Here is a 120,070-nt window from a genome sequence, read left to right as displayed (position 1 = left end):
GATTTATTCGCTTTTATCCATTTTCGTCAGCGTTTAATTTCAGTTTTTTTTTGTAGTTTCCTCTTTTTTTCTCGACTTACCCACTTGTCTTGTGTTACCCACCGTTCTGCCGCTTTCGTCTCCATCGTTTTACTCGTTTGCTTATATGTGTGTGGTTTGAGAATTTGCTTGCTTGTTTTTATTTCTTCTTCTCTGCTTCAGTTTTTTTTGTTATACCGCATATACCTATTCACGTATTTTGTTTTTTTTTGCTGGTTGTTGTTGTTGTTTTAGTATATGTAAATGGTTTTGTGTGTTTTGTGGTACGCATTTGTGTTTGTGTGGTTTTTTGCCTTTGTTTTGTTCTTGCTTTGTCATGGATTTTCATATTTGCATTTTGGTATCGTGTTTGTGTGTATCCTTTTGTTTGTCTTCTTTCTTCATTGTGTTTGAAAACAACCGCACCGTTGACTAATATTGTGTCTACTATCGACTCCCTTGATTCACTGCTCTCTGTAAGATTCCTCCTCCGAATTTCTTTAATGTTTTCCCTCCTTTCCCAAACCCACCCCCGCTAAAACTTCACCCTTGCTCCCACCTCCCAACCGGCACCACTTCCGCACCTACACTCTATAGGTGGCTTTGTTTGTGTGGTATCCGACCCACCCTATATCCCCTATTTATATTTTAACCACACATACGCCTCCTCCGTGTGTCGTTCGTGTGATTGTGAGTGTTTTTTGTTTGGGGGTTTGCTTTGTCCCGCGAGATCGTTTTTGTTTTAAATAGTGGAGGTTTAATATCCTTGGTCGAAGTCTTCGTCATGATCAGATAAACAGGATAGTGGTATAGGTGTGCATTCAATCCAACAACCGCACACACCACTAGGCCCGAAAGGGAAGCGGCACGGAAGGGGAAGGCGAAAGGGATTACGGTCGGGGGGATAGGAGAGATCATTCACAGCAGTAGTGTAGTAGCGCTATTCCTTATCCACATTCCCGTGTGTGTGTGTGTGTGATCCTTCTAACATATTGCACTCATCATACATGCACAACAGTCAAACACAGCCCCAACAAGTGCTATAGCACCCGTGGCAAAGGACTAGAAGAGTTACTGGCTCGGTTAGCAGTAAATCCATATTTTTTTGCAACACCCGACCATTATAGGGACCGGTGCTGCTTGCCACAAGGTGTCCTATTCACTCATCAGGCGGCGAACCATTGAACCTTGACTATGTCTCATACCTTCTCCTTCTCTTTTACTCCTACACTCCTTCGTTCTAGTTCTTCTTCTATATCCTACTAACATCACGATTGCTCTAACTCTCCTTCCCTTATCTCACTCATACTCTCTCTCTCTCTCTCTCTCTCTCTCTCTCTCTCTCTGTTTTTTTCTCGGTCTGTATATAGCCTTAAGCTCATGCTTGTTTTTTTCGCAGCTGCCTTGGCAAACAAAAGAAGGAAAACCCAAAAACGCTAGCAGAGGAAAGGAGTGTGATTTTCACTTAGTGGCTGTTTGTTTCGTTTGTGTAATAGTGTGTGTGAGTCCTGTGAGAGAGTTTTTCTTTTAAGATTTAAGATTACTGGATAGTTCCGCGTTCCCGCCGGCGGTAACGGGTGTGGCGGTAACGGCTGCTGCAGCCGCGGCCGCCGCCACCGCCTCGAAGCCTCCCACCAGGCTGCCGACGCTGACGATCATCGGCGCACCGTTTGCACCGCTTCCCGCCCCATACTTCCCCCCCTTTCCCTCCTCTTCGTCATCGTCCTCTTTTTCCTCCTCTTCTTCACGCTCCTCTTCCTCGTCGCCTTCCTCTTCCACGCCTTCTTCCTCTTCCTGTTCCTCGTCCGCTTCCGCTGGTTGTTGTTCCGTTTCCGGTGCCAGCGCGCCGTCGTCCACCTTTTCGGCCACCTCCCGCTGGCGGTCCTGATGGTCCAGTGGTACGACCGCATGACCACCGACGCACGGTAAAAGGCTGACCGCGTCGACAACCGGTCCCGCCCCGCCACCACACTCACCACCCGGCAACACCGGGGCGCCCTCATCACACTCGGTCGGTGGTGGCGGTGGCTTTGGCGGCAGGCCCGGCCCTCCATTGTTCTCCGGCTCGCCGTGCCCGTTCCGGGTGATGGTGGTGACGGAGGCGGCAATGGTGGTTGTGGTGATGGGGATGGTAGTGTTTAGCGGACCGTCCCCACCACCGACGCCGCCCCCGGTTGGCATAATTAGCTGTCCGTTCGTTTGGGGTGGCTGGGACGGGGGCGGCGGCGGCGGCTGGGGCGGTAGTGCCGACTGCTGCTGGGCGGTCGTCGCGGCGATGCTGCTCTTGTTGAGGTTAGTGTAGTTTTTCTTCGATGCATTTTCGGAATGTTGTTCACCCTTCCAGAGACCGTCGGTCGAGTCGTCCGAATCGTCGAACTGGCTCTTCCACTGCGAGGCCAACGTGAGCGCACCCTGGTACTTGGGTGTCTGGTGCTGGCTGGCGTTATCGTCGTCGATGATCGCGTGCTGCGTGATCGAGTAGTCCCGGCAGCTCTTGTCATCGTTCCGCCCAGCGTACTTGTTGCTGGTCGCGGTCGTCGAGCTACCGTACGACCGGAGGCTTTTGCCGAGCGTGAGGCTTTGCCGTTGCAGTGCGTTCGACTGCTGGCCGTGCTGCTGCAGCGGATCGTGATGCTTCTGCGATCCGCCCGTACCCGACTGGCAGTGTTGGGCGAGATCGCGCAATATGCCGTCCGCCGGTGCGTACGACAGATCGTCCGCCTCCGTCTTCAGCAGCTTCGACTTCAGCTCCATCGACAGATTGTTCGCGTCGCTGGACGCGTGCAGCGGATGGTGATGGTGATGGTGCGACTGCTGCGACTGATGATGCGATTGCTGATGGTGCGAATGCTGCTGCGCTTGTTGCTGCTGCTGCTGCTTGTCGAGCGTGGAGGAGAAGTCCTTGATGTTGACCGGTGGCGCGGTCAGTATTCGCAACCGGTTGCTACCATGCTTTGCCGGCTTTGTCATAACCTCCGTGTGTGCCCGCACCAAGGGTATTTCGTTCTGGTGAATAGGAAAACTTATTAGACCCTGTCGGCAAGGAACAGGCCATTACGCAAACAAACCCCGGGGCGAGGAACGAAACGGAACGGGAGTAAAGGGAAAGGAAGAAACACAACACAAAATCACACACACACACACACACACCCGAAAATGAAACAAGTAGAAAAGAAAAAGAAACGAAAAGAAGAGATTGAAAGAAAAGAAAACAATATTGTATAAAAAAACACTGGTTGTCACTGTTTTGGCAGAAAGCGGAAAAGTGCGAAAAAGGGGAAAAGCGTTGTTGAAGGAAGCAACCCAATGAAGCTATCCATACTAGTGACGTGCTGGCGGTATCTTTTGAGAAAAGTCATTGGAGAAGCAATTTTCAGTCAGTCAGTGTTTCAAACCATGAGCCAACTCTCAAAAGATACCAGTCTCCTCAAAGATTGATGAAACCTCTTTACAGTATTCTCGAATCGAATGCTATTATATAACCTTATTCATGAATCTATGAGGATGCACCAAGCTGTGAGGGTTAGGATTCAGAAATCTGAATCAGATTCACTCAACACTAGTCCATTCTGATGCAAATGTGAACGCTTCATTAGCTTACTTCCATCAACCCATCCATTGCTATACGAGGCATGTCAGCTATATACACCATCGCTCTGCGGCACTGTTAGCGGTGAGACTGTTTACTGGTTTATGTGCAAACTGTCCAAATATGTACTGCAATCCACGCTTCAGCAAGTGCCCCAAACACTGGATCAGTTTGGACAACGAGCGTGCAACGATTGCAAACATTCAGGCGGTTGCACACGTAAACAACAGCAACACCGGCAATGTGCCAATCGAGCAAAGATGCCACATCTGCATGCCATTCTCTTCTCCCTTTTTATGTTTTGGATTTTTTGTGTTTCGAAAGGGAACAGATGCAGTAAGCAAAATGTTGGATAAGGATTGATTTTCACTGGTCCGTACCTTCACGACCACCATCTCAATCGCTGGAAGTCCGGCGTCCGTTTTGGTCTCCTGCTGTATCTTTGCCTCGTTCGGTTCGTGCTGGTCCGCATGGTTTAGGGCCGCCTTGGCGGTTGCCGCTGCACCACCACCGCCTGCATTAACCACGTTCTGCGGTTTCATCGATTCGATCGGTTCCGTGTGGAGCACTTTTGCCGAATCCATGATTGGTTTGCGTTTCTCCTAAAAACAAAACAAAAGGCGCAATGAATAAGCGTACACGTTACGCGGTGGGGCGTCCGTACCTCGGTCATTTCGATATCCTTATGTTTTTTGATTAGTTCACTCTTTGGTACAGCTGCGTTGATAGCTTTGGCTTCGCCAGCATTGTAGTCGGCGTTGTTTTCCCAGTCGAACGTGTCCGTTTCCTTCACGCCACGACGCTTCATGCATCGTTCGAACAGAGAGATCAGCATCTGGGTGGTGAGACAAAACGGGGGAGGTGAGTACCGGCGTGCATCTGATACGACGATGGTGAGATAACGCAAACGACACTACTTACTGCATAGTCCGGCTTATCGGCATAGTTAAGGGATTGAATATGCTCTAAGAAGTATTTGAAATCCGAAGGCAAGTGCTTGAGTAGCAAACGATGATCATATTTCTCTTTCAACATTCCAACCTGAAGGAGGGAAGATGTGAACGGTTAGTACAAGTTAGTTCGTGTACACGTACAGTACGATATGCTGGTGGACAATTTACGCACTTGCTCTTTATCCTTAATTTTACGCCATGGAAGCTGGCCGGTAACAAACTCAACAAGCATATAGAACAACGACCACAGATCGTCCTGGCGGCCCATTTCACGATTTTTGTGCGCGTTTAACGAAGCGTACCTTTGGAGGGTTTTTTTTTTTTGGGGGAGGGGAAAAAGCTTAATTAGGCATGAACCGAATTGGGTATGATCGTTTTTTTTTAGTAGGTGACGCGTGTTTACCTTACGGTTCCGCGGAATCCTGCCGCAGCTCGGGGACATCGCACCTCACCCGTACCGGTAGTGTACTGCCTAGCTAAGCCGAAGTCCAGCATGTAGATTCTACGACTAGTGAGCGGTAGTCTTCCTATGGCAAAGTTACTCTGCAAATGGGTAAAAAGGAAGGCGGGTATTAATAATTCATTTCTGCAAGGAATGGAAAGCGCATAACACACGAAGGTATGCAATGGTTTGATTTTTTGGTTAATTCGATACCAATCGCATTATTGCAAACCTTACCGGCGTTACGCACCTCGAAAAAAAAAACAGGCTTTGGGAACTGGAGCAAAAAAATAAAAACAAAGCAACAACAATCAAAAATCAATTCCTTTACGTGCCGTAGCACTGCCGAAGTAGATACGCGGGGTTTCTAAATATACACATCCTCCGAGACTTACTGGTTTGATATCACGATGAAGGAAGCCGACCGAATGGATGGATTCGATCGATTTCAGTATTTGGAGGCCAATGCGCAGCGTTGTGCTGAGTGAGAAGGCACCGCGTGCCTGTGAACGCCGCAGCTCGGCCAAATTTTTACCCTGCAGCTGCATCACCACGTAATTGAATCGATCGTTGCGCCCGCACCCGATGAACCGACAGATGTGTTCCTTGCCTGGAGGGAGACGGAAGCCAAACGGTGCAGAAAAATGAATGAATTGTCCGATATCAGGCAGGTGTCACGTTATCAACACGGTCATACCTTGCAGCTTCTTCAGCACGGCCACCTCCATCTTGAGTACCTGTTTCGGTTGCCGGGCGGATTCGACCTTCAGTGCGACCTGCTCCCGGGTGATCAAATCTTGGCCCTCGTAGATTTCGCCGAACCCGCCACCGCCTATCTTTTTCAGCACCTACGATTAATACCGGATGTCGGGTGGAGAAAAAAAGCATACGATTAGTACGGTGATGAACGCTGCCATCGGCGCTGTACGCTATACGTACCTTCCATCTTTCCTTGACCACGTGGCCGGCCTGTAGTAGATCATCCATCTTGGGTGCGTCCGGGGTGCGGTGTTTCGCGGCGCTAGTCACTGTGCGGCTGTGATGGTATGGGAAGGAGGGAGAAGGAAGGCGTGGGCTTGTCGGGCAACACGGCAACGGGACACCACAACAAACGCACGCGGGCGGCCCTGCACCATATGACCACAGCGACGGCACGAACTTAGCCGAAGGTGCACATCGCTTCACGTGAGATGTCTACGTCGCTTGGAAGATTTCTTACGGGGCACTTGCTGGTCACACTGCCTGGAAGACGAAGCACAGAGAAACCGTTCGTTGTTTAGCGTAATTGCGTGATTTTAGGCTGCTGGTGATGTTCGGTGTGAGTGGACGACACTAGCGTAGGGTGAATCTTATTCACCATATTATTATTGGAAGCTCTAGGTTTCCAAGGGGCATGGATCCGCCACTGCTCTGAGAATCTATGAATCTTTTGCGAGTCGATTCCTTGTTTGAATGACTTCTCGCTAAAGATTCATATGAATGTCTCTCCACAGAAGAATCAATAAGCACAACACTAGACGACACAATTAATGGAAAATTTAAGAAGATCTTCGAATTCTTAAGGATGGTTCACTTTAAGACCTCCCCAAACACGTCACTTTAAAAAGTCTTTGCACCAAACTGCACCGAATATGAATTCTTGAAGGTATCTGGCCACCATATGCATTGAAAATGCCTCGAACGTCCACTGCAGCAAGCCGGTTCGAGCTCAACCGTATCCCCTTACAGTGATGTCAGTGACATCATCCGCGCATCACTTTGCTACAACACCGCACAGAAAGGTTACGGGCAAATTGCGTCAAGGTCCTTTCGGCCCGCGTTGTCCACACCATCTCGCGGACGAGATTAATCAGACCATGGTCCGACCAACCTTTCCATTGTTACCGCTGGCCACTTGCATTCCCCGCACAAAGAGCATTCGGTTTTTGGGATGGTAGCTTGTCCTCACCCTGACCCCCTCCCATCACCCCTCCCCGCTGTCTCTTTTTTTCGTGTGATAAAAGGGGTGAGAGCATACGGTCAGCTGTAAGGGCTGCTAACACCACAAACACAAAGGACCAGAAACACACCGATGGCGCATGCATTTCCGCATCGCCTATCACGCAGGCACACCAGTGGTGAACCCGAATCCCGTTTTTTTTTTTTTTCATGGGGACAACTCCCGGGGAAGACTGTTGATTAGCGTCCTCCCTTTCAGGATGGTGAGGGGAGGGGGTGATGATAGTCCTATGCGATGTACTTCGCTAACCTACACCGGGTGGTTGATTCGCGTATGGAGAGGAGCGTTGCAATCCCCGGTTCGCATGCCGGGTTTCAAGTATCCACGACTGCACGTGCACCTAGAGGACACTGTCTGTATATGTCCTTCGCCGTTTCGCGTTTGCTCCGCTGCAGCAAGAATCACAGCAATGTCGTGTCCTTTCAAGTCATCGGATGCCAAAGCACAGTATGTACGTAAGCGAGCGAGAGAGAGAGAGAGAGAGAGAGAGAGAGAGAGAGAGAGAGAGAGAGAGAGGGAGCGAGAAAGCGAAAAGAGAGTGTGTGAATGTTTCTAAGGACTTTCCGACGCTCTCATAGCTGCGGACCAGCAGTTATCTCGTGCACAACCATGCACGACGGGCAAAGTAAAATCGATACATCCCGAAAGGCACAGCAGTAACGATCCAGTGTAACCAACCTCCTTCTTCTTGGACCAACCCCCCCCCCCCCCATCTAGATATCCTTTTGCACCGCAGAACCACTTTTGCACAACTCCTTGACCGTGTGCGCAAAAGGGGGTTGGGGGGGAGAGTGGTTTGCATTGGTGTATGGGAGTGTGCGTGCGCGCGCGCGTGCTCTCCCATGCTCCCAACCGTGAACCGGGAGAAAGTTGTGCGCTGGTGAGCACGAGATTATGACAGTTCGCTAATCGCGTGCCTTAAAAATATTGTTTCTTTACCCCTTCTGCCCTTTTCGTGCTCGTCCTGTGCTCAGGAGGGGTCGATGGGGTGGGGGGATGACATAAAAGATAAAGATGCAAAGGATGAAGCAAACCCCAACAAAGAGCACCACCGTGGGCATGGGCCGCGTGCGAGAAACAGGGCAGGGCAGTGTGTTATCCTTAATGTCCTTCCGTTGCTTCGGACTACAAGGGGACACACATATGTGCACGGAGCCATAGACTAAACTAGGTCCAAGCAGGATAGTCACGCGACACGAAGCCACGAAACTTGGGCTTCCCTTTCCACCCCCTCCGAAACAGGATAAGATATCTGGCTAATAAAAATGGCTGCAATACGCTATTTTGAATGTTATTCGCGTGTTGTTATCCCTTTTTTTCGGAGGGGCGAAGTTAATTAGCGAGATGCGAATTGCTAAACGTGGACAGCCATCATTCGTCCACACATGCACGGGTGTACGTTTTACAAGGAGCGACACAGCACAGCACCTATGAATTCCATTGGGTCGTGCTGCACGTGTGTGTGTGTGTGGGGGGGTCTGAATGTCCTTCGCGCGAATGACGTACTGGCGCAACACTTCCGTTGATTTGCGGCACCGAACAGATTTGATCGCCGGAGCACCCCAAGGTGCGAATGGGTTGATTGGCGAGGGTTGTTGCGTGTGTGTTGACCACCGATTGTGCTTGATTGTAGTGTCGACCTCCAGCCCCCGGCGGGACAACCGGGCATTGCCGCTCCTCGGCAGGGTAACGCCCAAGATATTGAATACACCCCTCGGGAGGGGAGGGAAGGTGTTGGTGTTGGTCCACCAGTTCCAGGGGGAACTTTATGTAGCTTGGAGAAGTGTCAAGCTAGGAACTTTTTGTTATACACACACACACAAACACGCACGCAGGACATACAAATATGGAGTAAAATCACGCAGCAAATCAATGGCCAATGAAGTCCTTGCGCTCTTCTCACTGTAGAGGTCTTTCGGAAGGGGGACCTGCTAAATCGATTCACTAATCACACCCGAACCACACACACACACACACGTACACAGGCGCGCGCATGACGAATGTAGTCTGTGTGTTTTGTATTTCAAATGGGAGAGACAGAGAGAATGGTGGAAATTCCTTTTTAAATTCCAATTCCTTCATGAAACTGCTCCAAATACCAAAGCCTTGACCGTCGAACGTTCGTTCTTTTGCAGCAAAAGTAACAATAGTCCCCCCCCATTCGCCTTTCTTCCTATTTCCGCAATCCTTTCACAACCTCACAAACACACACACACACACACACGTCCACGCTGATTAATCTATAAAAATAAAGAAGCGCACCGCACGGAGATGCACTGTTGTCACAAGTGCTTCGCAAACAAGAACGGCAGAAGAAAGAGATTTCATTCTTTCAACATCCTGGTCGCGGTGCGGGTGGGTTGTGCCTTCATTGATATCCCACTTCTTCCGGGGCTGAATGAATGAGCAATGCATGCGTGTGTGTGCGGGGGTGTGTGGATGTAGAAGTAGGCCACAGCTCAGCAGGAATTGAACGCCCGAGAGCAAGGAACATGATTGTTGAACCCAATTTTTCCTTCCGCAATAATTTCCCTCCCCTGGTGGGCGAAGGGTGTGGCAATCGGAGGGGTGAGTGCGGAGGGTGTAGAATCGAACAGCACCCAACAACAAAAAAAAATGCCTCCCTCCACTTCCAAACGGCATTCCGCTGGGTGTTGCTTGTTACAGTAAGTTATAATTGTTGGTTTGTTGTTTTTTTTTTTTGAAATCTACTGTTTCTCTTTCTCTTTCCGCCCTACACAATTTACAGCTTGCGGAAAACATGGCTACATGATCTATCTGTATTTCGTGCCGTACGCTCGCGGCTCTTTCTCTTTGGCGCGGGGCAATATAAATAGCATTTTTCCCGACACCTGCGGGGGGAGGACATACACACACGTACATTTAATGCGTGCGTCCTTCCCTGGCCTTTTCTTTTTGGTGTCTTCTGTCAACCATACCTCCCACCCACCCCTTTTTTGTAAGGGGGCAAAATTTGTTCGGTTTTGTGAAATGCCGAAAAAAACAACTGATGGACCGCAGGTAAATTAGTCCTGCCCTCCCCCCACCACCTCCCCACCCCCCCATCACCGGTGGTCCGTACCGTGTCCATTTCGCGGTTTTTCCGGCTTTTCCCACAAACACACACACACACATCACTCTGTCTTGCTGTGCTAATGTACGCGCGCAGCAACCACCGACCGACACGGTGTGTGCGATGAGCACCCCACATGGGTGGATTTTTTTCTTTTCCTACCGCCAGGAAGAAACCATGTGATTATTCAATTATTTTCTTGCGGTGTGGTTAAAAGAAAATCCTAGCGAATAACAAGCAAAACCAACAATAACACACTAATAAAGTAAAATCTAACACTCTAGCTTAGTTCTCTCTCTCTCTCGCTCTCTTTGTCTTTTTCAGTAGTTTTAGTATCGGTAGCCCTTTTTCCCATCAAATCACCCACCTTGCTCCCCCCACTCAAATCGTCCTTTTTAGCCCTGTTTTAACCCCATGTTCGCTGCAGAGATTTCGTACTCTTTTGTTGATTTGGTTTAGGTGTGGATGGGTGGGAGGATGGATTGCAAGGAAAAGAGTTCCCATATTCCGTATTCCTGACTCTCACACACCACAGACACACACACACAGCTGCAGCGCACGCACGGATTACACGCACAGCCAAAAAAGATCACTACACTGGGTGCGGGAACCCTCTTTCACTGTCCCTCCATCCTCTTCCTGGTCTCTCCACACACACACGCACGCATACGTAGCAACGAACGAAGAAGAAAAGAACAGATTTGCAGAGACTTTGACAAAAAGCTGCGCCTCCTGTTGACAGAAATTGGGATGGATCGATGGCAAATCTGGATGTTCCTTTGCGGGCCTTCAACTCCTGGAATGTTCTCGCCGCTACACGAGGGAGAACTTGCTTCCAAAAAGCACCCAGAAACAGGACATCAGGAGTGGCAAACCACTACTACTGCTGTTGCGAAACGCGGAAAATCTTTCTCCGTCTACTGTGATGTAGCCTTCTTTTTTCCCGGTTCCTTGCATTGCACGGCACGGTCACAGACCACAAACCACACACACACACATACACACGCACACACTGCACTAGCTTCCGGTCCGGGCTGGTAAAAGGAAAATTGTTGCAAAGCACCACACTCCGGAAGCGGATTGTTACCACAAAAGCGAGATTGTTTTTTTCCTGCCTCTCTTTCTCTTCCATGCACGGGACAAGGTGAATTGTCCGGTTGTCGTGCCACTCGCACAACGATTGTCCAGCAATGTACAACTATTATTACCCTGCTCTGCGCTCCGGTCGGTGGACTGCTTTTCCCTTGCGGCTCCTTTATCGCGGGCCCAGCCGTCTATTTTGTTGGCGCTGCTAGTATATTTGCGGGCTGTGGCAGCGGACCCCTCGCGCGCTGATTTTGTTGGTCGAGTGGAGAAAAGTTGGGCCCTTTTTTCCTCGGCCGCTCGGCTGCGATTGAGTGGCGAGTTTTCACGCTCGCCCTGGTACCTGCGCACTGCTCACAAAACTGTGCAAGTGACCGACCCACTCCGGTTCGGTTGTCATATGCGAGTGGCGTAGGGAGCGGTAAAGCGCGGAGCACGGATACACGGGGTGGTGGTATTGTGAAAATCCGTATGCGCACGCACCCACATACACACAGAAAAGCGCGTGTGCACGCAATGACAGGCCTATAGGTTTGCACCTGCAACACCATCACAGTTGCCTTTGCTAAACAACACTAGCGGCACAGTTTGACAGTTTATGAGCTTGGTGGCAGCTTCATGCTCTTCACCACTACGTGGCGCTACTGTTTTGGCCTTTTTGGCAGCTTCAAGCCGTTATCCGCTTTGTATCGCCACTGTTCTCTTGCGAGGATCGTCGTATTCATAATAGATGCAAATAAATCACGAGCGATTTCTGCCACCCAAGCCTTACGAATATTATATTGATTTTCAGCCACTACTGTGAGTTTCATAGCCTACTACGATAAAAAAACAATACTTGTTACAAACACAAAAAAAAACAACAAAAAAATAATATTTGCTGGACAAAACAAACATGTCCCTAAAGATTTCTTCATACAAGAAATTTTTTTTTGAGGAGTACGGTCTGGCCGTCCTTATTGAATAAAAAAAAAAAAGAAAAAGTTTTTTGCTCTTCACAGTTTTAATAATTAGCAGTCAAACTGTTTTGCAAACGCAACCGTGATGGTCACAGCTGCATACAACTGTGATCGTCACAGTTGTATTAAATGTGACCCAAGTGTTGCAGGTGAAGTTGACAGCCAATTCATCCGTTGACAGCTAGCAAACGCTTCACGAGCTTAAGGTTATTATACACGATCCTATTCTTCACTTTCTTTTCAAATATTGTACTGTACTGTACGAATTGCTTTTAAAATTCCCTTTATGTCTAGTGTTCAGGGAATGAATACGTCTATTCTTCCTTTACTTTAAGTTCTTCTGATTAAGACAATTTGATATCGACATATGAAATTACACGAATTGATAATATTTTGATATTCACGTATCTCGAGTGTCACGTAATTCAGGAAATGACTGTACAGCCTTTTTCAATAAACGCTGGAATTGTTTACACCATATAGCCGACAGTGGGAATGCTTTCATTGACCATATGAACATGTTCTTTTAGAAACAGTTAGGAAAAATTTAAGCAAATAAATATTTGATATTTAAACATGAAGCAGGCTGCCGTACTGTTGTTTGATATGTAAATGGAAAAATAAAAAGGACCTCATTATTCAGAGTTCTGTTTTATTCGAAAGAATATTCTAGCAGGGGTAACTCTTCGTCCAAGAGCCACTAAACATCTTGCATGTTTTTTCAGCACTTTGTTAATATCGCTAGTTGGCTCATAACACAAATCAAAGTCATAAAACCAAACCAAATGTATTTTAGCTAAGAAGAACGGAAATATAATTTTTGTTTTATTTTTATCAACACAAAAGATATGTGCTTCGTCAATTTGAAAGCATATTATATATTTCGTTTGCAATTAGCTTTAATCTTTACGGTAGATATTAACCATCATTTAAACCCACCAGGTTAATATTTGCTCTTATGTTAACGATTTTTAATTTAAATTTAAATCACCGAATTGTCCGCGCGGCCGACCACCGTGCGCAACAATAGTTCAACCGTTTGCCGTTTCGTTAAGATGGCGTCGCTAGCAGCACCGACGGCATTTCGTTCAACGTCGTGCGCTGCAGCTCGCCACGGTACAATGTGCAATTGAGTGGTGCGTGTTTGAATTATTCGAACATTTCAAACCAAAGGAAGGAAACAGTGGAGTTTTGCAAAAGTGCGCTTAGTGTGTAATTCTAGCAGACCGAAACCAACCACTACTGGATCGGGAATTGTGTACGTAAGTAGTCCCGAGTGATTTGCTCGTTTAATTTTGCTGCTCGCTGCCAGCATTCGGTGCATGCGAGTGCGGGGAGCTCATTAACGTATTTCGTTTGAAATGCTAACATCGAAAACCGTGCACGGGTTTGGCGACTGCTGGTGAAAATACTTTTACTCCGCTGTTGGTGCTGTTGGTCGGTGTGGCAGTGTGTCCGTAAAATTAGGACATTGTTTAAATCGGTCCTGGGTACGGGTAAGAGAAGAAATTAACCCGAATTCAATCGGGTGGCAAGCGAACTTAACGAACTTTTGAATTATTTTTCGCTGGCGGTGCAATTCCTCGCGAGAATACGATTTGGTTGTGTTTTTTTTTATGTTGGTGGCTAAAAAGGGGGACCAAGGCCCTTTACACCCCAATTAATGTGTGCTAGACGGTGTGAATGTATATATCTATTTTATCGCTTCCAGCATTATGTTCCCTTTCTCCTCCCTGCAAGTCGAGTATAGCAATTTTCACCGTTCATCGCAAATCATGTCGAACGCCCTGAGCATGAGCAACTCCGGCTTTCCACACTCGTGGATCGTCTCCGGGCAGGACTTTTGCCCGATAACGTACTCATCGATTCAGGGCCACAATTCGGGGGTCTCGAGTAATCTCGCAACGGTTGAGCCGGGGTAAGTGATGACCACGCATCCGAAGCAGACGAAATCAAAACCACATTCAAATTTATACTCCACTCAACTCCGCCTCATTTCCAAACCGCGCTACTCCCTGCCCTCCATCCCCCACACCGTCACTCCATCCATCCACCGAACAGCCTGATCGAGCTGCGGAAGGAGAAATCCCGTGATGCCGCACGGTCGCGGCGCGGCAAGGAGAACTACGAGTTTTACGAGCTGGCGAAGATGTTACCGCTGCCGGCAGCGATCACCAGCCAGCTGGACAAGGCGTCCATCATACGGCTCACGATCAGCTACCTCAAGCTGAAGGAGTTCAGCGAGAACGGTGTACCGTCCTGGTGCAAGGACCCGATCGGCTTCCAGAACTACAACGCACCGCAGTACTTCAACGAGATGTTCGAAACGCATCTCGGCACCCACATCCTGCAGTCGTTGGACGGGTTCGCCATCTCCACCGGTGTGGACGGCCGGTTCCTCTACATCTCCGAGACGGTCTCGATCTACCTCGGCCTGTCGCAGGTGGAGATGACCGGCAGCAGCATCTTCGACTACGTGCACAAGAACGACCACGCGGAGGTGGAGCAACAGCTCGGCATCAAGAAGGGTGCGGAGTATGCGAGCTACGGTGGGTACGGTGATGACCCACCGGCCGAGAAGGCAACCGTGCTGAAGCTCGGCAAGGATGCGCCGGGCGGTAAGGGTCTGCTGCCGGGCGAATCGTACGAAGGGGACGACCGGGCGTTTTGCATCCGGATGAAGTCGACACTGACCAAGCGCGGCTGCCACTTCAAGTCGTCCGGCTATCGGGTCATACTGCTGCTCTGTCACCTGCGCAAGAAGGGCGCAGGACAGGAGGATGCGCACACCGACAAGCAGACGGTGATCGGGATGGTCGGTATCGGGATCGCACTGCCACCACCGTCCCTGCACGAGATCAAGCTCGAGTCGGACATGTTCGTCTTCCGGACCAGCCTCGACCTGACGATCATCCACTGCGAGAACAGGTAGGTTGTGTGCGCAGTAGCGGGGAAATAGTAGCGGGTTGGGACGCGATCAAGTTTTGAACATCCCCGATCTCACTTGTGGTAGGATTTCCAGTTTTCTGGACTACACCGCCGACGAGCTGAACGGGAAGAGCGTCTACAGTCTCTGCCACGGGCAGGATGCGCACAAGCTGAAGAAGAGCCACAGTGAGCGTAAGTGTTTTGAGATGTGTTGGGAGACGCAAACACAGGAGTGTTAACACGCAGGCGTCTGTCTTCTTTCCCCCCCCCCCCCCTATGCTGGTGTTCCAGTGATCCAGAAGGGCCAGGTACTGACACCGTTCTATCGCATCCTCAACAAGAATGCGGGATACTTCTGGATCCAGTCCTGCTGCACGATGGTGTGCCAGACGAAGAACATGAGTGACCAGACGGTGATCTGCGTCAACTACATCATCACCAAGCCAGAAAAGGAGAACCTCATCCTGGACATCTCCCAGATCCCCTCGGCGGCGGGCGTACTCGGCGACTACCATGCGAAACCACTCCCGACCGGCGCTGGGTCCGGTGCCAAAAAGTCCGGACAGCCAGGCGGACCATCCGACTACGAGCTCGAGACCGGTGGCGTAACCCATCCCCATGCCCACCATCACTCCGGCGCGGACGGCTACCATCTTGATGGTGGTGCCTCGCACGTCGACCACAAGGTGGACCTGCTGGAGAAGTCCGGCCTCGGGAAGGGTGGACTGGCGATGGCGTACGGTACCACCACCGACAAGAAGGATCTCGACTACAAGGACAAGCTACTCGAGCGTGAGAAAGGCTGCAGTAACAGTAAGGTAAGGTAGTACGCGCGAATCTCCCGTGCAGGGCGACAACTCTTATAGAATTCCTCACACCCACCTACAGCACCAGCGTCTCAAGAGTGGTAGCCCGATGCTAAATCACCCGAACGAGAACGGCACGCTGGAGAAGAAGTCGTCCGGTGGTAAGAAGAGCGTCAACAATCGGGCCAGCGTCATCCGGGTGTTAAGCAAACCGTCGAAGAAGGTGCTGCAGGAGTCGCACTAGACCTCCCAAAAACACACACACACACAATCAATCCCGCAATGCTGCGATCAACCATTTTTACCATTTTTTTAGTGTTTAGTACAATGGACGGGCTATTCTTCCCGCCATTACCTCCCTCCACCACTCACACCCCACTTTACGGTGGTGGTTTCTTCCTTCCGCTGTTTTCGTATTGGTTAGTGGATAGATTGTGCCAGTAGTGTCCCCTGTTCCCCTAGTTGTTAGTGAATAGTGAATCACCTGTCATCCGCCATTTCTCTAAGAAGATAACACTAAAACACACAAACACACACTCGCGCTTCGTTAGACATTGTTTTGGAGTTAAATAGTTGTTTTTTTTTCTTTATTTCGCTTGGTTTACATATTGCCATACCGGAAGGACAAAAGTACAGTGGGAAGGGATGCGGGCGGAGATGGGTTCCCCGGTGAGAGAGGAAAGGAGAGGAAAGGGAAGAAGATTTTTATTAAAATACGCGCGACATGGAGGGCTCCCCAAAATGCTGCACACTTGAACACACACACACGCATACACACGCCCAAAAAGGAATGGAGGCGTTGATTCCGAATAAAATAAAAACAAAATAAAACAGATTATTAGCGCTTCCCTCGGAGCCTTCCATGCTCACGAACCCATACACACAAAAAACGTCACGTACACATGCACACTCACTCACTCATTCATGCTGTAACTTCCTTTTTTTTACCCTCTCCCTATCCTTCATCTTCTTCTGTGACTCCCCCCTCCCCCTACCCAAATTCCTTCCGCACCTTCTACCTGTCACTTCATGGGCTCCGTTTTAACTACTAAAATATAATAAAACCTTGTGTAAAGCAATATCAAAATGAAGCATTTGTAAGGAGTTTTGCAAAGCTATAAGTAAGAATCGAAACAAACAAAAAAACGAATCAGAATTCATGTGTGCTTCAAACAATGCATCAATACGTCGCGATAAATAACTATGTGGAGATACAAACTTCATGATAAAATACGAAAACACAAAACTGAAAGCAGTTAGAGAACTCGTTCTCGTTCGATCATTATCATCAGTATTGATCATTATTGCAGCTGATAATAAAAATGTCTACCGGCAGCGGGGCGGGAGTAAGCGTAACGGAGCTACGCATCATTTCGTATAAATTAACCGCGGTTCATCGTACACGCCACACGGTACCTATCGATAAAGTATGAGGACTTATTAAAAAATAGAAACAGAAATTGGGAAAAATAATTGTAAGAATTGTATCGGCAAAAAAAATAATATATCTTAATTCAAAAGCTGCACCTGCACTGGCTGCCTCCGTTTTCGAGTGTTGTTTCTCTACCTCCGTTTCCCTTCGCCCACATATTTATTTTATTTGCGGTGTGCAGACACACACATAAATACATACATAAAGGGATTTCCATGATTATGCAGACAAGTTCCACGAGATATCGGTTTATGTGAGCATGTAATTGGATTTCATTCTGGAAGTTACATTTTAACAATAGCGATACACTTTTCCAACAACACAAAAGTCTATTGAATGCACTGGTCTCGTAATAAGATGTTTGTTTAGAGACTGCTAGGTTGCTATCCAAAGGACAGCTTTTCTGTTTGAATAGCTCACTAATACTTAGCCGACGAGGTCCAAGGATGAAATTCTACATATTATTGAGAACTCTTACTATTACGAGATCGCAATATCGAAAGAAACATCGTAGTACAAAGAGTCTTTCACATAAATCTTCATCAAGGAGTCATTTTAATCAATATACAACTATTAAATGATATAATCATCCTTAAACGTTCATAAATCCTCAAAGATGAATGCTCAGAGAACCTCATAAAAACTTGGTTTCTGAGAGATTCATCGAATTAAAAACGAGTTCTTTCCATTTTGTTAGCGCCATCTTTTGTAAAACTCGAATAACTTGTTGAAAAAACCAATTATATGCTCGCAAACATCAGTATCTCGTGCCAACATGCCTATATTATCGTTTGACATCGCTGTCTATAAGCGGAGGTGTTTCATTTTGATTTCTCTCTCTCCTTATCTCTATTTTTCTCTTTCTCGCTATCTAGGGATGTTGTTAAAATAAACCTAAAAACTCACTGCCCCCTCAATATCCCACACGGAGAGGGGAGATAATTGCATCGACTTCCTTTTTCTCCCCCCTCAGTTATTAAAATCGTTTACATTTAGCTAAGAAGGAGCGTCGACCCGGTCAGCTCTTGGAAGATACAGATCCATCCCTACTGTTACACCTCCGATCGTATATTACTTTTTCTTTTTGCCCTTTCGCTTCTTGCGCTTGTTGCTGGCCCCACCGGTCGTGAGGTTCGTTGCCGAAGGGACGGTATTGTTGGTGGTGGTGATTGTGGTGGTTTCGCTCGACCCGTTGGTCGTTTGGCCAGTAACGCGGTTCGGTACGTTTTCCTCTTCTCCCTCGTCGTCGTCCTCATCCTCACCACCGGCAGCGGCACTATCACGCACCGTCACTGGCTCGACCGTACCGACAGCAACATTACCGTTTCGCTGATCGTCCACCTCGTCGTCCTCCCCCTCCTTTTCATCGTCATCGTCATCATCGTCGTCACTGCCGAACACCGCCTTAAGCTTTTCCGAGTGCAGCGTCTGATGGTACAGTTGCCCCGGCCCGGAATGGTTATCGAATGCGGGCGAAAACCGTTCCGCGTTCGGGTTCGTGATGACCTCGCAGTCACGATACGCCGACGACACGTTGTCGTCTAGCAGCTTCTGCTGGTACTTTCGTTGCTGCTGCTGCTGCTCCTGTGCCAGTTCGCTCTGGTGGGTGTAGAAATCGTTGATCAGTCGCTCGCGCACCATAAACACCGTCCCGATGGCGCCCGTTTTCTCCTCGTACCGTTCCGGCACATCTTCCTCCTCGTCGTCCAGCTCCGCACCCTCCGCTTCTTCCGCTTCCTGCGCCTGCAGGGCAATGATTTCGTCCTCCGTAAGGCTTTTGGAGAGATTTTGCCGAACCTTCTCGTTTTGCTTTAGCTCGCGCAGCACGTGCTTCATCTTGTCGTTGATCGACTCGTACGTTCCGTGCTCGTACGCGTACCGACCGTACTCGGCTGGTGCGTTCGTTGGCGGTGCTGCCACGAGCGAATCTTCCTCGCCGTACACCACATCGCTGTAGCGTCCGATCGCAATATCGTTCGGCTGACCATCACCGGTCAACATCGGGTTAATCACCTCGACGATCGTTTGCAGCTGGATCGGTTCCGGTTCCGCGACCGCTTCTTCCGCTTCCACCTCCCGCCGCTGTTCCATCTCATTCTCATCCACCCACCGGTGATGGTGACCGTCCGGCTCGGTGACGCCATTGTTCACGTCCATCTTTCCACCGTCACGCTCACTGTCGCCGGATGACGAGTCCTCCAGCTCGAACATAATAATCTTTTCGCGCATCGTTTCTACCTGAAACGTAGTGAAGCAACAAGCAAAAGAAAATTAATTTTTCATACCACGGAACACCGCGAAACGTCAGTTGGGGGAAAGGAAGTGCAAATATCTAAGGGTTAAGGGCAAGTGGCGAACAAACAAATAACAAAACACGTGTGCGGATTTATTGCTGAAAAAAAAAACAAAACGAAACGAAATTTAACAGCGCAAGACAAAAACCATTCTAGAGCAGCTGCAAAGGATAGGAGAGGATGCTTACTGTCATGTACTATTTGCCAGGGAACCTCGCAAAAAAGGGGACATAGTACATAATAACATTCATCCCTAGCCAGGACCTTACTAAATGGGTTAGTCTGCGTCTACACTAATGCCAACGTATGCATCAAAGAAATGGACTGATTTGAACACTTTTTTGTGAGTTCAATTCTCGTGAAACCCCTGAGTGTTGACATACAGAGCTGCTTTTTCATCCTCATTCAATCAATAAATATCTCAGTCCAGAGGCTATTTTCGAGGTTGGTCCACTTTGTCTAATGCATACGTCGCATGCTGCTCACAATGTGCGGTTGTTTCTGTACGGGAGGACGCGACCATGGAAGCAGGATTTTGCCAGGTTCTACCCCCAAAAGCGTCCATTATCGGCCTCGACTAACAATACTACTACAGCAACACATGCTCTACGGGTGTACGGTGTGTGGCGCATACGCTATGGAATGGGAGGTGTTGTAAAGTTTGTGCCAGACGAATGTTTTGTGCGTGTGCCATCATCGCATCGGCCACCCATGCTAACCTCGGTTTCGATGACCTTCTCAATGTACTCTACCGTCCGGACGCCACCGCCCGGTGCCTCCTCCGTCCGGCGTGTCACCTTCTCCTCCACGACCTTTTCCGTTTCGCGCACGACGATTTCGCTGCCCGGGCGCGACTTGACGGCGAGACGTGGAAATCGCTGATGCAAACGGTCACCGCCATCGTCCTCGCTGCTGCGTCCCTCGTGGTGTCCGTCGTCACTGACCGGTTCACGACCGAGCTGCTAGGGTTATGTGGGGTGAGCATAGTCGGGAGTGGGGGGTGGGAGTTTGTATGTGTATTTGGTATACGGTTAAAAACATCGAGCACGAGAGTTGTTTGGGAAGGAAACACAGAAGGGGATATCTCACATTCAGTAGTAGTTTTAAAACACACACACACGCAACACGGTGTCCTACGCACTAGCAAGTTAATTGAGACGACTGGCAAGAGTATCTTCACGGGGGTTGAGAGAGAAAAACCTACAAAGGGGAACGGTAGAACCTTACCTCATCGTTGCTGTTGGGCGACGATGATGCTTCAAACGGCAGTGGTGACTGTGCCGGTGACGGTGGCGTTGCGTTACTGCTGCTAGCCGGCTGTTCGGCCGCCAGTGGCAAATCACCTGCACCACCATCGACACCTTCGCTAGCGCTGCTCGCATTCATCGCCGACTCGTCTAGCTGCCCGGCGGCACTCATCGTTTGTATCATAATCAGCGCCTGCAGCGCATCGTTTTCGAGCGATTTTAGCCGCGCCTGACGCCATGCAGCTCGTTTTTGTGCCCTAAAAAGAAAGCAACGACAATCGTTAAGCATGTTCGAGTGGGTGAGGATTCTTCTGTCTTACCGTAGGGCGCGGATCTCGGACGGACTCAGCTTGGATTCGTCGTACTCCGGCGGCAAACAGTTGCTGGCTCGGGCTCTCTTCTCTGCATTCGCGGTACGTATCGGGATGCGGCTCATGGGCGTTTTGACGAGTGGTGACGACGCCGCCAGCAACGCACCAACCATCCTCTGCTCCTCGCCGGTACTGTCGCGCCCCGTCGGATCCTCGCTGCGGAACCGTTCGATTGCGTCGTTGTTGCATCGGTGACGAATGATTTGTTTCATTCGGGTTTTTGTTTTGATTTTCGTTTGTATTTTTTTTAATGCGATACACACCGACGAGCGTTCACAATTATATGTGGTAGGCATTGTTATAGAAGGGGTGAGATTGAGGTTACATATCCAGAGATCAGTTAAAATGTTCGCAAGCGTTCGCGCGTGCTGATAGATTTTCGCGCTCGGCACGTAGAAAGTCCTTGGGGGATGGTGGAAAGATGGAAAGACGACGAACTGTTGGCCAGATTTCGCTGGATGCCAGTGGGAAGCATACTTAGCTATGATGCTTTTTTTCTACACTGCTTTGCTTTGCTTTATTCATCAGATCGGCAAAGACCAATTAAAAACCACCCAATGGCATCCAACGACCGTTCATCTTTCTTATCAACTGAGGGGAAATAAGGCAAAAAACTTCGGAAATCGCTAAACGGGCTCGCTTTATGAAACCGGAGATGGTTCAGTTTACAGTACGCTTTCGAATACTTAAGTGTAAGTGGTGGGCCTTACTATAAAGCTACGCAAAATGTTTGTTTGGTTTTTTTCTTTACAACTATATTAAATCCGAGTGTAAAATTAAAATAAATAGTAGGTGAAAGATAGAGGAAAAGCGCAAGAGGTAGATGAAACTTACGATCCCACAGTATATCCGAAACAAACAAAAAAGGTAGAGAGTAAGTATAAAGAGAGAGCGTCACCTAAAACGAGCGTATTACACTGCCGCCCAGTTTTATGTTAAACACCCTGACCCTTAATATTATTAGATCGAATAGAAATTGTGGAAGAGGTATATCCGTGTAGCAATGTAGAACATAATGAAAAAAAACCACGATGAAAGAAATAGAGCGCATTCCAAGCATTACAATAATTAGTTTTATTATTTATCACTTTGAAGATGTGTATTTACAAAACAAAAACGAAAAAAAAACACATTAAAAACAATAAAATGTATACCGGGCAGAGGGGCTGTATTCGACACGTAGATTAAGATTAAGAAAAGCAACTAGGATAGGTGCTAAACGTTGTTTTTGTTTTGGTTGGTTCCCGTTTCTGGTCGATGTATTTTACACAAGGAAAAAAGGGAAGGATGGAAAGGGGAAGGATATTATGTAAAATTAAGTTTATCATACAGCAATCAGCACAAAAACAAAGAAAAATCATTGGAAGATTTTTGTTTAAACACTTTAAATGCTTTAAATGTATGTATGGGAATTGTTGTTTAAAATTTAATTTACATTTCAATAAAATATGAACATGAATACATAACTACACATATTCAACTGTGCGTTTCAAGCGCTAATGCCCAGCGTCCCGATACAACGGGTACACTTATTGTGGGACGTTTACTACAAACAAAGCTGTCATTTGAATACAATTGTTGTGTTTCCCGCTTCCTGTCAACGCCCGCTTCTTCAATAAGGATACAAAACATAGATACAATTAAGATCTAACCAGTTTGCACCAGTTACAAACACAAATGCAGCACGTGCGTGTCCGTCTCACATGACAGAGCCATGCACGCGCACACACCGGAGCAACAGACAAGGTGAGGTTAAGAAAAAAATGTGCAATTAACATTATACTAACAGCACTAACAGTGTACCTTCGTTAAAGGAAACAACAGCTAAAGTCAAAGCTAGTTATAACCACCTAAACCACGGATTTTTTCAAGGTTAAGTCTGGTTCCGCTTAATCCTATCCTGACTGTTCGTGTTTATGTTTTCTTCGTTCCGTTGATCCGCTTTTTTGCTTTTTTCTTTTGCTTTGCTCTAACTAACGCGTTAAGAGGGTGTATACAATTGTTTGTTTCGTGTAAAAGAACGGGAATGTACGGTGGAAATGAAGAGCGAATTGATCTTAGCTGCGGCAACGCTACGAGCGGGAATATAAGAGAGGCAATGCACACATACACGCATACAGCAACACGGAGAAGATAAGCAGGATTTTCCTCCAAACCCCTCGCTCCCCAAACCCGCTTTTTTCCGGGTGGGTGGAATGAAGGGGATGGCGAGGAAGGGAGGCGTATGGATGCCACCAACGCAAGGACCTTAACATACGTAGGGAGGGAGTCGTATGGGGGTGGGGATTGTGTTGGAAGCATTTGGTGTTAGTGCGCCGGAGGCTGGTAAGGAGGGTGTGGTTGAGTTTGTTTGCTATGTTCTCTATCACGCTCTATGATAGCGTCAATTTCTGCCAACGGGTTCCTGGAGGAAGTACAAGGTGAAACGGTTAGGATAATATCAGCATTACGATTAGAAAACTTAATCAAGGGTAAAGGCGCGTGGCCCGATAGCATATATCTAGCTTATTGTTTTTCGGGAGTGTTTTGATTAGTAGTCTAGTGTTATTTCGAGCGTAATAGATAGGAAGAGCAACAGAAAATGATATGAGATCCGTCAAACCGGAATGAGCATTGAAAGTAAAAGGTTGCATCTACAAGCGGAATAGACGCAGACAGTACTAGTAGTAGTAGCAGTAGTAGTAATAGTGGGTGTATAAACTACTTTCCCACGCGGTTTTCTTTTTAGTTTTGGTTGTTTTTTTTTGTTTGCCTTCAAACGTACGCTACGAATTTACGATAAGTGCGACACTAGATACGAGATAGTGAGTGAGGTGAGACGAAATCATACATGACTACTAGTACTACTTCAAAAAAAAGGCACTCTCCACTTTTGCACATCAGCTCGGTGGTGCTAGCGGTTGGTTACGGTCAGCGGAAAAGAGAACTCCTTTAAAAACGGATCAGGGGGGATTTTTTACGTAGCGCTCGCCATACGCCGGCATTCCGACTCACGGCGATAGCGCTTGGGCTACGCGGTAGCACCCCACAGACGGACAACACGGACGGAGCACGGTAGCATCACTCCAGTACGTACCTCATGTTATTATCGTTAATGTCCGACTTATCGCCGGTCGGACAATCGCCCCCATCCGACCGATCGTCATCCTCATCGTCGCCCGCACCGAAACGTTGGTGCACCCGGTCCTTGCCGAGCGTCGCAATTTTCCGCTCCTCTTCCTGTCTCAGCTTTTCTACCTCGTCTTGGGATAGAAAGGAGAAAACTTTATCTAAAAAGAAAAAAAAAACACATGAGTGGAATGTTTTCTTTTGGCTATTATGGGCTTACCTGATTTCGGTGTCGGTTTCTGCTGATCTTCCATGGCGTTTTCGAAGAATCGCTTCTTGTCGGACACACTTTTCGGTGTCTTCGGCCCTAGGGGTGGTGACTGTGGAGAGGAAAACGGTAATAAAAGCCTTTTAGTACGAACACACGAACTGGTGAGGGAGATTCTAGCGTTTAATTCAGTCTTCTCCATCTCGTGGAAAGATGGTGAGAAAGAGTCCCCTATTATGGTTGTGCTGTCAGGGCTGCTTCCGGTGCGAGACTTCCAATCAAACCGGGCAGATTAAGTGCAAGAAGATCTCCGCTAGGAAAGGTGCCACCATTCCCTAACCGCTGCCGTCGGGCTGTCGGTTGCAATGCTGTTTATAACACGCGACGTACGGACTTGAGACATATTAATCGACGACAAGGAAATATAGAAAAGGATTTTGGTTAAAGTATCCTTTCAAATCCCAAAAAAAAACAACGAGGGGGAACGAAACGCAACACCAGGGTAAGTAAAAAGTTTAAATTTTGATGTAACATTATTACACAAGCAGGAAATAAACCAAAAAGAAAAAAACCAAAAACTCATGCATTGATTCACAGAGATCAAAATGGATCCCAAATTGTATCGCTTGTTTGTTTCTTTTTTTGCGTTTTGTTTAAACGGGCAAAACTTGAAATAAATTGTTAGACGACACACACAGAAAAAACAACATTTAAAAATATTAAAAATGTGTAACACAATCAATGCGAAACATAAGTTGTGAATTAAATAGTTTTGCTTCAACCTAACTGCTTCTGTACGACCGCCATTTATTCGAATAGGAGAAAGCAAGGACGTTTACTATAATTAAGTACGGGTTTTAGTTAGTGTAAATAAAGTGACAACAAAGGTTATACAACTACTACAAAAGTTCTACTGGGCTAGTGCTACTTCCGTGTTCTATTTCGTTGTGATAGTGGGATGCTGAAACTACATTCATGCCTCTAAGTGGTATTACTTTGGAAGGATGTGATTTTTACATTACTTCTACGTTTAAAATTAGATATTTTCGGTTCGTTTTTCGTTTTCGCACACCAACTCACGGCCGCATATTAGCTACGGATGAAACATTCAGGATTGGTAAGATGGGAATTTTGTAACTCAAAACCAACGACAACTGAGACGCAGCGCCATCGTCTCGTTGCTTCGAACAGGAGCGCCTGAAAGGTAGGCAGAACGCAACGCACGTTACGTTGCGTACGTAACGCGACGCAACGTAGGATATGGAGCTTACTGTCTAAGGGTTGTGTGTAGAATGGAATGATTAGTTTTCTGTTGCACGTATCCTGTTAGCTTTATCCCGTGAGGTTAGCGGACGACCTTTCAGTTGTTGTTGTTTTTTTTTGCTATTGTTTATCTTGCCCAAACCCCCAAACCCCTGCATTTCCACACGCCAAATATTGTGTGCAACTCTCGTGCGTGTGTGCGTGTTATAAATGCCTCTCCTCGCCTGTCTCATCAATCCAGTGTCGTCAGCCGTTTCGTCACACGCAGGTGCGAGGAGTGGCCGTGGTTAAGACGGTGCGTGCGATGAGTGCTCTGGAGCTGCCGACCGGGGTGTGCTTACAAGCCGTATCGAATCACTCACCGGCATCAGTACGGGGGCGGTGATCGTGGACGGGTGATGTACGGAAGACACGTATGTACCAACGGTGGACGTCCCTACGCGCGTCGGGATGCCACTGTACGGTAGATGGTAGGGTGCGGTGGTGTAGGGTAAGGAAGGTTGGCTGCCTGTTGCCAGTGAGACGATCGGCGCGTGGCTGACCGGTACCGAGCCGGACGCGTACGTGTAGATGGTGTGCTGCGGTGTGGGCAGTTTGGTGTAGTGTACGGGCAGGATCTGTACCGGCGGGTAGATCTGCGGCAGATGGTAACCAATGTCGGGCGGTGGCTGCGCACCGGCCAGCTTGGTGAGGTGGTGATGGTGATGGTGGTCGTACACACTGCCCGGAATGTACTGGGACGATGCCGGTAGCGGTGACACAGAGGCGGACCCAGAATCGTACAGATATGGGGACGGCACACGGCCTAACACCTCGCCAGTATGGTGGTGGTGGTGCATGGTGTAAACCTGCTGTTGGTGGAGGTGTTGGTGGTGCTGTTGCGGTTGCTGATGTTGCTGTTCCTGTGCGTACTGTGCCAGCAGCTTGTTGCGCACTTCGTTCTCTTCCAGCAGTACCTGCCGGTGTACCTCGTCCGGTACGAGCAGGTTGTTCGGTGTATTCTCGTGCACGAACTGTGCCGTCCGTTTGATGGGTAGCGTTTCGTACCGGGCCGGAAGCACCTCGACCCGCTCGGGGTGTCTTACCGGTCCGGTCACACCACCTACCACCACCTCCCGGATCGTGTTCGTCGCGGAATCGTGCTCGTACTCTACCAGATCGCCCTGCCCGAACTCTTCGTGCAGTTTACGGGCCGCTTGGTTACGCACGACTTCCGCCCGACGAATCTGGCTCTGCTCTGCCGCACCGGTACGATCGTTCACCTGCGACGGTTCCAGCTCACCGTGCGACTGTCCATCGTCCGATGCATCCGTGTCGGAGTCGGTGTCGGAATCGGTGTCGGAGTCGATATCCGGATCGGAATCGATGTTCGCCACCATTACCTTGGGCGCTGGCGGCACACGGTGCTGCTGTAGCTGCACGACTTCCGGTGTCGAGCTGTTGCTCCGGTTCGTGGAGGAAGACGACGGACTGCTCGCGCGCAATATACCCTTGAGATCGGGCGTCGGCGAAGGTCCCGCGAATGCGGCCCGGGCATGATGGAGCGCCGCATCGAACCCGTGTGTCTCCTCGTGTAGATCGAAGCTAACTGATTTCCGGTGCGCTACGACGTTTTCTTTCGCTTCGGGTTTTGCTGTTGTTGGTGGTGGTGGTGGTTTAGTTGTCGGAGGTTGATCCGTACCGGTGTCGGCCGGCTCTACTACTGATTGGTCGCCGTGGGTGAGGGAACCTGCCGACGCTACGGTGGTTGGTGGTGGTGGTGGCGGTGGTCGATGGGGCCGTACAATCTTCTGCACACCCTTCGGATGGCTGTAGTTAGTATCGACAGCGGGGTTCGCTACAGTGGTGGAGGAGTTAATTGAGGAGTTGGGAGGTTCGTTCGCATGCGACAACAACCGTACACTTCCGTAGCGGCGTTCGATCTACAGAGTTTACATAGCGCGTGGTACGCCAGGGAATTGGTTTATTATTTGTTTTGATATTTTTGGGTTGGTTTTTTTTTTGTTTACGAGATGGAGACGGAGGCGAGCGCATATGCAAAAAGAGAAAGAGAGAGAATATGAGAATAGGGATGTACAGGGATCGGGAGGAACGAACGGGGATTTAAACGGCAAACTGGCAGCGAATGCGGGATGATACACCGGTAACCGGAAGCGTGTGAGTGGAAGGGGGCCTAGAGTGGGGGTAGGAGGAGGAAATGCACAGCTTCGGACAGGATTATTGGCAGCAAGGAATAACATAAACCATAATTTGACGTATAGGTGTGCGGGAAGCGGATGGGTCGCAGGAGTGGAGTCTTGGACATTAAGGTACCTTTAGACCCTATGAAGAATATCCCTCAGCTATTAAAGATCTTTGGAAGAATTGATTTTTGTTCCAGTGTGTCCAAGCTACTGCTCGAAAACTGCTCGAAGAGATACTTAGCAAATCAATTCTTCATAGTGTCTCAAGTTTTTGTTTACGTTAATCGTTCTTGGTGTTAGTGGTTACAAACCGAATGCTTATGCGGACGATATTATCTCCAATATGGGTGAGAGGAACTTTACTGGTAACATAAAATAAACGAATGTACTTTATTTACAGATTACTCCGTTTACTCCTACCGACATACCGGAATTACTATTTTAAAAGTACAGCTAAATAACCAGACCAAAAGTCAAAACCTAGCAATACATTTTACCATAACACATACCAACATAGTAGTAAACCATACCAACTACCCAAGTCTCATGATGATGAGCGGTGGATTTTTAATTTCGCAAACATCAAAAAGTATTAAAATCGAGCAAAACACACACACAAACAGTGATACGCATTATTTTACAAACACAAACGAAAAGCGTCACACACATTCGCAAAAACAACCTGTTGCTTTTACCCACCCCAGAAAGGATCTTTCGTAAAACAAAAACAGCGAACAACAGCGATAATTGGATCAGTGAAGAAATGCACATCGCGTCATATAAGCTACGTAATGTGTGGCGACCCCTTCAGTCGAAACAAAAAAAACGGAAGGACCGATGTGCATTGGTAACGGGAAACAAAACAGAGCAAAAATTGTGTGAAACGGTGTATAATTACCAATTCGTACATTCAGCGGAGGCCTTTCCCTACCTCCATTTGGCCTAAAGGTTAAGCTTCCTCTTAAGTATCTCTCTCTTTCTCTCTATTTCGAGTGATTTTCCTGACGGTGCGCAGCTATAAAAACTTTATGCAAAATTGAAAATGGAGGATGGATTTTTTGTTTTTAAACAAAAAATAAAGAATAAAACTGCCGGCAAACATTAAAATATGTAGAAACTGCGACGATCGTCAATAAAGCACTTGCACAGTAATCATTCCGACACATGCTTATTGGGATCGTAACAGGTAGGGTTCTTCCGCAACATCACAAAAAACGAGAAGAAAAAATAAACTTTATATTATTTTCTAATTTCTTTTCAACGCCCAAAAATAGGAGATTTAACTGCTAAAAAAAAAGACAGAGAAACGAATGTGACAAGAAAATACAGCATCTGGTTCGTCAAATATGTATTTGTTTTTTTTCCATTTGTTTCGCTGATGCTTGGGCTACACAAGGTTTTTGTTTTGTTTTTTTGTAATTCATTTTAATTCAACAGTTATTGTAAAGATTCTCTTCATTCTTTCCCCCTTTCTCCCCTTTCTGTTCTCCCTACGTTCGGTCTCTCACAGGTGTCGGCACACACTGACACGGCAAAACAAAAGAAACACTCCTGTACTATATATCGCAGGACAGTATTTATCCATGTGTATGTGCGTGTGTGTTTGGGGTTTTGTTTTTGGCATATTTGATTTTACCCACTCAGTGTGAATTGTGTCTGTATGTTTATGTTCACGCAATGAACTATTTTCTCTTTCTCTCTCACACACACTGCATTTCCGCTCGAACCGAAGGAGCTACGTTTGTGTTGGCGATTCGTAGTTTTTGTTGGGGCAACGAATTGAAACAGCTTCCGCTAGTGCCGAAAACGATGATGTTCAACGCCCCAACTGATCACGAACCCTGTGTTCACATACTGAGTGTGAGTGTGTGTGGGTGTTCATTTACATTAATATAGGTAATATGTATATTTTCCACCGATGCCATTTACAAGTGTTCAACAATAAAGTGAAAGGCAAAAGATTATTTAACACGGTTTACCCATCTCTCCTTCACGCTGTGTGCGGTGTGTACTATATTATTCCAGTACTGTACTGTATAGTACTGTACTGACGTAGTACACAGCGTGCAGACACAGTTATACATACCCTCCCCCGGGAAGATTATTTATTCGACGGTGATTTTTTTACCGATTGCGTTCGAATGAAACAAAAGAAAAACACAACATAATAGCTTCTAGTAAAGAGATTTTGTATATCTCTCCACTATTTACATGTCTACACGTCTTTTAGACGTCAAATTTTTGACGTAAATTATTGCTATGATGGTACAGAGAGCAGTTTGAAAAATAACGCACTCCAAAACATTGCTTGGGGACCATAATCTCACACACTAAAGCGTAATGTTATTGAGTCAGTGACAGGTATACGAAACTTAACCAACATCGAGTATTAGAGCTTTGCTAGACCAAGTCTTTGAATCGCACACTACCACAAGGTGTACAATAATTATGTCTAGTAACTGTCTTGATGATTTAGCTGAGAGTTCCCGATAATGGCGACTGATATAACAAAAGGATAGTATACCTTCTTCAGGTGATGGGCATCTCATGACACATAGTATAGACAAACGTAAAATCAAGATGCACCGGTCTAAATTCCACTGTCTTGTCTCTTAAAGGTAACCATCCTTCCAGCAACATCCAAGACGTAGACGTACTTACACGACTAGCGGTGCTGGAGGAATGCCCTCCGACTCGGGGAGACGTGTAGAAGAGTGCGAAAAGAGTATCCACAAGCTGGTTGTGGTTGTGTGCATGGGGAATTGCATTACATTTTCAGCAGACACAGAGTAAATGCTCCATTCTCCAGCATTTGGATGCGGGTGCGAATGATTCCCGTGGAGTCGTACACGATACAGTGATGCGAGGTTAAGATTTTGGGAAGAAGCGGCACTCACTAGGCGGGAAAGCCTGCTTCACACAAGTGGGAAAGCACAGCACTGCACTTTACGGGCCGGGCTGCATATGTAGTAACTATAGTAGAGAGCGAGGGCATAAATACATACAGTACACGAAGTAGTGAAACATTGAAGGTATTGCCTGCATGTCTGCATGCATCGCCTTACACGCTAATCCGAGCTGCATCACTGCCGCCCGAGCAACATTTAAATACGCATGAAACCCATTGCCATTTGCGACGGCTAAAACAAACTCGGTCTCTCCCCCGTCTGCTATTTCTAACGCTTCACCATGCCCTGCGACATGAACAATTCCAGTTACGCATCCTTACAGCCTAAAGATCTACACGGTAGGAAACACATCTTGCTTATTAGCTTGCTTACACACACACTCACGCACACACATACACACGATTTGATATTGACGGTCTGAATTTTGAGAGAGGTGGCAGCATTTGGTAATGGATGGTGACATCTAAGGGGGTATAGAGAAAGAGCGGAGGGTGGTGATGGGGCCGGGTTTTGTTTTTGAGTAGAATTGAAAAATTCCATTGCGATACCAAAACCAAAGGCAGTTCCAGTTATCAGTTCCAGCCCTGTCTCATCCCTAGTAGGGTTGAATAAGAGCTTAGTTTTGTATGAACTTGACCGAACCGGTTCGTTCTTTGTGAAGAATTGAACGAACGGTAGAGATCTTTCGTTCTTTTGTCCGTCATAAAAAAATGTGTCGCTCATACTTTAATTCGTTCAAATAGTTAGCTCAACCTACCGTTCCAGATAGATTCCTACATTCGATCGCTTAATCTGCCGATCGAGATCGCTCACCAAATGTTCCTACGTTTGACAGGTAGTGCACTCAACCTACCGTTGCAGATCGCTCCACCTACGTTACATTCCGTTCAACCTGCGTTACGGACAGTTAAACCTGCGTTACAAGCCGTTCAACGAGCGCCATTTGCGAACTGCAGTAACATGATTTGACGACCGAAGTTCGTAAGTTCACTTAAAATAACTGATCGAACTGTACTGGTTCAGTTCATCTAACCCAACTCTAATCCCCAGCCCCCACGCCTCCGCGAAGATGGTATGTATATACTGTCGTAGGAGGTTGTTTATAGCTATAAGGGGGTTGTGTCTTCATACAATCGATTTAGCTAACGTTTAAATCCGGAATCCGGTGAGTGTCTCTGGTGTATATGAATAGCTTCCACCTACGGTGTCGGTCTCTTTCGAGCAACTAACATGGTGTTTGGCCCAAAGCCCTGTTCCAGTAACGCTGGAACAGCCGCTAGGGGCCCCCCAGGAATGTTCCATGCGGTTCCCTATCCCCGCATGGGATGGCATTTGTAAACGTTTACCCTAAATCGAACCTGCCTGTGTGTATTATTATAACCAAGAACAATTCTGAAGCTTTTCACTACTAACACAGTTGAGTTCGGTGTGGTCGATTTACACTGCGTGTCCACAGCTCGTATATCCGTGAACACTTGTCTAAGCCAAGAAACAGAGCAAGAGCAAAACAGCAACGTAACAGCAACAAGAGTGTTTTGTAACAAGGGTGTTCCGGGCAGGTGCTATGCACACGTTGGCCGGAAAGTGTCCCCCTCTTCCTTCCCCCTATTCGGGTGCTGCTTACACAGCAAAAACTGCAGGAACAGGATTGTGACGGGGCGGTACATTTCCGACACATAAGGAAAATAGTTCATCCACCGGCTAAGGGCGGTGTCTGCGGGTGGTGCCTCCGTAACTGACATTTTGCCAGCAGCAAACTAAACCTACATCGTTTTCGTAAATGTAAATTGGATGTCCAAACAGACAAAGTACATCATATGCACAGGCGCACGGGGCTGCTTTCCAGGTGATTTGTCTGCTTAGTTTTGTACGTTACTTTAACAGTTTTTGTTTAAGTTTTTAGTTTTTAGTTGTTTCATAGCCAGCAAAACATTGGTTCTGTTTTCGGTCACAAAAAACGGTACAAAAAGACTAGCTAATATTTGTTTGTTCGCTTGTTTTTTCTTCTTCTATATCTCTCTCTTCCATTCTCTCCCTCTATTCTCTTCCTTCTCGCTTTACTCCTATAATCCTTCTTCGTATATAATATGGAAACATCAAAAGGTATAAATACAAACGCGGTTACCCCCATTTGTTTGTTGTTTGCTACGCTTTGTGCCTGGGGAGATATACCGCGAATGGCAGGTTTATACATTTATACGTAATAGTGAGTGTGTGAGAGTTTGTTACATAGTCAGTATTCTTGAGACAGTTACAATTGTTAATGACACTTCAAAAAACATGTATTCGCTACGCCTTCCGCACACATAGTTCAATCATCGGAATGAGTTGGCCGCGAATGGTAGTCGATGGTAGTCACCATTACGGGTTGCCGAAGGTCCAAAGGCCCAAAGATTGATGACATTTTTTGTCGGTCTGGGGCATATCGGCAGGTGGGCCCATAACGATCTCACAACACTTCCATAGGGAGGGTGCATTGCGCTTTGTAAGCTTTCGCATACGCGCTAATTCTATTTTGGCATTTCCGCTCGCATCGAAACGGAGGTGTGCGTGTGTTTTTTTCTTCTTTGTTGAGGTGGGTGGGAGAAGGATGTAGAATAGTTTACCGAAAATTGTACAACCCGAAATGTTCTGACCTACCCCCTCCCCGTCCACCGGTCGGCTTCGGATCGACCAAATTTCTCCTATCAATTGGATATATATATTTTTTTTTGCTAAATTATAATATCTCAGTCTTCGTTAGTTGTATAAAAAACTAATATTATGGAAGATTGTTTGTCGATGTACGTAACTGTGGGTGGACATAAGCGGCAACAGCGGAAAACGAAAAAACCATTACAAAGAAAACAAAATGACCCGCCATTAATCCGAATAGGTCAAAAACAGAGGAAAAAGAGAAAAGAGAGGGAGAGAGAGAAAGAGAGAAAGAATTCATTTAGATCATTCCATTACCTTTGCATTGGTAATATTTGTATAGAATGGGGTAGACAAAAAGAATCATTATTCGTTTAGATATGTGTCTAGGAGAAGGAAAAGGAGTTGGTTTCCAAAAAACAAAACTAACAAACATATGGCAAAAATCAACTCTCAAAATCAATCAAAAGATGATGGACTATATGCACTGTCCGTTAACAAGTGTTATACATGTAATAATAACGTATAACACATTTCATCTATTTAATGTATCATTTTCAAAACAAAACAATATTATTATAATAAATAATAATTTTTTTTTGAAATGTTCAACAAGCTTGAGTTGATATAAATAGTGTAAAACACCAAATAAGAAATTCATCTTTCATACACATATTTCTAAAACTGCCGCAACTGGTTTCCTAAATCATCTTCGTCATTTTGCCAAATACTTCACTCTTACTCAGCTAATCCGTACGACACACGACGAGAGATAAATTCTTTTTAAAATACAACAAATAAGGTGAATAAAATTCACAACGAGAAAATATATACCTAAAACAATAAGCAAATCAATGTACGAACTAATATATAAAAATAGGAACAACACAGTGTTGTAATGGTACAAGAATGGTATGGGCATATGTATGCTTATGTATGAGTGAGTGTTTTAAAATGGAGGTTGTGAAACAACAGTTTCTTCTGTGTGTGTTGTTGTGTTGATGTGTGGGTTTCCTTTACCGGTTACAGCAAAGGATGGTGTCGGTAACGGACGGTAACGGTGTCTGTGTATGTGCCATATCCTTCCGATTAATAGTGTTCTATTAGCACAGATCATTTTGCTGCTGCCGGTTGGCTCTTAGTATACAGGTGCTTTGATTTTTTCTGTCATTTACGGACACATACACATAGGCCCCGGATGAAGCAAAATGAGGAAAGCACGAACATACCGTATGTTCGGTTGGAGAAACAATAAGACATTTAAAGTAGATGAGGGATGTTGTGGGAAGGGATTGATGAGCATGGATATGATGGTTAAATACCTGAGGTGTCTGGGTATCGAGGGTGTGCTTGGACATCACGATAGTGGTCGTTTTTTGCAGCGGTTCGGACGTCACCTCCGTTGGTGATTTTGGTGGTCCATTTTCGACTAGCTGACTACCGAGCGCCAGCGATTCGGCTGCACGTACGATATCCAGTACCTACGGTGAAGGTTCGTTACGTTAGAGAATGTTTGGTTGTAGGCTCGCTGCCGCTTAACTACCTTTTCGGGGGTACTTTTCTCCTTCGAACCGATCGCTACCTGTTGATCGGTTGGATTGACACTGATAAGAGCCTGGGAGGTAGGTTCGGGCTGGTCGATCGGTTCGTCGGCAGTGGGTTTCACAGGCAGCGACTCTTCATCGATCTTGTCCACGCTTAGCTTCCGGTGTGTTTCGGCCATGATTACCGAATCGTCTCGATCGAGGCTGGACACGCTCTGGCTAAGCTCCGAACCCGTTTCAGATGCACGCGACCCTACAATAATAAACCGAAATAAAGTTGTGAGTATCGAGGCTCGTAAAGACCACCCAGACAAACTTACCAATTCTCGCACTATCGCCATTGTTGCTTAGTCCGGTGCTCATACCACCCGCACTGCCGGTCAGATGCAGGAGGTCCGATTTTTCGTAGCCCTTGCACACGACCAGATGGAGCTTGTTGCCGGATGCGCGCAGTGCATCGACCGCTTCCTGGTGTGTCGCACCTAGCAGTGACAGACCGTTCACCTCCAGGATGCGCATGCCAACGCGCAGTCGTCCGTCACGCTTGGCAGCGCCGTTGGCATTGATTTTGGAGATGAAAACACCCTCGTCCGCGTTGTCCAGCGGGTTACCACGCTGACCGTTTAGGCCACCCTTGATATGCATGCCAAGCCGTTCACCATCCTGCTTGACAATGTCTACTTCCTAATGACCGGCGAAATGGTGAGCGATGATAAACAACAATGCAAAAAAAAGATTAGTGTCAGAAAAACAAAAACACCCTAGCGTATTGATAGCACCAACTCCACCGAATGAAGAACAGAGGGACGGCACTGTCCTTTTGAAAATCATAAAACACAGACAACATTCTCACTACTACCATTACACAGGCATGCAACTAAGTACAGCTATGGTAAGATTGATGTTTTCTTTTTCGTATTATTTTGGGAACCGGGAATAACCAAATTACAAAATGAACGAGAGAGACATTGGGGTTTGTTAGAAAAAAAAAATAGAACAAAAATAAAAAAAATATTAATGAGCAACCGCGTCCTAGGCGGGTACGCCCTTACGACAGCGAAAAAAAAAACAAAAATTAGGTTCGAACAAATTTCGTTCACAGCGGCGAAGTAAAACGAAAACAGGAACGGCAAACACTGAACGGTGTGAACCCCACGTTTTACGTACCTCAGTGTTCAATGCAACTATTTCAAAATGCTGAGTATGATTGAAGTATGGCAGTGAGCGGTAGTGTGTAGTAGGTAGTAAGAAGGAGCAAATTTGTTTTTTTTTTGCGTTTATGATGCATGATTTTTTATGCAAAACCGACACCCGGTAGAGAGCAAAAGAAACGGAAACGGACAAAGAAATAGAAACAGAGAAAGAAAGCGCACTATAGAGAGAAAGTTCTAAACGCGTTTCGCAAAGCATATTGGGCTGTGTGGTCCTGAGCTGTCTGGACGTACACCTTCGACATGGGTGATGTTATGACTTTGTGGATTGGGGAAGGGCATCGATACACCTCCCCCACCTTATATATGGTTCAATTAGACTGCGTACACAATGGACGTCCACATTCTGCCATCTAGCATCCATAAAAATAACTTCGATGCCGAGATGAAACCTCCAATCGCGGAGCCGAATGCTCCGTACGTTTCATTCTAATCGAATTACAAACAATGCGTATTTCTAGTTCAATAATTGCTTCTTTCCACTTCACCTCCACTGCATTATGGACACGTGTATGGCGACTACCAACACATCCAACACATTTTTGGATTTCGGTACAGTACGTGGACGTGGTGTGTATACGCTGCCTTTACTATCGCTATGCTAACCCACACAACGCACCTGAAAGCCTGCCGGAAGCGGATCGTGCTGCACGGTTAGCTTGATATCGTCGCACGGTCGAAGCAGCTCCATCACCGCCTCCTGGTGAGTGGCCTGCGTCACATCAGTTCCGTTCACCTTCAGGATACGATCGCCCATGCGTAGCTTACCGGACAGGGCAGCTATACCGCCGGCCACGATCTAAAAAACATAAAGAATAAAATTGCGTTAACACTGAATCTCTAGAAGAAGACATTGCAATTAGCCAGTGCAGATGTGAACGGTTTACTTACGTGCGATATAAATATGCCCGGCTCGTTTGCCCCGAATGGGGTGCAGGAATGATCAGTGCCACCGATAATACTGAAGCCAAGCGATCCTTGATCTTTCGGCAGGATAACCTCCTGTGTGTGTGTTTGTGCGTAGAGCGCGATATACAAATGTGTGTGTGTATATACGTGTATAATGTGCAATTTTAATAGGAAGGGGAGAAAGAGAAAGAACAAAACGCGTATAGTCGCATTTAGTAAGGTTCCTTTATGTGTTTTCGATTCAGTTTAATTGTTCGCGTGAGTCGAGAGAAAAAATTAAAAGAAAGCGTTAACGTTTGTAGACAAATGGGACCACAACAGCCCTTTTTAAGTAATTTTAAACCCAATTATTAATATCATGATGCGCTGCGCGATCAATGCAGGGCCCCGGCAAAGATGTATGCGGTGTGTTAAATAGGCCCAGCACTGTATTAATGATGATCATGGGTGTTTTTTTTTCTGATATATTGTATCACATTTTTTGCTCGTCCCCATTGATGACGGGCTGTTGATTCGGGTAAGCAGCTTCGGTTACACGCACGCTCGTCGGGATATGTAGTGGGCGGTATGGCGTGAGGCGGGTGTATTATAATCTGTTTTATTACGGTTAATTTGAAGCGCGCATAAGGATGTTCCATTAAACAAGAGGGAAAAAAGCCCCGGAAAAGATTAATAACGTTTAGGAACGGTAGGCACGCGTTTTGGCTAGCTATGCAAGTGGTAGTTGTGTTAATGCAGGCACACAATAATCTTTATCTATCATGTCAAAACTAGTATTGGGTGACGCTCATTCGGATTCAACGATCTGAATGAATCTTTGAACTGATTCTATCACTCTGTAGCTCTACTCTGTAGAAACAAATCCTCAATGATTGATAAGTCCCAATAGATTCTCGAATCCTCAATAATGCTCCCAAGAATCATAATTCTACGCAATGTTTACGGATTTAGATTTAGACAGGACCTGTCCAAAATCCAATCCGGACCAATCCCCCTTTACTTAACGAAAATAATTAAATTAAGCCAGAAATGACAGACCTCCCCACCACATGAGGTTTTTTGTGCCGATAAAGAAGACGAAAAAGTTCATTAATCTATGAAGAAACAGCCATCATTGAGGATTTTTCAATACTGAATCTATAAGGATACAATAACAATTTAGGAGTCGACTCCTTACTGAAGATTCATATCAATGACTCGTCTCAAAAGATTCATTCATTATAAATGACTTCAATACTAGACAGAACATGGTACTCGGGACGGTAATAAATTACATACAATGCACACAGAACAAAGTCATAGTTTTAACATTTAACACAGAAAAAAATGATGTTGTAAGTAATTGTGGCAACAAGCAAAATTAGTTTAGTAGGCTTTAACATATACTCTTCATGATGCTGTGCCCCGCAGAAGAAAAACAGAGTATCCAACCGTCCAATATGCGTAATTAGGGTAAAGTTAACGCAACTTCCTGATCATTTTTACTTAAAAGCACCATTTGTTGAGGTTTGTTTTCCTAAAGAACCTTAACGGTACAATAGGAGAAGCCTCACTTCTATTAGTTTTGACTAATTCAAATGGCGTAACGCTCTCGGATGGTAACGGGTTAAAGATTTAGGCTGACAGGTTGACATTCTTCACCTCACCATCGTTAACCCCTGGTACACGTAAAATGATACAAAGAGTAAAGAACAAAATGTAATAAATAGATGATGGTTCCTTCCGAGTGCCGATACAAAATGGATGTAGGAGTAGTGACACTGTTGAGTTGTGCGCGCAGTAGTATGGCATGGCTAGAGATCATAGAACCGAAAGAGGGTTTTTCTTGTTTCCGCTGTTTGTTCGTTTGTTTGCTTGCGAATTTGTTTTCATTAATATGTTTTTCGTTTGCTATTTTGATAGCGTTGTGGTTTGCTTGGTTGGAGAATGTATTTTACCTCGCTGATTAGTGGTTCCAATAAGCGATTGTCAGTGACCCTGGTCATTACCGTCTCAGTGAACGTTGACTTGGTAATCGTTTCCGTGACGGTACCGAGCTCGGTCGGTGCCGGCGGCAACATCGGCATGTCCGGCACGGCCTTCTGCACCGTCACCGTGACCGAGGGACCGTGGTCGGACTTGTCCACGGTTACCTGCCGCCCGCCGCTGATAAAGTGAGACGGTATCATGGCCTGAAAATCTGCGCTGGTCATGGGCCTCGCTGCAACCTGCGATATGGACGTGTGTGCGCGTGTGTGTTGTTTGTTGGATGTGGATGTTTGTAGTTGTAGTTGTGTTGTAAATGGGAAACCGGAAACAGATGAGGACGAGGAAATGGGATATCGAGAGTAGATGTGTGTATGTAGGTATTTGTTGATGTTGTGATGTTGAGGATCCGGTGACGTTTCAGTTCACAGTTCATTCCGGACGCGGATGCAGGATATATTCCAACCCAAACAAAAACCCAAACACACACACATACACGCACGCCGGGTAGATAAATAAGTTGATCGAGAATATACATATCCACATGCATACACACAACAGGAGAAAAAAAATATACAAAACCAAACGCCACCACCCACACACACACATGTACACGCACGTGCGCGAGAAATAGTCGAGCGGTCACCAGGAAGGGGTGTGTTTGGGGGGGTAGAGAAGATGGTGAGATGGAGCAGAAAATGAATGCAATACGCGAGCGCAGAAGGATTAGATTATGCGAGCCCAGAGGTGTTGATGCGCAGGGTTGATGCAGTACATGATGGTACAGGTGTTGGAGGGTTGGTTTGTTTTTTTTTTTTAATCATTGCGATTTGTTCGGAAGGATCACACATACACACACCCAGACACCCACACAGAACACACAGACCGGGCGCGTGGGAATTGGGCGCAGGCACATACAGCAACGAGAAGGAGGCAATATGGAAAAGAGAAACAAAAGAAGAAAAAAAGGGGAAAAAACCTTGGATTAGGACCATCATGCTTGGCTTGTTAACGGTGCGGGTCGTTGTATGTGGTTTAATGTTATGGTACGTTTAGCGATATATATATAATAATAAGTGACGGCCGGTGAAGATGCGCTTGGAGAGCTCGACTAGCTGTCCGTCCCTTCGGGAAGAGGATGTTGGGGAGGATGGTGTTAGACAATGGAACGGAATTAATGGTTCACTAGCAGCGGCTGATGAGCAGGTGACATGAGCAAAGGGGAAGGAAAGGAGGAGCAGGATCAGAAGGGAACGAATTGCAATAGATACTCCCAGACTCTACGATCCGTTTATGATGAAACTAATTGTATAGCATTTTACATGTGGAACGTTCCAATATTAAATTCTTTTCATATTTCATTATCCAATCCAAACAAATGTAACTGCCAATGCCGAGATCGTAACGTCTAGATGCATCTAATGGAATGTAGGTTTCGTTCGTGACAATGGAAGGGAATGATGAACAAACAGTGCATGATGATGAATCAAATGAATGGGCAGTACGAAGCAAAGTTGTTAAGCAAATTTTCTCGTGCTGCGTGTGCCAGGTGTGTACAGAGATCAGGCAAACACACGCGTGCTAGGATTGTGTGTGCTGTCACGCCGCAGCAAAACGCGACCTGTCCTGTCTAATGTGTATTGCTTTTAAACTTCCTAAAAAAACAAGAGTTGTGTGTATGCGTGAATACGCGTGTGTGTGCATTTGTGTGTGTGTGTGTTGAAGTAGGGAAGAGAGTCAACTAGCAGGCAGCACTTGCACACAGGGTGTTTCTACTAGGGTGGTTCAGGAGGGTGGTGCCTGATATCAAACGGGACGACGGGAGCAGCATTCGCGGGAGCAGCACCGACTACCTTCATCCGATCACGTACACGTTGTTAGAAATTGGAGGGTTGAGAGATTGAGGGAAGGGAAAGGGAGGGGTAGGTTGGTTTCCATGCCCCGGAAACATCCAGCTTCAAAGCGAGCGTGTGGGGGCGAGCGCACCCCCGCTCGCATATATCTTCGTAGCAACGGCTCCGGACACTTACCTGCGAGTCGTCGTTAGTGGCAGCATGCGCTACCACACCATTATTGATGGTTGCCGTCGATTCGGACGGTTGATGGTCCTGTGGCTTGTGCATCACACCGTTACTGCTGCCGTCAGAGCTACTGTTAGCGGTGCTGTGTTTGTTATTTACGTTTTGCATTAATACTGTACGCGGTGCAGGCAGGGGAGGCTGCTGCTGCTGCTTAGCAGCATCCACCTGCGTTGGCCCCTGCAGCAGTGTGGCTGATGGCGTGTGCGGTGCAAATGAGGAGCTAGGTGAAAGTGCATTAGCCCCGCCAGTTACCTTTTGCGTGTGCTGTTCATCCACCACCTTCGGGTCGCTGTCGGGCGATTTGGCGGACTCGGTTAGGTGGTGGTGTGGGTGGGCATTTTGTGGGTCTTGACCGTCCTCTGCCGTACGGCGGTAACCGGTATAGGTGGATGCTGTTGTTGGAAAGCGCAGAGAAGAGGCACGGTGTTAGAAATGGTTCATTTGGTGGTTACAATTTGTGACCTACCAAGTCGGTTGGGCATGTACGCGCCGGGGCGATTCGGACCAACGACAGGGCTGCGGGGACTATGGAGCGATTCCAGCGGTCCCTTCACTTCACGCTGTACCACCAAGCGTACAAAACGCTGATGATCGGTAAGCAGCTGTACCGCATAATCGTGATGCGCGTTCGTAATGTCGACTCCGTTTATCTACAAAGAATAAGCGTTTATTAAGGACCACCGTTCAATGTTCGAACACGGAACCAACCGTCTACTTACCGCTAGCACCCGATCGCCCACCATTATCTTGCCATCCTTGTGTGCCACTCCGTTTTCGGTCAGGCGGGAAATGTAGATGCCTTCCGAACCGTCCTTAAAAGGTGCATGGCCCTTGCCGCCAGCGATGCTGAAACCTAACCCCTGTCCGATCTGGTCCCGTATCAGCGTAGTGTGCAGGATAATCTTCTGCGTTATTTCGTTACCGTTCGGCATATCCATACTGCCGACACCGACACCACCACCACCACCGTTCGGCAGCCCGACTGTGTTCGGGGACAGGGCGCCCATATACGGCGGGACGCCCACACTGTCACCGACAACAGTCGGTACGCCGAGCGGAGCGCCCAGCAGCGGTGGGCCTCCGCTCGCCTTCAACGATTCCTGATCGACCACATTGATTTGTGCCACCGAACCCGTATCGTCAAACACCGGATGACCGATCAGGCGCGTTACCTCGCGGGAAATAAACAATACCAGCACGGAACCGCATGCCTTCAACACCTCGACCGCATCATAATGGTCCGCATCCTCGACCGAGATTCCGTTTACCTTCAGCACCTGGGGGAGAATGATGCGAAACGTTAGTTAATGCTGCGCCACAACACGTCATCCTGGCAGTACGTACCTTGTCGCCCACCTTCAGGCCGGCCAGATCTGCCGGGCCCCGTTCGGTGACGCGCGAGATAAAGATACCCTCGTCATCGCCCTTGAACGGTGTCGAGCCGCGTCCACCGGCAATGCTTAGCCCGAGCCCGGCAGACGTGCGCTCAATGTGTATCTCCAACCGCTCCTCCTTCAGGGCGGTGTACGTGTCGAGTGTGTCTAAAAGTAAACAAAGCAGAAGCAAAGCACCTGATTAAACAGTTCGTGCGGATATCGGACCTCAAAAACCCTTCCGTTTTGATGTTTTCCCCAAAAACAAAGAGCCCCTTTCCTTTCAGTATAGACGCAGAATTCTTGTTTTCTTACGCTTCGCTTGAAAACTCCAAAGTTATTGTTGCTACGATGTGACGCTACCACAAACAACATCAATTTGTGCCACACTGGGAAAATATATACAATATAAATGAGTGGTTGCTTATATACGCTTGCATTTCTTGGAGTGTTTTAACGAGCGGTGAAGCTGCGTTAGTTAGCCACATTAGTGAGACCCGCGTGAGTTTAATGCGGCCTGTTTGCGGTCCGTGCCGAATCGTGTTTATTATTAAACACACACTACGTTCCCCCATTTTCCTGCCACTCGTTGCTGTGTGACCATGATTCTTTATCGGTGGTGCAAATTGCTAAGAGTATCACCCCATCGGGTGCTACCACAACAATGTGTTGCATGTTTTGCTTTCCTATGCTGCGATTAGATTCGCGGTGGTACAACGGGAGCATTTACTGCATTTATTGTTGGACGTGTTAAATGCCGATAAATTAGTTGCGCAACGTATTAAGGCGTAAAATTTACAAACAAAACTTAATTGCTTTATGAGCTCATGCGTGAAAATTGTAAGATAACGTTGTACTAATTTTGCTCCAGAGATTAAACGAAGATTAAGCCGACTAAACGAATTATGCCGATTGAACGTTACATGGATTTTAAATTAAACATATTGAAGATTGTGAGTTCTAAGATAACTCTAAGATAACTTTAAAACATTAATTGAGTGTAATATTAGCATCGAGAAGCTGTCGAGTTGTGAGATGATTTTAAAATATATTATAATACACTTATCAAATTTGAGTAACTTCGCAAAAGCTGTCACATGTCCGGAAAAGTTCTAAAGAGCAATTGCAATTGCCACATATCACATAGAACGGACTGTTTCCGCATAATGACCACCATGAATGATTCATTGCACAGTCCACCTATTGATTCATCACACCCATATATGAGTTTCTGTTCCACGAAACCAACACGCACGGTGCCCGAAACGGCAGCGCGCGCTCGGTTTCGTCACCCCTTATCAGCGACAGGCGCATTTTATCTCGCTTACCGTAGACTTTCCGCTTCCCAAACAACGGTGACGACGACTGGGCGAAACTGCCACCGCCGATACCCTTACCCGGAGTCCCGCCGCCATTCAACGTGCGTCCGTCCTTTACCGCGGTGATAATGCGAATCCGTCGCTTGTCGTCCTTGCGGCCTCCCTTCTTCTTCCCGTTCGACAGGATGCTGGTGGGCGTGTGCGACCCACTCGTGCCGTTCGACCGGAACGAGGACGCACCGGACGACCGGCGGGATAGTGGACGGCCCCCCGGCCCTTTCCGGCCGCCCGGTCCCTTCCCGGCATCCTTCACTTTAAACTTGACTGAAAACATCCTTCCCGTCAACTGGGTGTCTGCGCTAGACGTGTAAAACTTTTCCCAGCGTCTTGGGAATTCTTTGCGACTGTCGGAGTGCCGGGGTAAGAACTAAAATGGCACGCAGTTGCTGTATCGTGTACTAGCTTCACACAACAACGCACTTAACCACACATAAATACGAGAGTGAGAAAACAAAATCGTCACGGGCGCACAGTATGCGCCCATGAATACTACCGCCGCATAAACGGGTCACCACCACCGCACAGGGCCTGGTTTTTTTTCCTCCTCTCGCACACGTTTCACCTTGGGGTTGAACTAATTGTGTGAAGCAACCTAATTTCCACCTTCAATTAGTGAGGTCCACTTAAAGAAACCACCCGTAGCTGATGCTGGAGAAGCGATGCAGATCGGAACCAGCATAAAACAGGCGTGACTCATCACGCGGACGGAAGCTAGGTTATGTTTCTCCACTCCGATGTTTGATTGCTGCAGCAGCACTACGTTGAAATGGTGCCGATTGAGGTGTTGCGGGCCAGGGCACGCCCTGATGCTATTGTTTTGTGGCCGCCTCGAACGCACAAAAAAGAAAGAAAGAAAAAACAACAACCACACACAGTCTGCTCCAGCTAGATCCACACCAGTGCGTCACGACCACACGGCAGCAACGTTCCCGGTGATTTGTCAACCTGTCGGGCGCATCCGCGGATTCCTTCTGCACCCAAGTGATGAGCCTGCACCCCCCTGAAGGATTCCACGCCACTGATAACGGCAACGGGTGGAGCGTGATAAAAGGCGCGCGTTATCTTTCGCTAGCGGTTCCCGATCCAGAGAAATAGCGCGAAAGGGTTACCTCCCTAAACTTTCCTTCCGATACGGAACAGTGTGTACGTGGGGCGTCACGTACCAGGCATGGCAAACACGCCTGCGGCGGGGCTGCGGTTTTGAATATTATTGACAAAAAAGTGCTCCCCTTTGTGTCGACAAAGACCTCATTGACGTCTATGGAAAGTACCATGAGCAAACGTTGGAAATGTTTCCGATCGACTGTCAACAAAGCGGGTCAGACAATTTAATTCGTTACACGTATTTTGATTGTACCGCGTGTGTACGTGGCGTAACCTGTGTGGCGGAAGGTGTATGAGTGTACGGAACAATAAACCACACCAGTGGTCGACAAGTTGACGAGAGAAAAAGCACAATATCCCGCACTGCATAGTACCAAGTAATCCATTTTTTTTCTTCTTCAAAGTGCATAATAGACGTCTAGGTCGTATTGATTCTCACAAAGGTTCAAATTTAGCCTGTTAAGAATTCAAGTGCCACAAAGCACCCTTGTTAGCAGCTGAAGGGCAGAGTACGCGAGAGTTCAAACCTTTGTCTGTGGCTGTGTGAATTTCGCATGAAAAAAACTGACAATTCATTATTTTAGAACATACAATAAATAATTAAAATAACTATGCTCTTTACAGCTTCTTATTGTTATCCTATTGTAAGACGATTATTGATCAAATAGGAATAAATTAATGTTTTTTTTCTGTTTTTGTCACTTCATTCGGTTAATAACCAACATTAACCTGTGTTCTGCACACCTGCTTTGATTGCAAACAGTAAGATGAAGAAAAAAGTTTGCCACCACTGGTTGTTATCACGGTAAAGCCACTGATAACGTGCTAACGTGTAAAAGAAGCAGGTAACACCCTTGCGCATACACATGCCAACGAAACGGTAGACCCCGCATACGGTGATACGCTATTGGAAGGAAAATTAAAAAAAAAACTTCAAAGCCACACAGAAAACCGACCCCACCAAACCTTGACACAAAATGGCCCTCGACGACTAAGAGACGCTTTGGTTTGTTTGTCGCGCGCTTGATCATGTAGGGTTTTGCCTGGCTTCCCAAAAAAAAGGGTGCCTTCGCATGCACAAATGCGTACTTGCGATGCGTTGGGGAGCTCACGATTGTTTGTTTTCCACCAACTTACACACACATACTTAGCTTACGTGTCGTGTCGCATACTGGTTCGGTGTGTTTAATTTAATGTTTATCGAATATAGCAGGGCTGTTGCGTTATCTAAATGGTTTTAGCTTTCGGACTGGAGGTAGCGTCATGGACGGCACACTCGGGGAAGGTAAAGCAGCGGTGTTGGGGACCGCCTCGCTGTACACGGTCGAGGGTGTTAATATCGGTACGAGCGCTCGGTCTCATTGTGCACGCTTGCTAAATGGTGCACACGCCGCTGGATCGTCGCTTCCCATTGTTGTTCCCAACATTACGCCCGTTTCTCCATCGGGTGCGACCCGTTCGGTTTTGTCCGAAAGGCAAACTACTGGCCATGGTACCCCGGAACGCTCGAAAACAACAACCTTTCGGAATAAACAAGCAGTTGCCCTTTCGGTACTTGTCCATTCTCTGCCCACCACAGCATGCTAATTACCATCGCTCTTTGACGATCGTCCCCGGTGCGCGTGCAGTACGCGGTAGCGAGAGTAAAGGTGCGAAACTGTACCGTGGCCACGTACCGATGCGCACTCCGCCAGGACAAACAACATTGCCCACCGGATTGCGACCTTAGCACCTGATCTGTTTATTCTGCACCGTTTTCCAAACACAAGTGCCTACCGTTGCACACTTCCGGTGCCTTGCGTATTGCGGACGGCGCGTCCATCAACAGCATGGCACACGTACATACACATGCTTCGGTTCTTATCTTATCGCTCCGAGCATGATGACGACGATTGGAATGTGGCAACTGATAGCCCTTCACGTTGAGCAGTGTAGCGGAGAAGGCCATCGCCACGTTTGAAGTGGCATGGGAAGTATGTGAACATATCACCGACGCCCGTTAGGGTGGTGATGAGGTTCGACATCTCTCAGCGAAGAGATGAAGTCAAGATGATGTAATGCGCAATAGAAAATGATGTAATGACCCTGGCAAAGGTCTAGTGACATCATGCGAACACACATGCTAGCTAGCTCAGCTACTCTGGCGATAAATATCTCCTGTAAGAGGTCTAACTTCATTCTGACGTTTTTGAACTCCCCGAGAGATTGTCTGCGTGGAGTCGACAAACTTACCTTCAGCGATGCTGGCAGCAGTTGATGGTACCTGCACCAGCACGGGATGCTCGTCCAGCTTTGGCGGTGTCATTTCCTTCAGCTTCAGCGAGGTAAACATCAGGTTCGTGTTTTTATCGGTGATGGTATGATGCACCCGTTTGTTCTTCAGGTGATGTGGTGTATCTCTGAAAAAGCAATAAGCAAATAAGGAAACTCCCATCAATAAAGCTGCCCCGAAAACAGAAACACCTTCAACGAGGTAGTACCTGCGATGTAGTTTGGAGATTGGTTTCTTGCCATCGCCATCCTCGCCGGCGTACTGTTGCCGCTCGGCATCGTCCTCTTCGTCTTCGTTCACCTCGAAACCGACACGCTTCTCGTACCCATCATCCTCCTCGTCCAGCGCATTGTCCTGCACACTGCCCGCCTCCGTACTTGCTGCCGCTTCCCCGCCCTGCTCCTCGTCGTGCGGTATAGCGTGACCCTGTATGTCCTCCATCGTGGTCGCACCGTACCCGGACCGGTTCAGCAGCGAAGGGCGGGATGCAGACTCCTCCGACAGTGTGTCCAAATTACCGGACAGATCGTCCGATTTGCGCTCCTTTGCAAACAGCTTGTGCGCCTTCATCTTCAGCTCCTTCGGGTGGGGCGTGTTCTGGCGCACGAACGGCGTGTCACGGTCCGCACCGAAGTCCTCCGTGAACTTGACGGAATGTGTGCGGGACGCTTCCCGTTCCTCCCAGTTCTCCGAGTCCGTGTCCTCGCGCTGGCTCGGGTTCGATGGGACGTAGCGTTGCTGGGGCAGCAGGAAACACGTCAGCACCTGCTCGTTCGTCGCCTCGTCCACGTCCGGCTGGAAGGTTGGCACCGGTTGCGATTGGTTCTCGGACAGCCACACTGCCTTCAGCTGCAGATTGACCAGCGAGTACGGGAGATGCTGCAGCAAATTCCCGGACACGTCCAGCACGTGCAGCTCGCCACAGTTCCCCAGCTCGGACGGTAACCGCGTGAGCTTGTTCTCCCGCAGGCTGAGCACCCCGAGCTGCCGGCAGTTGCCGAGCTCATTCGGCACCGCTACCAGCGAGTTCCGGTCCACGTTCAAATTGTTCAGCGCCAGCATGTTGCCGATGGTGGACGGCAGCTCGCTGAGGAAGTTCTCCGTCAGGATCAGCTCCTGCATGTGCACGCAGCACCCGATGCTGTCGTTCAGCGTGTGCAGCCGGTTCTGGTCCAGCTTCAGGATCGACAGGTTGGTCAGCTTGGACACGCCGTTCGGGAGCGTTTCGAGCAGGTTCTGCGACAGATGCAGATCGGTCAAACACTCCAGCCCGCCGATCTCTTCCGGCAGCTCCTCCAGCCGGTTCTCCGACACGTCCAGGCAGACGAGCTTCTTCAGCAGCCCAATCTCGGCCGGCAACCGCAGCAGCTGGTTGTGATCGAGCCAAAGCTCTTGCAGCGACGGCAGATAGCCGAGGTGCGACGGAAGCTCGTCGATTTCGTTGTCGCCCAGATCCAGACGCTCCAGCTTCGTTAGCTGACTAATTGACTCCGGTAGGTTCTTCAGCAGGTTCTCGCGCAGCTCCAGCGACACCAGCTTGGACAGACTGTTGGGCAAAGTAAAGGTGCGCATTGAGTGAAATTCTAGCGTGGTGCGTGCAGCTTGTTAGCAAGCGACAGTGGATGATTTTCGTGCGATTGTACATTCGCCTGGAATGCAGTGCTATTGCAAACGTACGCGCTACTCCGATAACCTTTGTCGCGCTCCCGTGTGTCCCCGGTTAAAATGTTCTAATAATAGTTTTATTGTCGGCGATGAAGAAACATATTTAATCTAGCAAATGCGCATTAGCCGCTAGCTAGGCACCTAACAAAGCCGAAGCAACTACCCGGTCATGAACTTCACGGTAGTCATTGAACATAAGGTGGTAAATAGCAATTTACACAAACCCATCGCCGAGAAGCGTAGGAGATAGGTTCAAACCCCAAAATTGCACACACACGGTGACCGTTGTTGGGGTGCTGGAGAAGGGACCATTCAGTACCACCCTTTGTACTTTCATTGTTCCCAATCTTACCCTCTTGTGATGCTTGGGGTGGGGAGGCAGAATTTCAAAGCACAAATAATTCGCCCATCAAAACCCCTTTGGAAAACCGGGGTGGGAGTGTGCAGCGAGTGCGAGGGTTCTGGTTCGCTAGGTTTTAGACGTTCCGGGCAGTAACAAAAAGAGGCTTGTACACAACACTGTACAAGCGGGGAAGACCTTACGGGCTTCGCGTTTGATGTGAAGCAACCATCGCGCTGGGTGTTCCGTTATTTCATCCATCCCCGGCTCCCACCTCCCACCGCCAACCCATCAATCACACTTCCCGCTTCCTGTACTGGTGGGTTCATCCGTTACGCCACCGTGCAAACAGGGGCTTGGGCTACGAAGGGGTTACCTAGCTACCAGGTTTTGATGCGGCGAGCCACTACTTACCAGCCAAAGTCCTGTGGTAGCGAAATGAGCGACATGTCGTTCAGACCGAGCACGGTCAAATTCCGCAGCTGGGTAAAGCCGGCCGGTAGCCGCGAGATCGGGTTCGAGCTGAAATCGGCTATCTGCAGGCTGCGGAGATGCTTGATGTCCTCGGGTATGTCGCCGATTTCTGGAAGCGAGAGCGTACGTATATATATATGCATGTGCATGACACCCTCGATACCACTCGGTCTGGTTCTGGATTTAAACCGTGCTGGGAGATCTCTCCGTGCGTACTTACCATTGCGTGACACGTCCAGCTCGACCAGATTGACAAAGTTCTGTATGTCGGATGGAATTTTGATAATGTCATTGTCGCTCAGTCCGAGTTTCCGCAGCCGATATAGACGAAAAAATCCCTGCAAACATAAAAAGGACAGCATCGACGGAATGGAAAAGGAAACATTAGTCGGAAAAATGTCAACCCAAAACGGCATGTTTAAAATGGTACACAAAATAATTTAATTATGGCTGCAACCCCACGCGATATGAAGGGGACGTGGGACTCGGTATGGGACCAGCGTTTCAGCTCGATTTTCCAGCGCATCCACGATGTGGACAGTTTGAAATTGAATCACAGTCGCGGGGATATCTCGTTTTTCGCGCGGTTCCCAAATTGGATTAAGCTGGACAGCGTGCGTTAACTCGTTCGGAAATGGTCCATCTCGCACGCGGGTGTAAGCCCACCAGGCGAGATCATTCCGATGCTTTTCCTAGTTCTACCCAACGTGCATAACATGGTTAGGGTGTAGCTGACTCTACCTCCAGGGCAGAGCAAATGCCAACAAAACCAATGCAGAGAAGTTGAGGAGATGGCACTCGGGCGGTACCGCACTCACACAGCCAGACACACCCGCACCAATCGGCGGTGATCGGCCGATCGCAAGCAATAAAAGCAAGTGTAGCGGAAAAACGCGGGCAGCCTGCAGGCAGCTGTGCAAATAAAAGAGTCTGTGCGGACCCATCATGGCTAAAATTAAATTAACATGAATTGATTCCGTGCGAGGCGGCCACAGGCCGTGGAGGTTTGAAGCTACAGCAAATCGCCCCGGACCGGGACTCTAACGATCCGGAACGGATCGGAGAACAAAAAAAAAAACACACACACACACACCGTGTTGCACTGACGTGACTGACGCACACTTTATAATAACAGTCATCGGCACGCAGCGCGCCGCTGACTGGAACCGGGCCGTACGCTGGAAGGTGGCACACAAAACGCACAATGTGCCACCCTGACTGGGTCGTCATATTTCTTCAAGGAATTTAAAGTATTATAAACAACAGCGGTCTGTGCGGTAAACAAAGCAGAGCAGTTTTTCTTTTACCCTGCCATTCTGTCCCGCTGATGTCTTTCGGGCGGGTGAAGTGAAATTTTGGATGTGGAGTGTCCTTGAAGGACGTTAAAGTCGAACATAAATGTGTCTTAATTTTTCCAAATTGTCACGTTTTTGTAATGCGCATTTATGCTTCGAAGCTGTGTTTCATTCTGCACCCAGCGTGTCGGCCCCCACTGGGGGATATAAAAACACGAAAAATTAAAATTATTGTTTTTTTTTTTTGCTGCGAAACTAGTTCAATAAGCGAATTCCGACAATATTCCGACAACGAAAGTGCCTGTGTTGAGTAAATCTGAGTCACATTCATGAATCGGAATGAATCTTTAAACTGAATGAATAAATCTAAATCTTTATTTAACAGGTTCGTGCATCCTCTGACTCTTGTCCGACAATCTTCCGACAGTGTTCTCTAGATGTGCTGATCCACCACAAAGATAGTACTTCAACAAATTCCGCTAACTTATTCGAATATTCCAATGTTTAAACATGAATGTACTATTTGTACGCGATCCAAACTTCCGAGTCGAGCAGTTTAAGATTGTTTAAAGCTCTAAAGAACATTAGAACAACGGCTAAGGACAGGTGTGCGCTTGCTGCAGGTCATTGTATCGAAGTTTGAGCAAACACCAATTTTTAATTGCATCCCACCCGCAGCACCAATTCCCAGATCTAGGTCGCTCAACGCATCAGGCTGTTGTCACTTCACACCTTTCCACCATTATCGCGGGGGTGTTGGGGGTGGCGAGGTGTCGGACCTCGAATGTAATTAAATGTCGAGATACAACACAAACCGCTAGTGAATAGTGAAAAAAAAACCTTTTCCATTCGATGAGTTCCACAGCGGGAAAAGCGGGAAAACTTCCATAATCGATCGTGCAAAACACACACACACACGCACGCGAACAGAATCTTGTCCCGCAGGTTGCTCAGCAGACGTGCAAAGAAGGGTAGAGGTCGGATGAGAGAGGGGCGAGGGGGGGGGGATAAAAAGGGGTCGGGAAGGTATGGGACACATAAGCGCGCGGGAGAATAAAGCACAAAACGGTGCGAATTCATCGCAAAACAACAACCGACACACCCAACCAGCGTCGGTAGGATGGAAATTATGGACGTGGGGAGGTTAACAGTGAGGATGGAAGAAGGCAGTGGGTGAGGGAGGGGTGGATAGGAATGGTGCCCGTTCTTCGATTGAGCTGCGTCCGCAATTAACCGCAAACAGCATTCCTACCCTGTGGCCGGATGTAGATGCGTTCCTCCCAACAACCCCACTTCCCTCCCTTTTTCCCCAACCCCAGCAACTGCCTCCCCCTTTTTTGACAGGGCTGCAGGGTAGCAAAGCGGTAGAACGGCAAAGAAACGCACACAAAACGGAGCATTCAAATGCACGTGCACGTGCAAATGTTTGAAGGCAAACGCTTGCAACAAACCACCGCCCAACCCCCCAACGTCGTGACGCTGGGGATGATGATGCTCAGCATCAGATAGTGCAACTGGTGTTTGTTTGTTTGTTTGTTTGCGTAAGTGGTTTGGTTTGTGTGTTCGTGCACGATTTGAGTGCCGAGTGCATCGTCAGCAATACAGTTTGTGGTCTTCAGATTGGTAACAACCACCCACCAAGCCTCGCCCACAGCCCATACCACCTATTTTGTGGCACGGGGCAGCGAAAACGGAACACTCTTTTCCAATTCAATTAAATGTTTTTTTTTTTCTCCTGCTCTCTGGGTGAAGGTGAATGAGGGAAAAACCCCCCATTTGATGAAATTGTTGTTGTGGGGGGTGGTTGGGGGTTAGAATCGGAAAATCGGTTTCCGTGGTTTGCAACAAAGTGCAACAGAAAGGGGTGAAAAACATTTTTCACATACACACACACACACACACACACACACACACACACACTGACATATGTGTATAGGAACTAGAAATGATTCTCTATCCTTCGCCTAATGTTTTCTCATCCCCCCCATAGAGTACGAGATATACGAGAGTTAATGGTTTTTTTTTCAGGTTGAACACCATTGGCGGGGTGTTGTTTTCTCTAAACTTGTATTCGTTTATTTCATTTGCTTTTTCTTTTGTTTTAGCAAGCTGCCGTTCAACAAACAGCTCGCAGGCGGCGCGCTGGTCGTGGGCCAGGGTTTTCGTCGAATCCTTGTGCAACCGTTTCCTGTTCTCCTGGGCTTTCCGGCAAGCTGGCAAAGCAAAAACCTCTCCCTCCATCCCCGCTAACCAGTGGGGCAGTGCAACGGAAAAACCAATCGATCTCTCGATGTGTGCTGGTGGGGGGTGGATGTTGCTTTGTTGGTAAAAGCCTCCGTGCGAACCGAAAAAAAGAATAGCAACAGCAGGAAACTACAGGATACTGGGTGGGGGGGTATGATGGGGTAGGTTAGGAGGGGGTGGGATGAGGGATGAGGGGAACAGAATGTCCAGGATGTGCACCGGTGCACACAGACCTACCGCACACCATGATGATGTACAATTCCTGGTAGTTGCTTGTTAGGTAGCAAAGTTACAACATGATTATGTAGGACAGGACCTTCGCCGGTTTCTACTCCTACACCATGGATGGACATCATTTTTTCCTCGAACCCGCAGTCGCTAACGAGCGCGCACATATTATCGATACGACGAAGAAAGAAAACGTGAACAAGGGAGTGGGAAGGGGGAAGAGGGGTGATGGTGAAAAGTATCTGTAAATTTCTAGGATTCAACCATCCACTCTCCGGCACTATTGTTTGCTGTGCGCTCGCAGCGCTCAGCTTAATAAACCCGATCAACCAATGCCGCTAACAAGGTACGTTTGGCATGCGGATTGCATACTGTGCGGCACAATTTGTCACCCACTGGCAGCAGGACCGGGTGGTGGTCGAAACGATGCGCCCCTTAAATTATGCAACTCGAGGTAACGAAATTATCTCTTCCAATAGTTACGCTTGTCAAAACGGTAACAATGGGGGCCAATGGGAAAACGAAGCGCGCTAACTCGGTCGCACGTCAGCAATCTGCGAACTGCACTGTTGGCAGCAGCGATTGCAGGAGTGGGTCTGGTAGGCGAAACTGTTTATTATTAGTGCACGCGAAAGCCACATGCCCCCGGGGAACGGCCACCAAACGGGCCAGCTTCCCCTCTATTGCTGTAGAACAATAAGGGTGGGAATGGGGAGGGGGTGAGGTTGGAGGAAATTAAAGGAAAATAAAAGAAAAAAAACAGGATACCACTGAATCCTCGTTTCGTATCTGGTTTGCAAGAGAGAGAGAGAGAGAGAGAGAGAGAAATAGACAGATCGCGCAATTGGAATTGGTACAGAAACCACCCCGCGCTAGCCCATCGTAGGGGGGTTAGAAAATAAATAAAGCTCCTGGAAATACGGTGGATTTCATCCCCCATTGCCTTTGCTGTGGCTCTGGTGCATTTGGTGCCCATGTTTGGTGTTATTCCCGCGAGCGTTATAAAAGTGGATTATATATCCATTCTCCCAATTCCCTCGGCCTACCCTCTTTCCACTACCCCCCCCCCCCCCTCCCCCTGCCCACCCTTCTCCCTATATCCTCCTATTTCTGTCCAGCTTTCCGGAACGGCCGGAAGTGAAGTAATGAGCAAGTTCTACGAACCAACCCCCTCCATTTCCATCATCACCACCCCCTCCCCCCCGGGATTCCGGGGCATCTCAACACCGGCGATGATGATGAGGTTATGGCATAATGGACGAAAGTGCTCGCCAATCGCAAAAGTGTGCAAAGTGTGTACCGAACACCCACTGCACACACTTGATCTCCCACAAGGCACAACGAAAGCGAACAATCGAATCGAAGGTTAAACGCAAAAGAGGGATAGAGAGGGGGGTGGTTAGGAAAGGGAAACACTAACATAACAAGCATCACTGTGGAGCCTTGGCCGCTTAAGCTGATGATGCTTTCTTCCTTTTCCTGGGCTGAGCGGCATCCGCAGGACCCTCCCGATCTCCCCCGGGGTCCAATGCATGCGGGAGGGGAGAGGGAGAAGGAGGGAGGGGGAGGGTTGTTGTGGGCAGTGGGTTAAAGTTTATTTTCGTATAATGCTTGCGTTGCTGCTGTGCCTCATCCTTGCCCCAGCGAGATCCCTCGCAGCGATTCAACAATACAAACACCACCACCTGTTGTGGATGCAATTAGGGACGGAGTTTATCGTCTCTTTCAGGGGTTTTTTTCTGTCCCTCTCTCTCTCTTCATCCCACGCTTCCAGATCATCCCAACAGAGCACGAGCTGCTGAGGTGTTACGCAGGTTACGCGGGTTACGCGCATCCTTGAACAAACAGCCGACCGAGCTGGGACGCGTGTGGGTTCCTGCCGCAACAGTTTGGGCCATAAAAGCAACAAACAACAAAAGGGATAACATGTTATACCCCCCATCCGATACGTGGAAACCATTAACGGTCAGGTTAATTTTCCCTAAGTAGCAAACATTTTGCGGCGATTTAACGCGCCTCAAAAAAGCTCGGTTTGATTTGCTGTCACAAGATTTCACTTTTCGTGGATGTCCACAATATGGGATGTGGTGAGGATTACGGGATATTGGCCACTAAGTCAATTAAAATATGGATAGATTTTTTTTCCATTTTCGTGCCTTTTTAGCTTGGCTGAACGAACAGGAAAAGCTTGGCTGGGTGATTTATGTTTGTTAGGTAACGATTTATCGGTTCTGCTTAATCTATAACTTCCCGGGTCCAGATGAGTTTTGAACCATGGCCTTCGGTGTATCAGACCCTTCACCATGGTACGATACCATGGAACAACTGCAACTCATGGTCCGCTATCGGCGATAAATATCAAAGTTTGGAACTGGATATCAGTGATTATTTCAGCCCGTTTGAGTCACCCCGTAGGAGGGTTACGATTTACTCCAACGATAGAACTAAAGAACATTTTGTCATATTTTTAACATGGATTATGAAATGTTGTTATATAATATTTATTCCCTTAAATCAATACTAGTAAAACAGGCATATTGTGTTCCATTCCATGTGTCAGCTTGAAAGTTATCCACCTATAAATCTTTCTGTGGTCAGTTCATTCAGCTGTCCAACCAGTCAAGGTGTCGAGCGCCCTGCAGCTATCTTATCGCCCAGCATACGTCAGCCCTGTTTTACGCACCGGAACACACCCCAAAGCGCATTCCTCGCTATGGTTGAGCACCTGCTAATATACGAAACCAATCGGTGTCATCGGCTTGCACAAGGGCCGTAGACATTTGCTCAAAACACGATACTAGAGCCATCGGGAGACAAGTGTCTTCACGCTCTGGCACGCATATCTCACACACAACCGAAATGGAGGAACCCCGTGCAACGGGTGCGCATGCAAGGGTTGTCGAGGTGTGGTGAAAAAGGAAAGTGGGAGAAGGGAAAAAGGCATAGCTAAATGGCTGTCGAAATCGCTACGGGTGACGCACTGCAATCGGGTAACGATCAATCTTTGTTTGTCGTTTGTCCCATTGAACCCACAGCGTGTAACGCCACAGCGAACTAAAGCCATCATCAAGAGAAGCAAAACAAAAAAAAACAAACACACACACACATATTTTAATCGCTGAAATGACATGCAAAATGGTGCCGTAATAATGGTGCTCTACGGCTAGTTTCTTCCAGTCATGGTCAAAGACGAGGGTGGTTCCGTGCCTGCCACCGCACTGGGGAAGCAGTAGCAGTGCAAAGATCATTCCAGGTCGATCCAGAATCGATCGAGCTGTCAATTAGCCGAGATGATAACTGTGCTTTATCTCCCTCCTGCACACGCTCCCGATAAATCAGTGCAGCTCTTTCCGCCACAGCGGACGCAAGTGGTTCGAAAACTGATTTCTCCATGCATCCCTTTCGCTGGCTCGGTGTGTATGGCTTCACGGTCACGGCGGACCCTACCGGTCCGGAAGAAGAAAGCAAACACACACACAGTGGTACGTCTCACAAAGGAACGCACACAGTGATGGTAAACGCGTTTCCAGCATGTAAAACTGTGCAGAGTGAGGTAGATTAAAACGCGCATCTGACCCAACCGTGTAGAGTGAACGGCCAACGAGACGCACTCTTTAACGCGTTGAAACATCTGCAGTTGTAGTCGATTTCAAGGGAATGTCATTGAAGGTTGACAGACAGAACGCTTACCGTGAAAGTTCTGTAACAACGACAAACTGTGTGTCACACGAAACTCTCCAGGAAGAATCGCGGGAGAGTAAAGTTATTTCAGTTTTATTGCATTTAAATAGGCGAGAGTTATTGTACTACTTTTAAGATAATGTATATCTAGAACTAGTGCCTTATACCAAAGGAACAAATGCAATTGTGAATATTGTATATTTTTTAAGACAGAGCACGGAGTTAATATTAACTTTATTAGTTCTAGAAGTGAAATAGCTACACTGAGCTACTCTCAACATAAAACATTTTCGGAAATAATTAATCAAAAATGAATAAAAAATAACAAAAATTCATATTGCGGAGCAGTGTAGTTATTAGAGCTACACTGAGCTACTTCATTGTAGCTCAAAGTCTCGAGTGTCTAAACTAGTGCACTGTACAAAGCAACGCAGATACATGTACGATTTTTCTATATTTTTAAAAAAGAAATGGGAGTGCATGTTTGCTTTATCTGTTCCGTAATAAAGAAAAAAAATCTACACTGAGCTACTTTCAATATGGTCCGTTTCCAAGCATAAAATTTAGTGTGCTCAATTCTACGTGACGGTACAGTCATGTTTGACCTAAAATATACAGCTACAGAAAGCTAGTCAACAGTTGCCCAAAGTCTCGAGTGTCTAGAACTGTTCGATCGAAAATAATCCCGATCATTTTCCCCCGACTGCTCAAGTACCTTTTGCACATGTGTAGACATGAAGTGTTATCGCATGTCGATGGTACATCCATACGCCTACGGTGTTTAACTCATCGATCACTCGGCAGCAAAAAGGTGCACATGCCCGAAAATAACCGCACCACGTACGGCGGAAGCGAGGCAACATCCATTGTTCGTGCTGGTGAAAGAATGGACCAACTGTCTGCGTCTGGATAAAAGCGAACTACGCAAACCGCGGCCCAAACGAGGGAAAGAAGCACGAATGTCAAGCGCAACCGTACGGTTGTTGCAATCGTTCCGGGAGGAAAAACCCTCCAGCGGTCTTTCACTCAAACAGACTTCCTCCCCCCACTAACACGCACACTCACACACACACACAAACAAAAGTAACTGATGACAAGGTAGCGGTTCAAGAGGCCGATAGCATAGTAGTGGATGGATAATAAAACAGGGAAAAAAAGCATAAGAACATGCGGTGGTGTCGTCATCGCGTTCGCGTAGTTGCCTTAGCCCGTGCCCAAAAACGGGCTGGAAAAACTGGTCCACCCCACACACACACACACACACAAACACTAGTGCGCGTCTGTCCAGCAAATCGCGCTGGAGAAGTGATGAAAGATGGGAGAGATTGCCGAAAGGGTGGACGCGATCGCTCCTTTCTCTCGCCATGCACCCTAGAACCTTCCTGCCATGATCATCATTACGATCATGAGATCGGGAGGGATGGGGAGACCTTTTTTTCTTTTTCTCTCTCTCTTTCTTCCCATTGACTCCACGCTTCACACACACTTCGTTTTGTCGGTACATTCCAATCTGGCGTATACAGATTCGTGCCGGGACTGGGTGCTGTGACGACATCAACCACCGTGTCTACATCAGCCAGCCTGGGAGAATACGCGTTGGAAAGCTTCCCCGGGTTGGAGTTTTCGCTTCAATGCGGCGGCCAAATAAAGACACCATAAAAAAAACTGTACCCACACAAAACAAGAAGAGGAGTCACCGCAGTTAAACATTTTTGCGGTGGCAGTGATGTGCTTTTTTTACGATTTTCTTAAAATTTGCTTTCAAATAACACGTAGGAAGATCCGACCCGTTTTCGCATAAACTCCTTGTATGTTGTGCAACTATAAAGTAAGCTAAGTTTTTTTGTATTCTTTTTTTTGTTTTAAATGACCTAGAAAGGGTTTATTTAACGTTGCTTGCTTGGAAATTTATGCAATAAAAGCACAAAAAAACACCCGGCAAATTGGCAACTGGGCACGCTAACCACTACACGAACAGGACAAACACTAGGGCAGGTGTTACATTTCAACCAGTAACGTCCTTACGTGGAGGTAATACATTAATAGTGATGTTTTAATCAACGAATCAGGTACGAACTCCAAATTACATTCGTACGCACGGCAAATAATGTCAACCTTTCAGCAGTAATCTGGTTTGTGCGCGCCCTCCAATATAAAATATATAAATATTATCAACAACCAGTATCAGCATCTGATAACACCCTCTTGTGTCACGTCGACGTGACTCTTTTTGTACTCAAATGATAAGAAAATGCAGCATATACTAATAAAAACAAAATGTTTCCTAGATAGTACGGCAGCATGGGAGAGGTAACTAGTGTGGTTGAAATGATTACATCTTTCTTGGGCAACCGGTAAGTTGTTCCTCCGTGTTTAGCACCTAGTTTTGTGCTTAACTGTCATAAATTAATACCTTTCTGAACGATTAATCTCGTATTTCGACGATCGCTAAGAGCTTTAAAGACCTCAAAGAGGGCTAGTCCTGTCATTTCTGGCATTATTTGACTTTATTTTTACCCGTAGCTGGATAGTCAGTCCTGTGTAGGTGGGATTGAACCAGTGGTTGCACTTACCTTCGGCAAATCCCGGATGTGGTTCGCATCGAGCAGCAGCTCCTCCAGACTGTTCGAATAGCGGAAGATCTCCTCCGGCACGTTCGGCAGCGACGAGTGCCGGTTGTCGACGTACTCGATCTGCCGGTTGCATCCCTTAAATATCGGTATGTACTTGAACATCCTGGCGGCTGCACGGGTACTTTGTCGGTTCCCCTAATTCGTTGAGGGTTGAGGCACGTCTACCCTCCCGGGTCAAGATCTTCGTCGTCGTCGTCGTCGTTTTAACCGCCACCAATTTACGGGTATTGAATATCTCACAATCACTCACTCTTTTTTTTCTCTCTTGCTCTCTATCTCTCACTCACTCGTCCTCTTCTAGCGCGTAGCTAGAGGGAGAGGTTAACCGTCTCTTCCTGTCGGAGGGTTTTCGGAAGGACCTTCTAGAGATGATCCACGTTCTAGAACTAACTCCCACACGCCATGCAGCCGTGATCGGTAGGTGACGGTTGGACAATCCACATCAACACCACCTCCACCTACCCTGTCGACGCGGCCTTTAACCTCCACCACCCGTTGCTACTACCGCTGGTCGTCGGACGTTCTCGTTGCTAAAACACCGAGGACGTGCGATCGTTACCTGCTAAAGAACACAAGTGTTCAAACACCCATACACTGCTATGTTTGTTCGTGGCACAACGATCATACGAGCTTTGCGGAACGATAAATGAAGGGGTAGTTTTAGGTTTAGAACATTGAGGCGCTTATCAGGACAAAGGTAGAAAGAAGCAAAAAAATAATAACACACGCACATAACCCAACCACCTCTTACTTGCTGTCTGTCTGTCTGCCTGTGAATCTATTCTACCCTGGGTAGTATAAACGCACGACACTGCACTAGAACTGCACCCGTTGCAGTACGGGGCGTGGAAAACGCGGAAACACTAAGGAAAAGAAAAGCAACCCCATAGCGGTACGGGAAAATTATCACCCGCCCTGCTTAATTATTCCCAGCCATAGGGTCCCTTCGCAAAGGGGCCTAACCAGCTGGACCATAAAGGATAACCGTGGCCGCGCGAGAATAAAGGACGAACGCGTCTTTCGCAAACACACACACACACATCGTAACAGCATAGTTGGTTGTTGGGGTTGATTGGAGGGTAGAGTTTGTGTATTATTCTACGTTATTTTTCCGTTTTTGCTGTGTGCGTGTGTGTGTGTGTGTGTCCCACACAACTTTGTTTCTTGCGCTGTCATCATGCTGTGGAATCTGCAGATTTTCCCACGTTTTATTTTTCCCACCACTCACACACAGTCGCGCACACACACACACACACACTGGGATGCATTCGCAAATTCTCAAACTGAAGGAAGGCAGGGCAAAATTGATACCGTCTACGCCAACATCGTATCGGTTTTAAATGTGAAGGTCGTAGTTCGTCCAAACACACTCTGGAAACAATTCGTAAAAAGGATAACGCTTTTCCTCCTTCTCGTTAAGGAATTTGGTGGGAAAATCCGATATTTTTTGCACTAATCCTTAATGAGGAGTTCTGGGATATTCCGAACTTGGTCCGTTTCCGTTGCGTGCGTAATGTTCCAGGGAAAGAAAGATATATGGCACAAAACAATGGTTACCTCCGTGTCTGTTTGCCGATACAGAATAACAACCAATTGATGCTCCAGAGACAACTTCTCTGCTCGCTGTCACACACTGATGTGTAAGGGTGTGTATGTGTGTGCGATAAAACTTCACCAAGTGCGTACGTAAGCGCAACTGTGTGTGGATATATAGCTCTCCTTCTCTCTCTCTCTCTATCTCTCTCTATCTCTCTCTCTTTTCTAATCTCAGGAACAAACCGTTACCAAGTGTATTGTTTTATTCCCTCTGTTTTTTTCTTTTTGTTACTTGGCTTATTTTACTTTGTTGAATTTTTGTGTATGCGAGCCATTTCCCCCATGCGTTTTCCTTCTCATTCTCGCTACCTGGTCGTGAGCTTATTCCCGCACACACATGCACACAAAAAGGCAGTGGCGTTTTCATGCGTTGATTGAGGAAAGTTGCTAACTGTTTGTTTGGTGGTTCGGTTGATGGTTTTGTTTGAAGGTTGTTTTATACTTTCTGGCTGCCATTGTTCATTTTTTTTTTCCTGTAGTTCTTTTATGCATTTCTTTCTCCTTCATTTGCGATGACTAATCCGAAAAACACTTTCGCCTTGTAAATTTCTCCCCCACCCCAAAAAAAAAAAACAAGAGACACTTTTCGTGAAACGCACCTCACCACCACAATTACAGGATGCTTTGGCTCAAGCTACATTAACGCGATGTGAGGTTTCTTTTTCTCTCACTGTCTCACTCTTTTCTTTTACACGTCGAATTTCCAATTGGACTGGAAAGCCGCACAGTTCCGATAAACGCCCACCATTTCTCCCCCTTGCACGCACACAAACATAAAAGTGTAAAGGAAGATGTTCATCGGTGGATAACGACGTGCATACCGATGATCTTAACTACAATTCGTTTGTCAGCTTTACATTCCTGAGACCGGTTCCGTGTGACGAAGCGAGACGGTACGAGACAGAGAGCGTATCATCACGCGGGTCCCCTTGTGTCAGAAACTGTTGCTCACGCATTACTCACGCACGCCGTCGGGTAACTCAATCCAGCATCAATGTGGGCTATTTTTCCAAAAACCAACTAATAAAATGAAGGAAACAATCTTCACCGTTGTAAAAAAAACACCACTGCACACTACACCTTGTGACGGGCAGGAAAACAACACTAAAAACCACCCCCGAATTGTTTCTCGTCAACGCACTACACACACACGCGCGCACTGTGGCGGTAAAGGAGGCACTAAACAACGCGCGCGAACCGAATGCGCTGCCGAGACGTTGGTCCGGAGCAAAAATGCCGAGTGTACACACCCTATTCCCGTGATCGGTACTGACTGCTCACTACTGACGCGTCACACCACACACAAGCGTACATGCAGGCGCGCAAGATACGAGCGCACGCACACACTATATCGTACGTGCGCATTCCACCGCCTGACATCTCACTCATCTCGCAGTGCGAGCGAGCCCGTTAGTTTCTATCTCTTAACCTCTGTCGCTCTCCATCGTTTGTACGCGCGTCACATACAACCGAAAGAGATGAGTAATGGTCTACGCTTTCGCGTGCATTTGCATGAGATACTTTATAGTGCGAGACTGGGCATCTCACTATAGTGAGGGTGATGTTGTCATTCTCACAACGCGCTTACGTGCCGTTAGTTGTATTTGTTTCGAGTTAATAATGATTATTCTCGCTCTCACTCTCATAGAGAATACTTTGAATGAGAATGAATGTCTATCTATCGCACTCTTTCACATACATTGCACAGGGCTGTGGTTCTCGTCATCACAATGCACTTTTTTTTCACACACACATGTATCCCCCTGACCCAACCCAATGCATTAGCGTGCCTGCGCCATTCTCTCTCTCTCTCTCTTTCTCTCTCTTACATACACGCTCAGATACATTGTGGCAAGTAAGTCAAACTAACAGGTCTTTGAGATTCCCAAATGCTCCGGATGACGTTTTTCCAAACAAATCTGTAACGTGTACGCAAAAACAATTGTCTGTCAATTTTTGCCGCTGTGATTCAGCAAGCCCCAGTCGCATCGTTTTCATCCACCTTGCCCCATGCAGTCACCTTCGTAAATGTTTCCATTCGTAGCCATGGAAACGTCAACATGACTAGGTGCGTTAGATGTTGCGACCGTTAACCAGACGAAAAGGGTCGGCCACCCATACTTTCACAACAAGGTGGTTTGATAGGATGATTTATATTTACAAACCTCCTGCCCAGCGCGTTCAGGGCGTGCTAGCACTGCACCTTATCGAGTTTCGCACTAAATGTTTCGTACTAGTGGTGGGAAGATTGGGATTCGGAAGATTAGAAGATCCGATCCCTTGAAGGAACCGATCGGATTGGATCCCATTTGACGGATTCCAATAGGATTCTATCCGATTGGGATCCTAAAAGGATTCGATACGATTGGGATCCTAAAAGGTTTCGACCCGATTGGGATTCTAAAAGGATTGGATCAATTTGGGATTGTATAGGGATTGGATCCCGATGGGAAAACTCCGTACAGGGAACCGTAAAAGAATTATGTCTTACACCACCCTTATTTAACCATGCTTCTGAAACTCAATTGTATTTTAGTGAACGACAAACAGAATACAAAAATTTATAACGAATAGTGTGAAATGATAAAGCGTCTAAACTAGAAATGATGCCGTCCTGAGTCCGGGAAGTTGAGTTTCTGAAATAAAAGTCACAAACAAACAAATATAAACCATTGGCCTCTAATAAAACATTTTAAAAATGATCTACACCTACCTTTACGAACGCTTTGAAATGTTTCCACCGTTCGACGTACCACCGGAATCTTCCTGTCCGCTTTTCACAGTATCCTGTTTCGTACTTTTGGCAAGCGAAGTTAAAAAGTTGTAGTCCGGATTGCAGAACTTTTCCGTCGAGCAGAATATGAGCGCATATTCGATTTCCACCTCCAGCACCATGCGACGTCTGTGCGACGTTAAGTACTGGGACAATGTCTCGACCGATTTAGGGTGAGTAGTGCTGGATGAGTTTAGTTTAATGACAATGACGTTTGGCTCAACAAAGCGAGATTTAAGAATTTTTTTATCCGATGCACACAAACAAACCCCACCGGCAATTTTGACAACATTCTCAAAATGGCGAAACTGAACGGTGCTGAGAAAGATGAATTCCTTTCCCGTGAAAAGATTGCTCCGAGAAGGATTACGGTGTAACAGTTTAGGCTCATATCGCATGTACGGCCCTGTGTATGCCGGTGTGAAATCTTTTTCCAATGGCAGTGCTTTACCATGGACGATACAATCCCTGGCGATGGTTTGGAAAAATTCGGGACTAACAATCTGTACCTGTCCTGCCAAGCATTCGAGGAATTTCGTATGCATGATATTTGGGGGCATTATTAGGTGTGTTACCCCTTCGGTATAGGTGGACACTAACTCGGCTCCAATTTGGTCTAGGATCGTTTTTAGCCCATTGTCCATAAACAGCATTGAGGTGAGACACCGGAAATCCACCTTTTCCACCAGCCAGATACTTTTATATAGACCGAATCGTATCTTATCACCGGGTTTCAGTGCCGTAGCCTGCTCCTTCGAAATGCGGACATTTTTGGCAATATTGTCATTGACGTACGATCCGTACTTAGATCCTGTATCGATTAGGTGTAGTACGTTGTTGATTGGCCACAGCATGGCATGATAGCGACTGATCGATTCATCACCGGTTATTATAAGACCTGTGCCAGCACGGCCCACCGTATGACCCACGGGTTGCGAAACCAGGTAGTATACGTGTTCTGAAAGCCACAATAACTTGGTTTGGTGATTCACGCGACATGACGCTGAGCACAAGTGCTTACCCGTGTTAATATTTCTTAAATACCACATGTTTACGCACTTCTACCTAAACTTTTTTCACAAAAAGATTAGAGTTTGTCTAGCGAAAATCTTCGAAGCTCGTGGAAGTGAAATAAACTTCAATTGACAACTGCACTAGTGGTTGACAATAGTGTTGGTCTATAAGATCGGATCAGATTCTCGGATTCGATCCTTCATCGGATCAATCCGGATCCAATCCTTAATCCAGGATCCAGGGGATTTGAAATCCCAAACAATCCTTTTGTCCGGATTTGCCATTACGTGAATCCGGTGAATCAAAAATCCGATTATCACATCACTATGCCATACGCAGCCAAAACGGTTTGGTAAACAAGTCCGCGTTGACCCCGTTAAACGTCAATTCCTCACGCGTTGTGTTTATAGCATAATACTTAATACTTTAACAATGTTTTCTGCTATATTTGTGGTTGTCGAGTTCTAATGAGGAATATTGTAAGGAAATTGACGATTTTACCGAAAAAGTATACAATCTAACCAATCTTCTGTTTGCACCATTGGCTAAGCGAAATAATTAATAAGATTAGCTAAGTTCCTTTTATTTTCTAAACATTCTGTATTGTGAATAATGCTATTGCGAAATTATGATATTTCAAAGTAATTGTAATAGTTTTTATACAAGATTTCCTAACTTGCTTGATCATCTAGTTTTGGGACACATCTCCGTGCCACCTGTCAGCTGTAGCGGATTTGTTGTTTTGTCCTGGTGGAGGAAAACACAACATCACTTTCGTGTCCAAGTTACTCCACGGCTCATTCGCCAGATCGAAACTCCTCCTTCCTACAAGCAGCAATGGAGATCCTCGGTAACGTTAAGAATTACGAATGGGGCAAACTTGGACGGCAATCGTTTGTTGCCCAGCTCGCCCTATCAAACAACCCCCAGCTGAAGGTGGAGGAAGAATCTCCGTACGCGGAACTTTGGATGGGTGACCACGTTAACGGGCCGGCTATGGTAAGAAGTAATAGCAAAGGGTTAGATGAGGTGATACGGGCTGATCCGCACGGCATGATTGGCACGGCCGATGGACAACTGCCGTTTCTGCTCAAGGTGTTAAGCATCCGGAAGGCGCTCAGTGTGCAGGTTCATCCGGATAAGGTAATACCGCAACCAGATCCATAGCATACATTATGACTAATAGTTTTTGATATACCGATTGTAGGTGGAGGCGGAAAAGCTACACTGTCAGTTTCCGGATATTTACAAGGACCCGAACCATAAGCCGGAGTTGGCAATTGCGTTGACTGAGTTTCAGGCATTGTGTGGCTTTCGACCGCACGCAGAGATATACGGGTTTCTCCAGGAGTATCCCGAACTGCAGGAATTACTAGGGTCAAGTGTTTTAACGAAATTCCAACTCAAGGACGAATCAGCCGTAAAGTTTGCTTACGAACGATTGATGCACAGTGCGCCGGATGATGTTAAACGTTGTATCGACGGTATTGCTAAACGGATGGTTGGATTAGAACCAACGTCCAAGGACCAGCTGTTCATGCGTCTGTACGCCGACTTTGGGCAGGATGTTGGTGTGTTGTCGATCTTTTTTCTCAATTACCTTCAACTAAAACCCGGCCAAGCGATCTATCTGGCGGCGAATGTACCGCACGCCTACCTCGACGGTGACTGCGTCGAGTGTATGGCCTGTTCGGATAATGTGGTGCGGGCTGGATTGACACCAAAGTTCAAGGATGTCGATACACTGCTACGTTTGGTGTCTTACGACTGTTTGCCCGGTGAAAGTATGCTGTTTCAGCCGAAAGTTTTGCAGCCCATAGAGGAACCGCACACACGCACATTCGTGCCTCCAGTGCCGGACTTTGCAGTAACGGAGATACGGCTACCAAACGATGTGCGGGAATACGTCGTAAGCAATCCTATGAATGGATCAATTCTACTCATTATTAGCGGTAAAGGAAAGTTAAAGGTTGCCGAATCGGAAATTGAGATGAGCATGGGAAAAATTATCTTTTTGCCCAGCAGTACTGGAAGAAAGCTGCAACTGAAGGTAGAGTACGCTAATGGACCATTCCTAGCGTTCCAGGCAATGTCTAATCAGTTCGCATAATGTGTTTGCCTAAGAACTGTCATGTTTAGTTATTTATTTTAGAATTTTTATTTGGACAGTGTTATTCAATTGTTAAACGGTGCAATAAAAAATTATACAAAAATCTATATAAAAGGCTCTAGAGGAAATGTCATGGAGTTCTCAAAATTTCATTAAAAGATTCGTGATATAATCTAGAAGATCTAGAAGAGGCAGCACAGAAGTAGAAATAAACACACGCTCGCACAGCACCCATTTGATCGAACAATTTATTATTTACATAAATATTACACAAAAACAAGGGGCCGTTCTAAACAATAAAATAAAAATAACATAAAACAAAAACACGGGAAAACGGAATAAACGTATTTATATATAAATTCTCTTAAGGTGAAGAACGTCCGTGGCATTGAGCAGAAGTGGAAGGGGCACAGTTGCGGCGCGTCTGTGGTATGTCCACTGCCGGACTCTCTCGATGATGCTAAAATTCTGCAGCGCATCAATTCTGGGAACATCATCGGACTCGAGGTTCATGTTGCGGAGGGTTTAGTTTTGTTGTTCTTTTGTAGTAGAAACTTCTGTATGTTTGATGCAAGGTGATGATGGCTTTCAGAAGACCATAGAGGTCAGGATAGCGTTAGGTCGACGAATTTCCTTATATGATGCGTGTTCTGGGAGCTCCGGATGGGTTCGGCGCACGGTACAACCACTTCGCTAATGGCCACTATTGTCTAGGTGTGTCTGTCGAGGTGTACCTCGGCTAAATGCGTTCTGGAGCAGCATTGTGTGTCATTGCTCGTAATGTAACAATGGAAAGGGCGATTCGAATTCCAACTTGAAATGTGTATAATACAATGAGACAGAGGGAAATGAAGAAGGTGAGGCTCAGGTGAGGAAGAACAAGGGGCAATGCTGGCTAAATGTTAAAGGTGGCTGATCCTAGGAAGGAACTCAGGCTACGATAAGAGGAATGATACATCTAGAATCTCAGCGTACATTGGGTAAGGGTTGCCGACCTATAGGAAGGCTCCTCTACTTGAATCCAATCGTCTCCGGTATGTCGTTCAGGAATTGCTGAAATATTTTAAGTAATAACCGATCAGATTCGTACAACCATAGAGATAAGCAGGTGTAAGGATGGCGGCACTTACATATTGATGAGGCGAATGAGTCTCGTGACCATAGTCGGCCCACTTTGATAGATCGATCGATGGAAGAATTCCACTCTTGCATGGCACTCGCGGGTTACTGTCGAGCAAAACAAGTACAATTGGTAATGGTTAGAGCACGCAAATCTTCACTCCACTTGCACGTTACTTACATTTCGTGATCTGGCAGCACCATCGGATAGATCTGCACGGTATCGATCAGGTCAGTGTTGTCGCAGATCAAGCGGGATAGCTTCGCCTTGCGGATCTCCTGCAGCTGTTCTGGCGTGAAGGAGGACGGTTGGTTGGGCAGCTCATACCAGAACCGATCGCCACGGCGCACATAGCTAAACTGGGTGGCGATGATGCAGGCAAAGGTAGGTCCCAACATCGAACCAGGCAGCGAACGTTCCGATACACCGCCGGACCACAGATCCACATCAGCTGGATGGCTGTAAAGTAGCCAAAGTTGGCAGGATATTGAAGTATTCACATATAGATCTCACATTGACCCAAAAGCGGATCGATATCTACTTACTCAAAGATACTCTCGTACCGACGCACCGTTTCGTTCGGCATGGAACCGAACAGCTCCTCGAAGTTGTCCGATGCTGGCAAACCGCAGAACTTGCGGAACTCCATGTAGCCGGGCACACCGAACTCGCGACCGCGCTGCATGTTGAACGACACCAGATCCATACCGAACCGGGCACCCTCCTTCTTGAACAGATGGTTAGTGACCTCCTGCGTGATCGAGTCATCCATCGCCTGCGCGACTTGGTTCATCAGCCCCATCAGGTACTCGTCGTACACACCGGCACGGTACAGATCGTACGGTCGGCGAATCAGATCCGAGAGGCGTTTGGAAGCGATGAACTTGTGCGCCTTCGACCAACGCTCCACAGCGGTCGGTAGCAGCGAATGTCCGAACCGGAATGCGGCCGACGCGAACGAGTCAATGATGGCCGGATTGACGTTCTCGTCGTACCCATCCCAGTAGCCTTCCTTCTGCGTGAGCAAACCAAACTTCTCCATCACCTCCTTGCCGAGCAATATGGGCAGGAACTCGTTGTACGTGATGTGCTGGATGATGGCGATGTTGATACGGCGCGACTCCTGGAACAGCGTCTCATCGTCCCAGTGCGGGTTGATCTTGCCAAGCTCGGTCGCGATCCGGTTGTGCTCGCGGGCCAACAGTGTGTGCATGCAGGTCAGCACCAGCTGCTCGTTTACGCGGATCTCACCCGCCTCGAAGCAGAACATGCTCTTGTTCGGTCGCGTGCAACCCTCGTCCGGAATGTCCAGCTTCAGCGGAAGCAGATCCTTCAGACCGTACTCGGCAAACACAGGGTTCATGCGTAGCAGCCCGTTATACCCTGTGCGGAGTTTGCGCGTAAACTTCTCATTCACGCCGTAGATCGTATTACCGTCGATGACGGAGGTGAGCGTGTTGAACTGTTGGCGAGAACCAAGCCGACAGCCGGCCCGGGGCGATGGGAACCCGCGCACGAAGTCGATACACTTGACGTTGAACAGCCGGTAGAAGTAGTCGTCGTCCGGGACGCGGATCTCATTACAGTACGGGTGTTTCAGATGGGGCGGACGCTTGCAGCACTCCTCCGGATCGTTACGGTTGATCGGATCGAGTGGCGTAGCGGTCAGCGTAAAGTCGTGATCCATAAACTGTCCCCACGCGATAACGAACACCGTGCCGGCATGGTCATGGTAACCCTCGTCCGGATGGATCGTGCGGGATACGACACGCGACAGCGGCAGATCATGGCCGGTGATCGAGATGCGCGGTGCGTTGATACCGTCCGCGTACAGTGGGCCGATCAGCCGCTGGAACGGCGTCATCGCGGCACCCCACGTCGGATGCTTCAGGTTGTTGCACAGACCATCCACACGCCGGTACTTGCCCGGGCGGCACTCCACCCCAGAAAGGAACGCCGGACATACCTCCCGAATCAGCGTCTTCGAGGTGTCGATCGACGGAAGTCCCTTCTCGATCTCTTCGTAGGACAAACCGTACCTGGGAGGAAAGAGATAGACGGGTGGGTGAGGCAACGGCTAGATACTAGTGTAAGGCGTAGGCACTTACGTCCTTGCCAGCTGGATCGAGATGTCGAGCAGCAGCTCCCCGACGGTGGCGATATCCTCCGTCTTCCAGTCACCTTTCGGCTGCGATACGCGGATCCGCTTCCGGGCATCCAAGTACGCCTGGTTGATGGCATCGTACGTAATGCAAGTGGTCGGTTCGGCATGCAGTGGTGCACTGTTATACGATGCATAAGATGTGACAGGATGTGAGGTTTGCAGTCACGGTTCAATCCGCACCACTACCCAGCCCGTACTTACATTGTGCCACGGAACAGATTCAGGTTGTAGTCGAAGGCGGACGATTTGCCGGGCCCGTTCACGTACAGTGCGCACTCGGTCGCATGCTGATCGAAGGCCAGAAACTGACCATCGATGCCACCGATTGCAATAGCCGCAGCTATTGCTAGTAACCTGCGTGGAAAGAGCATGGATCAAAACTGGTTCGTTATATCGCTAGACATCTCTTATCTACCCGTTCCCGATCTACATTAATCTCTTGGTGTAACGCGACAACACATTCTTAATGATAGTGATCAGCTGCCTTCAACACCTTATCCTTACATAATCAAGCGGTTAACACACTATGCTCCACTTCGTATTGGCAACGTGAAATTCTGCCAAGCAGGCCGTCTTGCCTATTGCACGACATAGTCCCGAAGATCAAATGTTCGGTTCCCAGTGGTCTCGTGATCTGGTGTTTGGTGTTGCTACACCGAAGGTCGTGGTTCGCATCTCGTCTTCCCTGGTCGCTCGAAAAACCACACCAAGGACTTTTATTATGAAGGTTTCGAGGCCAAAACATAGGCCCTAGCGCGCACAAAACCGCTATAAAAGCCAAAAAGGAGGTGTTCTTCCATATTTACCTATACGTTTGCCCTACTTTACAGCCACACACACACACACACACACACACACACACACTCCGGTTATTATTTTGTTTTATTCCAATTTATGGAAGCCCACCGTCAATTGTTGCCCTTGGGCTGTTGTAAGCCCCAATTCGGGACAAACCTTAGCGCGACGGGTGTGCGGTTCTGGTCCCGTCAGATTCGTCCCAACCGTTATACACGGTGCTATTACACGTAAACGAACACAAGCGCTGCTGGCTGCCATATGCGAAACAAGCTTTTCAAGGGAAGCGACATGCAAAAAAAAAACAATAAGCGTCAGGAAAGAGAGAGAGAGAGATGAAAAAAGCCTCGATCATGGTGGTCGGTTCATGAACGTAGCTCGAAACGACACTCGGTAGACCTAGTATGAGATCTACAGCAGGTACAACAAGCCACACACAACAAAAAAAAAACTCACATACACAAAACGACCCACTGGAGCAGCGCCGAACGTGCGATGTACTTTCACTTTCGTTTCACGTTCGGACCCGAGTGCCGGTTTGACCGTTTGCGTGCGTGTGCGTGGCTATGGCACTCGCATTGCGTATCTGGAGCGGCCATTACACTGACCGTAGGGCCTTCCGGCCGCACAGGCAGCAGTTGGTGCGCGAGTGGCGGCGGTTGCAGGTTGGCAGACGGCAAGCTATAAATGCAATGCAAAAGGGATGTGTACAACCTTGTCCTGTCCTGTCGGAAGGTGTGTATATTGGTTTACTGTGTGCTTTTTGCCGTTGCGCAAACTACTCTCCCTCGTTTTTGTTTTCCCCAGCGTCAACCTGGTCGCCTTGTACACAAGCCTTGTTCTTGTAGCGCAATTGCGTGCCGTTTTCTGCTTGCTGGTCCTGCCTTTGCGGTGGTGGCATTCTTGTGCGCCAGGACCCGGACCCGGGCGGTTCAATCAGTATTAACCCGTTCGTCAAATGCCGATTGTGCAAGCTGGCAACACTGACCGCCTGAGGGGAGGCGTTTTGCGGAGGAGGAGATACAGACAGAGAATGGAACAAGAAAAAAATGACCGAGCACACATAATGAACAGCATCACAAATGAGCGGCTTCTTGTGTTGCTTCGCTGGGGTCTCGCAACGACACGGCATCACGTATGCAGCGTTGTACGGAGAGAGAGAGAGCACTTTCGTACAATCAGGTCAAGCCCTACAATATTCGATGTGACAAAACCCCCGTGCGGATCGATGAGCAGCAGGCAGGTTGCGATGGATGGTTGCGTCGTAACAAAAGTCCACCGCAAGGGGGTACCGTGTCACCACGCGTTGCTGTACGATTGTTAGGCAAAGGCATTCTTCTGCAATAGGCAATCCGAAAGGGATTCGATTCGCATCATGTTAACCCAGATAGGTTCGAGGTAGGGTTATTGGTCTGGCATTGCGTCAGCTAGCGGATGATAGGATCCTGCCCACTGCTCCCACGTGTGGTCGAAGTTTGTGCGTGTATTTCTGTATTTTTTTTTTTGTTTGCCTGGGAGAGAGAAAGATGGAGAGAACGAACATGACTTGCAGATACGTTGAGGTTCCACAAGTCTGCCCCCGCCTACCTTTAGACGTCAGTTTTTTTTTTTTTTCGGTAAGACCGGAGAACCTGGACTGTAATGTGATCTTGTGCGGTGGCTCTGAATCTGAGGGCAGCATTACGTAAGTCGTTCGTGTTGCGATAATCGGCGTCGTTTTCAGCGCTGTTCCAATCATTTGCATTTGCAGTAAAATATACGTGCGGCCGCAGCGTCACCCGCGGACCTGGCCGTCGCGACCCACGCCCTGTTTGCGCCTCCGGACGTTCTTCGCCATCCGTTGGCGGTACATTCACCTTCGGTCCACAGCACACAGCGCTACATTTGCGCTGTACTTTCTACTGCAGGCGCAAAACTGCATCCACTGCGCCCCGGCATACGTCCAGCGTTCCGGAAGTTTGTTGTGCGCGCACTACCCAAAAACGGAATTGCTGGGAAGAGCGCAGCCCGGGGTTTCGCATGTGGCACGCGACGACCGTTTTGCAGTAAGATGAGCTTGCTGCGCATGACCGTTTACTGCCGGGCGCTCTTGTGACTTTTTGCTATTTATTTACGATCACAAAAAGGAAGGGGGGGGGGGGTTTCTTATCTTCCCCCCCAGTATTCACCATCTTTTGAACTCTTGTCGGTGGATTAAAACAAATGTACGAAATTAAAGATGGAAGGTTGGGTGATGATTATTTCTCAAAAAGAGAGGCAAAAAACAAACCCTCCTAAAACGTTAGTCTTGCAAACTCCACTGCAGTTGGGCGGAATGTCTTGGGGGAAATTGAAGATGCAGAGTGAAGGGAAACCCGATCTGAAACCAGATAGCTCGGAAGGAAAGTAAAAGCATTTCATCGCATCCTATTGCCGGTACGTGCAGCAAAACCGTTGCAAACCGTTGGTTTGGAGTTCCGGAGTCATCCCGGGCGTTCCGGACACCCGCCGGGCCCTGCACCCGGTAGCTGCAGCTGCAAGCAAGCGAGACACCGTCGACGCCCCGTGATACGGGTGAAAGGGAAAAGTGTGACCCGTACCGGTTCGAGCACACAAGCCGGGTCCGGTCCAAAAATGGGAATCCAGTCCAACTGGAGTTTTTCGAGGTCGGCCGTATGCTTGGTTCCCCCCTGCGGGCGGGTTCGAAAGCATTGCCCGTGCACATGCGCGGTGCAGCGGGACACATCCGAACGCAAGACCGCTCCGGTTGCGCGGCCGCGGGATCCGCAAAAGGGCAACGACATCGACCGTGAAATTGGGCGCGCTCGGGTGTGTGCCGAAAGGGTGAACGGATGGGAAACCAGTTCCGGACGCATGGCACACACGGCAGTCTTGCGCACACCGGAATGGCCGGAATGTGTGCGATCGGTAGCGTATTGACATATTTTGTCGCGCACTTGGAAGTTTGTCGCCATTGCCTTTGCTGAAAACCAAATGTCAAAGACAAGTCTGGAAGGAGTGAAATGGTGGTTTGATATTCAGTCGAGGATGAATTAGACAGCCAAGAATATCGATAACCGTCTCTATATAATATACGTAGACTCTGTTGCGTTATCACAAACGGTGACGTACGTTGGGACGTAATTGCCCTATCAACTGCTTTATTTGTCTAAAAGATTGACGCACACGGCTTGAGAATGTCTGGACAGTACCGATTGCAAATCTGGAGATGTAAGAATAAATACTAACAAACTTTTAGAAAACTGCCTTCAAATCCGAAGAAATTTACCAACTAAAACTTGGGAAGTCTTCAAGAATCCTTCATAAGAGTAGGAGAATATCCATCCAACCATCAAGCCATCAGAGTCCATCACCAAAGGTCTTCAAGATCGACGGTATTAACATTACGTAGTGTCTACTAAATCACAAATTACGTCATTGCGTCCTAAAACAGTAGCTTTGCAATAGCGTTTGCATACTACCAGGCGTTTAAATACGCAGTTCAAAGTTACGCTTGCAAAGTAACATTCAAACTGCGTGGAATTCAACATGCAGGCAATGCACTAACAAATCAATAGAAAAATCATTGAAAACAACAATACCCCTCTTTTATTATCCTGTTGCTTTTGCCTATTGTCCATCACTAATAGTCAATTTATCAACACCAGCATGCTCGAGAGCCAATAATCGGGGTGTGTGTGCTATAACACAAATGGGTATAACCTAAGCAAATGAAGGTACTGCAACACGGCTGCCTGTTGTCTGCAATGGAAGAGAAGGGAGTACATTGTTCATTCGATTCGTAATTCGCAAAACCGTCCCAATACCGAATGTGTACGTCTCATGCGTATTAGATGAGTTACATCACCGCATCTGATATCCGCTCGCCCTTCCCTCCTTCCCCCTTTGGCAACATCGCCATTTGGGCTGGAAGCGAAATTTCAAGCCGCGAGCGCTTCACTTTAAACCACAAACATTCAAGTGCGCCCTCTAGCGGATCGGTAGCTTTTCTTTTTTTTTGTTGGCTTGTTTGGTTTTGGCGTTTATTTCTTCAAATTTTATTGACATCAAATCGCGCAATCGGCCATCCCGGCCTTTTTGGTGTTGGCGACTGGTGTCTTCACCGTGCTCAATTACACATAATTAATGAAAGTGTTGCTTTGTTCAACGAAGTTAGCAACAATGTGTTTTAAAGATGTAAAAAAAAACTCGTCCAACTCCTCCTCATTTGCGGGTGCCGTTTGGACGGAAAGTACTTCAAACTAAAGTTTAATGCAACACTCCCGTTGTCTCGTGCAACGAATTTGAGATTGTAAATAAGCGCCTTCAGTTCGAGCAATGCGAATCCGGAGGTCAGATCAGAAAAGGTAGCCTCGCATACACAAGCACCGAGCCGAACGGTGGCCTATCTTTTGCTAGGGGGAACAAACAAAAAAAGACGGGGGCGAGTGATCAGTAAGCGGAATTGCTGATCGCGATTGCGATGGGTTGGGGCAGCAGATTTTTTTTTTGTGGCTGTCGTTGTCTGGTTTTAATTTACGACATGCATCCCCGTGTCCCCGGTGGGACCGGTGAGTAAGCGATGGGCAGCATTAAATGCTAATTTTATGGAGCAAACCGCCGAACGTGGCGCGGCACCGCAACCTTGGCGGTACCCGGCAAAAGAAAGATGGCGGTACCGCCACGTCTTTAATTGTAGCAGCTGATGCGCGGTGCGGTGGGCTTTGGGGCGGTGAGGGGTGAGGGTGATGTACAAAGCAATGTGTTTTTTTCTTCAGTGGTGTGAATCGCACAATGTGTATCGTTTCGGTACACCAGTTTTGGCTTCTGTTGCGGGTGACCAACTACCCAACCTTTCGTACAGCTGGGCATTGCATTCGTCCTTGATATCAAATCTTCCAAAAGTCCATCCGAAGCGAGGCATTCATAGCTAGACTACTGTACGAGATCCGCTGGCAGAGTTTACTCATCAAGATTTGTATTACACCAGCTCCAGTCGATTCTCCAGTTGAGTATACGACGAACCCCAAAACGGAAGAAGCTCTTTTCTCTAAATATTGAGATCTCTTTTAAAAAAAATCCAGCGATGATATAATCCACCATATTTTCTAAAAGACCAACACCCAACAGTTTCAAGTTGAAGTTAGTGTACACTATTAATGTATGACATTCTTTCAGCTGGAATAACCAAATCCACAGAGAAAGGGAGTTCTTGCTTATATTGATGAAATCTAGCTTAAAGACATTGAATATTTCAAAGTCATCAGGGGAGATCTATTTCTACAATCATTTTAGTTCGGACTTAGTAGCACATCATTCAGGATAAGAGGTTTCAGGTCAGTATTTAAGAAGATTTAATCAATATCTGCCAAAAAACGAATATTTGAATACCATTAGACAAGAGCTGGCCTGCTGGAGGTTGTTGTACCGATACAGCCGAAGAAGACAAGAACACCAGCTAAGCTTATCAACTCCGAACTGGAGAGCACCGCCAAGCACCAGCACGGGCGGAAGCATTAGTCTTCGGTGTCTGTGTCGGTTTTCTCCCCGGGAGTCCCACTGAGCAGACCTACTTTTTCGCGCAAGTCTTAAAGACCCGACGCAGTGTATACCCCACCGCAGGCGGTATATGCTAGATGGATCGGTTAGAAGTGGAACGGTATTGGGAATCAAATAACAGCAGTACGATAAGAAAAATAAAACCATCCACCAGAACCTAAGCCCCCAAATAACGGGGTTAATGACATGAAAATGGGCGAAAACGGTTGCGTATACCGTGTCGAAGCGGATGATGCATCTGACGTAAAAAAACACGTTTATGTGTGTGTGTGTGTGTGTGTGTGTGTGTGCGCGTATGGGGAATGCTAGAGTTGTGTGGTGACGGTGTCAAGCACATGTATTTATGTATGCTGATCGTGGTCCGGTCACTGACAGTGAGTAAGTGAGGTGAATATCTACGATCACATACGACACACCGCGCGCTACAGGTGACACATGCGTTTGTGTGTGTATAGATTTTACGGAAGATGAAAAAAAAGGGCGAGGAAAATAGGGGGAGAATCAGGACAAGGGAGAAAGCCTGGGAGAAAATACATAAATAAATAAAGAAACTAGTAAGAAAATCAAGGCGGAATGTTCCACGATAGAGAGGAAGAGAAAGAAAGAGCGAGAGAGCAAACGCGATAACCATAAAATGCCGCCACCTGTCAAAGAATGGGTTGCTCAGTATCAACAACGAACAACCGTTAGAGCGCTTCTGACTTTCCCGATGTGCCGATGGATGTAGCAGAGGCGGGCATACGACCCAGCGACACTATGCCCCGGGAACCCACGGATGGTGGGACTCCAGGCAACAGGTGGGACAGGCGAGATGCGTACAAAAGAACACAAAACCCACACAACGACATCCCGCTGGTGGTGTGACCTTCTTTCCGTTCACGAAGCGGGAAGATTAGCATCATCAACATCATCCAAGCGCTTTTAGAATCTTCATCCACCTTGCTCATACGACACGGCTTGGCAGGTGTCTGGTACTTGGGTGAAGGAAAGGTGAAAAGGTTCTCAGTGAGGTGAGATACATATGAGGTTGGTTTTCGTTAGCACCTTAGATTTTGGACAGGAACTGCAACCCGGGTATTACTGTTTGGTTGTGCTACTTTTGCTGTTGGTCTACTGGTTATATCGTTATCACTCTGATAGGCACTACGTATTCTTCATGTCGTGCTTCTTTAAAACTAACATCAGTAGCTGACAAGCGAAGAAGTAGAGGGTCGTTACCGCCAGAACTCTTGAGCAATATGGGACGTCTGTATGAGTAACTTCAAAAACTATTCTATAGAAGTAACTTCAATAACTAACAAGCGAAGAAGAAGAGGGTCGTCACCGTCAGAACTCTTGAACAATATGGGACGACTATGATGAAATATAACAAAAATGTTGGAATAATTTTCTCACAGTACCACCGAGATTCCACCTGTCCGTCCGCTTGGAATGCAAACACAACCAATCGCCTTGGAATCGAAACCCTTTCGCCTTTCGCAACAGGTCATTGTGTCAGACATCGTTGCGCAATGGTCACACAAGCATTTGCCTGTCCGCGAAACAATCCTTCTTTTGGGCCTGACGGGTGCAGACAGATGATTCCTCGGCGATGTTATATGTGGAGCGGCTGGCTGGAAGGCCACGCCGTGATGTATCAGATCGACAACAACAAAAAAAATACAAAACAGTAGACCTCTGCTGTCTACTTGATCGCATCCCCTTGAGTGTTTTAGCTCATCGTACCCGAGCGAAAAGCACCTCTTAAACCGAGTCTTCGGCGAGGGCATCGCTGAAACGTTCATATGAAGCGCGCGCGCGCACTATAAAGATCGCGTTGCGATGACACGTTCCATTTCCATCGCGCATCAACAACTCATCAACGGCACGAACCCGGTGCGGTGGTGCGGCAAAGCACCAGGAATAGACACTACGGTGCTATTTCCCTTCACTCCTTCTAGCGAGCGGTTTGTTCACGTGTGGTTGTTGCCGTTTTCTACGCTTTCCTGAAGCTGCCTGCTTCTAGATCGTGTACGGCGGCGCGAAAATGGCGCAAAAAATGGTGTGTGCGCGAGCGTGTGGCCTACTTGAAACCGATTGCCGACCTCCCACCCGTTACAGCCGAGTCATCCCCGTCGTGCGGGGTCTGCGAGTTGACGGAAGGCTTGACGGTGACCTCGTGCGGGGAATAAGTTCTTCTTTCGGCGAATCCACTCGTCCGCACCACCGCGGTACAGATGTTGCTCAGGTGCCTGGTGTATTGTGTGCATCGGTGGCTTCACTGTCACTTTCGAAAAACCTTCACCGCATCCTTCCAGCAACCGATCTTCGGGGGTTCGTCGCTTGATCGGTACAGTTTTTTTTTGTTTTGGAGCGTTCTTTAACGGTGGAGCGAACACTCCGTTCCCGAGAACGTGTGGACATCTGATTGCCAGTTCTTCGTACACTTATCACACGACTTCTTGCGCAGAATTGGAAGGGAAATAGTGCCGGGTTTCGAATTCGCGTCGGGTACCGTCCCGAAACCTCTCGGTTTCCCCCGCAGGGCGCTGCTTAATCGTGACCCAAGAACTCGACACCAGCTGCAATCGCAATCAACAACCTGCAACCGTTCTGCTGTTTCCATCATATTTATCTACCCTGTCCCATGACTCCCTACTGATTGCTTCTCTTCCTCTCCCCCTCCCCTCAAACGTGCCTTTGTACTGGCAGCGAGCGGTGAAAGGATCCCGTACGGGTATCGGTGGCTTTGGTAGCAACCCTTACCTGATCATGTTGGCGTGTGACGAACTGCAAAGGAGTTAGTTGATTGCGCAGAGATGTCTGGTTGACTGGTATGACCGTAACGCCCCGACAGAGGGGAAGGCTTTCACCCTTCCGTGCGCCCTCTGTTTCCTATCACACCCCTTTGACCGGAAGTTTCGCTCTTGTTCTCGCACGCTCCTCACTAATCGATGCACTTTGCGACGGGCGTTATGGTAAAAACACTTCACGACGAAAACACTCTCTCATCAACAATTTTGTTTATGTTTTTCTTTTCGCTTCTTCTGGGTTGCCTAGTTTTAGGAAAATTGTAATATTGGAGAAAATAATAAAAAAAAACAACATAAGAAAATCAAGTCCATCCAGTGCACTACCAGGGTTTCGCACCCAGTTCTAGCCAACAACAGGAAACCGAGAAGGGAAAAAAAATTATATAAATTTGCAAACTAACCTAGGCGATAAGGCTCGCTCACACGCTCCACACACAACTCGCACGCATATACACTACGGTAATGGTAAAGGTCTGCACTGCGAAAAAGGCACACCCGTTACCGCGAACGGTTCAACTAGAACTGAGCGCACCGCACGAATTCGACACGGCACGTAAGGCTCCGGTCGTGGCTCCGTCTATGGGGTTGTTGTTGCCGTTGTTGTTGTTTCTCCCCCCCCCCCCCCCTGCCTTCCTACCTCCCCCCACAGCATTGGAGAAGGGGAGATGTTGGTACGCGAAATGTGTGGTTGCGCGGCAAGGGGACGGTGGGTGCGGAGGTTTGAGGATAGCCGTGGTTCAAAGGAGCCCAAAAAATACAATCACACACACACACACAGTGCCACATGTACGTAAACCTGTCCGTTCGGGTGTCTTTTGTCCCGTGTCGCACGCGAACCCGAAAAGAGGAGTCGCCCAGCGAGATAAAAGAAAATCCTAGCCTCTCCCTTTCTCTTTTGCTCGCGCACACACACACACACCGATCACAAAGAAAAAGATGACGAGGTGTGTATGAAGGGTATTTTGAGGGAACTTGGCACTTTTCCGTTCCGATTCCGATACCTTTGTCTTTTTGTTTTTTTTGGTTTCGATTCTTTCTCCCTCGGTCGCTCTCGCTCTAGCGGAATGAAGTGTTTTTGAATGGGAAAGGAAGAACGGAATAGGTGGAAAGGGGGTGGGGAGGGGGGGGGGAGAAGGGTGCTTACGGTGATATAAGAAGGTTACCGTCAGGGTGCACAGCTCCCGGGGTGCCAGATCAGCAATCGGCACACCCGATCCGGTTGCCACCGTACTGCGAAAGGGGTTCGTCGCTTGCAGTCTTTCGTTATCGTGATGTGGTTGCGCGTACCGGCGGTGGCGCATGGTGGTTGCTGCGGTACAACAACAGCAAACACACAACAAACGGGAAGAATCTTACCGAGAACCAGAGTGTTTGCTGGAGATTGTTTGTTTGTTTGCTTATTAATTATTTTTCCTACACGTCCACCCACACGTAGAGACGCTACTCATTACACGCCGCTAAACCGGATGACTATCCCATGGAACCGTGTGTGTCTGTGTGATCAGGTGTGAAGCATATTTGGTGTGATTTTTTTTGCCTCGACCACAAACCAGACGTCCGGTGCGTTTCCGCAGCAGCAGCACACTTAAAATTGCACTTAAAATTGCATTCTTCACGGCGGGTGAAACATTTCCACTTTCGCTTTGCTGCATCGAGTGAAGATGAAAAGCAACGCACAGCAAAAAAAAAAAAATATATATATATATATATACTCGCGCACACGGGGTTGTAAAAATGAAATTAGAAAAGGACACACATTTTCGCGATCGTGCACCCGGCGCGATTTTCCCGCTGGTGGAAACGGAGGCGAATTTTGTTACGGCAATGAATACAAATCATCCGCTGCAGCCTGAGCGGGGTCAGTTTATGGTTATGGTATGGTTGGTTGGGGTAAAGGGAGAAGGGTGGTGGGAGGAGAGGGGGTACACTAACGGAAGATACTGATGTAACCAGAACCACTTTCGCCGGGGAGTTTCGCTTACTCGTACTTGCGTACCTGATAGTAACCGGAGGATGATGCCCACACTGTTGCCCGCACGACGTGGAAACACAATTTCACAGAAGCATTTTCAGCGGCGTTCATCACACCGAAGGCGCATTGAAAGACGCGTCGAAGAATGTTGCTAAAATTATTACTATGTTAAGCTAGCAGAAGAGAGTTAGATCGGTTACCTAATGAAAAACTCGGTCCTCTAGGTTCAATTCTCATCTAGGAACGTTTCAATAAGTATGTTTATACATTACTTTAAATGGATTGAATTGAAAGATAAAGTTTCTAAGTATGAAATGTTATGTTATAAATAATTTATAATATACTAGTGGACATCATATATCTATATTTAATTTTCAGCAAATCCCTTCCATTTTGTCCTTTACTCGCACAACTAAAACTAGCTGCCGCACAATTGCGTTAGGCACTGTAGAAAGGCTGATAAAAATCCAATTTTTATTCTATTTAACTGCCCACTGTTGCTGTCTCGGGGTCCGGTAATGACCCTCTCGCCTCCCACCACGTTCGTTGATCTTAACAGAGATTGATCAGCGCTGTGTGCATGTTACGAATTTCCCCCTTCACGGGACGCAGTGTTTTATTCTTATTAAATTACATTTATCTGCGGGATAGAATCTGAAAAGTTCCAGCAACCTGAAACCAAAACACCAACAGACATTTTCGTGTGTGAAGTGAAAAGTTCCTTCGTTATAGTTATTCCAATAACCTTTTCAATAACCCAAGATGAACCTCAAGTCTTTAACCGCAACCTTCCTTTGCACTCGCCTCCCGACCAGCACGAAGTGCCCGCGCTTGTGTCGCGAAACGAAAGTAACCAAATTTCCCACACCATATCACCATCCACGGCCCGCTGTTGCCATGGGACAGCGAGAAAGTAAAGCTACCCGGTTGGCGGCAGGGCAGCACGAACCGAGAACGTGCCTGCACCAGGTGTCGCGGGCTAATGCGCGTTGTGTGCGAAAGGTCGTAATGCAAACCATTCCCCTTCACATTGCGCGGACGTGTCAGAAGGGTTTTGGAGCAAATCTTTATACGGCACCCAAATTGTTTTTTCACTTTCCGATAACGATCGGCAGCTCTATATTTCATCGATACTCGTGGCGGGTAGAAAACCGATTCGGTGGTTTGCGGCGCTGTGCGTCTGTGGGACGGTGGAACACACGCGTCGGGTCATTCCCGCAGGGGCGTACATTGCGCAACCGACCGTAATTCGGGGCTGGCAACGCGCGGGGCTAGAACAACCGGGCGGGCGGCGTGTCCGAGTGGCGGCACTTCTTAACGTGCCGGCAGGCGCTGAAGGGTTCATGCTACGAAAGTACAGCTAGAGGTCATTGGTCCAGCAGCCACCAGCCGCACAAGGCACGAGCAGCAGAGGGAAAGGGCGAGTGACAGAGACGCCATGCAAAAAAAACGGCTCAAACCGTTCACTGTCGAGTGTCGGCTTCGCTCCGGTTGGTTCTATTTCGTGATCTTATTATAGCTCCGTTTCGGTCCTTCGCTCTCTGTCTGCTTTGGGTCTGTCCACATTCCAAGTCATCGCTTGGATTCTGTGTGGCCTGCGTAGAGGGAGTGATGCTGGAGGTCGGCTCCTCCGAACCTCCAATTCACCTTAAATACCTCTTCGACCTAGCGGTCGGATCCGTACGAACGCACCAACCCACTAAAGGCCCAAGACAAGACGATTAGACATTCGATCGAACGTTTCTGTGTGTGTGTGTTTTTGTTTCGTTCTGCTGTTGTTGTTTCTATTCGGTCGAATCAAAGTCATTCATGAATTTATTTCATTAAAATTCTCACCTGCCTTTCGCTGGGGTGTCCGCGGGTGAGCGCGCGCGCGCGAGCACGCGCACTCACTCACCCGATCGATCCGCAATTAGAGCGATGTGGATGCCCGGAGGTGGCGACCTTTTCGCGTCGTTTGCAGTCGATTCGATCGATTGGTTTTTTCCCATCCTCCCCCTTCATCACACCCCTCCATAACGTGAGGGGTAAAACTCCCTTAAGGGAGTTTTTAATTTCAAACAAAATTAGCACCCAACCGTTTGGGTCGTTTAAATCCCCAACAGGGTGATGGAGTTGGTGCAGCCAACTCGCTGAGTTCACTCGATCGTGCGCAGCAGGTGGGCAGGTGTGTCAGAAATTTTGGGACGCTGTGCACTAGCTGTTCACACGAAAAATCGAACACTCTCTGACACCCTCTGGCGGCAAGAAAGGGAAACTGCACTGCACCACCACCGTGCTGCACCGTGGCGTCGGTTCCCATGGTCGGTGGCATCGCTACGCATCGTGAAGTTTTGGAGCTGATTCCCTTTCGTCCCAGTTCGTTAACGACGTTTGACAGATCTCGTTAACGGCGATATGCATAGCCGCGAACATTTTCCCAAAAAGGTGACATACACGAAATGGCTGAGCCGTTTTACAAATAAACGAGACACGCTCCGGGGAGGATGACAAGTAGTTTAAAGATGCTAACAAAAAATCTTGCATTCTTGGAACTTTCTGAAGTGTAAAGGATTCGGATCTGTATGTCTGAGTGACAGTCAGTCTCAGTTCTTCACATAGTTAAGATATTTAAACATTGGTTGGAGTTAATTGAATTCTCAGGGATTTCTTCTTGTGAAGAGTCTTGTAGAGGATCTACATGTCTGAGGTACTTTAGGCACCCGAAGCACCCAAATTACAACAGCAATATAACAAAAGAGTCTTCAATAATTGAGATATTAGAAAATAGGTGAGAGTTATATGAATTTCCTGGAGTTTATAGAATTCCTGGAGGATCTGTCTGTTTGAGGAACTTTGGACACTCGAAGTCTCAAAACTACAACAGTAATGCATCATACAGGTCTTCAAATAGTTAAGAAGTTTAAACATTGGTTGGAGTTTTTTTGAATTCCCTGGAATTCACGGGATTTGTAGAGGATCTATATGTCTGAGGTACTTTAGACATTAGAAGCCCCAAAAACTGTAACAGCCTTGCTAAAAGAGATCTTTAATAATATAGATATTTGAAGTTTAGTTAAAATCAAATGAATTTTTTTGAGCGTAAAAGAGTGGAAGAGGATCTAATCTGCCTGAGGTACTTTAGACAAACGAGGCTCCAAGAAAACCAAATTAGACCAGAATTGGGGATTTTGAGGATTCAGAATGGATAATGATAAAACTTAAATATCTTCTAGGTGCGAGTGTTAGAAAAATCCAACTTAATTCTTAACAGTGAGCTACCATCGAGCCTAAGTGGGAGATAAATGGTGTAGATATATTTCACTTAGCAACCGTTACACTGGTCTCGATTTTTAAGTTATTATAGCAACCTGCGGGTACGTTAGAAAACGTAGTGAAATCATAAACATCAGCTAATCTTTCCCATCTCGCATCTATCACTTCGGGTTGCTGCCGTCTAGCGTCGATAAACCTTGATCGAAAATGCGAATTTGGACATTAGCCTGCCGCACGTACGCTTCCAACTGTACGCGCCGTTCGAGCCGATTGCATTTAAACGAGACAGCGATTAACGTTCTCTCGTGCTGCTGCCGCCGCTGGTCTATCCGCCCACCTACCAGCCCGTGCCGCGCAGGATACCTGCGCCGCAGAAAACCACGGCGTTAACCTAAATTATGTTCAAAACCACCCAAACGCACACGGCCGAACCGCGAACGAGGAAAGAGAAAGGAAGATCGGGTGTGTGTGTGTGGAGCTGGCCGTGGGTAACTGCAAGAGCGCACCATTAGATAGGGGACGTGGTGGTGATCGTATCACGCTCGCTCGCAGGTATTAGGATTGATTTCACCTTCGTAGGTGCACCGCGCGGTCACCTCGCGAAAGGACGCCTTTTTTCAGGTGGCCTGCTGTGTGAGTCAGCGTGTGTGAGTGGGTTACACCACACCTTTACCTTTACCTTGTACCTTCATCTTGTCCTCGACGTTCCAGCCGTGGTTCCTTCTTTTTGCTCGCTGCGCTACCGCCGCAGAAGGCCACCGAAACCTTGTCCCCTTTTGGTTTTTGTTTTTGTTTCGGATGCTTTTTGGTTCACACATCTGCGAGCGGTTCCCATCGCAGGCAGGATCTCGCACGCACTGGCGATCCTGCCTGCGGGCGCTTGCCGTTACGACGTCGAACGTCCTTGATACACGTCCCGCCCGAACCTTCCCCTACACCACCAGCCGAACCCTCGGGCTCCAAACTTTTGGTGTCGTGTCTCACCAACGCTCCCTAATTCGTTTAACGCATCTGACGCCGGGCTCGGGGTACCGTTTGTCATCGCTCATTTAGCGTACCACATTGCTGAAAGGATCCAACCCCACAGTTTCGGAGGGCGGTTACCGTGCGTTATGCGTTTTTTTTGGAAGCGGTTTAAACGGGTCACACCGATGTCGGTGGCCTGTGTGACTTCTTGTTGCGGGGGGGAAGTTGCAACCGTGTACTTTTGGGGGTTCCATGCAGCAAGGGGGAAGTGAGGCTCCAGTTTTGTTTTTCGTTCACCATTCAACCCGCACAACGAGAGATCATGTCGTATTTGGCCTCGCCGCCTGTCTTGTCGTGCCCTTTGAGACCCCGCCGTTCCGTTCACGCTCTGCTGTGCATCGGGGATGGAACGGTGGGTGGGTAGAATTCGCGACTTTTTGACCCAGGCGGACCGGTGACCAACGCCGCCCGGTCGTATATGCATGTGTGTCCGCCATCCCAATTATGCAGTCCAGCGTGGAGGGGCCCAACAGGGGCCGTTCGCCGGATCGTGTGCGTGTAGAAAGTTGATCGACAGGATTCCGGCCACCTTCAGCCGACCATGGAACAGCCTCCGCCTCCCTCCCCACCTTTCCCTTTACCTCTCACGTGCACATCTTGCTCTATCACGCTCCCTCTCGCCGTTTCCTTCCAAGACACGCACTACGGTGCGGCTTGGAATCGGGCATCCTCCAGCGTAGGCATGTCAAAGGCTGTGCCGAACGATTGGGCGAGGGCGCAAGGAAGCAAGGAACGGGCGGTCGCGCGCAGGGTAATGCTAAAAACGGAATAGCTCTCCTTACGCTATCCCCACCCTCCACCGTCCTCCCATCCTTCCTCCTTCCCTCTTTCGCTTAGGATATCGTTCGAATATTGGAAACGATTGCTTCAATTACGAAATGTAGGTTGCCTTCTCAGCCGGCCCGACGTACGCGAGATGCAATTTCGTATGCCTGCGCCGTATATCACCCCGTTGTTTTGCTTCGGTTTTCTTGTATGGCGGTGCTGTTGCTTTGCTATCTTATATTGTGTATTTTTGGGTTTTTTTTGTCAGCCATACCCGGTCATGTAACATTATTATTTCTTTAACCTCTCTCAATCCCTCCCTCGCAACAGTGTGTGTGCAATGGAATGAGTTCGGTCGTTCGGTCGTTCGAGGCGCGCCATCATAAACAAGGATGAGAGTTTGGATAGTGAACATAAGGATGGGTGGAACCCGGCGTGGAAGGAGGGAAGGGGGTGAAATATTATTTATCGTAGTTTTACGATCTGTGCACGTAATCCACGGGAAATCCGTGAACTGGTGCAGTACCGTTCCGTTCCTCATGGGCGGGAGTCCTACTCAATGAACTCCTTGCACAGCCTCCCGAGCCTGGGAAGTGTGTTTATCGTGGGGTTGATCTTTTATTCTGTTTAACCTTTGTTGATGCAAACTGAGGACTGGTCCAATACCGGCTAATATATTTACACAGATAACCGAACATACCAGTGTTGTGCTTAATGAATCCTTTGAGAAGAGTCATTCATATCAATCGTATCTGAGGAGCCATTCAGAGCAATCTGCAGTGGGGAGTCAATCATATGAATCCTAAGTGAGAAGTCATTCATACGAATCTTAAATGAGGAATTAATCATATGAATCTTAGGTAAGGAGTCATTCATATGAATCTTGAATGAGGAGTCAATCAAATGAATCTTGAATAAGGAATCAATCAAATGAATCTTGATTGAGGAGTCAATCATATGAATCTTAAGTAAGGAGTCATTCATTTGAATCCTAATTGAGGAGTCATTCATATGAATCTCAAGCGGGGAGCCATTCCAATCAGGAATCGACTCTCAAAAGATTCATGAGTCTTGTGAGCAGACGGAGTTAGAGTGGCCCTTGAGGGACGTGAGTTATTTAAATCTTGGATGATTCATGAATATTTGACGACTCATGAATCCTTGAAATAGAGATTCAGATTCATTCATTTCATTCTGAAGCGCTGCAGAGTTCGATGATTCATTCAGATTCATGAAACTGAATCATTGCTCAAACGATTGCGGAAGTTAACCTTTTTTATTGAGATATTCATTAAAAATTTTAATAGAAAAGAGTTGAGATAAAAATTCGCTGTAATAGACCATTCGCTTACTGAGTAGATCGCATGACCGGGCACGATCGGTGAGATAATAGCAGTGCCCATCATCCTGATTTCGAATCCCAATGGCAAAGGTTGTTGTTAATACTCGTTTCTACATCTTGGTGATCTGTTTTGTAGCGGCGTTTGACATTGAATGGGATGGGAAGGCACAAGTTCACTCCATTACCACCATCCAAACAATCAATGCTCATCGTCACAGGTGGTGTACGAAAAGGCGACCCAGCCACAAGCACCTCACCAAAGGGTCATGGGTAAGCGGCTTTTGCTGTACGGCTTTCTGACACCCTAGTCCTTCAGATGTTTCTCGGCGCAATTATGATTGATCAGGAAATAACCACATGAGTAATGCTGTGATATTTTGGGAGTGGGATGGCTCCTCCTTCCCAATTACAAGCAATGTGCCGATGAAGCTGTACCGTAATGCAAAATCGTTGGAATCTAAAGACGCATTATAACAATCTAGTATTGTTTTTAGTTCGATCGGTTGGCCTTATCGCCTTATGGACCATCGTTAAATTAGAATTTAATCGTGGAATTAAGCGTAATTAATCCGTCCGAAAGTAAGGCACAATAATGCACGGTGAGGCAGCAAAGTTGAACACTAAAAATGTCAATCCACATGTCAATCGAACGACCATTTAAGCACCGGAGCTGGAACTGGAACGGAACACGCTTGGTACGAAAATGTCACTGCGGCCCAGTGTGGGACCGGGTCGCATATTGCACAATCTCGTCCACACGCGGGAAGGGGAGAGGAGGAGCGGGGGGGACCCACACAATCCTTCGGTGACCCTAATTTATATCTATGTTTTATTTTTCTCGCTTATTTCGCTTGATCCCTTGAGGGGCCGGTACGGGTATTGCCTGACCTACTCTTATTTTTATTTCGGCTTTCGGAACATTCGGCACCGGTGTATTACAAGGCCAATCTCTTTTCGCTCCTTCAAAAATAAAAACAACAAGTCTTCATCAATACCGGCCCCAGACACCCTCACCCTATCCCAAACCCAGGGGGGCTCAGTGTGTATCTCCGGCACGGTTGGTGGTATGCATTTATGTTATGCAACATTGCACGGGAAGGATTGATTTGTTACGGTGAATGGAGCGAGGGGAACAGTATAGGAGGAGAGAAAAACGGGGACTCACAGATAGTTGGTGTTTCAGGAACAGCAACACCGCCGGTGGTGCCGTGTGTGGAGAGAAACGATTATTTATTAAATGCACTGGTGGTGTGTGATCAGTAATTGTTTGGCAATTTTATTACCATTTTCTCAACAACACTGTGGACAATCATGGGGGGGGAAAGGGGATTGAAGAGTTTATGATGCCAAGTAATCTCTCTCGTATAAATTGCTCCAATTAACCTGAAAAAACATTTTTATTGCAATTCTCTTGATGATGATTGGGTGCGGGATTTGAACCCATGCTTATCAACGGTATCAATCACATACACGACTACCGCCGCTAGCCGCACGGCTATCAGAGGTCACCGAAAGTTCTCCGCTCTGTAGGCCAATTTGAATCGCCACCTGGGACGAAGCGTGGCGATGCTCTTTTTCGATTGCACTCTCTCATCAATCACTCCGCTCGTCAAATAACAAAAGGTTAATCGTCTATATTATGACACATTCGATTAGGGAGCCTTCACTCTGACCGTTTTGCCTCTAACTTGCCTGTTGCGTGCGCGTACACTATTGTATAACGCACACATGTCTGTGTGTCTAATGGTATGTGCACTTATGCTCTACCATACCGCTTCCCTAAGCAGCCTCCCTCCTATCCCTGCCGGCCCAACTCGCCGAAGTAGTTGGTTGCGTTTAGTAGCGTTTAAAGGGAACGAAAGCCACAAAAAGAGCAAAATAGAATAGCAACAAATTAAAAACAACAGTGAAACAATAAGGTCGCCGTTTCGTAGGTACAAGCGGAAGGGCACACACCGCGCAGGGCAGGAAGTAGGGCCCCTCACTACCGCCCGCCCAATTATGCCCCGATTCAGCGTTTGCAAAATGGAAGTGGGAATGGGATGCACTTTCACCGTGGCACAGCTGGCACGGCTGCACCACGTTGCATTTGCAGCGGTATCGCGACACCACGTCTCTGGGATTTGTGTTTGCTGTGCCGCAGCAAGCAAACAACTATCACACCGTGAAAATGGAGGGAACGTATTGCTCGCGATAGCATGAAAACAGAAGAAGAAGGGAATAAAAAAAAACCACTACAGCCTCCTCAATCATTTGAAACGGTGCGATTTCGCTTTCGTTCGATGCTTATGGGGTCAGATAATGTGAAACTGGGACACAGCTGCAAGATGCTCATTAAGGAGCACACTCCGGATGCAAGGCCCACAGCACTGCACACGACCATTAAAGGGGCATTAGCAAATATGTGTGTGTGCGCTTCTGCTCTTTCGCTGTTTAGTTAGCCCGTTTTCTCTGGCAGATGGTTTATGCTGCCTCATTTAACTCCTCACGCACCAAACCATTATTTCGCAACCGCCGTACAGCGTCGGCGTCATTCTTTACGACTTCGCTCGGATCATGCACGGACCCACCACGCGTCCTTTGGAACCGCACCCATTGCAGCACACCTCCTCCAGGCGATAACTATATTCACCGGTAATGCCAGCATGGTCGTAGAAGTCGTTGAAGATAACAAACACACACAAAGTCGATGCAAAATAGAGCCCACCCGTCCCCGGTGCGTTCTGTCCCCGCCGCAAGGGTTAGAGAAGGCTAGGGTACCACGTTTTCGGCCCAGTTTCGACGCCGTCTGGGCAAACGTGATTTTACACCCGGTGCTCGCCGATCGCCAATAGTCAGCGGTGAAGGTGCGTGGCAGTTTTATTACACTGCCACGTACGAAAAATCTATATCACGTCACATAAAAATGTGACCTTCGGTGGCGTGAATGCATCCACGCGGTACCCCAAAGCAACTGGTGACCTGAATCGGTTGATTCAAAAACGTTTCATGTGTTTGCTTGTGGCAGATATGCTTTGGGGAGAGTACATTGATTAGATGAGCAGAAGGTAGTTGCTGAAGCAAACCATCAAGTTTCCATCAGGTAGGTAGAGCCCTAGCTGAGGGGGTTTTATGGCGGCATCTTCGTCTGTAACGGACGCTGGTATGTTTGGAGAGCTTTCTATGCTTGCTTTTAACCGAGTCCTTAATTCTTGAACACAAGAGCACCCCGCTGATGATACTGTTCCACGGTAATAACCTTGCCGTTGTCGCAAGATATCATACTCCACTGGACATTCTCTTTATCTCTTACATCTTCACAAAGAATCACGCAACGTGGGAGGTAGGGTGGGAAACGGGGAGCTAAAGGGGAAGTTGTTCTGTGCTTCCACCGAACCCCGGGAAAGTGAACCAGTGAAGCGGTTGCCACCGCCCGGACGGCGTGGCACCACACAACGCAACCTCCTTTCGCCTAATGGCCAGATATTACCGCAGTGTTGGTGCAATTTTTCCCCAGACCGTGCGCCAAGGAAAACTAGAACAGACCGGACCGGCCACAGCTGATCAAGAAGCCGTACGGCCGTAGTCGCAATCGGCAGCTTCGTCGCACAAAAAAAAAAGTAAAACAAATTGGTGCAATTCAAATCGCACAAAAGCATGACACTGCGCAAGCAAAGTCCATTGGACCATTGGACGGATCGGATCGCGCTGGCGACACTGCGCACGCGCGGTGGAAGCGAAGTGAGAAACCAAGAGCGGTGGAAAATTTGCAAGTGGAGCCGACTGGGGAAGAAGTTGTCGGCGGTGCGGTTGTGCCGATCGCTCATCGATTGGCGTTGCGCCGTATGTTGCGCGCATCACTCGCAAATAATCGATCCGAATGGGCAAAATGGCGACCAGCAGACTCCGCGTGCTCGTCCACCATTCCTGCGGTGGCGAAGGCGGGCAGGATATTGGCGCGGGGAGCGGTGTGTACGCGCATCAAATCAATCGCGAAACCGTGCGCCGTTGTGTAATGCCCGTGCGGCGCATGACTTTGGAGTCCTTGAGTTGCGAATAGGGGAGTTTTGTTTGCTGCGGTTCTGACCCCCCCCCCCCCCCAGCACCGTACGGAGCCACGGCTGGAAGCGCGAAACAGGGCACGGGCAGGCCGTGTGGGTTTCGCGTGCGATTTGCTGAGATTATGCGAGAACCGGACGCTCCAGGCTTTTGACGGCGCGCTAATGGTTGCTGTTGCGGTTTGCCCGTGCCCGTTACACCGTGCCCAATGCCCGGGACCACCGTTAGCGACTGTGAGTGGGGCTGTCCGGCACACGGCACCGGGTGAGCAATTTGCTAGAGGACTTCATTTGCACCTGCATCGAAAGGTCGGCATCGATTGCAGGATCTCGGCAGACAGGCTAGAGCGTAATTGGTTAAGACAAATGTGTACCCGTGACCTGCCAATGTGGAACGAGCGAACCCTGTCCACGAACGCTGTTGGGAGGTACTCATCAGAATTGTGACATGAACAGGACTAATATATTGTTTTCGGTTGCGTAGTTCAGATAAGCATAATCAGTCGGAGATCAGCGTACTAGCTCCCACGTGTAAAACTGAATATCTGGAAGATATCTCAGGAAGAAGTACAGGGGCGTCGTTGTCAGAAAACCGGAGGTTTTTGAGAGACGGTTAGGAGACTAAAGATCTATATTTTAAGTTGTATTTCCTTGTAAGATGATGCACTCATGTACTCTTGGGAACTTAATTCCAGAAAGCACCTCTGATACTAGGTCATCTCCTTCATAAACAATATCAGGATCTCTTCTCAACTTTAATATCGCCTGACAGAAGAATGGCCCAAGATGAGTCAAATGTTTTGATGAGCTCAAATCAAAATGAACTACATTTCAAGGTGGCTACTTGTTGTTTTTTTTGCACTATTTGCTCCATAAGTGGAAGAATAGTGGATATTATTGGAGCTTCCCAATCCCAAACAGCTGCAGTAGTACACTAACTGTCGAAAACAGTTTGTTTACAATGTTTCACCCGGTTACGGATGTTCCACCTTGCTGGTATACAGGAAGGTCATTGCGGGGCCCCGTCTTCTGAAAAGGTAAACATGTCAATTACGTTCTTCAACAACTCCCAAAAACTCCACGTGTTGTTTTCGACCAGCAGCGAAGGCCATGACGCACCGCACATGATCGATACCGGTGAGCTGGACTTCGTGTAGGATCCTCACGACATTCGTTGGCAATGCCGGCGGGCAAGAGAATAAAGGAAGCAGCTAGCATAGAGATGCTGCGAAACGCAAAAGAAAATCAACAACGGCGCGCATTATGTGAAGCACCAGGCAGACACAGGGGCCCCAGGTGACAGGCCATCTTGTCCTTCATTAGTTCATTAGCAGTACACCGTTCTTCTATCGTTTCTTCTCTATCGACCCACTGCGAGGGTTTAGCGATTTTGCGATTATTTCGTGCACACATTTGCGTAACGGACTCCATCGGCGACAGCCCACCCCTCCCCCGGGGAGAAGCGCGTATGTGCGAGAAAGGTTTGGCGCACATTCGCCATGCCGTGGGGCCGAAACATCGCTGGTCACAGTGACACCCGCGGACAATGCGTTGCTGTGCGACCCTGACCTATCGGGGGTTGAATTGCCACCGGATTGGTATGGGATTTTTGGGCAGCGAAAACAGATTCGTTTCGCGTGGTTGTGGGGTGGAGAGGAATGGTTAAGAAGATTTGTTGCTTCTCGCTGACCGCTTCACACCCCGCTGATGGAGGTAAGGGTCACTGTGCCCTTGCGAGGTGTGGCCTTGGTTTGGAAATTGGAACATCTCTTGGCGAGTGGAAGAGGTTTTTGTTTTTTTTTTGAAGCGTGTCTTTAAAGTGGAGGTCGCGAAGGTGTTGAGGAACGATCGCCATAGCGACCAGATACCAGATCTAAGCTACTGGAGTTCCCATAACCGTTGCCTCAGACGCGTTCCGAAAAAAACAAACCAAAACACCTGAAGGTGGTGCTGTTTTGTCCAAACTATCATGATCGAAATGGAGCGTCCCCTAGCGGTGCATGGCCCATTATCGAACGCCAAGTGGATAATGGCGTTTCAACAGCGCTCGATAAAGCACACCCCGCTGCAAATGGCCGGACATGGCTAAATGGTGGCCATATTTGGCACCACCGACTGGGCTGCGTTGCACTGAAAACGGGGGGAAAACTCATTAATTAAATTGATGTGTACAAGACACAAAGCAACAGAGCAAAAAAAACACTCCAGCACTGGGCAGGCATGCAACCAGGCAGCCTCTGGTGCAGTGTCTGCCGGTGTCTAACAAACTACCGCGCGCATGTGGTTAATCAATCGCAACAGTGCAGTGAGAGTGCACGTTAATTAAGGTGACAAACCATTTGGCTGATTGGTGCGGGATAACGTAAGCGCTTCGATCACCATCTTTCACTCCCTTCCGTCCGTGCCCGATCGGTCTGATGGTGAAGAATTCCCCACCGAAAGAAGCTCATTAGGCGCGCAGAATCCGCCAGCACGGTGTGTTGCAAAACCCCCGACACGCTGGAAGCAACTCGCCTCGCTGCTGGTTCCTCATGATAAACACGCTGCTGGAGGGAGTGAGAATATCTGGAGCAGGTGCAGGAATTCGTCCACGAAATATCACTGCAATCGGACTCAAGGTTAGCAGAGTACCATTTTTGTTGCCGGCCAGCTCCACTACATACATGCGAGGTGCGTCCTTGAGCGGCGTGTTCTAGTGTGGCAACCCAGTTTTCAAGCGACTTCTGTGGTCTTGCTCTTAAGTTGTGTTTGTCAGTACTTCGCGTGTTAGCGAATTGAATTGCTTCCTCTTCTTTAGCGGCACAACAACCTCAAGAGGGCTTGGACTGCCATTCGTTAAACCTGGCGGTGGATAGTCAGTCCTGTATACAGGGGATTGGTCTGGATGGATGGGACATAAAACGGATTCCAGGGGTGTCAGCTACTAATTTGGGTCGAAACATATATCCACGGTAGATCGTATAGAGTTGAAGTGTTGTCCTGTTTTTCCGACTGCTTTGTAGGCTCCTCAGGTATTCCTCAACTACCTTCAATTTTACTTTCTTATGACTATGTCAGCTGATCTCCGTTTGGTGTCGTAACAGTAGCCCTTCATTACGTCCTGATATATGTTGTGTTCTCATAATTAGAGTAACCTCCGTTAAAGTCATGGGCGTGCCACTGGATGAGACACTCTTTTTTACCCTACATATTCCATGCTATACCGAGGTCCAAGAAATCCTTCAATCAGTCAACCCTCTTGAGCCTGGCGAGTCCAATTCGCTGTATGATAGTAAATCCGTCTCAGAGAGTTCGTCATTGTAGCGGCTCCTCCATCATTCCATCCAAGAAGACTTGGAGACTGTCTTTAGTTATAAACAAAGTCTACATCTCAAAGGTGTAATTATTTCAATATAGTTCCAGCTTTGGTTCTCGTGACAGGAATTTTCCGCAAAGAAGCTTCCTCAGACTGTAGAAGGGCTAGTTGGTAGCCTAACCTTATTAAAAACTCTACGTGAACTTATGAAAATTGAAGTGAAATCGTGAAGTGCGTGGAATATATCGGCAAACATAGTTTGATTGGTCAAAAGATTATAAAAATTAAGGTTAAATTTTTTTTTTTCATAACATAACCATTATTAAGTTTTTTTTCAGCATAACATAACCATTCTCAAATGTTTTTCTATACGATTGATGAAGCCGTGTAAATGTTGACGATATAAGAATGGACCTAAAATAATTTCCAGTAGTGTAACCGCAATCCGAATGCAATGCGCGGTGGATCCATCTGTACTAAAGGATTAAAAAACACAAAAACAACACCAAACGCAGCGAAATGCACACTGTACCTGGCAAAATGGACTGCCCTAAAATATTGGTTTATTATTCGAAAGTAGTTCATTTAGTTACATGAATGTGTTGCTGCGCAATGCAAACGAGTGAGACACGAGCGGCCCTGGGAGGAAAACAGGAAACTCATCCAAATTTTTCTTAACTCCCCATTTTACTTTAGACCCCCTCCCTCGCCCTCCTTTCTTCTTCTCCCTCACTCCCATCCTGCGCTATGAATCATCGAAGGAAAGATATTAGGAAGGAAAATTAAAACCATGATTACTTAAGCGCTGCTAACCGTTTATATAGTATATAGACACAAAGAGAGGAAAGAAAAAATAACGTTAGCGATTATTTTGCTGTCTTTGTATGGGTGGGCGAATGATTACGTGTGATTGCGTGTCTGTGTGTGCATGTAATGAATGAGACAACGTTACACAAACGCAGCCGCGCACGATTCCTGGTGATCCTTCTATTTGTGTCGCCTATTATGCGTAATTATCTCACCGACTATATCCTGCATAACGCCTAGGAATTACTAGAATTTCTTCACAGTTGAGAATTGATGTGACCGACGGGCACGTGTTGGAGCTGATATACTATAAGAACAAAGCGGGTGTTTGGTATTAAACCCACCATTATATGCTAAGGAGAGTAAGAATAAAAAAAAAACAAAGAATCCTTATTGAATGTGTGTCCGTAGTGTTACAGTAACGGTTACCGTAATTTGCTTTGCTTAGCATCATATGATTTGCGTTTGCTTACTTGCCTCGACCGCCCCCTACCACATCCACGTACGCCGTAGCACCCAACAAGTTGCCGGTGCGGGATTAACTGCATTTTTGTTTAGATTTCACATTTTTGGTTAAAAATTTCTACCGTAAGCTTACGGTATATTTTACGTGCGCAAACCTACCGTAAGTTATGCAACACAGAAGGTAAAATAAAACAGTAGAAAACGGAAATACCAGCGTGTACACAATTTCAATACCGTGGGTGGTATTTTACACGCAAAAATACGGCTAGCTTTCCTAAAAGTGTGTGTTACAGTAAAACAAATACATATATAGTTCTATAAAATATAGCTGATTAAACGTGCATCCAGAATTTGCATCATGGTGGCTGTAGTGTCTCGCATCGACTAACTAAAAACCGACGGAAGAAAGCAATTAGGAGGGTGGTGGTGGTGGTGGCGGTGCTAAAATGTGTGATGGCATGCCGGTCATCGGTGGTGGCGGTGGTGCCGGCCCGGGCGGCGGTGGTACGAACCCGTTCGGTGCTGGTGGCCACCCGGACGGCAGCAAACTGCCGCTACCCTTGCCCCACCCACCCAGGCCAGGCGGTGCGACACCGGCACTGTACGAATGGTGGTTCGGTGCCGGTACCATCGCGTCACCGTTCGGTGGTAAGGGTGGCTGTGGTGGTGTCCACTGCATCAGCGAAGGGACGGCCGGTGGAGGCGGCGGTGGTGTGGGCAACGATGGTGGAATGGGTGGCATCGGCATCATTGGTGGCCACTGGTGACTGTTGCCGGAATTAGCACCACCACCACTTCCACCTCCGCCTCCACTCCCACCGCCGGCACCATTGCCAGGCTGGGTGGTGTTACCACTGCCGCCGTTCGACGTTTGTTGGCTGTTGCCCATCAGCGAGGGTGGATGGTGCGGTGTTGCCATCAGTGGACGTGGTGCCGACCGCGGTTCGAACATATTGTAGGAACCGCGGGAACCACCGTTACCGCCACCGCCCCCACCCCCGTTACTATTCCCACCACCGTGACCGTAGCCGTGGTTGTTGTCCTGCGGCGGTGGCGCCTCACCAAGCTCCGCCATCAGGCTCATGTACTCTTCGTCGATCTTCGTAGCGGTGCTGCCACCTCCACCGCTGGCCGTTGGTGGTCCACCGTGGCCGGGACGCTTGCTGCGACAGTCGCGTGCAATGTGGCCGGTACCGCCGCACGCGGAACAGACGATGTTGTTCGTGATGTTCGGTTTGTCCGGGCACAGCCAGCTCTTGTGCTCGTTCGAGCCACAGTTGTTGCATCGTGGTCCGTCCGTTTCGCGCAGCGTACCGTTCAGCTGGGCCAGCTCGCGCAGCTGCATCCGACGCAGATCGTTGTGCCCTTCCGGCACCTCGATGCCCTGCCGGATAACGTCCTTGATCCGGTCGACCGCCTTCTTCACCGCTTCCGGGTTGCTGGCGGTGATGAACGCGTGCAGCGGTTCATCCTCACCCGGCAGCGGCTGACCATCCTTACGCCCAACCTTACCCTCCTTTACCGAACCCTTGCCGCGGATGATGATCTTCGCCCCGGTGTCCTTCTCCATCGCCTTCAGCGTGTTGCCGCGCGGACCGATCAGCAAACCGACAAAGTTTATGTCCGGATACTCCTCCTGCGGGATCAGCACCTTGTCGCTGACACGAATTACTGGCGGTCTAAAAACAAAAAAGCAAACAATGATTAACATTATGTTGCCACGCATACGCATCGGTAGAGTGCCACTTACTTGTAGTCCGAAGGGGGCTTAAAGTCGGGATTCAGTGACTGCATGCGCTGAATCAGCTGGTGCCGCTGTTCCTCCAGCTTCTTGCGCGTGCGGAACTCGCGCGTGTTCAGCCGCTTACCATCGCTACTGTAAATCGGTTCGGGCGACGGCGACCTGCACGGTGCGAAAGCGAAGAAAGCGGTACGAAAAAAAAAACATAGAACTGGCGGTTATTTAACTGGATGTGCGTAGGGTCCACTGATGGGGGGAACGCTCGCAAAACGGGCAAGACCCGCCACCCCCTCCCCCATTAAGCGTACACGGGGCAGAGGAGTTCGGAGTTCACAGTTTCTCGAACGAACGAAAAGAGAGAAAGAGAGAGAGAGAGAAATCGAATTATTATTATTAAGTGGCTGTTCCTGACAGGAGGATGCGAACGTGGCTGGGCACGGTGTACCGTTCCGCCGTGGCGTGTCACGGGCAAACTGAAAGTTGATCATTATTATTGATGAGAACAGTAGAGTAGATACACAATTAATAGGGTCTCTCTTTTGCTGAACGTTGCATACACAGACACACGCACATACGCATACACACATACGAGCGTTACAGTGTGGAGGATGAATCCTTTTGCTTTCGGCCGCAAATGCGCGTACACACAACTACCTTCCCTTACCCCCACTCACGCACCCAAACCACACACGGCACATGGTGTACACGTTAGGCAGGCGTGAAACAGGCGATCACAAGTTTAGTCCTTTGGAAAAATTAATTATATTGTTATTATGATACTGTAAAAGGAAGAAGCACTATTTGTCTTTTTTTTTACATTACTGTTCTTGTGTATGCGCTTGTGTGCATATGTGTGGAATTTACTGTCTACCGACACACACACACTCCAAGGAAATAGCCTTGCTGTTCACATACTCTAAAGCACAGTTGGGTACACACATCGCGTCGCCTAAGGTTTCGCTCGCAACAGCTATGCGTGAAGGATCGAAGGAAAAAAAGAACGGTATATTATTGCTTTCAACGTACATGTGTAATCTGTTAGAACATAGCCTTAGCTTGAAAAAAAAAATTAAATAATTATATAATTATATATTTGTACTGTAAAGTAATTAGAATTATTTATGCCTAAGCCTTGTAAAAAAGAATGGGGGGTAAAAGTTTTTGTCATTAGAAAAGAGAAAGAAAAAAAGGAATATGTTAATGTAATCCTTTTAAAATCGCTACGTATAAATATACCGCTCGCTTCATTCACAGAAGGAGACCCTGGGAGGACATACACACCCCCGCCCCCGCACCCGGAACGCACATGCCCTGACACACAAACACACGCACACACACATACACGCACATTCATCCCCGACTATGGGACGGTGTTGCTGTGGGGCTCAATCAATTGCTCGATTGACTCAATTGCCATCGAATGGAGCATTAAAAAAGGCACGAGAAGATGCCGCTTTTGCTGGAGGTGCTGCGAGGATAATGCACGGGAACGAAGGACAGGTTACAAGTGTTGTGCTTAATAAATCTTTTTAATCTTAAATTCTCCCTAAGGCCTGAGGCCCATTTCTCCGAGAAATACAGTTCATCGGGTGTTGCTCAGAACATTGCCAGTGTCTGGTAAGAGATGTCTTTGTTTTGTAGATAAAATACTGACAAATGTTCATTTAAAACTGATTTTTTAACGTTACATATCCGCCATTTTGTTGAAATTTTATTATTAATATAAAATGTTGCTCGTCAACTAGTGGGTTGAAGTATTTTCTTGCATTATGATACTTCATTAGGAATTAGGAACGAGTAACATACAATGTATTTGTATGTATGTGTATGTGTGTTTATGCTTGTGGGTGGGTGTTGTGCTTAATGCTGGAACAAACTGAAAATTTCCATCTCCGACAGGGTTTGCGCCAGATTACGTCATTTGTCCGATGGCTTCAAGTAAAAGACAGAAAACAGATGAGATTACAATATTCGTAAACCAACACACACGCGAGCACAGCCACGCACCAACATAACGGTTTCGTTTGCGCTATGTTGCTCTTTCGGCCCCCAATAAAAAAAAGAAAAACAACCGGAAGGTATCGGTGACACACCACCCGATGCCGTGCTTGTGTGTGTCAGGATCTCCGAAACACCGGTTGGGATTTAGTTCGGTGGAGCACCACACATCGACTGCAGCGGAAACGCCATTTACTGTTATCAATGTTCCTGGAAACTTAGAGATTAAAGTCGTTCCTGGTGAGTGCGCATCTTCCAAAGATTGAGCGTGTGAATGGAGTGTGTGTGTAAGATCACGTGTACATATGGCCTCGGTCACCTTTCCGCAACGCGCACGGCATCAACCCCTCAAAGGACACGAAGCTACTTGGGGGAAGGTAACCTGTTTCACTAAGGTCAGGGTGTCTTGTCCACTTACGTGTCCCGCTTCACAACGTGGTGGAAGAATTTTTGGATGATGGGACGATCAGCGCAGCGCCGTGTGCTTTTCAGTTTGTTGTTTTGTTTTTCAAAATACAGTAAATTAGTGTGCTTAAATGGAGAATTCACGTTAAACAGTCTAGAGATTTGTTTGGGGAGCTAGTTTTCCTCTCAATGCGAAAGCAGATACAGAAAATTACGGGTAAAGACGTATTTCTCTCCATTTAATGATAGTGCTCATTCAAGCTGTGCTTTTGCTTGTGTTGTTTAAACGATTCAATCTTGCTTGGGGTTCTAATTTGACGAGTACGGCCGTTAGGGAAATGATTATGCGAAAATCATCTAAAGAATTTAAACAACGATGAAGTCGCTTACTGCTCTTCACACTAGAAAGAGGCGATCCGGTGTTGAAAATAGCGCGTTACATACGAACGGAAGCGGAAGAAAACAGTAGCTCGATCATATCGCTCTGTAACCCTAGCCGTATAACGTGCGGGTTTATTTTATCCACGCCGCGGTTACGCGGCCGCGAAAACGGTTACGATGAACGATTAACATTTTACAATCTCTGTGCGCTTTGAGAGGTATGTAGGTAAGAATGAAAAAAGGCGTTTTTTTAATGCGTTAGTATTGTTGTTGTAAAAATCTAACCTTTCTTCCGGGTTCTGCGGTATCATGAGATCACCCGTGCGTAGCTTGCGGCTTATTTCCTCTATTTGCAGTTGCACTGAAATAAGAAAGATGCTATTAATGTGCCGCCGAGGGAAATGATCGCTTCACAACGCCTACCTAAGTACGCTTCCTGCTGGTCGGGTGTCAGCGTTGATGGCAGTACCGTTGGCATTCCGGGAATGAACGTTTTATCGTGATCACCACCGGCCCATCGCGACTTTTTCTTACGTCGCCGGGAAGATTCACCGCCCTCGCCACCGCTGCTGTTGCCATTACATATCGCTTGCGAACCGGTAACGCCATTCTCACCTATATCAAACGAGCAGAGTAAATATGTTTGTAAATTGTTCACACGAATCTATATATAAATTATGTTTATAAATCGTGGCCGTATTATTCAAAACTATTCCTGATTTGAATGACGCTTCACAGAATATTCATATGAACGACTCTTTTCAAATGAAAACAATATAACACTAGTGTTCGTTCTATCCTAATGCCGCACCCTGTGTAGTTTAACATGACAAATCCCCTGTTTTTCTTACCTTTTGATCCGACCGAGGAGCAGCTATTTTCGTTGTGCTGCTCGAACAATGCCTGCTGGGTTTGGATCTGTTGCTGCTGTGCCTGTATCTGCTGCTGTTGGCTATAACTGTTTAGTAATTTTGCAAAGTCACTCGCTGTCGCCGCGGTTAGCAACATCGTCGAAATAACGTTCTGCGTAAACTCCATGCTCTTGTACTCATAGTTTTCCGGACTGTCCATCCGGACGCTGCTGCTGCTGCTCTCGATCGCTCTGCGCGGGTCCTCCGTGTGCTCGCGGGAGCGGTGACGGTGGTCGCGATCATCCCGGCTACCACCACTACCACTACCATTTACACCACTACCGCCGCTGCTGCGATGCTTCCTATCCCGGCTGCGACTTCGGCTGCGTCGTTCCCGTTCACGGTGCTCCCGTCTGCGGTGATCACGCTCCCGGCTGTCGTCACGCGTCCGGCTGTGTTTCCGTCCGTGTCGATCTTTGCTGCTGCGGCGTCCATCACGCCGTTCGTTGCTACGCTCCCGACTCCGGCTGCGGTGGCGTTCCTTTGTGCTAAAATTGCCCTTCTCCGAATACCGCTCCTTGCCATCGTATTCACTGTGGGTGAGGTTGAAGAAAAATCATTTCAGTTCGTGTTACCAACGCTTAAGAACGTTCTTCGCTCATCTTAATATTCATTGCACCCCGAAAGACATGCGTTTCCGTTCGTAATACATTACTGGCCGTACAGCATGGAGTGTAGGAGTCGGGACAAAAAAACACCCCGAACAGGGACGCCATGCTACGGAACGGTGCCTTTATTTTGCCTTACCTTTTGCGTTCGCGTTCCTTGTCGCGCCCTTTATTTAATCCCGACACACTGTTGCGGGATTTGCTGCTCTCGTGATCACGATCCTTTCCTTTGGTTTTATAACTCATCGCATTAAGCTGTGTAAAAAGTAGTAGCAAAATATAACCCAAAAACCTGGTGCACAATGCACGAACCGTACGAAATCGAAATGACGTATTACGAGCAAAAGCAAACCCCCTTGGTCACCCACAAACACACACATACACACACAGGTCTATTATTATAATCGTTCCAGAAAACCGTTTGCTCCTGACATTTGATAATATTCCTTGACGTTTGATGCAAACGAAATTAATCGAAATAATTTTTATAAACGAAGTTCGTACTCTTTTACTCAACACTCAGAACGGTATTGAAAAATTATAGATGAAAAAAAAAAACATTTAAAAGTAAATCACATGTAAACAATAAAGCCCATTGTGATTGTTCCGACAAATATGGCCGCGAGGCGAAAACGGTCGCCATTGTTATTTCCCCGGAGAATGAAAAAAAAATCGTAAAATTGAAGTGACAGAAGATGCACATGCAGGATTATTTTACATCCGCATTGGTCATTTGTCAGCCAACAATGGGAATTTGTTATACATTTTGTGGTTAAAAATATCCAAAGTTTAAAGATATTTTGGGGCGTGGCGTTTTTTTAATTTTGAGCGATTGTTTTGTAGTTTAAGGTGAAATTAAAAAAATACAATATAATCTTGCTTGATTTCGCTAAAAATTTAAAAATTATTTTCAAAATGATGCATGAAGTTCAAGGATAGTCGCATAAACTATAATAACTGAGAAAGGCCAGACAGATTCCATTTAACACAATTAACTCCTCTGAGTCAATTAATTGCAAGGAATATATCGCGTTTGCAATTATATTCATAATAAGTGGAATTTGACGCTATTTTTTTTTTAATATAAATATAAAATGAGCGATTAGACGTGTTTGTTTCGATTACATATAAACCGATGCATGGTGTGTGGTAAAACACAAAAACTCCCTGCTGTCATCGTGCCGTTTTCAGACAAGTGCGACACGCCTGTTTTCTATCTGCAAAGTCTTCGCCCAAACAAACCGACCGTGGTGCCTTGTTGTACTAAACGACAAACCTACGCCGATTTAGTACAAAACGGCAGTTATCGTGCGTACAAATGCTGCATGTTCAGTTGCATTCGAGTGTTTGAGCCGGTTGGAAGCCAAACCGTGCCCAATTTGCTCTTCTCGGGAGTTTGCGTGTGTTTGAAATTGTTTTTGTTTTGTTTTCAAAGAGAAAAAAAAAGCACCATGCAACAAGTTTTGTGGAAAAAACATTTTGACGAGCTGTACGGTGCAGTGAAAGACATTTTGCATCACCATTCGTACGAGGATTGTACGATCGTGTGCGAGGGCGAACTGTTTCGGGCGCACCGATTTTTACTGGCGAGTGTGAGCCCATATTTTCACAAAATTTTGTCACAAAACGACACAAACACAACCGGTAAGAGGTGTTATGATTTTACTTATTTAGCGTTACATTTATGTTGTTAGGGAATTTTGTATTTTTGATTCAATTCAATAATTTTTTTAATGCATTACTTTATTAAAGTTTAATTCAAATTAATTTAATTTAACCAACGAATGATCGATGTACTCTGAGCTGCGATATGCACTCAGGACTTCCGTCGGTGTGCCACGTGCCACGTTTACTAAAAAGCCATTCGTAATTAGCCTTTTGCGAAGAGTCAATTGTACGAATCATAGTTTTGAACTCATGATTTAAATGACTCATCATGGAACGATTGTTAAAATATTCATGAATCGTCATTGATTCAGTGATCTTGAGAGGCTCATGGATTAATTAAAGATTCATGATTCCTCGAAGATTCATGACCCCCGGAGGAATGCATCTTTGAATATCCATAATCCATAATTGCTATCAGATTTGGATCTATTCGTCAGATTTTGATTTCTCAAGCAACTATTCTAGCTTATAATTCGTCGATAGCGAATCATGAATCGTTAGGGATTCATGAATCTTTTAAGGTTCATGAGTCACCGCATGCATCACATCTTGACATCACCATCGGTGATCACCTCATGACTCCTCTTTGATAATTCGTGAGTCTTTGAGGAGTCATGAAACTTCATGAGTCAGAGCCATTCATTCAGTTTAAAGATCAGATTCTTGCATCTGATGAACCTGACAGAGTTGTCACTAAATCTACGCATGTAGATTTGCCGATATCGATTAGAGAAGAACCAAACAGCAATATCTAACACGAGATCAGCCACAACCTTGGTTCATATCCTGAAGAAGACACCACGGCCATTGAGTTACCATATCTACAACAAACACCAGAGCGGTTGAAGATTCATCCGTCATTCGAAGATTCCGTCATTCTCATTGTACGGTTCGCTATGTTGTCGATACATGGGAAACCATCTTCCATTACAAATCGTTCAAAGATAGATTATCTTGTCCAGCGCAGGGTACGATAGGTCGATAGGCGCTGTTTTACAAGATACGCAACGGGTACGGCTACCGCTCTCGGTGTGTACATGGTGATGCTCTTGTCGTCTGTCATGTCACTTATCGTGTTGTACACGCACTTGCCGCAGGAGAAACATTTTCTCCGGTAAGCCGCCGGTGCACGGTAGCTCCTGTGAGGCTGCCCGCGCCCTGTGTGTTTGTGCACAGGCGATGGTTCAATTGTACAAATTATCGCCTTAGCTTGAGATAAAGGCTGCGCTCCGGCGAGTAGATAAATTGGTTGATATCACTGTGAACAACAGAAAAAAACCCCTACTTTGATAAACAGCCCCGAGTTGTAGCGAAGTATCGCCGGTGTATCGGCATTATTGGGTAACTGAAGTTATCATCCCTTCCACTCGCGGCCTGCGACAACTATCCTGACGACATCTGGGTAACGGGCCGTGGTGCCTAGGTGAGAATAGGCATTGAAGTAGCATTATCTTTTTCCCCCCTCTTCCCTCGCTGGGCAACGCCTCGAGGATTGCTGCTTGAGAAAAAGGCATTGGGCTCCGTACCGACGTTGGCTATCGAGCGGTGTATTAAACTGATATCAGCGTAATGAAGTGTCCCTCAGGATTACTGTTAATAGATTTATCATTCTCGATATCACGCGTGAATGAGTGCTCCGGCCGCAATAGACCGATTGTGTTTCGATACCACATTGTGCTCCGCTGATAGGCCGTGAACCACGTGTCGTCGGCTGCTACAATGACGCGATGTCGACATCTTGCGCCCTGCCGTCTTGCAAGTATATCGTTTCCGTGTGCTTCCAACAAATTTTCTTTCCAGTGGTACTGAAGGATGTATCGCCGCACGTAATGCGCATCATCATGCAGTTTCTGTACTACGGCGAGGCGACCATCTTTAACGGCGATCTGGAGAACGTGGTAGCGGCCGCCGAACATCTGGACATGATCCCGGTGGTCGCCATGTTGCGGAATCAGGGCAAAGATCAAACGCACCATCGGTCCGCCGGCAGCTATCTGGGCTATGACGTGAACACGATAGACCACGCAGCGACACCGCCCAGGCTAAGCGTACGGTCGCAGTACATGGCGCCGAGAAACCGGAAGCGCATCGCACCGGACTCGGACGATGAGCAGTTGACCGATGGACCGGGCCTTAGTCCTGTGGAGCTGACGACAAACGCGGGCCGGGAGAAGGACCACGGCACGGTACAGCCGGCGTCACCGCAACGGTCCCAGCACGCCGGTGCGCTGTCACCGGTAAAGCCGGAACCGACGCCCGGACGCGACCCAGACCTTACGCCATCAATCCACGACGCGACAATGTCACCGCGGACCGTCTCTCAACCGTCGTCGATCGACGAGGGTGACAAGCTGTGGCCGTACTACGACAGCGTGGGCATGAAGCTGCTCACCAACGCCGTCCAATCAACACCAACCGAGGCGGACAAACGGAAGCAGAGCACCGGCAGAAACGTAACGCCCTGTGGCAAGACCGCACCAGGTAAGTGAGGTTCCACCGGGAAGGCAAACGCACAATCGGAGTCACAATCACCACACTCATCCGCCATACGGACACAAAACACGGTACGCGATGCTGGGTCGTGATCACTATCAGACGGGCGAGTACTCCACGCCGCCTCAGTGCAGGGATGTCCGGTCCGGAGAATGTGTTAGTTTATCCTCCGCACGGTGATAAGCAAGGCTTGATGATAAGGTTACCGTGTTTACTGTTTACGAAAACTTCTAATATCAATCATTTCTCATCCTGTAACGCTAACGGTGCGGTTTTTGCATGCGGTGCCCCCAATGCCTCACCAGCACGGTGTTACTATTTGCGGCCGAAGCGTTTCGGGCGCGCACCTACCACGCTAGCAAAACAGATAGCTTTGCGCCGCGACTCGCATCGTAACCACTCGTGCTCAATATCATAAATATTGTTCATCCGTATGCCAAAGGTTAGCACACCATATTGTGATCTCATTTTCATCCATTTGCAATACAACAGAGAACAAAAAAAAAGGAAATACCAATAACTTGCTGCCTCGTAGGATAGAGCGATGGCACCAACGGGCGCAAACGTGCCGCGCCGAGCATCCGAGGATCGGTTGATGTTTTTCTATCGAGTGTTGGGCGCTGATTGGTAGAGCCGATCTGCCTTCGCCTTAACCAGCAATTCGATCAACTCGGTGGTTTTATTATCACCAGCCGGCGTACGCTCGCTAATGAGCGCGCGCTGGTGGATGTGTGTGCGGCTTCCGCCGCTACAAAATGGCTGCGGACGGTCTTGCAGGCGCAGCGTACTGCCTGTTGCAGTGCGCACCGATAGAATGTGCCGCCTAATCCCTACCCATTTTGCCTCCCGGAGATACCGCACTGAATTGGGTATTTTGTGAAGTGTCGATAAACGACGGGTAATATCGAAGTGTGCAGCTCGCACACCAACCACCGCACTCGGACACGGCACGCAATCCGAGCAATCGTGGATCGGGTAAAGTACCGCTAGCGCAACCATCGGCTTATCCAAGCGGGCGCGGTGGGCAGCGGGAGGAGGGCACCCGAGGTGGTGCACGGTGGATGCGCTCCCGGGAATGTTCTACTGAACAGCCGAACACACATCGACATCGATGGGCCGATAAGTCTCGCTTTGCTGATAAAGGATAAAGCCGAACACTCGTTGCCCACCGTAATGGCGGCCGCACGAGAAGCTTAGATAGGCGAGCTAACCCGGTGCGCTTGTTGCGCTACCGGGCGGCCGATCTTCCGACACGAAAACTTCTCCGCGCGGTCCAGATAGATAATAAGCCGCTAAGATAGTGCGGAGAAATGTAATGGCGTTTCCTGCTGCGTGTTCGCACACTGTCTCCGGTGACGATCGGTGCCCGCACCCGTACCATCACACATCGTCATCATCGCGCTGGGTTGCGTATTGGTCGAAGCAGATCCAGTCCGGGTCCGGGCTTATCGGATGACGCTTTTCAGATGAATCCTCCGTAACTACACTGCTTCGCTTACCGAGCGCAAACAGCATCGCGGGACTGATAATAACCTTTATATTTCCATTGAAACGTACATATACACACGCGTTTTTTTTTTCTCTCGCTTCACCTTCCAGTTGGGAAGCTTTGAAGGAGTTCGTGTGCATGACATACGCTCGCTAGGCGGAATGTAATCGCCTGGCGGACCCGCGCCCTTGTCTGACGCGGGGCAGGGTGTGAGGGTTTAGGCCGTGCGTGCCGGCCGAGGCTGGTTGTTTTTCGGGATGATATTCGGGGGAAACTTTGTCTTCGCGTCGCTCCGGAAACGACATCCCGCTGCCCGTTTTGATAGCGATAAGTCTCCGATCCATCCTGTCGCTGCCTAACGGCGTATGATCGCGCGCGAAGGTTAGAGGTTGAACTTTACCCATTACGGCCCACCGTGCCCGCCTCTCCAACGCTGTTGCCGTGTCATCTTCACCGCGGAAACCGTCCCCTGTCGCTTTCGGTAAAGCGGATCGGTTTTTATCAACTGGCGTTCTCCGGGTAAGCACATCGCAGAATGGTCGAACATATTAGTCGCACCGATCGGTTTTTTTTTTTTAAGATCACTCCGAACCCATCCAAACGAATATAGAACACAGTGCGGGCTTTGGCTTAATCTGGAGCGCACTTAATCACTTCCGATGGGGCATAATTTTAATTCGGGTGTCAGGCTCTTTTTTTTTTGTTTGTTTGAAGGCAATGATGCGATCCCGCGCATCACGTTGGATGTTGCGCATTCCTTACGCGAGGAAGAGGACTGGCTCATGAGCGAGGGGAGCAGTCGGTAATCTTGGTGGTGGCCGGTGCGAGGGCAGGGAAGTTGAGAGCGTTAATCGTTCTGGTAAATAGATGGAGGTAATTATAATCAACAAAATGTCCTGCTTTGACAAACCTCACTGCCCGTTGGTGGCGTACATGCTTCTATCCTTTGGTTGGTCTTTCCCGCACGCTACGATAGTGCAGGAAGCTGTACGGTGATGGCGCGATTTTGCCGCCAGGTTTTTATGGCATGTTTGCAAATACCTTACGAATCCACATCTACTTTGAATCTGCGGGTCGAACGATCAAGCAGCCATCAGCAGATAAAAACGAAGCATCAGACCTCGTTATCAATGATGGCTCGCGAGTGGACAAGCGGATGGGTAAACTAAAGTGATAGAACTACAAGGGAACGGGGGGGGGGGGGGTTGCGTCTAAGGCGAATGGCATCAGAGGGCAAATCCCAATTCGATGATGCTCACGGTCGGGGCAGATTATCAAGTGCACTGTCTTATATGGCTTTCAGTGATTAGCACTGTGTGAAGCATCTGTTGTGGATCAAACTATCACATTTCAACTCAGAATTGAAACAGCAACTCACAACTGCCTCCTTACGAACTACCCAATACTGGATTTTCGGCAGGGATCTCATGTGGTTGCTGAAGTTCCTCAAAGTAATCTGCAATGACAGAATAGAAGATATTTGGGTTTTGTGGATGACGGCATTAACGTCATATCTTCATACTGCTCTTAACATTTGGCATTATACGAGAATGTAGTTTGGCCAAGAATAACATGAATTATAGTAAAGTAACCTAAAAATAACGATAGTGACGTCCAACTTAACAAGATGTCCTCCACCTTAAAGCACATCTGAAACGCTCGCTAGCATTACTATCTGGTAGAGGTTTGATAGACTAACTGAAACTAGCTGGAAGAGCAAATAAGAGCGAAGAAAGAAGTAAGCCATTCTGTTTTTCCTGTCTTTTATTTAGATCTCTTCCATGTCTGTACCGAACCTTCATAGTGCCTCGACTATACTAGGAAAAGCATCCTTTCTGCTACACTACAGTGCATGTACTCATTAAAACAAAAAATATCCAACATCGAAATCAGTTCATCAACCTTAGATTGCTGTTGGTAGTAGGTATGCATGTCGCCATCACCATCCCCATATTGTACTTAGATGCATCACACTCATCCGTATTTAATCTGTCTACTCGTTACAGCTGTATATGACCATGTCTCACGTACAAGCCTGACAGATCACGAAACACCACACCTCGCTACAAGCAAGCAAACGCGATCTGTTTTCCAGCGAGCAAGATCTGTTTTCACTCCATACCCTTTCGTATCTGTTCTCATTTCACAGTGACGCCAGGTGAAAAGTGGTTCCAGGGCCGGTTGGAGTTTATGCTGAGCCAGCGTGGGAAACCGCTGCTCGTACACGACGGTCACTCGTTCGGCATACAGTACATCCGGAAGGACAAGAAGTACTGGCAGTGCAATCTGTCCCGAAAGTACAACTGCAAGGCGCGGGTAACGACCACCGATACCGGCGACATCATCGTAACAAACAACGAGCACTGCCACACGGAGATCCGTCAGCATCTGCGCAAAGACTACAAGACGATGAAGCTAGCCGCCTCACTCGCGGCTAACCGGGGCCTGTCCGCATTGCCACTGTTTTCGCCCAAATCGTTAGCGCTGCCGAACCTTGCCAACGCCTTCCTCCAGTCCGGTGGCGCAGACGCGGCAAACCTTTGCCACACCAGCCCCAATGCAAGCCATCAGAGTGAACCGGCGCAGGAGCCGGGCAGCCTCAACCTCACCATCAACCAGTTGATCAAACGGGAGACGGGCAACTACAGCGAATGACGGCAACCGCTCGACAGGCAGCTGTTATCAATCTCCGTAAGCAACCGGGGTGGGACGCGATCTGATTCAACACCGGTAGCTTCGATATTCGGCATCGATGGTGCTGACGAATAAGCCTTATAATGCCATTAGATACAATGCATGTACGTGACGGATAAGTCGAATCTGTAGCTATCTACGTAACAAACTAGCCTTTAGTTTTGGTAGGTGGATCAACGATCGTGTCGTGCCGTGTCTTGATCGGCATCTACATTCTCAACTAACCTTCCATAATGGCAGAAACGCACTGACCAACTACTCCACTGGGTGTGGGACCTGAGGCGCGCATGAAAAGATAGTGACTAGTAGACATTTGTGCAAGTACATGCGACTGAAAGCAGCTATTTCCAGCAGCTCTGGTTATTGTTTGGTGTAGTCTTGAGGATCGAATATTTCCTGCTCTGTAAAGTACCTACCCAGTGTCTGGATCAGAACTCAAGCCAGCTTATCTGATCACTGCACACGCACATAGGAAAGGATTTGAACGTTAAGACCACGGTCTATTTGAGGAGTTTGATATATTTTAGAATTCTATAAACGACAGTTTACAGCAGCTGTCGGATATACGCAAGAGAACAAACAAAAACTAACACACTGTTACCAGTATCATAGGTACACGCTCAATACTCATTAACCTGATTGGACACTGGTGTTGGTTTTGCAGTGTATTAATTTCCTTCTCGCTACAGGTGTATGCCGGGAGGGAGAGCGAGACAATATTGAATTGCTGAATAATGTTATCTACGGGTTTGATTTATCGAAATGCTATCGATAAATGACCCCTGTAGAGGACAGCTTCTATTGCCTTTTCGCAATCTTTTAGGGGAATCGAAAAGTGATAACTCTTTTTATCACATCATTAGTCGCTGCTCAATAACAATGCTGAATCGTACTACCCTTGTAAAGTTGGGTTTTTCTTCCGAGGTTATACGCTTCATGATAATATCGAAATAACGTTCATCGGAATTTGTCTGCTGCTCTGCTCAGTTGATTGAAATCAAGGGAAAAATGTTATTATCTTACTAGTTTCCACGTAAGCTACACTATCAAACCGCAATGTTGGACATATTGATGTGATATTAGTTCACAAGAAAAACTAAACTCAGTAACAACGATTGGTGGACATCACATATTACTTTCCGTTTGTTTTATTACTAATATATTAAGTAAGCTACTAGACCAAAAGAATTCCAGTTTTCTGTTTTGTACATAAAATACTCAAAGAGAGTATGCTGACATGTGTACCAAATATATTATCTCAATAAAGAATAAACAAAACTGTGAGTGATTTCGTTCGAAGTCTTGCTTTAATCTTTACTAACCACGGTTACGGAGGCAACGGTTATTTCGAACCTATTTACAGCGTTTTCGATCAGAACATAATGATAAACAAAGATTAACGTACGTGGTTCTACATCTACGGCAGATAGCGCTGCTTACGAGCTGTTATTCTTTTCTCTAGCTTTCCTTCAGTCATACTGGCAGGTCGTCTTCTAATCTCGCTTCTCGATAAGAACAGGCGCGCCATCCCCAATTGTAAGATTAATCAATGATTGATATTAATCCACTATTGAGTAATTCTCGATTAGATCTTAAAACATGTCTATAGAGTGTTAATTTTGTTAAATTGGCAGATATACAAGAATAAAAACCTTATCGTGTTCTCGTCTAAATAGCCGGTTTTTTTAGGCATTGAGCCTTTTTGAGATCCTTGAAACACAATATTTTCCTTATTACAAAGTTCGAGTTTTGATTGTGTACAATTTTAACTGGCTTGAGTACAAATATTCTCCACGTATCTTTTGAATCCCATGTGACCATAAACGCACAATTTTATATTCGTCAAGCACATATTATACTGCAAAGAATTCAAAGCAATTCATATAAATTATTTAAACATTCTGCGCCATTCAGTATGATAGCTTTTGAAAACTGGCTTTAACTAATTAATGTAACTCTTGCAGTATCGTGTTGAATAAATGTGGCTTGTAAAAAAATGTTTACAATATTTGAAAACACAATCATAAAATTGTACTAAAATGTACGAAAAGCGAAAGAGAGAAATTGACTGAGAAGAGATACACACCCTAGACAATGCAGTACAAAGCGTGGCGTTATAAACGCATGCTGTTACGCTGTCACCCAAACGCTTTGGAATGAACGGCGCAGCAAATAAAAAATCGATATTCTGCTCTCTTTCCACACATAAACGAAACGGGTGAGTTTATTCTAAACGGCTGAAATAGTTATTGCTTTTGGCTAGGGCAGTGAAAAAGTTAGGACGTGCAGAATGTTTCCATTGATTGTGATCAAAAGCGCTTAACAATTGGTCTTGTTTTGCTACGACCGTATGTTGGGAAAAGAAACCGACAATTGGCAATCGGAATGGTGCACTAAAGCATTGTGTTTTATTTGTAATCTGGTTCCTTTTTAGGGTTGGTGTAAGTTTTGCGAGGACGAGCAGAACGCAAGGCAAGGAAAGCCCTTGAACACCCTTTGAGAAACAAGAATAACTAATGTAGAAACACCGATTGAACACCGTTTCGGAATGTGTTGAAAAAAATCAAACAGCAAATCGTTGAATTGTGTGTGTGTGCATGTTTTTTTCCAGTGTTAGTATTCAAATACGACCAAACAATAGGCTTTCACAAATGTCCGGTGTGGTAAAGCGATGGCGGTTAGCACGTACCTGGTGTGTTGTGGATGTGGTTGCAGTAAGTTCCATCGTCATCCTTTGTTAGCGATGGCCAGCAGGAATATTGCTATGCAGAAGGGTGATGAATATTTCCACAGTGTAATTTTAAGCACGGACAATTCATTCATTAAAGTAGCGCACAGCTAAGAGCAATAGGAACTGTGTACAACCCCCAACCCAGTGTGGTGCGGGCGTGTGCGGGTGTGTGTGATGCCGAAACCATCGGAGGAAAGTTACGGCTCGCTCGGCAAGCCGGATTCATCTCTGGACGATGATTTCGAGCTAGACGAGCTGGCCGTATCGCGGAAGCCACATTTTCTGGACTATGACAACAAATCACCGGCGGAGCTGGTCGAGCAGCACCATTGTTGGAATGGAGCCGAAAAGGAAGAGGAGACGGAGGTCGGGGAAGAGAAGAAGCAAGAAGTGGATGTACCGCTCGGCACGGTGATGTGTGAACATTCGTTCCTTTACCAACGTGCACCGGTGGCACCAGAAGGAACGGCCACCATACCGATCATGAATGTATCGTACGATATAACTACAGCAACGGTGACCACACTGAACATCCTGCCGGCCAAGAAGCAGGGAGCAGTAGTAAACGGTACACGAGGTGGTGGAGGTGGCACGTGGCCACTAAAAGAACGTCCCGTAACAATGTCACCACGACGGCAACAGCAACAAGAGCAACAACCCCAGCAGCAACATCATTCGTTAAATCGTGGCGAATTGGGTGAAGTTGGTCCGAAGATGGAATGTGTCTACTCATTACTGTCCATGCTCGGGTCGACGAACGTGCTCGAGATGTCCTGCAAGTTTCTAGAGTTGTCACGTAATGAGGAAAAGTGTTCCGCACTGCGCCGTTCGGGCTGTGTCCCACTGCTGGTGCACATCATACACAACGAACCAAACGAGGTGGCACGCCGGAACGCACGTCACGCACTGGTGAATGTGGTTCGATGCAATGTGGACGAAGGATCTGCTCGCCGCGAGCTGAAAGTGCTCCGACTGATCGATCAGCTGATCGACTATACTGACATGCTGAAAGAGCAAACGCGCGAAAACGGTCGGCCGGAAGCGGAAGATACGGTACTGCTCGATAAAGAACCGCCAGTTGGAAGCGGATCAACGACGGCACCGGATCCGGAACGTCATCCGATACAGGCGATCGGGACGCTCGCTAAAATAAGTTACGACGAGGAGCACCGGCACGCCATGTGTCAGTTCGGTGCGCTGCAAACGATCGCTTCCCTCATCCAGCTGGACCATCATGCGCACGGTAACGCGACACCCGATGCGCTGAAATGTGTCGAGTTGCGCCGGTACGCCAGCATGGTACTGACCAACCTTACGTTCGGGCAGGGCAACAATAAGGCACTGTTGTGTTCGAACCGTGAGTTTATGCGGGCGCTCGTGTCGCAGCTTAGCTGCACCGAGCTGGTACAGGTGACCGCATCCGTGCTGCGCAATCTGTCCTGGCGCGCGGACGCAATCACCAAGCAGACGTTGGTCGAGATCGAAACGGTAACGTTGCTGATGGAGGCGGCCATGCGCTGCACGGTAGAGAACACGCTCAAATCGATCTTGTCCGCACTCTGGAACTTGTCGAATCATTGCGCACAGAATCGGGCGAAAGTTTGTGAGGTAACCGGTGCGCTTGAGTTTCTGATCGATCTGCTGACGTATGAAGCGCCGAGCAAGACGTGGAGCATTGTGGAGAACGCGGGCGGCATATTGCGCAACGTCTCTAGTCATATCGCACAGTGCGAACAGTTTCGGCAAGTACTGCGGGAGAAGCAATGTCTGAAGCTGCTGCTCGATCAGCTCAAGTCGCCCAGTTTGACGGTGGTGAGCAATGCGTGCGGCACGCTTGGCAACCTGTCCAGCGAGAACGATGACGATCAGCGATTCCTTCGAGAGCACGGTGCAATACCGATGCTGCGTTCGCTCATCTACAGCAAGCACAACATTATTTCGAACGGATCCCGGCTGGCGTTGAAGAATCTTCAGCAGCAGCATCGTCCACCGGTAGCACCCGTCACGAACCTCCACGAGACGCACCCGGATACACCAGGGTGGAACGGGAAGGTAGATGGTGTGATAGTCCCACCCGGCAAGGGTGGTGGTGGATTGCCGGGGTTGAATGTAAGGAAACAACGTGCCATGGAACAGGAGCTGGGTTGTGCTTTTTATCGGAAGCAAACCGACACAGGACAGGACACGGGCGGTGAGGAGGTACACACGGTAAGGGACGTTGTGTCGTCACCGGATCGCGACCCGGAGCCGGAAACGCCCATCAACTATGGTTTATCGGAGGAACGTTTGCATCAACACTCGTATGATTACCAGGAAACGGACATTGATCAGTTGACGGACTATTCGCTGAGGTACGCCGAAAATCAGTCAGACTCGGAAGAGGATGAGGAGGAAAAGGACGATGAAAGAGGGGTGGCATATCGGCGACGTGCAAGCGGAAACGGTGATCCGTCGGTTAACGTACTGATGCCGGAGGATTCGGTCAAATGTTACTACACCGAGGGTACGCCTCAGATAATCTCGAGCGCCACCTCGATGAGTGATCTGCGTGCGGTTGTGTCAGGGTCGCAGATGAAACCGGTAGAGGCGGAATCGGTTGCAACGACGGTGGTAGTCGTGGCATCCGACGAATCCATTGTTGGGGTGCCGGTGATCAAGTCAAATCCGATCCCGATCGGACGTGGACTGGCTGTTGGCGATGATATGGGCTGTAACACGCCAGATAAACCGTTCAACTACTGTGAGGAAGGCACGCCAGACTTTAGCCGCGAGGCATCGCTCAGTATAATCGATTTGTCGCACCATACGGATGAACGTAGGGCAGACGAGAAGCAACAGCACCAGCAACGTGAGCTCGATAAACACCAGCAGCAGCAACACACGAAACTACCCACCCCCACGACAGTAGTTGTCGGCGATCCGAACGGAAGCATTTCTGGTCCGGTAGGGAAATCGGTTTCGTTTCTCAATACCGGTGGTGCCGACGAAACGCCACTAATGTTTTCGCGCACCAGCTCCATGGGTTCGTTGTCAAGCGCTGAGCCGGCCTGCACCGACGACAAGAGCTCGATCGTGAGCGAATTTAGCCGGATGGCGTCGGGTGTGATGTCACCGTCCGAATTGCCCGATTCGCCAACCCAAACGATCCCACACTCACCGCATCCGCAGCCAAAGCGACCGATGCTGCCGAAGACACTACCGCCGGACGAGGATGGTGAGGGCCGTGCTACGGACGGTGAGAGTGGCTGTGGGAATGGTCGTGTCGGGGGCGATGATGGTGTTGGTGCGTTCGCGGATACGGTCAGCAAGTTTAACGTCGAGCACACGCCGGCGCAGTTTTCTTGCGCCACAAGCCTCAGCAATCTTAGCCTGGAGGAAAAGGAGGAGATAAAGCAGGAGGTGGAACAGCAACAACAGCATCAGCAACATCACCATGGGTTGGAAAATCGGATGGAGGAAAAAGATGGTGTACCATCGCAACCACCAATACTGCCCAATCCGGCGGACGTACTGCTCGGTATGATGAACGGTACGACTAACGCAACTACCACTGACGAGGGCCACGCATCCGATGTGGACTCGGATGCAGGTGGCGGTGAGGATGATGAACTGCTTGCATCGTGCATCAGTATTGGCATGAATAGTGTCGCTGCTCGCAGTGTTGCGAAACAGCACAGTTCGTTCCAAGCGGCTTCGATGCAATCGCTTAGGTATCGGGACGGTAACGATAGGGGAAACGATTCGGACGACAGCTCCAACTTGTCCGACAGCAATGACCTGCTCGAGGAGTGCATCTTAAGCGGTATGCCAAAGCCGAAACAGTCCCATCCGCTGATGCCACCGGGCGGGCCCGTGATGAAGGAGAACCCGTTCAAAATGATGCGCACGAACCATACGATGGTGGCACCGGCAAACGATGAGCTGAATCCGTTCCACATTGAGGATAGCCCGTGCAATTTCTCCACCATTTCAGCACTGTCCGAGTTGACGATGGCATCCGACACGAATGCAACCTCGATGCACGACAAATCTCTCGAAAGGTAAAAGTGTTTGTTTAGAGAAACAATCTACGTTATAGGATATTTTGACTTATCTATCCTCTCCTAATCTCAAACAGCATTGACCGTGAGCTGATTGATTCGCTGGTGAAGGATGGCTTTCCGAAGAAACGGGAGCTGGTGGTCAGTTCACCGTCGGTCGAGTCCGAAACGGACGATCATCTGCTGGACGAAGCAATTGCAGCCGGTATCACGGGTAAAGTGCAGCAGGCTCGTGGTAAGATGGTTGTTTAAACGATTCACACTCTACCATAAGAAAAACTTAGAGAATTAACCCCGTCTGAACACCAATGACGTTTATTGCTAATAATACTTTATTTTTAGGCAATGTTACCGATGGTACGAAACAACCGAAGAATGATACGTTCGAGCGTTGTGAGGCAACGACGAGCGGTGGCTGGATATCACCGCCACAGGCGCAACGAACCAATGACGATAGTCTGCCGGATGATAATGACGATTCGGAGCAGGAGGAAGACTACCAGCTGCTAGTGGAATGTATTCAGAAGGGAATGCGTCCGGTCGGTCCGGCAAAGAGTGGTGCTCCGGTGGTCACAAATTATCACGACGATGAGGAACTGTTGCCACTAACGGTGGGTGGTATGATGCAGAGACCAAACCACATCACCACCAACCCGACCAAGCAAACGTCTCATCCAAAAAACGTGCAAACTACGCCTGCGATGTCGAAGGGTGTCGGTGCCTTCGAAGTGTCGCCAGGCGTAGGAAGCAAACAAAACTGCTTACCGTCGGCCCGGTCAATCAACGGTGGCCGGCAGCGAGCCCCGGAAGCGAAACCCTCACCGGCGGCCCGTTCCCAACCGGATACGTCCGACAGCACCGACACAACCATTTACTTCAGCCTGCCGTCATCTGTGTCGACCACGTCCGACAGCACCACCGGGGTGGCACCGTCCGGCACGATCACCGGAGCAGACATGCGGCGGGACCACGAGCAAACAATGGTGGAGGAGGTGACCATGCCTTCCGCCCGCACAGTCCTGATTGGGTCTGAAAAGGATCGGAGGGTAAGTGAGACGGGTGTGGGTGATCTCTCTATCGATAGTGGTACCTGTGCGAAACACAAAAACCCGGAACGAATGCTTCGGTCGGTTGAACGGCTTACGCAGGAGCTTGTTGCGCAGGTGGAAGAACGTCACGTACGAACGGATCTGGCCGAGGGTGGCAGAATTGAGAGCGTTGCGGTGTTCGCTTCGACCGCTTTAGAGTTCAAGATAGGCGAAGTGGTGACGAACATTCAGGGTGGATCTGGTGTGGGGTTGAACGCTTACCTGCAGGATAATGCACGTGTGGAGGATCTGGAGGAAGTCAATCTAGAGTCCGAAGAACCACCATCCATTTTGTACAAGCTGTCTATGCCGTATGTGCAGCACGATGTCGCTGGGCCCGGTATCCACGATTGCTCGTCGCTCGCACCGATAGAGGAGCAACCAAATCGGGCAAAGCCTGCACGCGTGGTATCGAACCCTGGTTCGCCGAGGATTCTGAAAATGCAACGCGAGTCTACCATTACCAAGGAAATAGATGAGTGCAAGGTGAGTTCAATTCTTTACGGCCAATAGTGGTACATTAACATTGTATGATCGATTTCTTTTTAAGGGTAAACCTATTAAAGCACTAGCAGCCAAAAGCTTGAAAAAAGAGCAACAGACTACATCAATAAAACCTGTCGCGGAAGGCGTTGCAAAGTTTGTGCGCGGGCGGCAAGCTATGTCGAAGGTTGTCATTGCAACCGGTAGAAGTAACACGAAGCCATCAACGGGTAGCCCTATTCATCGGCCGACGGGGAAAACGATTTTGCCAGTGCATTCGCAACGTGGGAGCCCGAACGTGACGGGCACAATGAAAAAGCACCAACCGGAAGCAAAGGCTCTGAGGAACCAAACAATAAAACCGGCGGCCGGTATCGCACGACAGGACACGTTCGTGCTCGATAAACCGACCCTTACGGTGCATGTTCCGAAGCTCATGCCAACGGTGGGATCGACGGCGACCGACCAAGCCGGAACGGATATTAAAAGCAACACATCTGCTTCCAAAATTCCTTTAGCGAAGGGTGAAAAGATTAGCAAACCGAGCCGTATCCCGCCACCGAAGCGAACACTCGCT

General features: G+C 47.8%; 9 protein-coding genes across 9 annotated transcripts in view; 4 read left to right on the top strand and 5 right to left on the bottom strand.

The window, feature by feature from the left end:
- Nucleotides 1–1,545: 1,545 nt before the first annotated feature.
- Nucleotides 1,546–5,989, bottom strand: LOC128708282 (tau-tubulin kinase homolog Asator). Its single transcript, XM_053803248.1, has 9 exons — nucleotides 5,942–5,989; nucleotides 5,700–5,850; nucleotides 5,398–5,612; nucleotides 4,964–5,103; nucleotides 4,733–4,862; nucleotides 4,529–4,648; nucleotides 4,272–4,442; nucleotides 3,988–4,209; nucleotides 1,546–3,051 (listed from the first exon to the last, which is right to left on the bottom strand). Exons 1-9 carry the CDS (start codon nucleotides 5,987–5,989, stop codon nucleotides 1,546–1,548), a joined length of 2,703 nt encoding a protein of 900 aa, XP_053659223.1.
- A 7,842-nt stretch (nucleotides 5,990–13,831) lies between these two features.
- On the top strand, nucleotides 13,832–16,094 carry LOC128713526 (protein trachealess-like). The gene is made up of 5 exons (XM_053808390.1): nucleotides 13,832–14,034; nucleotides 14,178–15,044; nucleotides 15,130–15,236; nucleotides 15,336–15,862; nucleotides 15,933–16,094. Exons 1-5 carry the CDS (start codon nucleotides 13,832–13,834, stop codon nucleotides 16,092–16,094), a joined length of 1,866 nt encoding a protein of 621 aa, XP_053664365.1.
- A 2,259-nt stretch (nucleotides 16,095–18,353) lies between these two features.
- Nucleotides 18,354–59,999, bottom strand: LOC128719939 (protein lap4). The gene is made up of 23 exons (XM_053813585.1): nucleotides 59,838–59,999; nucleotides 50,037–50,154; nucleotides 49,757–49,925; nucleotides 47,546–48,883; nucleotides 47,298–47,464; nucleotides 42,554–42,750; nucleotides 41,929–42,486; nucleotides 41,676–41,859; nucleotides 41,159–41,601; nucleotides 39,101–39,370; nucleotides 37,146–37,256; nucleotides 36,874–37,053; nucleotides 36,211–36,240; nucleotides 35,364–35,727; nucleotides 35,043–35,296; nucleotides 34,822–34,980; nucleotides 26,136–27,695; nucleotides 24,523–24,622; nucleotides 24,271–24,463; nucleotides 21,144–21,350; nucleotides 20,804–21,080; nucleotides 20,296–20,538; nucleotides 18,354–19,520 (listed from the first exon to the last, which is right to left on the bottom strand). The coding sequence occupies exons 1-23, from the start codon at nucleotides 59,997–59,999 to the stop codon at nucleotides 18,354–18,356; spliced, it is 8,451 nt and encodes a 2,816-aa protein (XP_053669560.1).
- Nucleotides 60,000–64,208: 4,209 nt separating this feature from the next.
- On the bottom strand, nucleotides 64,209–65,315 carry LOC128711929 (nibrin-like). Its single transcript, XM_053806857.1, has 2 exons — nucleotides 65,288–65,315; nucleotides 64,209–65,224 (listed from the first exon to the last, which is right to left on the bottom strand). Exons 1-2 carry the CDS (start codon nucleotides 65,313–65,315, stop codon nucleotides 64,209–64,211), a joined length of 1,044 nt encoding a protein of 347 aa, XP_053662832.1.
- An 802-nt stretch (nucleotides 65,316–66,117) lies between these two features.
- On the top strand, nucleotides 66,118–67,390 carry LOC128711712 (mannose-6-phosphate isomerase). Its single transcript, XM_053806632.1, has 2 exons — nucleotides 66,118–66,423; nucleotides 66,488–67,390. Exons 1-2 carry the CDS (start codon nucleotides 66,118–66,120, stop codon nucleotides 67,388–67,390), a joined length of 1,209 nt encoding a protein of 402 aa, XP_053662607.1.
- A 1,011-nt stretch (nucleotides 67,391–68,401) lies between these two features.
- On the bottom strand, nucleotides 68,402–88,223 carry LOC128711602 (peroxidase). The gene is made up of 8 exons (XM_053806520.1): nucleotides 88,170–88,223; nucleotides 72,252–72,460; nucleotides 70,876–71,028; nucleotides 70,619–70,792; nucleotides 69,056–70,549; nucleotides 68,691–68,969; nucleotides 68,521–68,617; nucleotides 68,402–68,443 (listed from the first exon to the last, which is right to left on the bottom strand). Exons 1-8 carry the CDS (start codon nucleotides 88,221–88,223, stop codon nucleotides 68,402–68,404), a joined length of 2,502 nt encoding a protein of 833 aa, XP_053662495.1.
- An 8,952-nt stretch (nucleotides 88,224–97,175) lies between these two features.
- Nucleotides 97,176–103,053, bottom strand: LOC128707640 (splicing factor 1). Its single transcript, XM_053802602.1, has 6 exons — nucleotides 102,947–103,053; nucleotides 102,140–102,732; nucleotides 101,712–101,903; nucleotides 101,574–101,649; nucleotides 98,514–98,666; nucleotides 97,176–98,442 (listed from the first exon to the last, which is right to left on the bottom strand). The coding sequence occupies exons 1-6, from the start codon at nucleotides 103,051–103,053 to the stop codon at nucleotides 97,176–97,178; spliced, it is 2,388 nt and encodes a 795-aa protein (XP_053658577.1).
- Nucleotides 103,054–104,258: 1,205 nt separating this feature from the next.
- On the top strand, nucleotides 104,259–111,112 carry LOC128711483 (protein bric-a-brac 2-like). The gene is made up of 4 exons (XM_053806364.1): nucleotides 104,259–104,451; nucleotides 106,276–106,956; nucleotides 110,464–110,526; nucleotides 110,607–111,112. Exons 1-4 carry the CDS (start codon nucleotides 104,259–104,261, stop codon nucleotides 111,110–111,112), a joined length of 1,443 nt encoding a protein of 480 aa, XP_053662339.1.
- A 2,944-nt stretch (nucleotides 111,113–114,056) lies between these two features.
- LOC128718243 (adenomatous polyposis coli protein-like) overlaps nucleotides 114,057–120,070 on the top strand; it is a 6,080-nt gene continuing 66 nt past the window's right edge. The window contains exons 1-4 of the mRNA XM_053811923.1: nucleotides 114,057–117,922; nucleotides 118,000–118,157; nucleotides 118,265–119,496; nucleotides 119,561–120,070. The exon at nucleotides 119,561–120,070 is cut by the window's right edge and continues 66 nt beyond it. Of these exons, the coding sequence (XP_053667898.1) occupies nucleotides 114,057–117,922; nucleotides 118,000–118,157; nucleotides 118,265–119,496; nucleotides 119,561–120,070 (5,766 nt within the window). The remainder of the gene's footprint in view (nucleotides 117,923–117,999; nucleotides 118,158–118,264; nucleotides 119,497–119,560) is intronic.

The sequence above is a fragment of the Anopheles marshallii genome, chromosome X (assembly GCF_943734725.1).
Source record: "Anopheles marshallii chromosome X, idAnoMarsDA_429_01, whole genome shotgun sequence".
In the NCBI taxonomy this organism is placed as follows: Eukaryota; Metazoa; Arthropoda; class Insecta; order Diptera; family Culicidae; genus Anopheles; species Anopheles marshallii.
The sequence above is the reverse complement of the archived record's forward strand: the minus strand, read 5'-3'. Positions and strand labels throughout refer to the sequence as shown.

Coding starts and splice junctions, on each gene's coding strand:
- LOC128707640 (XM_053802602.1), bottom strand. CDS start 103,053: ATGAGTTATAAAACCAAAGGAAAGGATCGTGATCACGAGAGCAGCAAA. Junction 98,667..101,573: donor CCGCAGAACCCGGAAGAAAG/GTTAGATTTTTA, acceptor CGCACCGTGCAG/GTCGCCGTCGCCCGAACCGA. Junction 98,443..98,513: donor AAGCCCCCTTCGGACTACAA/GTAAGTGGCACT, acceptor TTTTGTTTTTAG/ACCGCCAGTAATTCGTGTCA.
- LOC128711483 (XM_053806364.1), top strand. CDS start 104,259: ATGCAACAAGTTTTGTGGAAAAAACATTTTGACGAGCTGTACGGTGCA. Junction 104,452..106,275: donor AAACGACACAAACACAACCG/GTAAGAGGTGTT, acceptor TTTTCTTTCCAG/TGGTACTGAAGGATGTATCG. Junction 106,957..110,463: donor CTGTGGCAAGACCGCACCAG/GTAAGTGAGGTT, acceptor TACTCGTTACAG/CTGTATATGACCATGTCTCA.
- LOC128711602 (XM_053806520.1), bottom strand. CDS start 88,223: ATGATGGGCACTGCTATTATCTCACCGATCGTGCCCGGTCATGCGATC. Junction 71,029..72,251: donor GAAAACAAAAACGAGGGAGA/GTAGTTTGCGCA, acceptor CTTTCCACGCAG/GTTACTAGCAATAGCTGCGG. Junction 68,970..69,055: donor CGGTACGAGAGTATCTTTGA/GTAAGTAGATAT, acceptor GCTACTTTACAG/CCATCCAGCTGATGTGGATC.
- LOC128708282 (XM_053803248.1), bottom strand. CDS start 5,989: ATGGATGATCTACTACAGGCCGGCCACGTGGTCAAGGAAAGATGGAAG. Junction 5,851..5,941: donor TGGTCAAGGAAAGATGGAAG/GTACGTATAGCG, acceptor TATTAATCGTAG/GTGCTGAAAAAGATAGGCGG. Junction 4,210..4,271: donor AGGATATCGAAATGACCGAG/GTACGGACGCCC, acceptor TTTTGTTTTTAG/GAGAAACGCAAACCAATCAT.
- LOC128711712 (XM_053806632.1), top strand. CDS start 66,118: ATGGAGATCCTCGGTAACGTTAAGAATTACGAATGGGGCAAACTTGGA. Junction 66,424..66,487: donor TGCAGGTTCATCCGGATAAG/GTAATACCGCAA, acceptor TACCGATTGTAG/GTGGAGGCGGAAAAGCTACA.
- LOC128713526 (XM_053808390.1), top strand. CDS start 13,832: ATGTTCCCTTTCTCCTCCCTGCAAGTCGAGTATAGCAATTTTCACCGT. Junction 15,237..15,335: donor GAAGAAGAGCCACAGTGAGC/GTAAGTGTTTTG, acceptor CTGGTGTTCCAG/TGATCCAGAAGGGCCAGGTA. Junction 15,863..15,932: donor AAGGCTGCAGTAACAGTAAG/GTAAGGTAGTAC, acceptor ACCCACCTACAG/CACCAGCGTCTCAAGAGTGG.
- LOC128719939 (XM_053813585.1), bottom strand. CDS start 59,999: ATGTTCAAGTACATACCGATATTTAAGGGATGCAACCGGCAGATCGAG. Junction 36,241..36,873: donor CGCTTCCGGCAGGCTTTCAG/GTGCGTTGTGTG, acceptor AATCATACTCAG/CATTTTGAAATAGTTGCATT. Junction 19,521..20,295: donor AGAAGGTCATCGAAACCGAG/GTTAGCATGGGT, acceptor ACTACGTTTCAG/GTAGAAACGATGCGCGAAAA.
- LOC128711929 (XM_053806857.1), bottom strand. CDS start 65,315: ATGTGGTATTTAAGAAATATTAACACGG. Junction 65,225..65,287: donor TTTAAGAAATATTAACACGG/GTAAGCACTTGT, acceptor TGTGGCTTTCAG/AACACGTATACTACCTGGTT.